The sequence below is a fragment of the Tenrec ecaudatus genome, chromosome 1 (genome assembly GCF_050624435.1).
Source record: "Tenrec ecaudatus isolate mTenEca1 chromosome 1, mTenEca1.hap1, whole genome shotgun sequence".
Lineage (NCBI taxonomy): Eukaryota > Metazoa > Chordata > Mammalia > Afrosoricida > Tenrecidae > Tenrec > Tenrec ecaudatus.
Genome location: NC_134530.1, coordinates 12,242,287 through 12,347,853, shown reverse-complemented (window position 1 = coordinate 12,347,853; position 105,567 = coordinate 12,242,287). Strand labels below are relative to the sequence as shown.

General features: G+C 54.0%; 6 protein-coding genes, 1 long non-coding RNA gene, 2 other non-coding genes and 1 pseudogene across 10 annotated transcripts; 3 read left to right on the top strand and 7 right to left on the bottom strand.

Annotated features, from left to right (window-relative positions):
* Nucleotides 1-9,794: 9,794 nt before the first annotated feature.
* On the bottom strand, nucleotides 9,795-11,255 carry LOC142445125 (bifunctional phosphoribosylaminoimidazole carboxylase/phosphoribosylaminoimidazole succinocarboxamide synthetase pseudogene; annotated as a pseudogene).
* A 5,436-nt stretch (nucleotides 11,256-16,691) lies between these two features.
* EIF3G (eukaryotic translation initiation factor 3 subunit G) lies at nucleotides 16,692-20,529 on the top strand. The gene is made up of 11 exons (XM_075546671.1): nucleotides 16,692-16,806; nucleotides 16,945-16,991; nucleotides 17,408-17,494; nucleotides 17,586-17,674; nucleotides 17,814-17,873; nucleotides 18,630-18,734; nucleotides 18,830-19,019; nucleotides 19,631-19,738; nucleotides 19,894-20,030; nucleotides 20,125-20,231; nucleotides 20,405-20,529. The coding sequence occupies exons 1-11, from the start codon at nucleotides 16,787-16,789 to the stop codon at nucleotides 20,418-20,420; spliced, it is 966 nt and encodes a 321-aa protein (XP_075402786.1). The 5' UTR covers nucleotides 16,692-16,786; the 3' UTR covers nucleotides 20,421-20,529.
* Nucleotides 20,530-20,542: 13 nt separating this feature from the next.
* Nucleotides 20,543-22,698, bottom strand: P2RY11 (purinergic receptor P2Y11). Its single transcript, XM_075546659.1, has 2 exons — nucleotides 22,470-22,698; nucleotides 20,543-21,781 (listed from the first exon to the last, which is right to left on the bottom strand). The coding sequence occupies exons 1-2, from the start codon at nucleotides 22,483-22,485 to the stop codon at nucleotides 20,694-20,696; spliced, it is 1,104 nt and encodes a 367-aa protein (XP_075402774.1). The 5' UTR covers nucleotides 22,486-22,698; the 3' UTR covers nucleotides 20,543-20,693.
* Nucleotides 22,699-22,839: 141 nt separating this feature from the next.
* Nucleotides 22,840-26,253, bottom strand: PPAN (peter pan homolog). Its single transcript, XM_075546647.1, has 12 exons — nucleotides 26,150-26,253; nucleotides 25,891-26,061; nucleotides 25,397-25,498; nucleotides 25,141-25,191; nucleotides 24,883-25,053; nucleotides 24,435-24,511; nucleotides 24,128-24,235; nucleotides 23,917-24,040; nucleotides 23,733-23,811; nucleotides 23,499-23,628; nucleotides 23,263-23,429; nucleotides 22,840-23,180 (listed from the first exon to the last, which is right to left on the bottom strand). Exons 1-12 carry the CDS (start codon nucleotides 26,165-26,167, stop codon nucleotides 22,963-22,965), a joined length of 1,416 nt encoding a protein of 471 aa, XP_075402762.1. The 5' UTR covers nucleotides 26,168-26,253; the 3' UTR covers nucleotides 22,840-22,962.
* Nucleotides 24,308-24,387, bottom strand: LOC142437919 (small nucleolar RNA U105B). Its single transcript, XR_012782418.1, has one exon. It is a non-coding gene; the product is annotated as a small nucleolar RNA U105B (small nucleolar RNA).
* Nucleotides 25,255-25,341, bottom strand: LOC142437898 (small nucleolar RNA SNORD105). The gene has a single exon (XR_012782400.1). It is a non-coding gene; the product is annotated as a small nucleolar RNA SNORD105 (small nucleolar RNA).
* Nucleotides 26,254-30,819: 4,566 nt separating the features above from the next.
* On the top strand, nucleotides 30,820-35,520 carry ANGPTL6 (angiopoietin like 6). Its single transcript, XM_075546634.1, has 5 exons — nucleotides 30,820-31,827; nucleotides 32,684-32,864; nucleotides 33,490-33,677; nucleotides 33,760-34,030; nucleotides 34,567-35,520. Exons 1-5 carry the CDS (start codon nucleotides 31,252-31,254, stop codon nucleotides 34,755-34,757), a joined length of 1,407 nt encoding a protein of 468 aa, XP_075402749.1. The 5' UTR covers nucleotides 30,820-31,251; the 3' UTR covers nucleotides 34,758-35,520.
* Nucleotides 34,998-38,871, bottom strand: SHFL (shiftless antiviral inhibitor of ribosomal frameshifting). 2 transcript variants are annotated; one of them, XM_075546622.1, is made up of 9 exons: nucleotides 38,550-38,871; nucleotides 38,356-38,430; nucleotides 37,895-38,018; nucleotides 37,759-37,808; nucleotides 36,620-36,658; nucleotides 36,356-36,505; nucleotides 35,854-35,957; nucleotides 35,594-35,748; nucleotides 34,998-35,252 (listed from the first exon to the last, which is right to left on the bottom strand). In XM_075546622.1, the coding sequence occupies exons 3-9, from the start codon at nucleotides 37,944-37,946 to the stop codon at nucleotides 35,047-35,049; spliced, it is 756 nt and encodes a 251-aa protein (XP_075402737.1). In that variant the 5' UTR covers nucleotides 37,947-38,018; nucleotides 38,356-38,430; nucleotides 38,550-38,871; the 3' UTR covers nucleotides 34,998-35,046. The 2 variants fall into 2 exon arrangements, with proteins under 2 accessions (XP_075402737.1, XP_075402728.1); XM_075546613.1 differs by lacking the exon at nucleotides 38,356-38,430.
* Nucleotides 38,872-51,620: 12,749 nt separating this feature from the next.
* LOC142442770 (complement C3-like) lies at nucleotides 51,621-87,308 on the bottom strand. The gene is made up of 39 exons (XM_075544092.1): nucleotides 87,238-87,308; nucleotides 86,894-87,101; nucleotides 83,573-83,747; nucleotides 83,290-83,360; nucleotides 83,076-83,164; nucleotides 82,880-82,962; nucleotides 82,594-82,681; nucleotides 81,747-81,849; nucleotides 81,533-81,653; nucleotides 81,147-81,262; nucleotides 79,882-80,091; nucleotides 79,477-79,650; nucleotides 79,000-79,161; nucleotides 78,630-78,759; nucleotides 74,115-74,312; nucleotides 73,811-73,922; nucleotides 73,473-73,558; nucleotides 73,252-73,391; nucleotides 72,619-72,825; nucleotides 70,872-70,923; nucleotides 70,641-70,727; nucleotides 70,257-70,460; nucleotides 68,823-68,898; nucleotides 68,421-68,589; nucleotides 66,474-66,569; nucleotides 66,188-66,341; nucleotides 63,262-63,431; nucleotides 62,918-63,076; nucleotides 60,113-60,172; nucleotides 58,813-58,903; nucleotides 55,509-55,551; nucleotides 54,210-54,297; nucleotides 53,922-54,008; nucleotides 53,653-53,758; nucleotides 53,039-53,128; nucleotides 52,641-52,721; nucleotides 52,453-52,542; nucleotides 52,233-52,368; nucleotides 51,621-51,753 (listed from the first exon to the last, which is right to left on the bottom strand). Exons 1-39 carry the CDS (start codon nucleotides 87,306-87,308, stop codon nucleotides 51,621-51,623), a joined length of 4,716 nt encoding a protein of 1,571 aa, XP_075400207.1.
* Nucleotides 87,309-94,754: 7,446 nt separating this feature from the next.
* LOC142431451 (uncharacterized) lies at nucleotides 94,755-96,739 on the top strand. The gene is made up of 3 exons (XR_012780831.1): nucleotides 94,755-95,027; nucleotides 95,575-95,619; nucleotides 96,533-96,739. It is a non-coding gene; the product is annotated as an uncharacterized LOC142431451 (long non-coding RNA).
* The last annotated feature ends 8,828 nt before the right edge of the window (nucleotides 96,740-105,567 follow it).

Sequence of the window (105,567 nt, the reverse complement as noted above, 5' to 3'; positions counted from 1 at the left end):
GTGCCCTGCCTCCCCCCGCTGCCCCCAAGAGAGGGCACCATCCCGGGTCAGGCTTGGGGTCTGAGCCGGCACTGGGCCATGCTGCGGTGGTTGGGGCGCGGGCCCCGCACTACAGCCTAGAACAGAGGGCCGGCTGGGTCCATACATCGGATCATCTACAGGGAGCATGGTTATAACCAATGAAATCCATCCCAGCTGGCACACTCAAAACCAGAAAGCCCCAGCCTCGTGTGAAAACCCACTGCTATCATCCAGTCCATGTGACCCCAGAGGACAGGGTAGGTCTGTCCCTGTGGGTTTCCGAGGCTCTAACTTTAAAAAAAAAAAAAATCATTTTATTGGGGGCTCGTACAGCTCTTATCACAATCCACACATCCATCCATTGTGTCTAGCACATGTGTGCATTTGTTGCCCTCGTTCTCAAAACATTTGCTTTCTACTTGAGTCCTTGGTATCAACTCCTTATTTCTTTCATCTCCCTCCACCACCCTCCCTCAGGAACCCTTGATAATTTATAAATTATTATTATTTTGTCATTTCTTACACTGTCTAGTGTCTCCCTTCACCCACTTGTCTATCCCCCAGGGAGGGAGTTATATGTAGATCATTGTGATCAGTTCCCCCTTTCTCCCCCACCTTTCCCTTACCCTCCTGGTATCTCTAGTCTCATTATTGGTCCTGAGGGGTTTATCTGTCCTGGATTCCCTGTGTTTCCAGCTCTTCTCTGTACCAGTGTACATCCTCTTGTCAGATTTGTGAGGTAGAATTGGGATCATGATAGTGGAGGCGAGGAAGCATTAAAGAAGTAGAGGAAAGTTGTGTGTTTCATCAGTGCTACACTGCACCCTGACTGGCTCTTCTCTTCCTTGTGACCCTTCTGTAAGGGGATGTCCAGTTGCCTACAGATGGTCTTTGGGTCTCTACTCCACACTCCCCCTCATTCACAATGATATGATTTTTTTTTGTTCTTTGATACCTGATCCTATCGACACCTCGTGATCACACAGGCTAGTGTGATTCTTCCATGTAGGCTTTGTTGTTTTTCAGCTAGATAGCTGCTTGTTTATCTTCAAATCTTTAAAATCCCAGACACTATATCTTTTGATAGCCAGGCACCATCAACTTTCTTCACCACATTTGCTTATGCACCTGCTTTGTCTTCAGCGATCATGTCGGGAAGGTGAGCATCATGGGATGCCAGGTTAATAGAACAAAGTGTTCTTGCATTGAGGAAGTACTTGAGTACAGGCCCAATGTCCATCTGCTACCTTAATACTAAACCTCTAAATATATGCACATAGATCTAGTTCCCTATCATATAAATATATTTACATATATATACCTGTATTTAGACCTCTATAAACGCCCTTTGCCTCCTAGCTCTTTCCTCTATTTCCTTTTACTTTCCTCTTGTCCCACTATCATGCTCAGCCTTCATTTGAGTTTCAGTAATTCCTCTCGGTTACATTGTCCTTGATCAAGCCTTACCAGGCCTCTTACACCCTCCTCGCCACTGATTTTGGATCACTTGTTGTTCCCTTGTCTCTGAGTTTGTTAACACCACTTCCTTCCCTCTTCTCCCCCTCTTCTATGTCCCCCCCCCCGGGACCATTGGTTCTGTTGTTTTCTCCTCCAGATTATTTTCCCACCTATCTTATCTAGATAGATTTGCAGAAATAAAATATGCACAAAAAACAAAACAGAGCAAAACAAAGCAGCAGCAACAACAACAAAATGACACACGCAAAAAGCCTGTAAACAGTTCAAGGTGTTTGTTGACCTTTAGGAGTGTTTTCCAGTCATGTCTGTTGGGGCAGCAACCCTGGCCCCAAAGTCTATTTTTGGTATTCCCTCAGGACTTCATTGCTCTGCTCCCCTTGCTGCTCTGTTGTACGCCCTTCGTGTTTAACCTCGGTGTGGTGGGACCAGATCAGGTGCAATTCCCGCACTGTGTCTCCAGTGTTGTCCCCTGAAGGGCTATGGGTCAGTGAGGGACATTGTGTCTCATTGTGGGGCCAACCCTATGGTCCTCTCTGTGCATTGGCTGTTCTGAATAGGGATATCATCTTCAGGGCTTTGTGGGCCAGGATGTGCTCCACTCTCTCTTCCTGAGGCTATAACTTAATGGAATAGGAAAGCCTCATCTTTCTCCCCCATGGAGTGGCTGGTGGTTTTGAACTGCTGACCTTGGGCATTGCAGCGTTTAACAATGATGCCACCAGTGCTGTCCTCCTCCTGTGAGAGACTGACTGCGCAGATTCCTTACTTTGGGAGCTGGTGGATGGCCGAGTCCGTCTGACCCACGGAGAGCCCGTGCGGGTCCGGTAGCCCTGTGCTCCGTGGCGTTTCAGTGGTTGATTCTTCAGAAGGTGATCGCCAGGACTTGCTTCTCTGCCACCGACCGTTCAGCTGCCCACAGACATGCCACCTGTGTGCACCAATGATGTGTGTGTGTGTGTGAGTGTGAGAAAGCCAGCATTTTCCTTCCACCCGGCAGGAACGGTCTCTGAGGATAACCAAACCACACCCACAGCAGAGGGGAAGGCTGGTTAATGCCTGTGGAATGCTAGGGCAAACAGACGGAAGGATGCGGGAACTCAACTTGCTGCGAGCGGGGGACAGAGGAGAAGTGCCCCGTGGTTTCCTGGGACGGATGCTTTCCCGGAAGAGGGAAGCTTCCTCTTGCTCCCTCTGATCAGCTGGTGCAGTTTGAACTGCTGACTTTGCGAGCAGCCTACTCTGTAACCGACGACCCCGCCAGGGCCCTTCGGTGACCGGGTAGCTTTCCATCATCATTGTGCGGCCCTCGCGGTAGCATGCGTGCAGGTTGGAATCGTGGCTGTGTTTTAACAACAACACTTAAAGTTTAATGAAAACCACCACCTTCACAGGAGGGCCAGAGGAGGCGCTCCAGTGGGCTTCATTTCTCATCCGAAGAAGGGAGAGCAGGGCGCGGTGGAGACTCGGCCGAGGCTGCTGCATGTCCAAGTGGGGTCGATGAGGGTCTTCACACACCCCTTACCCCTGCCTCTGTCTGGAGACATTTTTGGTTCTGAGCCAGGGGCTGGAGTGCTACTGGCCATCCAGTGGAAAGGCAAGGATGGCCCTGTGGTCATTACACAATCTGGTTCAACTTGAGACTATTAAGAGTGAAGGGGTGGAGTTTAGCCTGTCAATCAAGTCACAGCTTGATGACCTATTTTGGAGGCATGATGGAGATAAATAGCTCACTGGAGGTGGGATACACTCTCTCTGCTTGTCTCCCTGCGAGACATTCCTGTTAACAAGACACATGGAGCTACACTGATGGAGCCAGAGCCCAGAGCTGGAGGAGCCACGTGGAGACCCACGCCAGCGCTGAGATGCTTCCACCGCCACTGAATCCACAAGACTTTCCACCCACTGGCCTGTGATCTTCTTGCATTCAATATCATTACATGTGTTGCATGAGTCTGAAGAATTTATAGATTGGTATGGGACATATGGGCTAATATTGGACTTATGGACTTGATTTGGACTGGGCTGGGATATTTTCTTTTCTAATGGTGGTGGTGGTGGGGTGGGGATATTTTCTTAATACACAATTACTCTTTATATAAAGCTCTCTCTTATACACATGAGTGTCTATGGATTTGTTTCTCTAGTCTACCCAGACTAACACAGGCCCCATCCCTGGAGGATGAGGCCGGTCCAAATGCTTAAAGCAGTGGTTCTCAACCTGTGGGTCGTGACCCCTTTGGGAGTTGAATGACCCTTTCACAGGAATCACCCAATTCATTACAGTAGTAAAATTACAGTTATGTAATCACAACGAAAATAATTTTATGGAGGTCACCACCACATGAGGAACTGTATTAAGAGGCCGTGGCCTTAGGGAGGTTGAGAACCACTGGCTTAAAGCATGGAGGGTCAGGAAACCTCCAACATGCATCACTGATTGCATGTTCACAGATGGATTCCATGAGAAATGCATCCTGGGAAAAGGGGTTGTGCCTAAAAACACCACCAAACGGTTCACGGGAATCTCCTCAAGCCTGGGCACCTGGAGTGGCCGCCACCTCTGGTCCCTGGATGTGGGCTGGTGAAAGGGTCCCTGAGTCGGAACGGGCTCCCAGGTGGCGAGTTTGTTTTTATTTTATTTATTTTGGGGTTTCCTCAGCTTTTCTCACTACCCTGTTCTTTAACCACACCATTTCCCTATTCCCTCCCTCCCCTCTCAACAGAGACTCCCCCAAGCCCTTGCTTAGGGCCATTTCCCCGGGACTTCCCTGCTTGGCCCAGCATACACTGACAGGGGAACCTCTAAGGAGGGTCTTAGAGAGGAATTGGCGAGGTGGGACCCCTGAGGCTCCAGCCCTTAGTACTCCCTTCAAGTCGAACTGAGCTCACCTCCGTGGCTTGGTTCTCAGCCCAACAATACCCAGGTCTAAAAGCATACGCTTTAGAATCACCAACCATCTGAGAGCAAAAAGGGGAGCATTTACCCAAGGCCTGCATTCAAAGGGTGATATGGAAAGAGCAACACACACACACACACACACACACACACACACACGTCTGCCTGCAGACAAACACGAGTTAGGAATTAGCTTAAAAGTGTCTTCGGAACTAGAACATGTTTTCTTTCCTTGTGTCTTCACTTCACCCTGTGAGACCACCTCACCCCCACCCCTTCCTGATATTATTGATCATAAAACTTCAGAATATCTAGGGTTCATGAGGGCGGAGGGGGAAAAAGAGGAGCTGATCCCAAGGGCTCAAGAAGGAAAATGTTTTGGAAATGACGACGGCAACACCGGTACAAACATGCTTAAGACAATTGATGTCTGGATTGCTATCAGAGCTGTAAGAGCCCCCAACAAAATGATTTATTAAAATTTAGATAATTTCTATGAATGCTGTAGAAGAGAGAATCAATCTAATTGGTGCTCTTGGTATTGTTTGTAGACAGGTGTGATATTGATGGGTGCCAAATGCATTCATTCCTCACCTCTCTTTTCTTTCGCCTCGTTATAATTAAGAATGCACCCCCACCTTTGCGTGTGAGGTTGGTAGGATGTTCTGAAAGAAAGGGCCCGGACAATCCTGAAGGACCTCGGCCTGCTGACCTCAAATCCAGCGGGTCTACCTGAAAGAGCGCGCGCCCTTTGCAATACAGAACAGATGGGGCAGGTTCTACTCCTGTGCGCAGGGTGGTGACCCACTAGGCCTCCTAAGAGCAAGAGGCAGCTGTAGAAATAGAGACCTTCATCCCTGGGCCCAGCAGGAATGATGGAAGGTGGAGGTTTGGACTGAGCATGCGCCGAATCGCGGCAGGTCGCGGGACTACATTTCCCAGAAGCCCTTGCTGCCCCGGCGGAATTTCCTCTTCCCCCGCGAATATTCAAAAGCCCGTTTCCACGTGGGCAGGGAGAGGCCGGAAGTGCCAGAGAGCCGGTCAGGGCGCCTCTTGTGGTGGGTGATTTCTCCCGGGAATACTCTTAATCACATTTTTTTTTTTAAACGTTTTATTAGGGGCTCATACAACTCTTATCACAATCCATACATATACATACATCAACTGTATAAAGCACATCCATACATTCCCTTAATCACATTTTTCTATGCGAACCCCCACCCCCACCCCCCAAAAAAGAAGGAGGTGCAGAAATGGGAAGCACATACATGAAATCACCATCCACTTCCCATTAGAAAGCTTTTGTTTTGTTTTTAAGAAGGAACGTCAGTGTGATTCAGTTTCATGTGTCCTTAGGCAAACGAAGGACCTTCTCAGAGCCTCGGGTCTCAGGCTGCATAATGGGGAAGGATATATGCCCACGGAAGTTGTTTTTTCTTTTTCTTTTAATCTTTATTTATTTATTAGTTTTTTTTCTTTTTTCACTATTGTAAGGTTTATTTGGGCGCGAAACAGAACCAGAGATCCAATTAAGAAAGTTTTAGAAGCAGGCTTTATTGAGAAGCTTGCGGGCGGGATCAGCAACTCAGGGCATTGAGTTATTGAAGCCGCGCAGAGGGAAGTGTGAGTGGTGTTTTTATACCCCTTGCTGACAGGCACAGAGGAAAAAAGGGGGATAACTATGCTTACACAAGGGATTGTAAGAAAAGGAAGTAATCTGGGAATTGGGTGGGCGTTGGGCAAACTAGCTGAGCAAGCATCTAGAAGTAAAAATATGCTGGTTTTATACAAGGGAGGGGCGGTAGGTATAGGGTAAGTTTCAAGAACTTAACATAGTTCCAAAATCAAAATGGAGTTACTTGTGCTAAGATCCTTCAACTATATATCAGGAAGACATCCCAGTTCAGTCCCACTCAAGTCCATAAGTCCGATGCTAGTCCACAAGTCCCTCTTCAGACTCACTGTCATAAGCAATGATGCAGAATGCAGGACGATCACATGGACCCAAGACTTGTGGATGGTTGTGGATGCATCTCCAGGGCTCTGGGCAGGTCTCAGAGTGGCTCGCCAGCAGGAGGGTGAAGGCAGAGATGGGGAGGGTCCCAGGACTCTCCTTATGAGATGGTCACGCCTATCAGGGGTCACCATCAGGCTGTGACCTGATGGGCAGGCTAGACCCCAGTCCTACATTTTTATGTTTCAAGCTGATATGAAATTATGTAACTACCACAAGTATATACTAAAAACCAGAAGACCAAACTCCTGAATAGCAAATTGATTCCATTTGATAGGGACCCTACAGGACAGGGCAGAGCTGCCCCTGCTGACAGGGTTCACGAATTCCTTGGAAAGGCCCAGTCTGCGTCTAGCTGGGTGCCTGCGGTAAGTGCTAGCCGGTGGGGCCCTGGAAGCAAGTGAAGGGCAGCTGGAAAGAGAGAAATACTTTATTTAAAAATGATGAATGTCCCACCACACGGAGGCAACACACTAAGGGCGTGCAACAGAACAGCGAGGGGAGCAGAGCAAGGAAGTTCCGAGGGAATACCAAAAATAGACTTTGGGGCCAAAGTGTGGCACCCCATCAGACTCCACCGGAAAACACTCCTAAAGGTCAACAAACAGACCTTGAACTATTTACAGGCTTTTCCTTTTTCTGTCATTGGTTTTATTTTCTTTTGTTGCTTTGCTCTGTCATGTTTTTGTGCATATTACTATCATTTCTGCAGGTCTATCCAAATAAGAGAGGTGGGATAAACAATCTGGAGGAGAAACCAACTGGACCGAGAGTTTCAGGGGGCCATGGAAGAGGGGGAGGTGGGCAAAGGAAGTGGTGTTCACAAACCCAGGGACAAGGGAACAACAAGTGATCCAAAATGGAAAGGGGAAACCAATTACAAGGATCTACATATAACCCCCTCCCTGGGGGATGGACAACAGGAAAGAGGGTGAAGGGAGACATCGGACAGTGTAAGACATGACAAATTAATAATTCACAAATTATCACAAAAATTTATAAATTATCAAGGGTTCTTGAGGGAGAGGGGTTGGGGAGGGAGAGGGAAAATGAGGAGCTGATACCAAGGGCTCAAGCAGAAAGCAAATGTTTTGAGAATAATGATGGCAACGAATGTACAGATGTGCTTGACACAACGGATGGAGGGATGGATTGTGATAGGAGTGGTATTAGTCCCTAATAAAATGATTTTTTTAAAAAAGATGACTGTTCAAACATACTAATTAGACTCAGGAGTATGAGCAGCACCCAGGACCCTCACTGCTAGGGAGTCCAGACAGACTCATATAGTGGCCCTATTGAATAGGGTCAAAATGCTCTTGTGAGTTTCCCTGACTGTAACTCTCTACGGGGCGTAGAAACCTCGTCTTTCTCCTGAGGAGCAGCTGGTGGTTTTGAACTGCTGACCTTGGGGTGAGCAGCCCAGTACACACCCACTGCACACCCAGGCTCCTCACCCCTGGGTCCCTGGCCCCCAATCTTATTGCCGCTGCTGCACCCTGAGTCGACACGGCAGAAGAAAAGCTTGCCTGATCCTGAACCAATTCATGATCATCGGTACTCAAGCCCGCAGTTTCGGCCACTGCATATCCTGAGACCCTTTGTGGGCCAAGCTGCACTGACCCTGCCACCACGGATGGCCCAACAGGGACTCGAGATGCGAGTAGTGTACCTTCCAGCATCACAGTAACTTGCCAGCCAGCACAGGAAGGCGTGCCCCAAATTAGCATCATGTTATTGGCTTCAGCTTGTTTGTAAATGAAATCAACACCCGGTGCACAGCCAAAGGCTCTCCTGCATGTCTCCTGGGGCCTCCTCCACTTCCCAGGCTACTTTCTGAACCTGAGCAGCTCCTCCTTGACTTTCTTTCTCTCTCTCTCTCTCTCTCTCTCTCTCTCTCTCTCTCTCTCTCTCTCTCTCTCTCTCTCTTTCTTTCTTTCTTTACCTCTATTAAAGTCTTAAGATTAAGACAGAGATATATTATCCAGATGGGAGAGGCCGTTGGCACGGAGCCCATGTGAGGCTGGGCTCACTAGAACGTCCAGCGACACTCATTTAGGTGTAAGGAAGATACATACAAGAAGTAATTGTAATTCAAAAAGCCAGGAAAGAACTATCTGCCATGGAACTAGTAAGAGATGATTGCACACAGAACAAAAAAAGTAATTGTACGTATCAGGAAAACATCCCAGCCCTGTCCAAGTCAAGTCCGTAAGTCCAATACTAGTCCATCAGTCTCTCTTCAGATCCACGTAGCCACAAGCAATGATGAAGAACGCAGGAAGATCATAGGCCGGTGGGAGCAAAGTCCTGTGGATCCAATGGCGTTGGAAGCGTCACAGGGCTCTGGTTGCCATCAGCGTACCTGGAAGTGTCTCGGCTCATCATCAGGAAGGTGAAGCAGAGAGAGGGGTCCCAGGACCCACCTTAGGAGAAGGCCACGCCCACAAGGAGGTGCCCCCAGGCTGTGATCCCATGGACAGACTAGACTCCGCCCCTTCACTCATTTATCAAGTTGACACAAGATTATGTGCCTATCCCATGGTCTTGGGTGACAGACAGCTGTCTCAGGGTTGACTGACGCCTGGTGACCTCCTATACAAGAGAAGGTAGCGCTGTCCCATCCTGTGTCATCCTCATACCTGCCGGGGTGTTTGGGTCCCTCGTGACTCACCAAGCTTCCGAGGAGTCATCTCACGGAGCAGCTTCCTCGTTCTTACTCGCTGTCATTGCCATCCAGGCCTTCCGCCTCGTCGAGACCTTGGGAGACAGAGCAGAGTTACCCCACCAGGCGTCCAAGGCCGTCACCCGGAGAAGAACGGGCACACTTGGATGCTGGCGTTGGGGAAGAACATGGAAGCACCACGAACGCCAGAAGCACACACAGATCTGTCTCGGACGACGTACAGCCAGAATGCTCCTTAGAAGCCAGGATGGCGAGAGTTCGTCTCACGTACCTTGGACCTGTTCTCCAGGAGAGACCAGTCTCCGGAAAAGGACATCGTGGTTGGTAGAGTAGAGGGGCAGCAAAGAAGAGGAAGGCTCTCAATGAGATACACGGACCCAGTGGCCATGAATGTGGGTTCAAACACACGAACAATTGTGAAGATGCGCAGGACCAGGCAGCGGTTTGTCCCGTTGTGTCTAGGGTCACCAGCCAACACAGCCATGTTCTAGCAGCAGACTGCTATCTTGTTCGCTCCTGGGGCAGCTGGTGCACTTGGACCACTGACTTTTCAGGGAGCCGTGTGTTAGTCTAGATTGTCCAGAGCAGTGGTTCTCAACCTCCCTAACACTGCGACCCTTTCATACAGGTCCTCATGTGGTGGTGACCCCCAACCACAAATCATTTTTTTTTCTGGAGAACTATTTATTCAATACATTTCATTTTTCTCTTAGAATTTTTCTTTCTTACATGATTCTTCCCTGGAGCTAAATTAGGAATTTGCAGTTTTCTCATAATAAACACTACGGTGTTCTCATAAACTGCATTCTCTGATTTTCTTGTCAGCCTGCTTCAAGGAAATCCACGTATTTAAGATGCTTCCTCGCAGTTTGGCCCACACCAAATGATTGTTCAAGCCAAAGATCTGAGCAGCAAAATGAGCTGGTCCTTCTGGAGAAAGGATAGTCGAACAGCCGAGACCACTGGGTAGCCGAAGAGAAGACCACACATCCTGAGCTCCCCAGTCTGGTGTGAGGGGAGGACAGCTGATCACTGGATATGCAGTGTTACCAGACAGCACTGGTCCCAAGCCATTGCTCCTGCCGGCTACCGCCACAAAGACAGTAGGAATGCCATCCCGTTCATACTCAGCTTTAATCCTCAGAGTTTCATCTGGGCCCTTATGGGCAGACATTATTCGAAGTTCACATGGGATGCCAAAATTTCCACAAGCATCCCTGATTTTTTCGCAGTGATGGCGGTCAGAGGTCGAGCCCATCAATACTACAACCCTGCACTGACTCTGTGATTTCAGAAGCAGCTCTACTCTTTCTGCAACCCACTCAAAATTTTTTCTTGACCATCTTCAGCCCTTCGGGAGTTACTTCTTTGAGGTCACGATAGGACTGTTTGTCCTTCTGTTGGCTTCGATCTCCGGATGGCCAGAGTCTCCAGGAATCGTTGTCAATAACATCAGCAAGAATAATTTCTTTGGTGGTTACATCAACACCAAATTCAATCTTCATGTCAACCAATGTACAGTCCTGGGGCAGCCAAGCCTTTTCCAGTATTTCAAAAATGGCCTGTGTGGCATGACTCATGATACCCACTTCGGTCTGACCTATCTCAAGTCCAGCAAAGCAAAATTTGGCAGCAATTAGCTGCTCCTCAGACCACTGTGGGTCATTATTGGCATCATCCTTGAAGAACATCTCCACTTTGGGTGGGTAAAACTTGTAGCCTTCCTTGACGCCAGGGTTTCTTTTGAGAAAAGAACCAGTTGCTATTCTTCTACATACCCACTCAATGGGAATCATTTCACACCGCGGGGCAATGAAAGCCGTTTCCCCCCATGTCTTGGTGAAAGCAGTTTTGATACCTGCATCCTGTAACAACTGGAAAATACAACTGGTGATTTTATTGGAAATCGCAGCTTTGCCTTCCAGGTGGTTCTTTCTAGCTGCATTCCCCGCTGTAATCTGGTCCTTGGACTGCAGGAGGACTTTCCCTGGGTGATGGACCAGCTCATAGACTTCTTTTGTTTTCCCCTCATAGAGCTTTGGACCAAGGACCACCACCTCAGAGGCCGCCATTATCTTGAGGAGGCCGGGGGCTGCGACCGCGTGAAGTGGAGAAGCTGGAATCAAGTGTGCATCCTCCGGGAGGGGAAAGGCCTCTAGAGGACTCCACAAATCATTTTTTATGCATCGCTGTCATTGTGCTACTGTGATGAATCGTCATGTAAATGTCTGACAGGCAGGATGTATTTTCATTGTTACAAAGGGAATATCATGAAAGCATCGTGACGAGTCACAAAAACAACCTGCCATTCTATAATGTGAAGTATTTCTAATGACAAATCAATGGAATGTTGTCTTGCAGCATGGTGCAGCATGGGTAACAGTCTTCACGCCGGGTACTCGTAGGTGGGGGTATCTGCATGGGGGCGGACCCGCCTGGAGACCGACAGAGGAGCGGCGTCTCGGTTCCTAACACCGTTGGAAATATGTGTTTTCCAATGGTCTTAAGCAACCCCTGTGAAAGGGTCGTTCGACCCCCAAAGGGGTCTTGACCCACAGGTTGAGATCCACTGGTCTAGAGAAACAAATGACACTTATGTACTATATATATAAATATATAATATATATGAAAGAACTTTGTATCAAGAAGTCCTAGCCCAGCCCAACTTACGCCCGTGGGTCCAGTGCTAGCTAGAGCCCTCTTCCATCTCGTGCCTTTAAAGGCGGCGAATGCAGAAGGGTGAAGCGGGTGTATGGAGCTCACAGTCTGGCTGGTGCAGAGTTCAGTGGGTCTAAGGTCGGTGGGAACATAGTGCCAACCTGGAGAGCTGGGCAGCCCATCTGGGGCCATCTCTGGAGGCAAACACAGAGCCTTCGGGAGAAGGAGGAAGAGCGAGAGCAAGTGAGAGAGAGAGACAGACAGACAGACAGAGAGAGAGAGAGAGAGAGAGAGAGAGCAGCTCGGGTGTCTCCCTTACAAAAAGACCACACCCCAAGGAGGCATCAGCAGGCTGTGACCTGATTGATAGGTTGAACTTCACCCCTGTGCTTCCACGCAGCTTCAAGTTGGCATAAAACCTTACTGCCACAACTGGCAAATGCCCAACCATGGTGCCACCAGGACTCCTGGATTCCTCTCCAGACTTGCTGATTGAGACGCATCAATGTATGGGTGCAGGTGAGTTATTTTGTGTGTGGAATCAAGGTGAAGATCAAGATATTGGCATCACTCAGGAAGGTGTGGGTACCCTCCCAAATCGCAGTCATCCATTAGACTGCTAACCACAAGGTCAGCAGTTCGAAACCACCAGCAGCTCCTCGGGACAAAGATGAGGCTTTCTCCTCCCATGAAGTTCCTTGGCCCCGACTCGAGGGCAGTGAGTTTTCTAAAGATAAAGAGCCCTGGTGGGGCAGTGGTCCACTACTTGCCTGTTAGGGAAAGCTTGGCTGGAAGCCTGGGTTCTCTTCGTGGGAAAGAGGAGGCTCTCGGCCCAGGAAGATTGACAGCCCTGGAAACCCACAAGGGCAGCTCTACCCTGCCCAGTAGCGTTGCTATGAGCAGATGCACTCCGCAGTGGGGAGGGAGGGGGTGGTTTGGTTTTTATTAACGTCGTCGGTTGGAATGGGCTCAAATTGCCAATCTTTTATGCCAAACTAGGGGGCCCTGGTGGCGCAGCGGGGTAAGCATAAACCACAAGGAGGGAGAAAGAGGAGACTCTGGTCCCATAAGCACTCACAGTTTTGCAATCCCTAGCTTAGGCATTCTTCTCTGTCCCGGTTTTAGGGTTTGTGTGTTGACTGCCTTCTACTGGCTATTTAGTGAACTGCGTGCAAAGTGGGGATGCAAGACGATGTCTATACAAAACACCTAGAACACACCCCCCATATTACTTCTCCTATACAACACACACACACACACACACACACACACACACACACACACACACACACACACCTCTTGCTGTCCAGTCGATTCCGACTCATCGTGCTAACACTGTGTGACCCAGGAGAGCGGCTCCACGGGGTTTTCTTCGTGTTAATTTGTGTGGACGTCGATCGATGCCCAGGGCAGCTAACCTGTAGGTTCATTGTCCAGAGCAAATAAATCCCCTGGGCCACTTAGGTCCATGATAATAGCACAAAGCGCACAAAAACCAACCAGACGGCATTTACGCGCATCATTACAGGCTTCGTTGTGGTTGTTTTTCTCACTATTTGTATTTAACCCAAAGCAGTCTGTGTGGTGGCCATTGGGTGCCGTGGGGTCCGTTCTGACTCAGCGTGACCATTTCTACAGCAGAAGGAAACACGGCCTGGTCCTGCCCCGTCCCCCCGGTCGTTCGTATGGTCTAGTCCTTGGTTGCAGCCACTCCTGGTAAAAAGCTTACACACGACTGAGAAGCCTCCAGGAAAACTTTGCTCCCCTGATGTCCTGCCTAGAAGCATCCCTTGCAACACTGTCTGATAATTCTTTCCAGAAAATCCTTTGCTTAGACTTGTATGTCATAAAACAAACAAACAAACAAGCAAACACAAACTCACAGCCATCAAGTTGATCCCAAAGCACAGTAACCCTGTAGGCCAGGTTAGAACGCCCCTAGTGAGCTTCTGAGACGATCACTCTTCATGAGAGAAAAAAGCCTCATCTTTCTCCCACAGAAAAGCTAGTGGTTTTGAACAGCTGACCTTGCGGTTAACCAGCAGCCCAAGGCATAACCACTTCACCATTAGGGTTTCTTGAAGACCCACATGTCCACGTGCTGTTAAACAGTTACACAAACTGCATCATATGCCATAAGCCGGTCTAAGTTTGCCTCGCCTCTCCTCTTGCAGGGGTTCCCCCCCCATAGAAGCATACCTCTTCAGGAGCTGTGTAGCATTTCCTTTTGTTTTGAAACAGAGTGGACCTTGTCTGTTGTGGCTAGGTGCTGTGCCCTGCAGCATCACCTTGTGCTCCACCGACCCCTTCCATCACCCAGTCCTGAGCCATCCTCTGGATCTTCCCTAGCCAGGGTCCAGCCCACTGCTGCAGCCGCTGTGTCAATGCATCCGATGGGAGGTCTTCCTCTTTTTCACAGCCACGCTGCTGTACCAGCAGGATGGCCTGCTCCAGGGGCTGGTCTCTGCTGATAACATGACCGGAGCCTCACCATCCGCGCATCTCAGAAGCTATCAGACCCATGTAGGACAATCTATTGAACCAGCCCTTGTGGCTGGACAGATAGCATGCCCCGTTTGGGCTATCACGCGCAATTCTTTACGGATATCATGGTCACACGTCTCGGCCAGATCGACTCACCCGCTGAGTCACGGGCTTGAAGGAGCATACCCAGGTGTGTTGTAGATTTGGATCGATGTTACCACGGCAACGGATAGATGTACATCTTCCAAAGAGCCTCGCGGCTGGCAAGTCTTTCCATTCCCACGACTGCACAATCTCAAACTAGCTTGGCCGGGTTTTGTGTTTCTTGGAGTACATTTGAGTTTGTACACACGTTGAGTTGGGATCGACGCAGTGGCTGTGAGCTAGTGCTAGAAATGAGATCCTTAGGAATAAGAGGTTGCCCAGTAGGATGGCTTGTGGGGGACCAGGAACCATTGTGGTACCTAAGGCTTTTTGAAAGCGAGGAGGACTTGAAGCGCTCACCAGGGAAGACTCCAGCCTTCGGGATGAATGAGCCCTCAACATAAAGCGGACAAACACACTCACAGCTGGACCGAGAGACAACGTCAAGATCAACAGAGAAGATGAAAGTGGCCAAATAACTCCTTCTACTTGGACCCACATCCAACCGATACGGAGGCCGTAGTCCAAAAAACCAAATGGCGCACTGCCTTGGGCAAACCTGCTGCAACAGGACTCCTCTGAACGGTTGAAAAGGTGTCATTTGGAGAGTTGGGGTGTGCTTGACCCAAGCCAGGACATTTTTAATTGCCTCGCATGTATGTGAAGCAATATATCAGGAAGAAGAGCACAGAAGCCTTTGAAGAGTTAGGGAGTGTTGAAGAATCCGCCATCGGAGGGCTGCCAGAAGAGTGATTCACAGGGACGCTACACACAGCAGAATGAAACAAGACCCGGTCCCTTGTCATCCTTACAACTATGGTTACGTTTGAGCCCATTGTTGTAGCTCTGGGCCAACCTATCTGATTGAAGGCTGTGGCAGTGTCAGGGGAAGCCAGCCCCCAACACAGCATTACGGGTCCGGTAGACGCAATTGTACAGCGATAATAAGTAAAGATCATAGTAAACTTGTAGAGAGCATGAGAGATAGAAGTATTGAAATAAATGGAGTCAGACACAATTCATGGTAGCATGCTCACCTCAGCCCCGCTTGGTGGTCCACGTGGAGGGAGAGAAAGAGAAAGATTTTAATGCTAGCCCAGGCTTTTATATTCTCTGGGGGATATGCAAGCCCCCTAATTACAGGTGAGGACATACATCACAAGAAGGGGTTGTGCTATACAGTAATGAGAGGGGGTAGTCTAGGGACATACACACAATAGGAAGAGGAGGGATTGGGGATATACATGTGACAAGATGGGTGGATCCTAGATACAGGATGGCAGCTTAACCTTGGATGCCACAGATCAGTTTGGCCTGTTCCCTGGCTCAACTGATAGAGACCATTAACCCATTGTCTCCAGAAGCAGGGAGCAGGCCCACTCCTGTGGTGTGGGGAGACAGCAGTCTGGCAGGGACTGCTTCCAGCAAAGATGCCTGTGAGCATCTGACTTCCCCCTACATAGTAGTTACATAATTTGGTGTCAATTTGAGAGGATTACAAGTGAAGGGGTGGAGTCTGACCTGAGCCCTTGATATCAGCTCATTTCCCCTCCCTCCCCACCCTTCCCTCATGAACCCTGGATAATTTATAAATTATTATTATTTTGTCATGTCTTACACTGTCCGACATCTCCCTTCACCCACTTTTCTAATGTTTGTACCCCAGGGATGGGGTTATATGTAGATCATTGTAATTGGTTCCCCGTTTCCACCCCACCCTCCCTCCACCTTCTGGTATCACCACTCAGCACCGGTCCTGCAGGGTTCATCTGTCCTAGATTCCCTGTGTTTCCTATCTGTGCAAGTGACACCCCAATTCCTAGCTGTACCACTGACAAGTTTTTAATGTGTCTTCCTGCAAACCTGACGCCACATTCTCCTTCGTGTAAGGTCCAGATTCTCCAATAGTTTGTGCAGCACGCTGATTGACTATGGATGGTGACAGGACACAGTCCTGAAGCAGTTTGCCTGAGTGCAAACCATGCAGTCTTCCCTTGCCTCTTGGTCTATGTACAGGTTCTGCAGGAACACGATTAACATTCTAGAATTTCCATCTCTCTAAGCCTCATTTTTGGTTTGTTTTTTTCCCAGCAAGAAAATAAGACTAGTAATTTCCCCTTCATGGTGCCTGGCCTACAGAAAGCGCGCGATAAATAGGTTTGTTATTATTATTATTATCGTTATTTTATTAAAAAGGTAAATAAGATAAGCAGTGAGTTGTGGCTGGGCCCTAACCTGGCTCCTCCTGGGTACCAGAGCCCAAAGGCACATCCAGTCCGCCTTCTCCCGCAGGGGGCGCTGTGGGAGTCCCTCGGGCCGCTCTAGACGGCGGAACCGGAAGTCTCGTTCTCCCCCTACTTCCGCTCTCGGGCCCGGGCTTGGGCTGCGTGGATAAGCTTTGGCAATGCCGACGGGAGACTTTGAGTGAGTCGAGGGGTCGCGGAGGGGGACCGGAGGGGACAGTCGGGGAGCTCTGGGGAGCCTTCTGGGGCCTGGCTGCCTCCAGGCCGCTCGAGCCGGCCACGGCTGACTCCGCTCTTTCCCACCAACTTGCCCCCACAGTTCGAAGCCCAGCTGGGCCGACCAGGTGGAGGAAGAGGGAGAGGACGGTGAGTACGCCCCGGTCGCCCCCGCCCGGTCCCCGACCCCCGCTTCGTGGCTCCGCTGTCTGACCGACCCCCCCGCCGCCCCCAGCCCGGCCAGCCTCTAGCCGGCTGCTTGTGCTCACAGTGACCGGGCCCGCTCTTCCTCCCATAGCTCTGCCTCGGTGCCAAGCAGGTGCCCCCGTGCTGGCGGGCGGGGAGGCTCAACAGCCCGTCTCCTACCTCTACTAGCTTCAGCGGAGGGGCGCTCTAGCCTGCCCCCTCGCCCCCCACCTTCTCGCGGGGCTCCGTTCTGGCCCAGGGCCCCTTCAGCCCCGCCACAGCGTGAGGCCCACACCACCAGCCCCTGGCCCCTGCCTCGCTGCCCGAAGGCAGTACAAAGGTCCCTCACGCTGGCCCCTTCTTCCCGAACCCTCGCGCAGACAAATGCGTCGTCACCAGCGAGCTCCTCAAAGGGATCCCACTGACCCCTGGCGACACCAGCCCGGAGCCCGAGCTGCTGCCCGGAGGTGAGTGCCACCCTCCTCCCCCCACCCCCTGCGCATTCTGCTCCCCACTGCCCAGGACGTGGCTCCCCTCATCCCTCCGCCTCTCTTCCAGCTCCACTGCCCCCTCCTAAGGAGGTCATCAACGGGAACATCAAGACAGTGACTGAGTACAAGATAGATGAGGATGGCAAGAAGTTCAAGGTGAGGCTTGGGGGTGGGGTGGGGGAGGGCCTAGTCGTTGGGGTTCTTGGGCTGGGATGAGGTACTATGGGGGGGAGGTTCTTCCAGCTCCAGCAGCCTTGGGTCATAGGAAGCCCACTCTCTACCCTGCTGTCTACAGATGGTCCGCACCTTCAGGATTGAGACCCGGAAGGCCTCAAAGGCTGTCGCCAGGAGGAAGGTGAGAGACCCTTGGAAGTACGTAGGGCCAACCTAGAAGGATTTGGGGTCCCCCCTCTGCCACTGCCCTTGTTTCCTGGAGTGGGTTATTAGCTAGCTAACGAAGCAGAAGCCAGGCCTGGGGGTGTTGGCACTGCCTTGGGGTCCTGAACATTTCTGTGGAGGTAGGTTTTTATTCCTCTTGGCCTGACCAACAGCAGGAAAAGAGCCAGGCCCTCCTGGTGAGGTGGTCGGAGCAGGCCCCGTTTACTGGGGCCAAGAAGCCCTAGGAAGAGTGCCGGGTACCATCTTCTGAGCATTTGCCCCATGCCGTGCTCCGTGCTGAGTGCTTTCCATGGGGTGTTTTCTTACTCAGTCCCCATAGCAACCAGGTGAGGTCTCCATTTTATAGGGAGGAAGCCGGAGGCCCAGGGTGTTTAACTGGTTCTGGACTCTTCTCAGTTGGGGGAACCACAGCACCCCTGCTCTGAACCATCCCCGGGCACTGCTTCCCCGTGGGAGTTGGTTTGAGTGCAGTCATCTGGGTGGACCCCAGCAGGACCTGTCAGCTGTGTGGCTCTTTTCCCCTCATCTCCTTGGTTTTCCCTTCTGGGACATGGGGCCTGGCTGGCACTCAGGAAATCGGACCCTCTGTTGTTGCCATTCTCGGGTGCACTTGGGATGGAGAGCAGAGCCCGAGGCCCCAGGAAGGGGTTGCTTGATGTCTGGTTGCCAGTGCAGGGGCCCTGACCTCTCTCCCATCCTGCCCCGAGCCCAGAACTGGAAGAAGTTTGGGAACTCCGAGTTTGACCCTCCCGGTCCCAACGTGGCCACCACCACAGTCAGCGACGATGTCTCCATGACGTTCATCACCAGCAAGGAGGTAAGTGGGCAGCAGCTCGGGGCCGGTGCCCAGGGTGGCCGCAGGGATGCGACAGTCCTCCTCTGAGCCGCCCCCCACCCACCCCTTCCCTCCAGGACCTGAACTGCCAGGAGGAGGAGGACCCGATGAACAAGCTCAAGGGCCAGAAGATCGTGTCCTGCCGCATCTGCAAAGGCGATCACTGGACCACCCGCTGCCCCTACAAGGACACGCTGGGGCCCATGCAGAAGGAGCTGGCCGAGCAGCTGGGCCTGTCCACTGGCGAGAAGGAGAAGCTGCCTGGAGGTGCTGGGGCTGGGGGGGTGGGGATCTCATCCCCTGCTGGCTGATAATGTCGGCACCCCAGACTGAGGGCCAGGCGGGTGCTGGGGTTGAGAACAGCACATCTCCTTGGTAGATAGAGGTGATGAGTCTGTGGGCCCTGCCCCAGAAGGCCCCTGGGCTTGCTGGTGTGGGCTGTGACCGCGTGCCTGTACCCGTCTGCACATTGAGAGCCTGGCTGCTCTGGTTCTGGTGACTTTTAACGCCTGTCCTGGCTTGTCCTGCGTATTCATGTGTGATTTGCTGATGGTGGCTCTGCATGGACAGATGCACTTGTCACCTGCTCTGTATGTGGGACCTGGGTGTGTGTGTGACTGGGCACCTCTGCCGACCACACTGCCTTTGTGGCTTCCTGCCGTCAGTGTTGCTGGCAGGTTGTGTCACTGTGTCTGCCTAATGGATGTGACCTTTCACCACAGCGTGGAGGCCTGTGCCATCTCGGTGGTCCATGGCTACGGTGGGGATGGCTGTGGGGAGGAATGGGTGGCACGGTGCTGCCAGCATCCCGGGCAGGATGGTCTGACCCAAGTCTGTGTCCGACGGGGAGTTTCTTGACTGGGGCTTTGATCTTCCAGAGTTGGAGCCTGTGCAGGCTGCCCAGAGCAAGACGGGAAAATACGTGCCGCCCAGCCTGAGGGACGGGGCCAGCCGCCGTGGGGAGTCCATGCAGCCCAACCGCAGAGGTGAGGGGGCGGGCACAGTGCAGCGGTGAGGGGTGGGTGCCTGATGCTGGCCTGCCGGGCAGGCTCATCCCAGCACGCTCTTCCCAGCACCTCTGATTACCCTGTGGGTGGGGCTAGGCAGGGCCTTCCCTGAGCTACTTTCCTCTCTCACCCAGCCGACGACAATGCCACCATCCGGGTCACCAACCTGTCCGAGGACACGCGGGAGACCGACCTCCAGGAACTCTTCCGGCCCTTTGGCTCCATCTCTCGCATCTACCTAGCGAAGGACAAGACCACCGGCCAGTCCAAGGTGGGCTGGCGGCCCCAGGAGTGGAGCAGGGAGCAAGCTGTGGGGGGCTGTCCTCCCTCGGCCTGGACGCAGCTGACTGCCTTCTCTCTCCTAGGGCTTTGCTTTCATCAGCTTCCACCGCCGCGAGGATGCTGCCCGCGCCATCGCCGGCGTGTCGGGCTTTGGCTACGACCACCTCATCCTCAACGTCGAGTGGGCCAAGTAAGCCCCGCCCCCTGCTTCCCCCTCTCCCCCCCGGCATCCAGTCACCATAGCTGCAGGGGACATTCACCCAGGCCGGACTAGTCAGCACGCCTTCTGTGGCCAAGGTGCTCGTCCACCACATGAAGGGGATCTCCCCTGCCCGCTTAATCATGTCTTCTCTCCCTTAACAGGCCGTCAACCAACTAAGCCAGCTGCCAGCACAGCTCCGGCTCAGTCCCTGGTTCGAGCACCCTCGGCGGCAGCAGCAGGAGGCCCAGAGTGGGGCCCCAAGGACAATAAAGAGGCTTGCACCCTGCTTTCTCCTCCAGTTCTCTTTATTGTCTGCCACCACCGTGCATGTGGGCCAGTCCCCTCCTCGGCGACGCTCAGGCCCCAGGACACTCGCTGCTGTGGCCTGAATCTGTCTGGCTGCAGGCCTTGCATCGTGGGGGTGGGGGCTTGTCCGGCTGTGCTCCAGGCCTATCGGGAGGTCACCTCAGAGGACCATGGGCCTGGAGGATGGTGGGAGGTAGGGGAAGTGGCTGTGTCATCGAGGGGCAGGGCTTGGCTGGAACTCTTGCGGGCCTGTCCTGTCTGGAAGCATGGGCGGCAGCAGCCTAGGCTGGGTACCACCGCCATGTAGAGCAGTGGGTGGACGCAGATGGCCAGGGGCACAAGGACACGCATGATCTGGTAGGCGGTGTAGAGGCCCCGGTCCAGCGCCGCCATGGCCTGGGCCTTAGTCACAAAGTCAGGGCACTGGGCTTGCCAGCGCTGCCGGGCATGCACATTGAGCACATGCATGATGTGGTAGGGCACGTAGGAGCTGGCGTAGAGGACCACGCCACTGGCCACCAGCGCCACGACGTGCAGCTTCTCGGCGGTGCTCATGCCGTGGCTGCGCAGCACAGCGCGGCCCAGCATGCTATAGGCCGCCAGGGTGAGCAGCAGGGGCAGGCCGCAGCCCAGGCCGGCCAGCACCAGGCTGTAGACCCAGTAGGCTCCCAGCTGGCTCTCAACCGCCGTACCCAGACACTTGACACAGACCTGGCTGCCCTTGGTACAGTTGCCCATCGTCAGGCGGGAGAAGCTGAGTGTGGGTGCGGCAAGCACGGCCGCTAGGCCCCAGCCTATGGCGCTGACGGCCCAGGCGTGTTTGGGCCGCAGGTGGCTGCGGGTGAAGAAGGGGTGGACAGTCCCCAGGTAGCGGTTGAGGCTGATGCAGGTGATGAAGATCATGCTGCCCAGCAGGTTGCAGGTGAACAGGAAGCGCTCCGCATAGCACAGGACTGCCCCGTAGTGCCAGTGCTTGGGTGGGTAGAAGTAGGCAGCCAGTGGCGGCAGCGTCAGGGCATACAGCAGGTCACTGATGGCCAGCTGCGCTGAGAAGACCACGGCTGGGGACCAGGGCCGCTGCTCCCGGGTGCTGAAGCGGTATAGGGCCAGCCCATTGCCGGTCACGGCCACCAGGAACTCAGCCACCAACAAGGACCACAAAAAGCCCTCTTGGATGCTGTTGAGGACTTGCTCCGCTGCCACCAGGAAGGGTTCTGGGCAGGGCCGCCCACCTGTGGGCACAGGGCACGGCCCGAGAATGAGGAGCTCCACATATGCAGCAGTGCTGGGCCTGAGCACCCTGCATCAGCATGCCCAAGCCCGTCCCCCATCTTCCCTGGGTGATGGGAGGGGGTGGTCCCTCTGTACTTGTGCAAAGCACCCAACCTTATTTTCCTCTCAGAACAGTCAGCAATGTTGTGGGTTCTGCTCAGGATGTGGCCCCTCACTGCCGGCCCCCGCTTCAGGCGCTCTGTCCTGCTCAGCCCCACATGACTTCTCAACTGGGCCAGTCACTGTCACGCCTACGCCTGCTCCCCACGCCCACTTCCTTCCCCTCTGAACTCATGGGCCACACAGTGATTGCTTGTTCTCACAATCTCCTCTCGGGGTCCTTGCTCTGGCTCTCCTCCCCACATCTGCCCAGTGCTCACCAGCCCTGGAACCTACTCGTCATGAGACATGTACTTTCCCTTGTGCCCTGTGCCCCAGGGAACAAACCCTTCTACCCAGTCACAGCCCTTCCAAAACCCAGGAAGTGCCTCCTGACATGCACCGCTCACCCTCTGCCACTTCTCTTTCCCCGAACTCTCAGGAAGTGCGGTGTAGACATTAGTGCCCTTACCCACTTCCCCCTGGGGCTGTCTGCCCCACCCACGGGCCAAATGGACCCGATTTCCCCCGAAACCAGGCAGGGCTCACCTGTGCTGGCCCCCATGGCTTGCGCCCAGCTGTGGCTGCTTCTCACGGTGGGTGTGCCAGCGAAGCACTCAGGACTTATAGGCGTAGGGCTGGTCTTTCCCTGAAGCCCCACCCACAGCTGGCAGAGCTGGTTGGTCCTGGGCCCCACCCCTGCCTCCTGCCTCCTTCCTCATTGCAGCCCTGGGGCGGGTGGTGGTGAACAGGAGGGGAGCTGCCAGTGGATGAAGCCTTAACCAGGCTGCCGCCGCTCCCTGTGGGATGAGCCCTTTGCTTCCCCAGGCTCAGGGTAAAGACTGGCCAGGCTTCCTTCCAGGTGTTGGCCCTTCAGCAGCCACCCTGGGCCCCCAGCCCCCAGCTCAGAGACTCAGGGTGCGTGGTGGGTTCTTTATTGTGGTTGTGGAGAGATGGCTCCTTTATAAAAGGAATAGCAGCAGCTGCACCTGAGCCCAGGGCAGCCCCTGGGCCCGTCTGGGGTGTCCAACGTTGCTGGGCCTCAGGCTCGAGCTGCCCTCTTAGGCAGCCGCACTCGGCCCTGGGCACGGCCTCGGGCAGCCTGTGGAGGACCCGCCTTGGCTTGGCCTCTTCGCAACTGGCCCTTGGGCTTTGGAGGCCTCCGGTCATGTCCTCTCTCCGGCTTCCGGTCCTTTACCCGTTGCTTCTTACTTGGAGGTCGAGCAGGCCGTCTGCGCCGGGTCAACCCAGGAAACATATCTGAAGAGAGAGGCAGGTTGGTGCCCTGGAGCCCTGGCACACACCCCCGGGCACCAGCTGCAATGACTTGTCCGTCACACACCTGCGTCAGGTTCCTTGCCCACTGCCTGGCGGAAATACTCAGCTTCATCCTCCTCCTCCTCTGGCCGGCTGGCCCCTTCTGCCTCTGGGGGGGCGCCCGGGTCCTCAGCGTCACTGTCTCCATCAGCCTCTGCGCGCGTCCTCTTCATACCTGCCAGACTCCTTTTCCTGCAGAGGCCCGTGGCCGTCAGCGAGCTGCTCCGGCCCCCAGCCCCACCACCCCTGCCCGCAACTCACTTGTGAGCCTCTCGCTGCTCCCGCTTGCGCTGTACATTCTGGGCCTGCTGGTCCTGCCTCTGTGCCTTTAGTCGCAGTCGCTCCTCCTTGGCTGCCAGCATGGCCTGCAGCTCCTCCTCTGTCTTGTGCACTGAGTAGGAAGAAGATGTTTGCCAAGACCCCTGAGCCACCCCCACCTTAAATGGCCTCAGACGCCCCCACATAGCCCCTGGCTGGCCCCCCCACCTTCCTCACCGAAACTATGGAACAGCACGTTGCCCTCGCCAACACCCTCCTGGATCTTGATGAGCTGCAGTGTTATCCGAGGGCCAATCTGGGGCGGGGGGGAGGGTAAGGAGAAGGAAGATCAGTGCTTCCTGAGGTGGTCCCATTGGTCGGGCCTGTCACTCCCCCCGAGGCTCTTCCAGCCCGGCCTCACCTCTGTGAGCCTCACTGCGCTCTGCTGGGCCTGCATGTTCCCGCGGCCAGCGATGGCCTGGGGTAGCTCGGTGATGTTGTGCTCGCCATCGGGCTCTGCCTCGCTCTCTGACAGCCCCGCGCCCCTGTTTGGGGGACACTTAGTGCTCAGCTGGGCATGCCAGGCCCCCATGGTAGCCTGGGAACCAGGCCCCCATCCACGCCTTCCTCACGTGGCCAGCAGCTCGCTGATGTCCTGCAGCCGACTCATGTTGGGGAACTTCTCCTGGAGAAGCTTCTTCATGCCACGACTGGCGCCCACAGGAACCACCTTGATGCTGCTGTGGGGCCAGAGTGTGCAGAGTAGAGCATTAGGGGTTGCAAGGGGGACAGTCTGACCCTCTCAACCTCTTCCAGGGGGAGTCAGGGCGTTTACTTTGAGACTGAGCAATCACAGAGTCTCAGCCATAGTACTGTCATCAGCCACACCCCAGGGCCCCAAATCCACGGGCGCCCTGCCCCCCCACCCCCAGCACTTACTAGTGGCGGAGATCCAGCTCCTGAGAGTCGGGATTGAAGTTAATGAGGAGGCAGCGCTTGATGGTGTTCAGGTTGACCTGGAGAGAAGGGAAGAGCCTTCGGCATGAGCCAGCCCACCCCTTAGAGCCGCCAAGGTGGTGGTGGATGGGCAGCCAGTCGGGACACTGGTTAGAAATCTGGGTCCAACAATCGACCACCCGAGTCTCCCTGGGACCCAACCTCTATCTAACCTCAGCCGGCCCACGTGTCTCACCACACCAGGGAGCTGTTAGCAACTGTTTCCATCTGTCAGGAACCCATGGGTGGCTCCGACCTCCAGACTCAGTGGGCCCTGGAGGGGCCACTTTTGGCCACAATGCTGGGAGGTGAGGCCTGAGTGACCTCGCCAAGTACCTGTGGTGTCGATGCCCTGATCTCCTGCCCACAGCCACCTGCCGCCACGGCTCACCTTGTGCACGTTGATGGAGGGAAACAGGTTCTGGAACATGGTGGCCATGAGCTTCACGTGCATGCCGTGGGGGCCGAAGCTGTTGAGCACCAGGAGGGGAGGGTGGGCAAACTGCTGTTCGTGCATGCGGTGGCGGCGCAGTGAGGAGACCACGTCGCGCACCAGCGTGTACTGTGGGGCCAGGGCAGGCTACAGTGAGGGGCCTGTCGCCTGGGGCCAACCGAGCTGCCCCAGCCTACCCCTGCCCTCGGCCCTCACCTGGTTGATGCGGAAGGTCAAGGTGGGACCTCCTGGAAGGCGAATCAGCTTCTGCAGAACAAATGGGGCTGTGAGGGTCAGAGGGTGGCTATCTGGCAGGCGGGAGAGCTGGAAGCTCGGCTCCATCTCTTCAGAGCGTTTACTTTGAAGCCAGAATCACGGCAGCTCAGAGGCACATGGGCTCATCACGAGAGCGGGGAGCAGGGCGATTGGGGCGCAGGGGGTGGGGTGGGGGCCACGCACACACAGCACTCACAAAGTAGATGTTGGTCTCCGTCTTGCTGAAGATCAGGAAATGTGTGACCCCAAGGGGCCCGGCTACCGCAACGCAGTCCTTCAGCGAGTTCTTTTTCCGGACCTGCGCAGGGGAAAGGGAATCATCAGAAAGGCCCCTTACAGAGCAACATGGACACGTCTAACGCTTTCAATAAGCCCAGGAGAGAGGGATGCTCCCGGCCCCTAGGGCCGCCTTTGCCATTTGCTTCCCAGGAAGCTCAAGACACAGACCAGCGGTTGGGAGCCAGTGATGAAGTAAGCGCTTGCTCCAGAACTTTAAGGAGAACCACGTTTCTACCCCGAGGCCCCACACCCTGCCGCCCGACTTAGGCACACACTCAAGACCCACGGAGGGTGTTCTGCGAGCGAGGCGGGGATGATGGTCCCCAGCAGGGGGCCCTGCCTCCAACCCGGAGAGACTGAGGGCTCGCCCGGCCCTTTGCCTGGAAGCCAGGGCCTAGGATGAGTGCCGACCTGCAGGCGAGTGGCGGTGAGCGGCTCCATGACCCGCCGCATGTCCAGGCTGAGCTGCCGGACGCCGCGACCCGCGCGACCCCGAGCGAACACGAACGAATGCGGCTGCGCGGCATAGGCCTCGAGGTTGCGGAGCTGCGCCTGGGCGCGCGCGCGCTTCTGGTGCCGGGACTGCGGGGGCAAGAGGCGAGGGGTGAGCGCCGCGGCCCCGGCCAGGCGCCCCTCGGTGCCCCGCGCCTCCCCGGCCGCCGCGCCTCACCCGCTTCGGCTGCCCCATGCCGCCGTCTGCCCCACGAGGCCTGCGGGAACGGCCGCTTCCGGCGCCGCCAAGTTCACTTCCGGCGCCGCCAAGCTCACTTCCGGGGCCGGCCGGCGACCACAAGAGGCGGCGCCCCTGGTGACGTCAACAGGAGGGCGGACCTGTTTCTATGGAAACCAGGGCGGGGCTTCGCCGCTTCGCGACCGAGAGCGGAACCAGGCCCCGGCAACCGCAGGTTCGAATACCGGCTCGGCTCTTTGCCGCCAACGATGCAGATTGATTCTTTTTCTTCCCCCAGTGGAGTCAGAAAGTTGCATTTCTGTTAAAGTGTAAATGGTAAATTATAATTTCGTGAGGGTACGTTCTCATAGTTTTTGCCCACCCACCCTTCCTTCCATTGACTGTACCCCTTTATTTATTGTGGTTATACTAACCAACAGAGATGTATCATCTTAGTGTCGCAAGCTGCACGGTGGCTGTCTGAGACCTGCACTGGGTCCTTCTGAGGCTTCGGGGAGACACTTGTGCAGCCTCTAAGGACAGCTCCTTCATTGTCTCCTCCACTTCTAGAGGACCCCTTTTCTCGGCGGTCGTGTTTTGTTTTGTTCTCTTCCCTTTTGTGAGCACCTCGCTCAGGTGGAATTGAGCCTCGCTCTACTCTGCTGTGAGATTCGTGCTATTGTAGCCGATAGACGCCTCTTAGTAATTTTATTTCCAGCTGTGTAGTCTTGGTATAAAATTACTCCCTGGCACTTTGGGGTCTCAGTCAGGAAAGGGTAGAACCAGTGGTAGTCATTAAGGGTGGGGGCGGGCAGTTCCTGAGGGCCAGCTGCTTGGTGGGGGCCTCTGCCTGCAGATGGAAACTCTGCCTCACCTTCTGGAAACTTAGGGCAAGGCAGGCTCTTTTATGAATAACCCCCACCGCCCCATTTCCTTTCGGAGCCCCAGTCTTGGCCTCAGGCCTCTGGCTTCTTCCCCAGAACCTTGGGGTGGGAGGAGGGGACACCCCTCCGTGGGCTGAACATTCTCTCCCCACCCCAACCCCCCTCCTCTCTTCTGTCTCTCCCTTTCCATCCTTGTCTTCTCTCCCTTCCAACCTTGTCATCAGCCACCTCTTTCACCTCTCTGGCTCTGCCCCTATTTCTATCTCCCATCTCTGTGTGGGTAGCCTGTCCCTTTCCCGCCTTTCCATCTCTTTTTCCATTGCCCCATTTCTGTCTCTTGGACTCTCTCCCTTCTGTCAACCCCTCTCTGACTTAGGAGCTTTCTTTTCTGTGTGCCGCCAGTGGGAGCAAAGGGTGGGAGGCGAAGCCTGACAGCCTCTCGAAGATCTGGGACAGTCATTTCCTTTCTGAGCCCCGGGCGTCCACTTAGGTAAGCGGTTCAGGACATTGTGAACTGGAGGACAGAGACCCGTGGGTGTCTGCTGTGCTTGTTGGTGTGGCCTTCCTTGGGGCCCGGGCCCCGGGATCCCCAACTCCATGTGAGTCTGTGCCTCTGACCTGGGACTGCATGGTGGTGTCTGCCTGCAGCATGCCACTGGGCGACTGGTTCTGTGTGAGAATACGACGTATGGGGGTGGGGGGGTGTTTCAAACAGGCAGCCATACTGTAAGCATCTGTCGGGGTCTCTTTTTGTCCAGGCTTTGTGTCTCTGCGCCTGCCAGTGCGTGACCAGGTGGACCCGGCTGAGGCGGGGTAGGGGTCTGTCCACAGGCTGTGCATGTGTGTGGGTGTACAAGTAGCCATTTAGAACACGCTGTTGTTCTCCAGGTCCGACTGTTTACAGGTGTGTGTGTGTGTGTGTGTGTGTGTGTCCATGCCACATGAAGTCCCTGGATGGTACGAATGGTCCATGCCTTGGCTAAGACCCCAAACCAAATCCCTGCTGCCATCGAGTCAATCCCGATTCATAGTGATCCTATCGATATAGGGTTCTTGAGATCGTTAAATAGATCTGGGAGAGCCAGCCTCATCTGTCTCCCTCACAGCAGCTGGTGGGTTTGAACCGCTGACCTTGCAGTTAGCAGCCCAATGCATCCCCAACAGTGCCACCCAAAACGCTGGTGGTTTCAGTCCACCAGACACTTCTTGGGCAGAGACCATTGGGTCTACATGGCCCCCAACCGGCCATTGAAAACCTGCTGGAGTCTGACATGCCAGGGGTTGCCATGAGTGAAATGAGCCGATGGTACTGGGTTTGGTTTTGGTGTGCTTGAGACACACACACACACACACACACACACACACACGCTCAGGGCTCTCTGTGGACCTCCCACTGTCTGTCTTATGCATTGTTTTGCATGCCTGCTGGGGTCTGTGCGTCTACCCTGTGGCACACGTGTCTGTGAGACAAGGGTGAGTGCGGCAGCCAAGCTTTCTGGCCCGAGTCCCATGGTGGGTGCTCTCCGGCGGTGTGACCATGGGCAAGTCGCTCTCTGAGCCTCAGTCTCCTCTGCTGTCTTATGAGGCTATATACAGAAGCTCTGGGTGGGTGGACTAGCTGAAAACGAAAAACTCAAACCCACTGCTGTCGGGTCGAGGGCGACCCACAGCAGCTCTACAGGACAGGGCAGCACTGCCCCTGGGGGTTCTTGAAGCTGTCACTCTATGGGAGCAGTGAGCCTCTTCTTTCTCCCACAGAGTGGCTGTGGGGTTTGAACACCCGACCTTGTGGGCCCCAGGGATAGTTGGATGAGATAAAAAGGGTGCAGATTTTAGAGCCTCGCTCACCTGTAACAGGTGCTCACTGAGGCTCACCTCTTTTTGCAGGGTGTGTGTGGGGTGTCTGCGGGTGCAAGCCTGCCCCTGTGCTCTTGCCTGCAGCCTCCCACGCTCTGTGCTCCGCCTGAGGGGAACGCCCAGGCCGCTGACCTGTGTTATCGGGCTCTGGAGGCCTGGGCAGGGGGTGTCTGGCCAGGCTGCCTCAGTCCTCACATGGGAAATCCTAAATATTTACAGTTGGGGCTCCAGGGCCAAGCACAGCTCCAGGCGTTGGGGGTAGGGGTGGGGGTGGGAGTGCGGAAGGGTTTGCCAAGTCTTCTTCCTGCTCTCCTACTGGCTGCTCCCCTCCCCCAGCTCAGAGGCCCCTGTGGACCCTCGTCTCTTCCTCAGACTTCCCCTGTCTTGAGCCTCGCTGGACCCAGGGCTTTGGGCGTGAGAGGTGAGAGAGAAGGTGGGGCGGTGGGCAGAGACTGTCAGGGGGGACCCTGGCCTGTGCGACAGCTGTATTCTACCTCCCGGGGATCCTTGTCATGGAGGTGGGGAGCCAGGTATCTGGTGGGGAGCACAGAGAGCACCCCACTCAGCTGTCCCCCACCCCACCCGGCTTGGGGTACGTGACGGCAGCAAACCAGCCTTGCCCGGTTCACAACCTCCCATGGTTCCCATCTCTGGAGTGCAAGCCTCCCCAAAGTCCTGGACAACTGCCCTTGTTCTCCTACAGAGCTTCCCCCCCCCAACTAATCCAGGAGCCCCTGAAGCAGGGTCCCACCTCAGGTCCTTGGCACATGCTATTCCCTCTGCCTGTTTACCCATCCGTGTCCCCAAGCTGGCCTTCAGCTCAGGAGGTTGGTTGGGGCTTTGGTCCGTCTTGGTCCCCGCTGGCTGCCTGGGACAGGTCCTGGCACAGGTAGATGCTCAGTGTGTGAATGACAGAGGCATGTGACCATGGAGGGGGCGGTGCACTGCCCTCTGTGGGTGCCAGGGCATGGGTGTCTGGACGAGAGAGATAGGCGGGGTGATGCGTGGACACCTGGAATGTGCCGCTTGCCGCCAAGCACCCGCAAGAGGCTGTGGGTGTGTGGATCTTGGTGTGCCCAGGCATGCAACCGAGTGGGGGGGGGGGGAAAGAGGCTTCTGTGTAGACAGACGGTCAAGGTATACAACCTTGAGAGGCTACTGGTGCACGGAAGGTGGGGGTGAGGGCTCATCCAATCACCCAACAAACTCGTTTTGTGAGCAGCACTGGCTGGGTGCCAGACATAGTTTTAGGCACTGGGGATGGAGCAGCAAGCAAAACCCAGCCAGGAGTGGGGTGGGGTTATTTTGGTGGAGAATTATGGACTATTTTAGATAAGAGGAGCTACTCTAAATGGGGTGGCTGGGGGGGGGGGAGGCGTTATGAGCAGGGACACATCTAAGCTGAAACCCAGATAATGCTGAGGGAGCGAACTTGGTAACACCTATCCTTACCAAGCGCCAGCCACCAAACCCAAACCCACACCCCATGGTATCCTGTCTCCATCTTCTCCCGCCCCCCAAACCTGGTACAATTGAGTGGGAGGCTTCCAGGCTGATGGAAACGTGCAGCGAAGGCTTTGAGGTGGAGGGAGTATGACAGGTCCAACAGGGGCGAGCGTGGCTGGAGAGGCAGAGGGAGGAGGCAGGGAGGTGGCCCGGCTGCGCGGGCGTGGCTTGTGGCCACTGGAGGAATTTTCTCCGAGGGAGGTAGGAGCCAAGGAGGCTATGGGGGAGACGGACTCACAGGCGCCCTCGGGCGGCCGTGGAGATGATAGACTGGGGAGGGAACACGGAGCAGGACCAGGAAGGCTGGTGTACCCAGACCCGCGTGGTTTCCTGCGCTGGAAGGGTGGGGCGAGGGGGACCCGGAGGAATTCCATGTCTAAACAGAAGAGCCTGCGGGGGAGGTGGATCACAGTGCCCCCAGGATCCTTGCCCTTGCTGTTCCCTGCCTGCGGCGCTCTTCTCCCCAGACAGCCTCAGAACTTTCTTCCTCCCCTTCCCGGGTCCCGCCGTGTTCCCTCCCTAGAACTCTCGGTCCCTCGGGTTGTTTTTCTTAGCACTTCGCACCACCTCACAGGCCCTGTTTTACCCGCTGGTCTTGTTTCTGGTCCTGGAATTTCGCGTCGTGCTGCTGATTGCCCTCGCCACGATTAAAACGGGGCGGGCATACAGTACGCGCTCAATACGAGACCCTGGGAGGCGTGCAGCCCCGCAGGGCGCCGGGAACTCGGTGGAGGGGCTCGGGCGAGGTACACTGGGCGCATCGCCGTCGCCTTCTCGCGCCCGGCAGACGGGTCTGTTGGGAGCATCGGGGCCGGGCGGCCGGCTGCCACCTCCTTCTCTGCCCGCAGGTCCACCATGACGGCGCCCCCGTGGCGCGCGCTGCAGCTGCTGCTCCTGCTGGGCGCGTCGTGGGCGCGGGCAGGCGCCCCCAGGTGCACCTACACCTTCGTGCTGCCCCAGCAGAAGTTCACGGGCGCCGTGTGCTGGAGCGGGTCGGCGGCCGGGCGGCCGGGGCCGGGGGCAGTCAACGCTAGCGAGGTGGCGGCCCTGCGCGTGCGCGTGGGTCGCCACGAGCAGCTGCTGCGCGAGCTGCAGCGGGTGGCGGCGGCCGACGGCGCCGTGGCCGGCGAGGTGCGCGCGCTGCGCAAAGAGAGCCGCGGCCTGAGCGCGCGCCTGGGCCAGCTGCGCGCGCAGCTGCAGCACGAGGCGGGGCCTGGGGCGGGGCCTGGCCAGGGGGCGGAGCCCGCCGCGGCCCTAGCGTTGTTGGGCGAGCGCGTGCTCAACGCGTCGGCCGAAGCGCAGCGCGCCGCCGCCCGCTTCCACGAGCTGGACGTCAAGTTCCGGGAGCTGGCGCAGCTGGTCAGCCAGCAGAGCGGCCTCATTGCCCGCCTGGAACGCCTGTGCCCGGGGGGCATGGGCGGGCAGCAGCAGGTAATCCCGCAGCCACTCCTGTGTGCATGTCCTCTTGTAACCCTGAGCCTCTGACCCTCACTTGCAAAATCCCAAACACTTTGAAAGCTGAATTTTGGCCTTAGCTCTTCTGGATCAACATGCGACTAAACTAAAGCGGTTTAATTTTTCACTGTTCACTTACTGGGATTAGTCATAGGTTCTTGTTTCAGGCATAGTATTAGTCTGTGGATAAAGACCAAAAACTGAGTTGAGGTTCTATTATACCGTATAAAACTAAACACTGCCATCAAGTCCATTACAACTCATAGTGACCCTATAGGATAGGTGCGTACTGCCCTTACAGCTTTTGATCCGAGACTGTAATTCTTTACAGGAGTAGAAAGCCCTGTATGTCTCCCGAGGATCCCGGTGGTTTTGAACTGCTGACCTTGAGGTTAGCAGCCCAGTGCACAACCACTCACTCCGACACCGGGGATTCTATGTTATATACATATAGGCCATGCTCTGAATCTTGGAACATCTGTTCCTGTGTTTTAAATAAGAAATGATTGTGTGCGCATCCCCAGCATGGACAGGGTCTGGGAGATTCTGTAAGGTAACGCCCAGTGTCAGATGCATGATTGCTTTTCTGAGGAGCTAGCCACAGATAGTTACACTGCCGAATTCCAGAGTGGGGATTTAAGTCCAGCTCTGCTATTGAGGGTCCAGAGTTAGGTTCTGAGCAGGATCAATAATGGGGCAGGACATCCTACCTTCCTCATGTCCTGCTTATCTGGGTACAGGGACAATTACCCATCATCCATGATGCTGGGGTGGGAAGGGCTTTGGCCAAGGGGTAGTGCCATCCCATCCCAGGCCTTCTTGGCCTCTGCAGGTTCTGCCCCCACCCTTGGTGCCTGTGGTTCCTGTCAGCCTGGTGGGTGGCATCAGTGACAGCGGCAGGAGGCTGGACCCAGCCCTGGAGACCCTGAAAGACCAGACCTCACGACAGCAGGGGCTGCTGCTGGCATCACCCACACCCGCAGGGCATCCTGCAGCCTCCACTAAGCCGGCAGGTAGGTCAGAGGCAGGGCTGTTGGGGTTGTGGAGAACTAGGGGATTCCAGGTGCAGTGTGGATAAGGGAACGCAGACAGGTCAGGTTTTTAAAGGCAGATTCCTCCCTTGGGGCTGAAAGAAATGCTTTTAATTTGAAGACAAGACCCTGAGGTGTGGCTTTTATCAAGATGCAAAGATGAGCAGAAGGCCCCATTGTTCTCCCTCAGTGCACCTGGTGGGTCTGAACTGCTGACCTTGTGGTTAGCAGGCCAACATGTAGCCCACTGTATCACCAGGATTCCCCAGTACAGCTTTTTAGTACAGCACTCTTATTCTGACACAGGGACAGGGAATTTAGGGCTGTTATGTTGGAGGGTAGGTTTAGACTGGGGTGTTCAGGACTGCTGGTGTGGAGCCCACAGAACAGAGTTAAACACACCAGGCTTTGTATCTGGTCCTTGAGCCAAGTGGGACCTAGCACCTCACTCAGGTAAGAAAATGGGTATGGGGGCTCTTATTCTGGTAGGGGGACAGGAGAGGCAGGCCGTTGCTTCTGCTGAGGGACCCAGGAACAGGAAGGATGCTATTCTAGCAAGAGGCTGGTGGGTTGAGGCTGTGTGTCCCCCGCATCCCTGTGCCCGCAGGCCCGTGGCGGGACTGTGCAGCGGCCCAGCAGGCAGGCCATGATCAGAGTGGAGTGTATGAGCTGCGGCCAGGCCGGCATGTGGTGATGGCCTGGTGCGAGCAACAGCTGGAGGGGGGTGGCTGGACGGTGATCCAGAAGCGACAAGATGGCTCCGTCAACTTCTTCACCACCTGGACGCACTACAAGGTGGGCGGGCAGAGAGGTGTATGGGAGGGGCTGGGCAGTGGCGGGGTCCTCTCCTGATTGCCCCACATTCCTGCCCTGCCAGGCAGGCTTTGGGCGGCCGGATGGGGAATACTGGCTGGGCCTGGAGCCTGTGCACCAGCTGACCAGCCGCGGGGACCATGAGCTGCTGGTGCTCCTGGAAGACTGGGGGGGCCGTGGGGCACGCGCCCACTACGATAGTTTCTCCTTGGAGCCCGAGAGTGACCATTACCGCCTGCGGCTTGGCCAGTACCACGGTGACGCTGGCGACTCGCTCTCCTGGCACAATGACAAGCCCTTCAGCACTGTGGACAGGGACCGGGACTCCTATTCTGGTAAGGCTAGCTTCCTTGGTGGTGGTGGGGGGGTTGTGTGTGTGGGTGGGGGGCAGAGGCGAGAAGAGGGGTGTAAGACTTTCATTCTAGTGAGGGGAGGCAAAGGGTTGGGGTCAGTTACTCTCTGGTAAGGGCAAGCAACTTTTATTCTGGTAAAAGAGAACAAGGCATAGCACTTTTATTCTGGTGAGGGGACCAGAAGTCCAGATTCTTTCTCTGATAGGGGAGGCTCAGGACACGTCAGGTGAGAGAGCTAAGGCTCTTTCTCAAGAAACCTGTCTTCTCCAGCACATCCACACTTGATAAGCCAAGAGAAAGAATCTAGCTTACAGGAAGGTTGGGAAAGGTAGACGTTTGTATTGTGCTCAGCAGACAGAATTACGGCTATTATCCTGAAGAAAATGGGGCAGGCAGGGCCAGGGCTTCTATTCTGCTGAGGAGATGGAGGGCTGGGCTTTTAGGTAGTTAAGAGTGGGTAGGGTCAGGGGGCAGAGGCTTTTCTATTGGTGAGAGCACACGGACTCTCTGGCCCTTAGGTAACTGTGCGCTGTACCATCGGGGAGGCTGGTGGTACCATGCCTGTGCCCACTCCAACCTCAACGGCGTGTGGCACCGCGGCGGCCACTACCGCAACCGCTATCAGGACGGCGTCTACTGGGCCGAGTTCCGTGGGGGCGCGTATTCCCTCAAGAAGGCTGCCATGCTGATCCGGCCCCTGAGGCTCTGACCCGTCAGTCCCCCCGCCCCCTCCACCCCCCACCGTCTTCTTCAGGAGCCCAACTGGCCCTGGCCACACTGCCTCTGTGGTGGAGAGTTGGCCCTGTCCCAAAGACCCTGCCGTCCGTCCGGATCCACTCCCCAAGATCCTGCCAATGGGAGCCCGCCACCCCGTTTGGCTCCTCAAGCGGCGCTCTCCCAGTTGGCGCTTGCCTTTTGAGACAACACAGAAGTAGCCACAGACCGCGTCTGGTTTGCATCGGGTTTGCATTGACACGTGGAGGGTGGGGTGAGGGATGTCATGCTCCATGCCCACCCTCCTCCTCTTCCTCCAGGTCCTCAAGGATCAGGTCATCCAGGTCTTCCAGGAGGTCCCCCTGGCTCAGGCAGGTGGCCACGGTAGAGCCACTGCTGATGTGGGGGTTGCTGGGGTGGAGGACTTGGGGCAGGTGGTTCTGCTTCCGGCTCTTGGGGTGTGCACAGGAGGTCCCAGGCAGGTGGGGCTCTGGGGAGGGACAGGGGCTGCGGTCACGAGGCCGTGTGAAGCTCTGTGGCTCCCACATGGGACTCTGGGAACAGAAGGCACGCACATGGAGCTCGCCGGGCAGAGGCCACAGGGTCACTTGGATGTGGCCATAGAAAAACCACAGAGCTGCACAGCCCAGCCCATGAGAAGTGTGTGGAAGGAGAGGATGCCACAGAGGAGGCTACAGGGGCAGAGACCCTGGGTCACCTGGGGTCACCGGGATGGGGACCATGGACAACACATGGTATGGAAGGAGGGCCTGCCACCAGTCTGACCTCGGTTCTTCTGACCGAGGCCAGGGAGCGGGGCTGGGGCCTCACCTCTTCGGTTGCAGCAGTCGGCCGCCAAGCAGGAGTGGGGTTGGGTGCTGCGGCGCTGTGCGTCCCATTTCCGGCGTGGGGGCAGGATCAGTGTCGGAAACACGGGGAAGCCGCACCGATAGCAGGGGGACTGGCACCCCATCTGTGCCCAGCCCCTGGGGGTGGGCAGGGTGTGAGTGTCCCAGTCCAGAAAGGGTGGGCAGGGCAGGGGCAGGGGGCAGGGCTAGGGTTGAGGGTGGGCTAGGGGTCAGTGCCCTCACCGGAACTCATGCCCACATTTCGAGCAGTGGAACTCAGCCACGCCCCACATCTTGTCTAATGGCACAGGCTCGTAGCGCTTCCGGCATTTCCGGCATCGGGACACCTGGGAGGGGGGACGGGCAGAAGGGAGGGGGCTTACTGGGGTCAGCGTTGATGAACTGGATCATCTTATGACCAAGCTGGGCATTTCTTCTTGCTCCCTCTCCACCATCGGCACATAGGATCAGTCCCTACATCCCACGCCCCACCTGGTTGTTAAGTATATCGGGGAAAGGATGCCACAGGTGGTGGTGGGGGGCAGGTTTGAATTCCATGGTAGTGGCCAAGGAGTGGGGTCGGAGGTCAGCTCAGCTGGCTTAGTATGAGTGGGGGGCACTCTGCTCTCCTGGGGGCCAGGGCCCTCAAGACCAAGCCTAGAGGAGTCAGGGGCTGGGCTCCCCAAAGTTGATCCTTGGTTAGCAGTCCAGCCATGAGGATGGGGCTCAGGAGTTAGGTTGTCACCTGCTTCCGCTGGGGTACCCGGCGCCACCAGACATGGTCGCAGGGGGAGCACGCAAACTGACGCTCCGAAGAGGGGATCAGGTTGTCCTGGGCACGCTGGAACATGCGCAGGTTGGCTTCTGTCAGTGGCAGGAGCGAAGTCGCCACTGTCTGTGAAGTCGGAGTGGACGAGGATGAGAGGGGCGTCACAGCCTCTCTACCCCGTGCCTGGACAGGTGCCCCTTTCCATCGCACACCCTGGCCTGCCCCCTAGTGCCCACTCACCTGGATGTCCTGGTCCTGCTTCATGTCCTCTGGGGGGTCCTAGATGGAGACACCAGGGGCAGACTCTGGGGGCAGGACCCTGTCCCCTCTGAGAGAGTACGGTACCCCTAACTCAGGCTGAGCTGACTGAGCAGCCCCCATTTCTGGAGAGCCAGAACCTGATCGGGCACCCGTCAGAACACCCCTAAGAGTAATATACATGCGTTATCCCTGTTGCTCAGCTAGGGAAACTGAGGCCCAGACCTGGGAGCATGTGCTCTTTCGTATGGTGACAGGCCTGTACCTTTTTGGGCTTTGGGTTCCCAGAGACGGGGGTTCAAACCCCAGCACCCCCAAGTGCAGCTATGGTCCCCTGGGCTATCTCAAGAGTGCAGACTCTGGCTCCAGGTGGCAGTGGCCATAGTTCAATTATCAGCTACTGGCTGGGCTAAACTGGCACATGGCTTCATCCCTCGGTACCTCAGTATCCCAGTCTGTCAAATTGGGAGGGCAGAGAAGAGGCCCTGTCTCACGGGGAGGGAAGGGGGTGGAGCCACAGGGAGGATGGAATGTGGAATGTCCTGAGCCCTGGGACCGGAAGTGTTCAGTCACAGGCCCCCTTTGCTATTATGTTTATATCCCCCATCCACAGCTGTAAGCCAGGCCTTTCGGCAGTGGTCACCCTCAGTCCACCGGCTACCAAGGCCATCTTTCCCAGGGGGCAGAGGAGCCGGGTCACACAGGCCCTGCAAAGCCCACCCTTCATCCATCCATCCAGAGAACACAGGGGCTTCCTGCTGCTCTCTCTTCCCCACCTTTCTGGGGACCCCTTGCTCACCTCCAAGCCTTTGCTTTGGCCAGCCCCCTTCCACTCCCTGTTCCTCTGCCTTCTCCCTATCTTTGAAGACTTCCCATCACCTCCTCCAAGCAGCCCTCCCTGACTTCCAGGTTTCCTCTACACTGACATGAATCCTGGCTCCTTCCTCATTTGCTGGATCCCCTTCCTCAATTTCACGCAGCCAGCACGGGATTGGGCACAGCTTGCCAGATCCACCATGGGGAATCGAATGAGGCTGAACCTGGAGTTTGACCAGAAGGTGGGAGGGCCCATCGCTTCTACCCCACCTTCCCCAGGCCTTGGAGGGAAGGGGGCAGGTTACCTGGGTCGGCAGGTTGTTACCCAGTTCCTGTCCGTCTTTCTGCTTTACCTCTGGCGAGGAGACGACACGTAAGTGCTCGGCCCCTGGAGCCCCCCTCCCCGAGGCTGGACTCCCTCTGGGGCTCCCACCAACTCACCGTACACGATGGAGCGCCCCACTCCCGTGTGGTCGCTGGCAAACCTCCTCATCAGAGTCCCTGCCTTCCTCGAGGGCACCTTTCCGTGGAACTTCTCCCGCAGGCGCCGAACGCTCTTTTCCAGCTGCGACGGGAACCGAGGGGGCCCCGTGGGGGCAGGAGAGGTGCGCCGCGCCCCGCCCCCACCCCCACCCCGGCACTATTCACCCGGCCAGAAGTTGAGCCTTGGCTGGGGCCGGGCGCCCGCCTCCCCTCACCCCATCTTTCTAGGGCCTTTCCTGGAAAAAGCCAAAGTCCCCACCGGACCTTGGTGGTTAGGACGCGGAAGGGCCTGGGGCAAGAGTGCTAGGCTTTCCAGAGGGAGGCGAGCCAGGTAACCCCTGGCCTTGGACTCCTGATCCCGAAGTGTCTCTTCCCCCCTCCCCCCAATACCCCCACCCCGCGATTTTGCTCCGGGAGACCTCATTTCGTTCTGGGAGAGGCAGGGGGGGGGGTCACTCTTTCCGAGAGGGGCGCGCACCGGTCCGCTGCAGGGTCTGGATGGATGATGGGGGATCCACGGGAGCTGCGAAGCTCCCTCGGCGTCCCTGGCCCCCCCCGCCCCCCACCCCCGGCGCCTCTGGAGGGCCCCCGGCGGGCGCTTGCCATCACTTACCTCCACGTCCTCCTGAGACATGGTGGCGGCGGCGGCGCAGCGCTCCACGAGGGTCTCCGTTGCGCGCCCAGCCGACCCGCTACCTCGCCGCGCCCGTCGGTCCGGCAGCCGCGCAGGGCTGGGGGCGGCGCCTCGGTGCGGCCCGCCCCGCCTTCCCGGCCCCCTCTTTCGCTTTCGTTTCTGCACGCGCGGTGCGCCTTGGCTCCGCCTCGTCTCCGCCCCGCTCCTGCGCCCCCGACCCGGCGGGCGCTCGAGGTCCGCGCCCTGCGGCGCAGCGTGCAGACCTCGGGTGGGGGCAGCGGCGCGGTCTCTGCAGCGGGTCACATGTCCCCACGCTGCGCGGGGTCCGCGTCTTCACGTCCCTCGTGGGGGCGGGGCCGCATCGGAAGGCCGCCTGGATCGCCCACATCTTCCTGCCGCGTCCCTTCCCATCCCCCCCTCCAGTTTGTCACTTTCCTCCCATTCCGGATCCCTTCTTCCCGAGGAGTCTGGCGCTACTGACGGGGGCCGCTGGCCAGGCCGTGACCCCTCCAAGAACCTCAGTTTACACCTCTGTCAAATGGGGATGGTGGGAGGGGCAGCATCTGGGCGGGGGCGACCCCAGGCACTGGATCACAGAGCCACCCTTTAGTGTCAGATCCGAAGGATAGGGCGAATTGGCCCAGAAAGAGTACAGCTCCTGGTCCCTAACTGCCCTTGGGAAGCAGGCTGGGGGCTCTGAGAACCTGCAAGGTAGCAAATCTGACCGTTCTAACCCAGCACCCTGGCAGGCGCAGCCCTGAGGACGGGGCTCTGGCACCAGCTGGGGGCGGCGGGGAGGGCTTCTTGGGGAGTGGCCCCGTAGGATTGGAGGTCTCAGCTAGGTGAATAAACGCACTCAAAACTCACTGCCATCAAGTGGATTCCGACTCATAGCGACCCTCTGGCTTGGGTAGTCTTTAGAGGAGTAGAAAGCTCATCTTCCTCCGTTGGAATAGCTTGTGGTTTTGAACTGCCGACCTTGTGGTTAGCAGCCCAGCACTAGAGTCTCTTCTTGAGGGAACTCAGCTGGCAACCAGAAGGCAAGGGAATCCTTTGGTGCACAAACAGGGTGGTTGCCCCCTCACCCCTGCCTCATTCCCAACAAGCCTCTTCTTACCCAGATTCACTTCCAGATTCCAGTGTCTCCAAAAGGGATTATGGTCTTCCTGCGCGTGTGTGTGAGAATCTCAAAACCAAACTCCCTGCACTCATAGTGACCCTTATAGGGAAGAGTAGAACTTCCCCTGTGGGTTTCTGAGATTAACTCTTTATGGGAGAGGAAATCCGGTGTTTGTGGATCAGAGCCCATTGAGTAACCACGACAGAGCTAGGGCTCCCTTCCTGGGGTCAGGGGAGGGGGGAAGGGCGGAAGTAGATCTGGAAGGACCAACCGGAAATACAGTCAGACTGTTGGCATGTGGAGACCCACAACAAGGCCAATGAGCATTTCCAGTGACCCCAGGGGAGTGCTGCCTACCCACCCCCAGTTCTGTCTGAGCTCTGTGATATCTCTGTCTGGGTGGGGTGGCTCACTTGTGTTCGTGAACCATTGCTGCATGCTGTCGTTTGTTTTCATTAAAAAAAAAACAATGTGGAAAGGGAAAAAACGGAAGCGCCGAGACTAGTGGTGAAATATGTAGCCTCCAACACTTTAGTATAATCGAGTCAAAGATGACATTCATTCGACCCACCGGTTGAAAACAAACTCGCACGCGTGTAGGAGCACATACACAGCCTCTGTGGCAGGCATGGTGTCGGGTACATCCAAGAACAGGACACTGATTCTGCGCCCCCAGTTCATGGTCCCTATGGGAAAGAGAACTCTGAGGAGCATGATATTGTTAGCGAGGGTTTCATTCGATTTGTGGTAGAATAGTTGCAGACACTAAGGAGTAAGGGCATAACTCGTTGAGCTGCTGACCACCAGGCCAACTCTTTGAACCGAGGGAGCTTCTCCGCAGGAGAAAGATGAGTCACAGCCTCAGAAACCCCCGGGGCAGTTCAACCCTGACCTAGAGGGTCACTGTGAGTCAGAATGGGCTCGCTGGCAGTGAGTTTGGTTTCTGAGTTGAGGACAATTCAGGAGGGTGGGAACCTGACCTGGGCAGGGTGGTCAGTCAGGAAAGGCTTCCCAGAGGAGCTGAGATGATGACACCCCCTGAAACCGTGTGGCAAGCGCTTCAAGCCATGGGTCTGATTTAATCCTCTGAGGTGGGTCATGCAGTTGCTTCAATTTTACAAACAGGAAAACAGGTTGAAGAACTTGCTCAGGGGCCCTGTGCAGGCTGAGCTAATGTAAGGAGCATTCTGGCTATACTTCTCCCAGCCCAGATTTCTGTGTTCCTGGAGGGCCATTCCTCACCAATCACGTAATTTCAAGGCATCCTTTTGTCCTCTGGTCTTCCTCATTCATTGGCCAATGTCCTCATTTTCACAGGTGACCATGGAACATTCCACGGTTGGGTTAGGCTCACCCTGTACCTTCAATGTCACACTTAGAAGAGGTTATTTGCAGCAGATTTGCCCAAGAGTGTATGTCATTGGATTTCTTCTTCCACAGGCGTTGATTGTGGATGATACCTCAACACGCTGTTGTGGTTAGGTGCCGTCGAGTTGGTTCCGACCCATAGCGACCCTGTGCACAACAGAACGAAACACTGCCCGGTCCTGCACCCTCCTGACAGTGGTCTCACTGTCAGAGCCCATTGTTGCCACCACGGTGTCCCTCCGTGTCATTGTGGGTCTTCCTACTTGACCAGACACGATCACCTTCCCGTCTCAACAAAGGACACCAAGAGCCTCACATCGTGATCCGCAGGAAATCTGGGTGTTGTCATTGATTTCACTGTTCTTGGACCCACCGTCAATGTCCCCAGAAACCGCAGTCAGGAAATGGACCGTCAGGGTGCCTTGGACAAAGGCCGCTGCAAACGAGGGCAGTCATGATTTATCGTAGAAGAATTGATACCAGCTTCGTCCCAAGGTATGCCTGAATTACGGTGCTGGCGCAGAATCGTGTGAGTACCACGGACTGCCGAAAGGACGCATAAATCGGGCTTGAAAAAAGCACGGCCAGAGGGTTCCTTAGGGGAGAGGATGGCGAGGCTCCTTTACGTACACTGTGGGCATGTTGTCAGGAGAGACCGGTCCCTGGAGAGGACACCATGCCTGTCAGGAGAGGGGTGGCGAAAAAGAGGAAGACCCTCGATGAGCTGGCTGGGCACAGTGGCTGCATCCGTGGGCGCAGACACAGGAACGGACGATGGTGAGGCTGGCACAGACCGGGCGGTGTTCCGTTCTGTCGTGCGTAGGGTGGCTATGGGTTGAACCGACTCGACGGCACCTAACAAGCACAGTCCCAAGGAGTCGGAGATGAAAAATGTCCCAAAGGTCCAGTTCTCCCAAGGTGCTCTTCTCTCCCTGACTCCTCCCTGGGGTCTTCAGTACACTGCAGCGCCCCACAGAAACGCAGGGAACTTTGGGGAAATGCCTTGCCGTGGTGGTGGGTGCTGTTCAGTCCCAGGTCCAAAGGTCAGGCAGAGGCCAGCCAAAGGCTTGCTTCTACCAAATCTCAATCAGGAAATAGGGGTCTGGCTTTCCAGGTGAGGTGATGTGGGTTAGAATCGCACAGTGCTACCAGTTTATATACCTCATCCAAGGGAAACAGAGGTATGTCTCAAGGCATACCTTTAAGGTAGAGTCAAAGATGCCCCTGAGGAAACAAGGGTGTGGCTTGGTTCACATCTGTTACTAAAACAAACAGAAAATCAAACTCACCAGTTGATGAGGACTCATGGGGCTCTTGCAGGACAGGGCAGAAGAGCCCCTGTGGATTTCTGAGGCTGTAGCTCTTTATGGGAGTAGAAAGCCCCATCTCTCCTTGGAGTTAGTGAATACTCTCTCCGATGGGACTATTCTCACAGGTGCTTCGAGTCCAGAATGTTATCCCATTAGGAATTGTGGCTAGAGGGGCCATATCGATGGACTCTGACGGAAATCTTTATATGCTAAAGAGAAAACAGCCGCTCTGAAGACTGACGTGTGCCTGACTCAAGCCGTGGTGTTTTCAATCACCTGGTATGCCCCAGAAAGCTGGACAACGATGCACAAGGAAGCCCAAAGGAGAACAGGCGCCTTGGAATTATGGAGTTGGCAAAGGATATTAAATATACCATGGACGGCCGGAAGAAGGAGTGAGGATAGCGCAGGACCAGGGAGTTTCCTTGTCTTGTACATCATAGAGTGGCTCTGAGCTGCTAAGACAGTGCATGAGAACCACCACCTATGGGCCTTAGCCGATGGTGTCAACCTCCAGTCACTGTCCCCCTTTATGCAGGAAGAAACTGAGTCTCAGAGGTATGATGCATATCACACGAAGCACTCAGTTTGCAAGTGGCCGAGCCAGGATTTGAACACCAGGCCAGTAGGCCCCAAGACTCCTGCAAGCTGGATTTGAGAGCGACAGACACAAAGGTTAAGGGGGCATGGAACACTGCCCAGGCCTGCGCTACCCTCAGGATCCATCGCTGATCGGACTATTGTGATCCAGAAAGTTTTCAGAAATCGATAACCAGGCCTTTTCCCCTAGTCTTCCTTCATCTGAAAGCTCTGTGAAACCCTGTTCAACATCAGAACAGCCGGCAAACGCTCACTGTCCGGTGGTGGGGGCGGTGGCTGGGCATGCGGGTCCGTTGGCCAGGAATGGGTTCCTTTTGGAAGGTGAGAACCAGACACCTGCTGCTCCCTAACCTGGCTGCTGTTTTCATGGCTGTTGGTCCTGACTCAGCATCCTTCTGTCCAATAGAACAAAACACTGCCTGGCCTTGCGCCATCCTCAGACTCACTTCGGGGGGGTGGGGGCATCGATACATGTGGTTCATATGATTACATGTCCGAGGGACAGAAAACGAATAGCGGCTGAGTCCGAGCCGTAGGGTTTCCAAGACCGCCGGCGTCTTTAGAAAGCTGAGGGCCACCGCTTCTTTCTCCCAAAGAGCAGCTGCTGGGTCCAAATCACTGACCTTGCAGTTAGCCACGAAGCACGTATCCAAGGTACAGCGACCCTCCACCGAGTAGGTTTTGTCACACCCCTTGGTTTGTGCTGAGGAGCCCTAGTGGCCTAGTGGGTTATGCATTGGGCTGCCCACCGCAAAGGTCAGCAGTTCAAAACCACTAGCAGCTTCATGGGAGAGAGTTGAGGCTTTTTCCTCCCATAAAGGGTTACAGTCCCAGAAATCCACGGGGACGGTTCTGCCCTGTTCTATAGGGTCACCCTGAGCCAGCATCGACTCGATGGCAGTGAGTTAGCCTGGTGCTTTTCCAGAGGGGTGGCCAGTGCGGGAAAGGCCTCGCTCTGCTGAACTGGCTCCAGCTATCTCTAATCTCACATTCCATCAGGGGAACCCAGGTGCGGAGACTCCAGACTCCTGAGAAAGGGTCAGGCTGGAGGACTTTCCCTCCTTTGGTTTCATATCCGAGTTTCCATTTTGTGGCTAACTTTCCCCTCTCCGCAGGCCACGCTGCCCTTTTTCTGATTGTAAAAGTGTAGCATGCTTGCTCTAAACCAAAACAAAACAATCAGCAGTTAAACATTAAGGCCTATTTGCTTTCGGAAGAGGAAATCTTTGTGTACACAGGCCTGGAGGACTTTAGTCCGGGTCATTGTGTGTGGGCATCCGGAGAGGGCAGCAGGGCGAGCTGGCAAACTAGCAAACCGGCTAATGGGGGGGTGGGGTGGGGTGGTGGGTGGTGGTGGTGTGTGTGTGTAGGGGGTTCTGGTCCTTGGAGAAGGGAAGGAACTGTGGAGGGGGCCTGGCGCTTTCTTTTCTCCACGTCTGCCTTGGGAAAAATCCCAAGAAACTATTTTGGAAAAGCCGTCTTCGGGTCATTATGAAGTAATGGCATTCACAAAGAAAGGAAGGTGGTGGATGAGGCAAATGGGCAAAGATTACACGACGCCCAAGATCAGGGGGCAGGAAATGGAGAGTCCTTCCTGGAAGTGAGTTAATTTCCCAACCTGACAACCTGGGGGCTGCGGCTACCTTTTGGCCATTAGGACCAGCGCTGCTGGGTTTTCCGAGGGCCAGTTAATTTGAGTTCTTGGAGGGGGTCGGGAGCCATCGTTGTAGGCGGATAAGGTCACGGTCACGTGCTAATGCTGACTTGAACTTTTGGAGGCATGGACACATCCACTCCGGAGTACCTCAGCCTATAGGAGACTTGCGTGCCTTTTGCTCACATTCCATTGGCCTAGATGCACCACGTGGCTCCGCCCACCAGCCGGGAGGCTGGGAACTCTCATTGAATGGTGTGGACGCTTCTCCAGGAATAGGTTCGGGTGAATGGGTTCATCCCTCCATGCTCCAGGATCAGCTCCTAAATTTGACAGCGGGAAGGAGGAGGGCGGTGTATCAGCCACGCAAGTGATGGGTGACCGTGACATCCGCTTCGCTGACTCCAGACTGCTGGGCCAAGGCTTGTATATGGTGGGTGAGACCTGCAGCCTCACCCTCCTGGCATTTCTGGGAGACCCTAATCATTCTGTTGGATTGTTCCCAGGAAAGATAAAACATCCAGTAACTCTATTGCAGTTACAGATCACAACACGTACCCATTTCTCGTGCTCATGCCAATGGTACCGTCACCGAGGGGGCTGTAATTTTCACCACATTCAATCTGAGAACATTTTCACTCGCCTCCCTGCCAAGAGCCCTTATGCCCCAGGGCACTTTCTGTTCCCACTCTTCCACCAGGGCTTCCCACCCCCAGCCTGGGTCAACCGCAATCCCTTCTCTGTTTCTAGCGATTGCCTTTTGTGGGTGCTGCGAAAGTAGAACCACTCACTCTGCGGTCTCTGTGTCTGGCTGTTTTTTCTTTTAGGGTAAGCTTTTCTTCCTCCTCCTCCTCCTCCTCCTCCTCCTCCTCCTCCTCCTCCTCCTCCTCCTCTTCCTCCTCCTCCTCCTCCTCCTCCTCCTCCTCCTTCTTCTCCTCGTTCTCCTCCTTCTTCACAACAAAAATCACATAACTCTTTATTAAAAATATTAAAAAAGTGAAACTACCGTTTTCTGGGGTACCCAACCTCCATTTAAATCTTTATGTTTTGTTTGTTTGAAACTGGCCTGTGTGCCACACAAGCACTGAAGTTCCTTTCCAGGTTCCATCGATGGGGGAGGGAACTGGAGGATCAGTGCAACATTTTTGAAATTCATCTTGTCTTCTTAGCATGTGTCAGTAGGTTATTCTGTCTTATGGCCAAGTAGTATTCCACAGTGTATTTGTGGGAAACTGAGTTGTTTTTTTGTGCCAACCTGGCCGATAAACACACGTGGGGTTAATTGAAAGGCGGAGGGATAAATGGCTCAGTGAGCCTCACCTTTCTAGTTCTCAGGACTCTTGCTTTGTGATGGTCACACCAGGGTGCAGCTGCCTTAGCCACTTCCCTGCTTTAGCTGGCAAGGTTCACTCCCTGAAAGATCCCTGAGGAGAAGCCACATGGACCTACCCCGATGCAGCCCTGGGTGCTGGAGCAGCTGTGTGGAGACCCCTGCCAGCTCTGAGATGCTTACACGTTCACTGATTAAGCTTTCCTCCTGCAGTCGGCGTCATTGAATCTGTTTTGTGAGAAGGAGGAGGACTTTGTGGATTAATGTTGGACATATGGGTTAATGTTAACTTGTGGGCTTGGGCAGCACTGGGTTGGGATGTTTTCTTGATGCACACATAACCTTTATATAAAACTCTCTTATACACGAGTTTCTGTGGATTTGTTTCTCTCAAGTACCCAGACTAGCACACTAAGGAATGTCATTCCCACATCCTTCTCCAACAGGGAGGCTGCCTTAAAGCGAGCACATAGTTGGTCCTGTCTCCCAGTACAGGCAGACATTCTTTGACTATCTCCTCCCACCGAGGTGCCCATCCCCCCCTCTTTTCTTCCCCCAAAGCAGGTATTAGTTTTCCTCACCTGTGAGCTCAGGAACTTTACTGTGATTCCCACCCACCTTGTGACCTATGTAACTCCTGAATATGCATGGCTAATGGCTAGCTTTAAAAGCCCCAAACAGTATGGATTGCGATAAGAGTTGTTATGAGCCCCTAATAAAATGTTTTTTTAAAAAAAGCCCCAAACAATGAAGACGCTTTCTCTCCCCCACCCTCTCTCCCCCTGGTCCCTTTCTCCCCTGTCCTTCCTGCCCTCTCTCGCTCCTGCAATTCCCACCTTCACATCCTCAGGTGGACACCAAGCGGGGCTGAGGTGAGCATGCTCCCATGAAATGTGTCTGCCTCCTTTAGTTCATGCTCTCTTATTCTCTTTGACTGTACTATAATCGTTACTTATTAACGCTGTACAGTTGCACCTGCCAGGCCTGTGATGATTTGTTAGGGGCTGGTTCCTCTGACATGTATCATGTTCTCTCGATTCTTCTTTTTAAAATGAACTGCTTTTTAGAGCAATTCTAGGTTTACAAGAAAAAGCCATGCATAAAATGTAGAGCGTTTCCATATGCCCCCCTCCCCTATGTACACAGTTTTCTTTCATTGCTACCATCTTTTGGCAGGTTTGTTACAATCAATGAACAGGTACTGATACATTGTTAACTAAAGTCCGTAGTTCATAGGAAGTCTGACTATGTCACACATTCGCTAGGACAGCGTAGAACTGTCCTTGTGGAATTCCAGGACGTAGACCTTTAAACTCACTCCACGGAGTCAATTCTGACTATAGGACAGGGCAGAATTGCCACTGTGGGTTTCCGACACAATAACTTTTTTTTAAAATTCATAAATATTTTTATTGGGGCTCATACAACTCTTATCACAATCCGTACATACATCAATTGAGCAAAGCACCCTTATACATTCGTTGCCCTCGTCATTCTTGAAATTCGCCTTCCACTTGGGTTCCTGGAATCAGCTCGGTTTCCCTTTTTTCCCTCTCTCCCCTTCCCGCTCCCCCCTTCTCCCTGGTCCCTTGATAGTTTATAAATAATTATTACAATAACTTAAAAATTATTTTTGACAATAACTGTTTGTGGGAGCAGAGAGCCTCTTCTTTTTCACATGCCCATTCCTGTGGGGTTTGGCAAATGCACCGTGTCATCTTCTACCACGACAGCACCACTGAGTATTGTTTTTAAAAACCATTTCTGCTTAAACCAGCCAAAATTGGTTTCTGGGTCTAAGCCTTTACTAATAAAGAAAAAAAAAAAAAGACCCCCTTGCTTGTGCTCTCTCTCCGGCTCTCTCCACGTGGACCACCAAGCGGGGCTGAGCTGTTTCTTCTCGTTTTAATTTGTTGCCCATCAGCAGTAAAGGTCCATGTGATTAAGATGATTCCAGTGTATTTTAAGAGTGCTTCTGGGAAGCTAACTGCAAGGAACAGCTGGCACAGCTCGGCCTCGCTGGGACGGAGAAGCGTGTTTCTCTTTCAAACAAGTGGTCGGAACTGTCTCTCTCCTGCAGAGGAGGAAGCAAGTCAGGCCTCACATAATGGACCTTAAAAATAAAGAGGTAAAACTATTCGCAAAAAGAGAGCGAGAGTGAGAAGAAAGTCTATATTGTTCTGGTATGAAAAAGGAGTGCTGGTGATGGAGTGGGTTAAGCATTGGGCGGTTAACTGCAAGGTCAGCAGTTCGAACCCACCAGCTGCTTAGTGAGAGAAAAAGGAAGCTGGCCGCTTCCATAAAGATGGACAGCCTTGGACACCCAATAGGACAGTCCTGCTCTGTCCTCAGAGGTCCCTATGAGTTGGGATAGAATCAAGAGTAGCGGGTGGGATTCTTGTAGGACTGACATGATTCTAGAATGGAATCCATGAACAGAGAGAACAAGCGGATAGAAAGGGCCAGTCTTCTCTCTGGGGCATCCTGCAACCCTGGAGAAAGGACCAGTACTTTCATACAGGAAGGTGGGTATGTGCAGCAGTACCTCCCGGTCTCCAGCAGCCAGTCTCAGGTCACCAGTTAGCCAGGTGTGGTCGTTTTGTAATTTCATGTCAATTTGAAGATACAGAAAAGTGTAGGGGTCGTATTCCACCTGTCAGCCAGGTCACAGACTGATGGTGCCTCCTTGTAGGCGTGGCCTGTGAGGCTGCAACTCTTTACAGGAGTAGAAAGCCCTGTCTTGCTTCCCCCAGGAGTGCCTGGCGGTTTTGAACTGCTGACCTTGCAGATCTCAGGCTAACGGGTGAACATTATGCTGGCAGGACTCCTTAAGCACATCAGAGGTGCTGTAACCCACGAGAACTTGCTCACGAGGGCTCAGTGAGTCTGTGCTGCTTGGGGGAACCACCCTTACCTGCAGCTGGCCCTTCGGCCTCCCCTGATTAGGCTGCTGCTGCACGAGTCTCATGCAAGCTCGAACTCACCTCCTTGCTCCTTCTCAAGAATGCACGCATGCATTTCTCTATCTCTTTCTCTCTGGGCTCCTTGGGGTCAATAGGGGTCATCTTTCAAGGAGACTGCTCTAGAAGATGTTTTCTATGCCTCTTGAAGGCCCCAGGGAAACTGACACCCTGTTGGCAGCAGCAGGGACCGATCTTGGCTGTGCCTCCTTCCCTGACCCACTCCTGTGCTCTCCCACCTTCCCACCTTCCCACTTCTGCTGTCCCTCCCCTACACATGTTTGAGATAGCTTGAGCCACCATGGCTTAGACTCTTCTTTGGGGGAGCCTAAAGGAAGGCAGTGTGTTTATTTGAAAACACTACCTCCACCCTCACCACAAGCACCAGCACCAGCATCATCACAATCACCACCACAATCTGCACTCTCACCACCACCTCCACCCTCACCACCATGATCACCACAATCTCCACTATCAATACCACCACCATCTCTACTATCACCACTACCACTTCTACCACCACCACCAACACCAGCATCACCACTATCTCCACTATCACCACCACCACCACCTCTGCCACCACCACATACTCTGTAGTGCTTTCAGAGCCCCACAGAAACCCCATTCACATCTGGTGGAGTGGGAATGTAAAATGCCTTTTCTGTTTCTTGGCCAGGGAGCTCTTGGTCCTGAAAGTCTTATGAGAAGACATTGTGAAGATGGAAAGCCATCACATTCAGGATGGCAGAGACACAGAGAGCTGGCAAAGCTTTGTGTTGTTTTTTTTCTCCAACGTGATGGGTTTATAAGTCCCATGAAGCGAATAAAGCAAGGTAAAGGTACTGAGAGGGAGGCTCTATTTGGGTATGTTATTAAATAAGGTGACAGTCTTGCTTGCTGCACGTGAGGAGGCATCGAAGTACTTGTTGATGAAGATCAATGACTGGAGCCTTCAGAAAACCAGAATCCTCACAACTGGACCAACTGGGTCACATCATGATGAGCAGAAAGATGGACGTGGCCAAGGATATCCTCTTGCTTGGATCCACAATCAGTGCTCGTGGAATCAGCGGTCAAGAGATCAAACGATGCGTTGCATCGGGCAAGTCTGCTGCACAAGACCTCTTTAAAGTGCTGAAGAGCAGGGATGTCACTGTGAGGACCCAGGTGCGCCTGACCCGAGCTGGGGTACTTTCAACGGCCTCCTATGCATGTGAAAGTTGGACATTGAATCAGGAAGACTGAAGAAGAATCAATGCGTTTGCATGGTGGTGCTGGGGAAGATGATTGAAGGTACCAAGAACTGCCAAAGGAACAAACAGGTCTGTCTTGGAAGAGGTACAGCCAGAATGAGCCTTAGAGGCAAGGATGGCAAGGTTTTTGTCTCACATACTGTGGTAGTTACATAATCTGTTGCCAATTTGAGACTTAGGAGTGAAGGAGTGGAGTTTAGCCTGTCAACCAGGTCACAGCTTGATGACCTCATTTGGAGGCGCTAAGGAGATAAACAGCTCTCTGGAGGCGGGACACATGCTCACTCCCTGCTAGACATTACTGACGATGTGCCTGAAGGAGCTACATTGATGCAGTCAGAACTCAGAGAGCTGGAGGAGCCCCGTGGAGCCCCACACCAGCACCGAGAGGCTTCCGCCACCACTGGGTCCACGAGACTGTCCACCCACGGGCCTGTGGTCATTCTTCCTGCATTCGGCGCCATTGCATGTGCTGCGCGACTCTGAAGAAGAATTTATAGATTGGTAACGGACATATGGGCTACTATCGGATTTATGGACTTGGCCTGGACTGGACTGCTTTCTTCCTGTACAATTACTCTTTGATATAAAGTTCTCTCTTATACACATATGAGTGTGTCTATGAACTTGTTTTTCTAGTCTATCCAGACTAACACACATACTGTATATAATCAAGTAGAAGCCGACCTGAATATCAGCCAAGGCATCTAATTTTACCACAAAAACGGTATTAAAAATGTGCTGGAAAACTCGGCTTCTACACGAGTAGATACGGTACTTTGGACATGTTATCAGGAGCGATCAATTCGTGGAAAAGGACATCATGCTTGGTGAAGTAGAGGGGCAGCAGCAAAGAGGAAGAGGGCCCTTGACAAGGTGGGCTGAGGGACTGGCACAGTGGTTGCAGCAATGGGCTCCGGCATGACAATTGTGGGGCTGGCACTGGACCGGGTGGTGTTTGATTGTGTGGGGCATAGAGTCGCTAGGGACTGCACCTAACGACAACATGAACGAAGGTTCACACACTTGGCTAGCGGAAAGGTTGGCATTTCGAGTCCCACCAGAGGCACCGCCGAAGACAGGCCTGGCGATCTCCTTGCTCCACATCAGCCGTGGACAACCCTGTGCAGTGCCACCTGGTGCCACTCGGGGTCACCAGGAATCCACAACGCCTCGGGGCTGCTGGTGCTCTAGCCCCGCAGATCTCCGAGGGAAGGGCACCCCTGTTCCAGGGGGACAGCGGGATGAGAACTTGGGCATTGGAAGGCCACAGAAAAAGGTCCAATGGAGAGAATGATGGGGAGAGAGACAGGTCCTTGACACGGGACCCCGACTGGCTGCTGATGGAGCAGGGGAGTGAAAAAAAAAAAAGAGCTCGGATGGGGATTGGATTGTTTATGCTCTTTATTTGGGGTCGGCTTGGAGACATTGTCCTGGGAGCAGTTAGGCAAAGCCTCAGGACTCGCAGCCATGGGCATGCAAATATTCTGCAAAATCCTGCAGGTTAGCCAGCACATTCTTGTTGCTTGAATCCTCGGCTGCCGGCCAATGCATGAGGAAGGTCTCTTTGCCCAGAACATAGATGTATCTGTGGGAGGGAGACCACAAGGAGGCTGAGGAGAGCCCCTTCCTTGGAATCCGATTCGCTGAGCAACAAACGCATCAACTCAATGCTGCTGGACAAAGTCCTGACTGGGGCCCACCCTCTGCAGACGGAGGGCCCTGGGGTTTTCCGACCATCCATTTTGACAAGGGCAGAATTGCCAGGCCTTCCTTCCGCGGCGTCCCTGGGTGGGTTGGTGCTGCCAACCTTTCCGTTAGTGGCTGGAGTGTAAACCTTTGGTTGTACCCGTCCCTCAAGCCAGGGAGGGTCCTTAGACGCTTAGAGACCCACATCTACCATGGATCTGCGTGAAAGGGGATCCCGGGGATTGAACAGCGCCCAGCCTGCACCTCCCTGCAGGCTGACCCGGGACGGAGTAGACACTGTGGAGTCAAGGGCTGGCAGGGGTGGGGAGGGAGGTCCGGGCCCACGGCCTCTGGGGCAGCAGGGGCCCCCCCACTCACTCAGATTTGACGCGCCACAGATCCGATGACCGCCCCATGATGAGGTACGCCTCCTCTTCTCGCAGCCCCAGGGAGTCGTGGCAGGTGGCGTGGGAGACAAATTTCTTCATGGCGAGGGGCGCTGCAAAGTCTGTGCCTGGAAGTGACCCAGTGCATGAGACCCGGGTGGCAGCCACGCCCCCCCACAGACTCCCCACCCTCTGTTGCCATGGGGACAGACCACTCTTGATGACCTCTTGGAGCTGCATGTTGTAGTAAACGTAGGGATTGGCGTCCGAGACCTCCACGGCCTGCAGCCTGGCCTTGTACACTGCGGGATCGGCATGAGGTTCATGGTGGCTGTCTAGCCTGCCCGTGTGTGTGTGTGTGTGGGGGGGGGTCGTCTGCCCCCCACAGCCCCCCACTCACCGAAATCCACGCCCGCTTCACAAGCCGCTGCCTGGAGTTCCTCCTGGCGCCGCTGGTCCTTGTTCAGGGCCGGGCACTGTTCTGGGGGGGCCGGGTCAGGAGGTCGCTGTCTGGGCCACCCTTGGGGAGGGGGGGTTCCCCACCCTGCCCCTGGTCTGCACCTTCAGGCTTAGGTCCAGGGAGCCTCCCACCCCGTTGTGGTCACTTTCCTGTCTGCTTCGCCCATCGCAGGCTCAGGGAGTCTGCACCCCTCGCCATCTTTGGCCCTCGCTGTTGCCCTGTGTCTTCTGTGTTGTCCTTTGTCCATCTCTACACCGCCTCCCTCCCCCAGGGCGGTCGGGACGTGTCTAAGGCCACTGGGTCCCGCAGCCCGGTGGCCCGGACACCCGGGGTCTCACCTTCGGCACATCTGCAGATGGACTTGTGGCAGATCTTTCGCAGAGACGTGTCCTCCTGGGGCAAGTTGTAGAAGGCGCTGCACCTCAGGGCTGCCCAGGGCTGAGAGTGAGCTGGTGGGCTGGGCTGGAGCCCCGAAGTCTGACCACCCCTCTCCCCACCCCCAGCCAACCACCCCACCAGGCCTAGGTCCAGGCTCCCTCCTACCCGGAGCCGTCCCAGGCCTGACTCTTCCAGAATCTTGATCTTTCACATCCGGTCCCTGTCCCAGTCCCCTGCAGGTCTGCAGGTCGCATCTTGCCAGGCCTTGTTTAGACTGCTCTTCTATACCCATCTAATATCCCGCCCCCACAGCCCCCAACCACTCCGATCCCAGATCTGCCCCACCTCTTCCTTCCTAGATAGCCCAGCCCACCTGGAGCCACAGAAGGCCCCACCCACTCAGGTCCTGCCCCACAAGTCCAGGTCCTTGGGGCAACAACCTGTCCTTCTCAGTCTGGTCCCTCACTTTCTCTCTCCCCCTGTCCGCTTCCTGGCCCTGGGTAGTCTCAGCCCCTAGAGGGGCGTGGGGGGAGGGGGGCACCTCTCCAACCCCAGGCCCCAGGCCCCTGCTTACAAGGCTCATAGTAGTCGTAGACAGTGACCAGGGCAGCCTGCAGGAATTCCGCCTGCAGCATCCTGTGGACCCGGAAGCCCAGCACCGTGTCCTGCTCGTGGGAGAGCTGGGGGAGGAGGGGCCATGTGTGAGGTGTCCACGGGGGAGGGGAGGGGGGGCATGAGCTCTGACCAGACCGTATGGGCTTGACTACCAGGGAGCTGACCTCAGAGGGCATGGTTCTCGTGGGCGGATCCCAGGCCCCTGCTGAGGCACCCCGCCTTGCTCACCTTCTCCAGGTAGAGGACGACCGTGCTGTCGCTGGAGCTGGTCTTGGTCTCGTATTGGAAGGCGTACATCTCTATATCACTGGTCAGCTGAGCAGACGAGGGGGTTAGGGGGGTGCAGAGAGCCTTCGGGTCCCCAATCCTGGGGGATCCAGTCAGCATGAAGCAGCTCCCAGCTCCCCTGTTTGGGGGACTGAGACCCAAGCAGGGCAATGCTTTCCGAAGGTCATGTGAGAAATCTGCTCAAAGGGACCTGGGGCCTTGGCATGGGGCACGTGGGTCCTGGGTTACCTGTTTGAGGTCAGCCTGGTTGGGGTAGAAGCCAGTGAGCAGGGACACCTCCATTAGGGTCATGGTGGCTGCTTGTTCGCCCAGGAACCTGGAGATTCACAGCCCCACGTGACTCTTCCCATTTCCTCTGAGAGCCCCCACCCTACTCCGAGCTGCATGGTCTCTCGCCCGAGCAGGGCACAGCCTCCTGGGTGTCCCTGTCTCCGCTCTGCCCCTCTCAGTGGGGAGTTTTTGCCACCACAAACCTGATATGGCACCTTGTTCTTTTTGGGCACCTTTACCAACACCTTCCCCTTCTTCCCCTCACTTAACCTCTCCTCGACCGCTCTGTGGGAGAAAGAGCTTTCTACTCCCATAAACAGTTCCAGCCTCGGAAACTCACCAAGTGTGAGTTTGGTTTTGGGGGTTGGAGCTCTGTTGGGGTAGGGGTTACAAGTCAGGCTGCTCATCATAAGGTCAGCGGTTCAAAACCACCAGTAGCTCCACGGGAGAAAGATGGGGCTTTCTGCTCTTGGAAAGAGTTATGGTCTGTCACCAAAATATAACTCATATCATTAAACTAATTGATATAGAAGGGAAAAAAAAGGAGTTTTGGTCTCAGGAACCCACAGGGCAGTTCTACCCTGTTCTATAGGGTTGTTCTGAATTGTAACTCACGCGATGGCTGGGAGGCTGTGTGTGTGTGTGTGTGTGTGTGTGTGTCGTCCCAGGCCCTCTCTTTGCTGCCTGTAGGCACGATTGGGCGGTTCTTTGGGCCTAGCTTACGACTGTGCCCCTGCTTCTAGAACAGAGCCTGACACAGGAGATGCCCAGCTTCTTGGACATCTTTCTCTCCAGCTGGCCGCTCTCAGCTCCTATGACGTCAGAGTGGGGCTGTGCTCCAGAGGGCTTCCTGAGAGAGATCACCAGGCCTTTGTTTGGAGGGCCTGTGGTTAGCAGTTGAGCCCATCAACCGTCTGTGTCATGCAGGGACTCCACACACTCAGTGCATGTTTCTGTATGTGGGGCCGAGCTGGGTGGCGACGCTTGGGGGACAGAGCAGGGCTAGATGGGAGCTAGGGCAGCAGCCGGAGAAGGCCAGCTCTGGGCACCTGGGTCATGGACAGTGTTGCCGGGAGGAAGGCTGTCCTTCAGGGACACGTAGGTGGCAGAGTTGGACCCAAGGTGGGGAGAGACATGAGGGACAGACTGGGGGCCTGGGGAGCTCCACACCCAGCGTTGGCTGGTTTCTGCCCTCTCTTCAGGGGTGCTCCTGAGTCTGGACAGCAGCGCTGGGCCCTCCTCCCACGCGACTCCCACCTGGTTTCCATCCGGAGCCGGAATGTCTCCTCCTGGTTCTTTTCTGCAGAGAGAAAGCAGGCGCGTAGAGGTCAGGAAGCACGGTGCACAGGTCAGGGCACACACAGCCTCTGGGACAGCCGCTGCCTGAGGACAGAGCCTAACCCCACTGTGTGATCGTGAGCAGAGGGGGAGCCTTTCTGCATACTGATTTCTTCACCTGGACGACGGAGTGCCCAACAGCCTTGTTGCCAGGACTAACTGCAGGCCTGTAAGCAAAGCACTTGACACGGCGTCTAAATGGACTTCAACCCAAGAGCCAGTTGTTCATCCTTATCAGGAAAACAAGACTTGCACCAAAGCTTTGGTCACTCTGGGTCCCTAAAAGTCCTGACCAGGCCTGTCCCTACGCTACAGGGAGCTTCCGATGGCAGTCTGCTCTCCTCCTGGGTACCTTGGACCGGGGACTCCCACTCTGGCCATCTCCACGGTTCAGGACTGGTTGAGCCCATCACTTCCCAGCTGAACCCGTGTGATCAACTGCTTCCCACTTTCCCAGCGTCACCCTCCTCTTCCTGCAGTTTGCTTCCTCCCCTGGAGTGGCCAGAGGGCACGTGGGTCAACTCATCTATTTCCTCTGCTCAGAACCCTTCCTGGCTCCTACCTCACTCAGAGCAAAAGCCCAAGTCCTCACCGACATCCACAAGTCTCTTCACCATCTTTCCTGTCACCTCTCCAGCTCTCTGACCCAAATACTACCCCGTGCTCCTCTGTAGCCAGCCTGGCTCCACTGGTCTCCATGAGCATGTCCCTGCCTCAGGGCCTTTGCACATACCATTTGCCTTGAGTGGTCTTCTCGCAAACCTTTGTGGCTCCCTCTCTCCTTCCTTCATGCCCTGGTCAAACGGCGCCTCCCTCATGTCTGGTCACCTTTTCCTGTTTGAGTCTGTACGCCACTCACCAACACCTGTTGTTCTTTGTATATTTTTTTGTTTACCTTATGGATGTGTTAATGTTATAAATGAAGAAGATCACAGGCCCGGTCTGTTGCTATTGATGTGTTACTGTTAGTCTCTCGCACTAGAATCTGGATTACACCTCAATGTAAAGAAACCCAAATCCTCACAACTGGACCGATAGGTGGCATCATGAGAAACAGAGAAAAGATGGACGCTGTCCAGGATTTTGTCTTGCTGGGGTCCACAATCAATGCTCACGGAGGCGGCAGTCAAGAGAGCAGGTGATACATTACATTGGGTCAATCTGCTGCACAAGGCCTCTTGAAAGCATTGAAAAACAAGGCAGTCCCTTCGAGGACTAAGGTGCCGCTGATCCAAGCCTTGCAGGGGAAGGTTGGGCACTGACGAAGGAAGACTGAGAAGTCGATGCCCTTGAACGATAGTGCTGGCAAAGGAAAAGACCAGGATTGCCCCACGAACAGACAGGTCTGTCTCGGAAGAAGTATGGCTAGCGTGCTCTCAGGGAGCAAGGATGGCCAGACGTTGTCTCACGTATTTTGGACACGTTATCAGGTGAGACTGGTCCGTGAAGCAGGACATCGTGCTTGGTAAAGTGAGGGGCGGCGGAAACAGAAGATCTTCCACGAGACGGGTGGACGCAGCGGAAGGCCCGATGGGTTCAGTCGTGGGAACCCTTGGGACGATGGTGCAGGACGGGGCGGGGTTTTGTTCTGCTGTGCACGGGCCATTCCGAGCCAGGACCAACCCGGCAGCACCCAGCAACACCCAGGGAAGAAGGGACTTGTTGTCTTGGGTGTGCCCCTGTTCCTGGGGCCAACAACCAGGGCCTAGCACTGGAGAAGCACTCAGTAAATAAAATATCTGTTGAATGATTGAATGAAGTCATTGACAACAACAACAACAACAACAACAACAACAACAGCAGAGTCCAATAGCTTCCCGTCTTCAAGTCTGTGCTGACTCACGGCGACCCCTGCAGGTGGAGTAGAAATGTGCTCCACGGGGTTTTCGATGGCCGAGCTTTGAAAAATCACTTTATTGGGAGCTCTGTGGTAGTTCCATAATCCGGTGCCAACTTGAGACTATGAAGAGCGGAGGGGTGGAGCTTCGCCTGCCAATCAGGTTGCAGCTTGATGACCTCATCTGAAGGTGCTACAGAGATAAATAGCTCGCTCACTGGAGGTGGGACCCACTCTCTGCTTCGACTCCCTGGGAGACATTCCTGCTGACCATCCACAGGGAGCTGTGCTGTGATGGCAGCCAGAGCCTTGGAGCTGGAGGAGCCATGTGGAGAACCATGTCAGCACTGAGATGTTTCCACCACCACTGGACCCACAGGACTCCCCACCCACTGGCCTGTGATCTTCCTGCATTCGGCGTTGTTGCATGCATTGTGCGAGTCTGAAGAGGAATTTACACACTGGTATGGAACATATGGGCTAATATTAGACTTATGGACTTGATCTGGACTGGGCTGGGATGTTTTCTTAACATACAATTGCTCTTTGATATAAAGCTCTTTCTTAGACACATATGATTGTCTATGAATTTGTTTCCCTAGTCCACCTGGATGAACACACGCTCTTCCAGGGGTCCTCAAACTTTTAAAACAGGGGGCCAGTTAACTGTCCCTCAGACCGCTGGAGTGCCGGGCTATAGTTAAAAAAAAAAAACTAGGAACAAATTCCTATGCACACTGGACGAATCGGCTGCTAAGCAAGATAGGCAGCAGCCTATAAATATACTCTGCAGGCCGCATGTGGCCCGCCGGCTGTAGTTTGAGGACCCCTGTCTTAGACATATCATAACAATCCATCATTCAATCGCATCAAGCAGTGTTGTACAATTGCAACCACAATCAGTTTCAGTACATTTTCTTTCTTCTTGAACTCCTTGATATCAGCTCCCCTTTATTCCCAACCCCCCCCCCAGGAACCCTTTTTATTCCCCCTTTATAATAGATTTTTTTGGCCGATTATTAAAAATGTAGTTCGCCAGGCCTTTCTTCTGAGGCACCTATGGGTGGGCTCCAGCTCTCTCCCTTTTGCTTGGCAGCCAAGCGTGTTTGCACCGCCCCGGCTCTCTGGATACAGCAGTGAGCATCCATAACGTGTGGGCATGCTCAGCGCCGATCAGTGGCTACAATGAGATGATAACGTAAGAGGATAACGTAGAGGCAAGCGGTGCACTTGCCCGCTAACTGAAAAGTTCAAACTCACCCGCCGCTCAGAGGGGAGAAAGATGGGCAGGCTGCTTCCCTCTGTACAGAGAGTCTGATGGGGGCAATTTGAGGCTTCCCTGTAGGGTCACTATGGGTCCCGGAAGACAACCAGATTTAGGCTCACCTTCTGGGGCGCTCTGGAGGGTGACATTCAGGGAGTACTGGTTGCATCTGTCCTCCTGGGATTCCAGGATTCTGTGGTATATGGTCAGGATCTGCCCAGACATGGAAGAGGGGTGGTCATGGCCTGTCCCCGCTACTCTCTCCCTCCTCCTCTGTACTCGGTGCAGAGACCAGAGAATTCCCCAGAGTCTGTCTAGCAGAACTCACTGGGATGATGGACTCTATTTGTGCTGTCCAGTAGGGTCACAAGGAGCCCTGGTGGCGTAGTGGGTTACGTGTTGGGCTGCTAACCACATGGCCAGCAGTTCGAACCCACCAGCTGCTCTGCAGGGTAGAGAGGAAGGTATACAGCCTTGGAAACACACCAGGGCGCCTCTACCCTGTCTGTAGGGCCGCCAGGGGTCAGGACTGAGTCCATAGCAGTGAGTTTGGATTTTTGAGTTGGAGTTTGGTCGCCATGAGCCACGTCTGGTCCCTGAGCCCTTGGGATGTGGCTCGTGTGACGGAGGAACAAGCTCGCTTAAGTTTTATTTCCATTTCGATGTCACGGAGACTCACAGAGGGGATGTGGATCAATTGTTGTGTGACCTTGGGCGATCCACACCCCCTCTGTGACTCTCTATGACATTGAAATGGGAATAAAATGGTAAGACAATAGGCTGCACTGCATTTGGCTAACCAGTGGGCAGTCCTCATGGGCCGGTGAGGCTGGGGCTGAGGTGGGAGCCGGGCGATGGCCTCAACGTTTTCAGACCTTGAGGGGCATCCTGTATGGAGAATCCTCCCCCACAGGGGGAGGCAAAGGATCTGGCTCTTTAGGGTCTTGCGTTGCCCCCAACGCACGGCACCCTCATGCGTGTGTCAGAGCGGAGCAGTGCTCCAGGCCATCTCAGCGGCTGGTTTCTCAGACATGAACCACCAGGCCTTTCCTCTGAGGCTCCTCTGGGTGGACTCAAAGGACCAATTTGCAGTTAGCGACTGAGTGGGCTGTTTGTACCACCTGGGATTGCAAAGAGGGGCAGATAGATTTTTTTTTTAAGTGTCTGGGGTTTACCTTTTCTGTCACTTAGGAGAAGTGGAGATCATTCTGAATCTCCATTTCCCACCCATTGAGTGGATTCCATCCCCAACTAAGTCCCCAGTGTGGTTTTGGGATCTTAGCTTGGTTCGCAGCAAACAGGAGTGCCCTACATTGCTGAGTGCAATCTTGCCCTCTTGTCTGAGACTTGCCCCCCAGCTCCCACCAACTAGAGGGGCCCTGTGCGCCAGGTGAGAATCTCAGGGGTGGGACCCAGACTCACCGAGATGGTGCCACTTCCAGTGCCGCTGGCTTTGATCTCCAGGCTGTCCTCCGCTGAGAACTGTGGGGGAAGAGGGAGGGCCTTGAGGGTGGCAGAAGAGGCAAATCCCAGCAAAACCAAAGCCTGGCTCAGGGAGGGGAGGGGGCTCTGGTGCTGGGGCCTTGGTGTGGTCCCTAACTTGGGACTCTGAGCCCTGCTCACTCCTCCCGGTGCAGGTGCAGATGTCTTTTCCCCTCCCTCCTAACAGAGATTTCCTGGTGCCTGAACTGTCACCAACTAGCCGGAGCCACACACTCGGGCTGTGTTCCCGTATCTAACCAGTAACCTGTGCTGTCAAGCCAACCTCCATTCCTGGCGAAGTTCCCTGGGTCGGAGTAGAACTACACTCTGAGTTCCAATGGTTGAATTTTCAGATGTGGATACCCAGCTCTTTCTCCTGCGTTCCCTTGGGTAGACTAGAGCCATCAGACCTTTCTGTGGGTAGCCAAGCACAACACGGGTTCCGGGGACTCCCTGTCCTCATAAGATCACTAGAGTCTACTTGCAGTATCTCCCAAATTCCTCCTGAGCGGACACCACCCCCCCCAGACTCGCCTCAGGGGCATCTCTGCATCCATTCTCGCTTCTTTTGTCTCCTGCTTCCCACACCAGCTATGACAGATGGCTAGCTTCCCCATGCCACCGCCCTCCGCTCCAGCCCCACTTCCCTTAGCATAAAGTCCTGTGCCTTTGTCATGCACCCCCCCAGCCACGGCTCCCGCTCTGAGCCCTGCCAGCTGCCCAGCCTCCGGCCACACCACTACCCCCCCCGCCACGTCCATACATCCTCCCTTCCAGCCATCTCTGTGTCTGCCTCAGGGCTTCTACAGGGTGCTGTCCCCTCTGAAAGAATGCTTTTCCCCACTCCTGCCTCCTCCATGTTGATAACTTCCTGATGATCCAGGCACCTCCACGGAACACATATGTGACCTGGGACAAGTCTTTTTTTCCTTGGTCTCTTCATCCCCATGAGGCCCACACAGCCCTGCTTGTTCTGTACCATCACCTCCCTGCCCTCACCTCTGCCCACTCTCCCCGACTCCTTGCCCTCCAGCCTCGTCAGGAAGTCCCTGCCGCAGGGCCTTTGCACTGCTGTTTCTGCTGCCTAGACACACTGTATGCAAGGCCACTCCCCCCACATCCTGAAAGTCTTTGCTGCAATGGTACCTTCTCAGGTGAGACCAACCCCTTGCCACCCGCCCTGCTTCTTACTTATTTTTCCCACCTCATAGAACTCACCACCATGCCACACACTAGATATTCCACACACTAGATATTCTCTTTATTGCCCATCTCCTGCACGGATATGTAACATTCTATCCACCATATGTAATAGTCTATCCACTGCCACCAGGCCATTCGGACTCATAGAGACCCTACAGAGCGGGACACAACAGCCCTATAGGATTTCCAAGACTGCAAATCCGTATGGGAGGAGGGCATGGATTCTTTTTTTAAAAGTCTTGCCCAGGGTGGTCTTAGAGCCGTGACTGGAACACAGTCCCACTAAAGTGCCCGCCAAACTCGTGTCAAAGAATCGAAGCTTAAAGGCCACTCTCCTGAACCCGACCCTGGCTTAGTGCCCTATTGAACCAGACAGAACAATCCCAGCGCCGTCGAGTCGACCCCGGCTACGGCGCCCGCGTGCCGCAGAGTAGAACTGCTCCATTGGGTTTCTAGTGGCCGAGTTTTTGGAGGCTGATTGCCAGGCCTTTCATTGGAGGTGCCTTTAGTGAGCAGTTGAGTGGGTGAAATGACTGGACCAGTGGGTCTCAACCTGTGGGTCGTGACCCCTTTGGGGTCGAACTACTCTTTCACAGGGGTCCCTTAAGACCATGGGAAAACATATATTTCCGATGGTCTTAGGAACCGAGACACCGCCCCTCTATCCGTCTCCACATATGAGTACCCGGCGTGAAGACTGTTACCCATGCTACACCATGCTTCAAGACAGCATTTCATTGACTTGTCATTTGAGGGAAATATTTCACACTATAGAGTGACATATTGTTTTGATGACTCATCACGATGCTTTCATGATGTTCCATTTGTAACAATGAAAATACATCCTGCCTATACACGACGATTCACAACAGTAGCACAATGACACTGATGAAGTAGCAACTAAAATAATTTTATGGGGAAAAATAAATTTATGGTTGGGGGTCACCACCACATGAGGCACTGCATTAAAAGGTCGCAGCGTGAGGAAGGTCGAGAACCACTAGATTGGACCATCCAGGGACTATTGTCTTTGGTGCACGCCTGGCCCGTTTTACTTCCCCACAAAAAGGTCTTTGTTTCTTTGAGACCGCACGCTCTGGGAGGCCAGGGGCCCTGGATTGCTCACAACACCTCCTCAGTGCCGAGGCGTGCTGGACCCGCGGCAGGCCCTCAGGAAACATTGCCCTGATGACAGCAAGCAGCAAACTACCTGCCCTGAGTCCTTTCCAGCTCACGGCGACCCTGCAGGACAGGGTAGAGCCGGCTTGTGGGTTTTGGGGGCTGCCACTTTTAATGGGAGTAGGAAGCCAGGTCTTTCTCCTGGAAACAGTTGGTGGTGACGAACTGCGGAGCCTTGCAGCTAGCAGCGCAACTGGTCACCGCCCGTCACCAGGACAACCGCACTGGATGTATATAACCAAATGCCCGAGAGTCATGAGAGCAACTCAGGGACGCCCGTGGAAGAGAGAAACACGAAGCTTGGCCTAGGCCTCAGTGACACCATGTGGCGTTCCCTGGGTCGTGTGTGTGTGTGTGTGTTACCTTTGCCGATCGCTGCTGGTAGGCGTTATTCTGGTCGATGAGCCATTCAACGTTCCTGGCTCTCTTGGGAACGCTGATCTGGACCCGGAGATCCTGGACAGCCTCCAAGGAGACAGCTGCGCGGAAACGGGTCAGGGCCTCCAGCGCCACCACCGTGGTCTGGGTGTCGGGAGAGGGGTGGGGGTGGGGGTCAGCACCATAGACAGCATCCCCACCTGCCCCAGGGCTGTCGTGTCAGCACCATGGAGAGGGCAACCCGGGTGGGTAGTCTGCTCAGCACTGCGGCTCTGGCCTCTTCCGACAAGGTGCCTCGCCCTCTCCCAACCTCCTGAGGTCCTGGTCACCTGGGTGGACTTGAAGCCTCCTCCCAGCTCCCTCTTCTCCAGTAGCCAGTTGGCGATGGCCTGCGTCTCGTTGATCCGCCCCAGCTCCAGCTTCTGCAGCAGCGCGTAGGCCGTGGCCTCGATGGTGTACAGGGATTGCCAGTCCTTCTTCACTGGCCAATGAGTTCTGTCTGGAAAAGCCAGGCCCATCACAAAGAGGTGATCTGTCTGTTCTGGGCCCCCCCGTTCTCACCTGCTACTTTATGCAGCACAGCCCTGGTGGTGCAGTGGGCTACACGCGGACTTGCAAACCCCAAGGCCGGTAGTTCAAACCCACCAGTCACACTGCAGGAGAAAGAGGCGGCGTTCTCGTCCGTAAACATTTAGTCTCAGAAACACACATGGCCGGCTCCACTCCATCCGTCCTATAGGGTCACTAGGAGTTGAGTTGGACATTGGCTCGATGGCAGTGAGGAGGTTTATAGGGCTGTGATGATTTGCTGAGGGGCCCTGATGGTGTGGTGGTTACGTGTCGGGCTGCTACCTGCAAGGTCAGCAGTTCAAAACCACCAGCAGCTCTGAGGGAGAACGGTGAGGCCTGAAGCCCACAGGGCCACTAGAGTCAGGATCCACTGGGGGGCAGTGGCTTTTGTTTCTAGGGATGAGTCGCTAGGTTGAAGCGCAAGGATGTTCCTTCGAGGACTAAGGTATGCCTAACCCCCAGCCCCGGTCTTTTCCATCGCCTCAGACGCATGTGAAAAAGGAACATTGAAGAATGTGTATCTGAAAGAAGGTGTATCTGAAAGAAGGTGTATCTGAAAGAGAAGGTGTATCTGAATGCGGCTGCCCAAAGGGCAGGCACAGCTGTGTTGGATGGAGTACAGCCAGTTTGCTCCTGGGAAGCAAGCACGGTGAGACTTGGTCTCAGGTACTTTGGATGTGTCAGGAGAGTCCGATCTCTGGAAAAGGACAGAATGCGTGGTAAAGTCGGGTTGGGGGGTGTTGGTGACAAAGAGGAAGAGCCTTGATGGATGGATAGTCGCCGATGCTGTGACAATGGGATCAAACGTAACAATCCCGAGGCTGGGGCAGGGCCGGGCAGTGCTTTGTTCTGTTGTCACAGGTTGTTCTGCGTCGGCTCTGACTCCGCCGCCTCTCACAGCCACATGAGTTGGACTTGACTCGATGGCAGTGAGGGTTTTAAAAAATTCGCTTTTGGGGGGTCACGGGGGGTGCAGGAGGGAAAAAAAGAAGAGCTGATACTAAGGACTTCATAGAAAGCAAATATTTAGAAAATAGCGACCTGTGTACAAATATGCTCGATGTGATTGATGTATGGATTGTAATAAGAGCTCTCAGAGCTCCCAATAAATCTTTTAATAATAATAATAATTTTTTTTTCATTTTGTTTTTTAAACTTTATGTGACATCTTGTGCTGAGGAGAGTTATGGGCACAGCCTTTTCAGAACATCCCCAGACAACGGGGACTTGAACTCCGGAGAGATGAGGAAAGTGAGGTTCCAAAGGGCTCCCCCCAGACCCTCTAGGCACACCAGCGTGAGTGGTCCTTACCTCTTCACTTGGCACAGAGGGAAGACCAGAGCAGGCCCTTTGAGGACTGAAAAAGAGCCTCCACCTTCTATTACCTCTATCCGTCCTTGACCATGCCAATCACGTCCTCCCTTCCGGGGGCTGGTACGCGCTGTTCTCTGTGCTCGGGATGCCCTTGGCCCTCTACAGAGGTGGGTTCTGGGAGACAGATAGGCCGTCTTCTCCTATACGATTTTCAGTCTCAGAGAGGCAGTTCTCTCCTAGGCTTGCTGGGAGTGGGGATTGTTGACTCTGGCAGTGAGTGTGGAGTTTCAGCGGAATGAACATTCCGTCCTTCATCCCAGTTGAAAGGCCACCTTTTCACCAGGCCTTCCTAGACCTCCCGCTCCTCATGCCTGCCCCCCTCCCCGCCCCTTCCACCACGTGCCTTGTTTGATTGCCGTCCTCTAAGCACATGTGTATTTGCCACATGTATGTGAGTTTGCCGCATGTATGTGTATTTGCCACCTGTGCATGTGCTCACTCACATACCTTACAGGGGAGATGAACTCTGGAAGGAGTTGTAACAACCAGAGAAAAACGCAGCATATCATAATATACCCACATTATTTGCAGAGCGATACAGTATCTTCGTTATGAATGGATCTGTTTGCTCTCTGCCTCCCTCCTCCAGGTGCTAGGGGCCCTGGAGGGCAGGAGCTCTGTCTCGTTCAGCCTTGTGCCTCTTGGGGCTCAAGGGTTGGCATACAGTGCTGTCGTCAGAGGCCCTCGAGTTGGTCCCTGGTTCTCGGTGACCCCATGCAAACAAGAAGTGAACTCTTGTCATCTGTAGAGTTTTCCGTAGCTGAGTTTTTCCCCCCGAAGGAGAACACTAGGCCCCTCTATCCTATCTTAGTCTGGAAACTCCACCAAAGCCTGCTGAGAATCGAAGCAGCGTGCACACCTTCACAGACAGACAGAAGGCTGTAGCTGTGTTTGAGGTGCATGGATTGGAACTGGTGGTCCCGCTGCTTGTCCACATGGACAGTAAGAGTCCAGCCACCGAGCAGCTGCTGCCCTCCAGCCACTCATCTCGACCCTGCCTTCCCACTGCCTGCCCTCGAGCCCCTTCCCCAACAGGGTAGAGCTGCTCCTATGGGTTTTTGAGACAGAATCTTTACGGGAGTGGGAAGCCGCATTTTCCTCCCGCAGAGGAGCCTGGGGGTGGGGGTAAGGTTTGACCTGCTGACCTTGTGGTTTGCAGCCCAATGTGTGATGGACCACGGGTAGATGCTCAGTTAACACCGAGGGACGAAGGACACGTTGCTTGGTTTGAGCTTCCACTGGCTGCCCAGCACCACTCCCACCCACGGTGACTGGGCTGCTCTAGTCAGTGAGCAAGTGCCCCACACCCACTGTGGCTGGCAAAGGTGTCCAGGCGGTCATTGGCTCGGGGGCTGTTGGCGAGGGCCAGGGCGTAGGAGACTATGGCCATGGCAAAGGTGGTCTGAATGTTTGGCAGCTGTTTCTCCAGGAAGCCACGGGCTTTCTCGATGCTAGCAACCAAATCCTAGGGGTTCAGAAGGAAGAGGCCAGAGAGATGAGATCAGAGGAAAGATCCTGAAGCTAGAGGAGAGGGATCATTTGGAGGGAGGGAGGGAGGTGGGCGGCTCCCTCTCCCAGGGGCCCTCTGGGATCCTACCGGTACTTGGTGCACGCACATCTCCTTCCCCGTATCCAGGGCGATCAGTACAAGTGCCGTGAGGGATATGTCTGCCTCGGAGCCTTGGTAGCCACCCTGTGGATACAGAGTCACACCCATGTCCCCCTAAGCATCACGGGGCCCCTCCCCCACCTCTGCTTTCTGACCTTGAACAGTCCCCAGGTGCCCAGTTGAGAGCTGGGTGATGATGAAGATGGGATGGAATGCCCCGAGGGGGCTGTCTTGGAGTTTGTCTGTGTGTCCCATCTGACTGATCAAAGTCAGCAGCCCAGAGGATGCAATGCTGAGTTCTCTACCATTCTCAGTGCATCATCTAGACAACTCAGCTGATTAGGACCAGTGAGAGGGAGGCTCCCTATTACTGGTTAATGACTGACTTCGGTCTCACGCGTTTCTTTATCCTCCCAGCTTCAATCTTTTCCCTTCAGGCACTGCCTGCCTCAGTGGCCGAGGAAGCCACTGTGCACACGTCAGTCAGCTCATGTTCGTCCTCGGCTACAGCCCTCCCATTTCATGCCAGACAAGCCTGGGTCCACGAGGCCCCACCCAGCATGCTCCTGTTCCTTTCCTGCCAGCACTTCCCCTCTTCTCTCCCATTCCCGCCCTCCACTCCGGCCACACAGGCCTCCTCTCTGTTCCTCAGACATGCCAGGCTGGGTCTGACCTCAGGACCTTTGCACATTCTTCCCTCCCACCCACTTAGAACACTCTTTCTTGATGCCCACACGACTTCCTCCTTCGCATCCCTGGGTCTCTGTACAAATATCATCTCCCCACAAAAGCTCTCAGAAGGACCTCCTCATTACCGTGATCTCTCTCTCCCCGCCCCCCCCCAGGACACTGCTACTATGCCACCGCTTTCACTTTCACTGCCTCCACGGAACACCCGTGTTGTATTGTCGTTTCTTTATGGACACATCTCCTGTCACCTCCCAAGCCAGGCATGGCCTCCTGCTGGATTCTCTTCACTGGTCTTCTGTATTTCTCTTTCACGAAAATTAGCGCAATTGTGATTTAAACAATTGCTGGCTGTGCTTATTTGGGGGGAGCTTCCTCTCCTCCCCAGCAGCATGTGCGCTCCACAGGCAAGTGCTGTCATTGCCTTGCTTACTGCTCTCTCCCCTCTGCCTAGCACAAGGCCTGGTATAGAGTACCTGGTGATTAACTGTCGAATGAATGGATGGATGGATGAATAGATGGATGGGTGGATGTATAGAGGGATGGATGGACGCATGGATGGATGGATGGGTGGGTGGATAGAGGGATGGATAGATAGAGGGATGGACGGATGGATGGATGGACGGATGGACAGATGGATAAACGAATAACGTGATAGATGTCATTATAGAGGCAAGCACAAAGCTGATGTTCAAAGGAGACTTCCTGGAAGAGGTAGATTTGAGCTAAATTTCGAGAAAACACACTTTGACCAGGAGTGTGTGTGTGTGTGTGTGTGTGTGTGTGTGTGTGTAGAGATGGGGCAAGGGCATTCCAGGCTGAGAGGGCAGCGAAAGCAGAGACTCCAAGGTGAGGTAGGGCTCCCTGCATCCACTAAACAGTCAAGCGTGAGGCAGGAAGCAGTGAGGCCGAGACTGAGGAGGTAGCATGTGGGGGATGTGGTAGGCCACAGGAGCCACAGAAGCCACTGGAGCTCTGCAGGCTGGTCTGGAGCGGGGCTTGGTGAGATGGGTGTGCTGGCTGGGAGGACTCAGGCCCAGAGGGAGTGAGCCAGGACTGGTGACTGCTTGAGGTGGGCGTGAAGGCGAGATGTCGCCCCCACCCCACAATGCAATGGAGTCGGGCATCTGATCTCGCTCACTGAGCGCCAGTGCCTTCTTGCGCAGTCTGGGTTCTGGGATTCCTCTATTAGTGGACTTTAGTCAAAGGCTTTCTCAGGACTGGCCCCGGCAGGAGGACAGCAGGCACCTGCATGGAACGCATGATCACAGGGCCCTTTTCCAGGAAGTGCCCGTCCTCCGCCTGGCGCTGGGTGACGATCCAGTGGGCAATGGCACAGAGAGAGCTCAGGTCGAGCACCCTGATTGTCATGGTGCGGTAAGTCATGGCGGAGATCCGGAACACGTAGCTAGTGAGCCTGGAGAGAGGAAGGGCCGTGACTGGGTGGGGGTGTCCCAGGACCGGAGCGTCCACACCATCTATCACCTATGGGGGTAGTGTACACCAAGGGGCCACGCTGATCTGTGGGCTGATTGTCTGGTTGCCTGTCCCCCGGGCCCTGCAGCATGCTTGCTCCTGGGGACATCAAGTCCCAGACTGGCCCCTTGGCGTCTGGGGAGGTGGTGGCAGCCGTCATGGCGGGAGGCTCACCAGGTACTTCCTGGGTTCCCCTTGTGGATGTGGTAGGTACCATCTGCGCTCCTGTGAGTCAGCATCCGGGTATAACCTAGGAAAGAGGCGGAGGAGGACTTGCAGGGAGCATTGTTGTTCAGGTGTGACTTGTGATGGAGGGTGTGTGTGTCCAGCTCTCTGGGACAGCCTGAAAGGCAGCATGTAGGTGAGAGTTGGGGTTGCGTCACATTGAGATAGAACATGGGGGAGGGAGGGAGGGCAGGGATTGGTTCCGGGTATATCAAGGCTTCCGGGCCGCGGTATACATGAGGGGCCATGCTTGGTGTGGTCAGGGGGGAGGCAGTGTGCAGCTGTGTCTTGGGGGAGGAGTGCATTTCTCCAGGGGTTGTTGTCTGGCGGTGCCCTGGCAAACCACCACGCCGAGGGGTGCTGGGGTGGGCCGCTCTCTGGCTGTAACCGGGGGAGCTGCTGCCCTGAGTCCTCCTGGAAGGTGTTGTCCAGGTGTAACTTGAGAGAGGGTGTCCCCTAGGGGCCACCACCATGTGAGGGCTGTTTTATTTGATATAAACTTGGGGTATCTGTGTGTCCACTGGCTTAGATCCACATCGTAGCGTGTGGAACAGCAGCACCGCGGTGTCTGCGCGTGGCCCTGCTTGCTGTGCTCTGCTCTGGAGGGCAGGCGGTCTGCTGGAGCACCGTCTGAGGAGGATTGCTGGAGGATTCTCGGAGGCTTCTGGAGGAGGTTCCCGTCTGGGGGTAACCCTGGGGATCACTGGGTCTCCATGTCACTTGGGAAGCTAGCGTTTGGGAGAAACTGGATGGGGGGGTGGGTGTCTGGGTGACACTGGGAAGAGAGGTCCTCATGAACTGGGGCTCATCAGAAGGGTCTACATCCGGTCGTGACCTGAGGGTTTGGGTGAAACGTGGAGTGTCGGTGTCTACGTGTAGCGGGGATTATTGGAAGGAGCTCTGCTTGGGTGTTCCCGGGAGTACTTGGGGGTCATGCAATCTAGGTGTCACCCCGGGTGTGTGTGTGACTGGGACGGTGTATGGAGCAGATGTTCCTTGGGGAGAACCAGGGAGTCTGTTGTCTGATGGTGGTCTGGGAGAGGGGCCATGGAGCAGGAGTAACCTGGGGTCACTGTTGGGGGTAAGTGGGAGTTGGTATCCTGGCGCAGTCTGGAAGAGATGTAGGGTTAAACAGTAACCTAGGAGAAACTGCTGGGGTGTACCCTGAGGCCATATCACTGTTTAGGGGTCACTTAGGATTGACGTCGAGCTACATAATCTGGGGAAGGAGTAAGAGTTGGAGGCCATTGTTTTGGGGTCTCCTAAGGGCCTCTCCAAACCCTGAATATACCCTCCCACCCACCCCGAGACCTGAGTGAGCCCTAGGTCCCTTCCCAAGAGGGGACTTCAAACCTCCAACCCACCAAATATGTGTGCTCTCACCGCTGACCACGTTCTGCATCACCTTGTCCCTGAGCTCCACCCCGACGTTGCCCCACTGGCCTGTGGTGTCCAGGTAGTCGGTCAGGATGATCAGAGGTGCCAGGGAGCTCAGCGTCTGCTCGGGGCAGCCCGTCGGGACACTCAGCAACTTCTGCATCTCTGAGGGCATCAGGCTGCCCAGGATGGTCTCACCAAGGATGTCGCCTGTATGGCGGGCAGGTGTGGTCACCTTAGGAATGGCCTATCCATCATGGTCCCCCAGGTCATCCCACAGGCCCGCCTCCAGCCCTTGCTGCCCCTGCACCTGGGTGAGCTCTAGAATAGCCACCCCATGCCTGCCCTTCTACCTCCCAAATATCCCAAGACCAGCTCCCTCCTGGGCACCTTGGACGCTGACGAACACTTCTGCTTGCGTGTCGGGCACCTTGTTCAAAATGTCCTTCCTTGACACCAACTCTGTCTGCGTGTGACCTGAGCAGGCACAACCTTGTGTGACAAGCTGCCTCTGGGGCTGGGGAGGTCAGGGTGTACCGAGACTCGGAGGAGGCTGGACTGCCCACCCTCTTTAACATGGCCCCAGGGACCCATGCGCCCCATGAAGAAGACCCCACCTACCTTGGGGGTTCAGAAGGATGCTGTGGAACAGTCGCTCTACCTGACCCCCTGCCTACGGATGACAAGAGACGGTCAGAGCGACAGGGACAACAACGGCGGTGGCCAGCACTGCCTAGCTCTTAGGAACACAGACTCTGTCTCCGTTTGACTCTCAGCATTCCTGCTTCCTAGCTGGGTTACAGCTGACTTGATCTCCTTGTGCCTCTGAAGGTGCCACAGGGGTTAAGCCACTTGGTAGTTAACCAAATGGTTGGCGGTTCGAGCCCACTAGCTGCCCCATGGAAGAAATCTGTGGCTGTCTGTTTCCACAGAGGTGATTGCGGTGGTGGGCGCCTTCCCTATGGCTCACAGGGTCCCCCATGGACAACAGAGTGACTCCCTGCCGTGCCCTGTGCCACCTTCGCCATCGTGGTGATGCCTGAGCCCATGCGGCAGCCATGACATCAATCCATCTCATGGAGCGGCTTCCTCCTATTGGCCGCCTGCCACTTTACCCAGCCTGGGGTCCTTCTCCAGGCATTGAGCCCTCCTGACCACGGGCTCAAAGTACCTGAGATGAAATCATGCCATGCCATGCCATGTCCATTCGGACCCGACTTCTCCCGACTCAGGCCTGTCCACCCTGCTGGAAGCCCGTGGGATCTTCACGATGCTCAGACAACGCCAGAGTTCAAAAGCCTAGCCACTGGTCTTCCTTCTGCACGGTCCAGTTTGGCAAGCACACGAGGTCACGGAAAAGACCGTGGCTTGGGTCAGGCTTCCCTGATCCCCCAAGGGGATGTCTTTGCTTTAAATGCTCTAGAGAGGTCTTTGGCAGCAGATCTGCCCAATGTAATCGGTGCTTGATTTCCTGGCTGCTGCCTCTATGGTATCAACTGTAGATTCAATGAGATACCAGACAGCAATCTTTCCTTGTATTTTAAAAAAATGATGTTTCTACACGAGGAGCTGATGCCAGGGGCTTAAGTGGAAGGCAAATGTTTTGAGAATGATGAGGGCAACGAATGTACAAATGTGCTTGACACAATGGATGGATGTATGGATTGTGATAAGAGTTGGATGAGCCTCCAATAAAATGATTAAAAAAAAAGATGTTTCTCTTGGTCCAGTGGTGAGGATTTGGGTTTTCTGTACATGGAGTGGCAATCTATACCAAAGTCATTGATCTCCAGTGATGGTGTTGGCGAAAACCGTCGCGAGTCCCACGGACTTCCAGAAGAACAAACGTATCGGTTGTTGAAGACCAATAGGCAGAATGCATCTTGGAAGCAAGGATGGCAAAAGGGCATGCGATGTACTTGGACATGTGATCAGGAGAGACCAGCCCTGGGAAGGTAGATCAGGGGCCATCAAAAGAAAAAGACCCACGTTCAGCTGGTGGATTGACCCGTGGCTGCAGCAATGGGCGGAGCCATAGAACCATGCGAGGATGGCACAGGACCAGGTGTTTCGTTCTGATGGACACAGGGTGGCTAAGAGTCAGAGACGACCTAAGACCCGTCACCACAACCTGCACATGAAAAAGTGAGCTCAGCGGAGTGACATAAGCTGTTAGGTCACACAGCAGGGACAGAAACCTCTAGGTGGGGAGTCTGTGATCTCTGGACCCGCTCCACTGACAGCACTGTCGAAACCAGGCCGTTAGAACCTCACTCCACTCTGGAAGCTTGGGGGGCCAGCTTGCGTGACTTGCTCCACTCACACAACCCAGGGCTCCGAGGACCCAGGGGTCTGGATTGCCCATTACCTTGACAAAGAGGGTCTTCTTCACATGGTCCTGGATTCCATTGCCCACGACCTTGACCTCCACATCGACCTTGCCCATCTCAAGAGGCAGAAGTACAAAGTGCACCACCTTGGACGAGGCAGGGGGCACTACCACCACTTGGCGGGACGGGGCTCCTGGCTTTGACGCGCTGCACAGAGGCTCCCTGTGGGGGAACTCTACCCGGACCTGAAGTAGGAGGGGCCGTTCAGAGGTCCTGTTGTTGGGGGGGGACCCAGGGTCCTAGAGCCACAGCCCCCTCCTCACCCCTACCCCAAGGAGCCTGAGTAGTGACTATAGCAATGGTTGAGAGAAGAGTCCCTGGTGTCAGACCACCCGACTGCCAACCCCTTCTCTGCACCTTCAGTACTGTGTGCCCCCAGATAAGCCTTTAACCTCTCTGTGCCTCTGTTTCCTCATCTCTAAACCAACGACCGCATTAGGATCCATCCGCTGGGACTTTTGGGAAATTTGAATGAGGAAAGACCTTAGGTTTTTCCAAAGGACCCTCGCTTCACGGACCTGTTGGAACACTCCGTAGCCTCCTCCCCTTTATGAGACACGCTGGCAGCTCAGGTGGGTGAAAAGCCCCGGGACGGGGAGGCGCGGGCTCACCTTGGCCTGCCGGTCCCTGAAATTGTACAGCACAGCCTGGACCTGGATCTGCTCATTCCTGATCACGGTCAGGGGCAGCTTAAGGTCCACGAAGAACAGCTTCATCACGGTCAGCTCAAAAGGGTCTGAGATACACAGTCCTAGAGCCAGGTGGACACACTGGGGTTAAGCAGAGGCCACCCAGCCCAGGCTAGGCGGGGCCAGCAGGCTTCAGCCTTTACCTTGGTTGGCCTTGAGGCTGACGGCCACAAACTGCCACGTGGTGATGGAATCCGGCATGTTGGTGTTGATGATCTCGTAGGAGAGGCTGTTGGAAAGGCCAAGGCCATTCCTGAGTGTGTACTGCTTGGGTAGAGCCACAGGCGCGATCGGAAGGGGGGGGTGTTTGTGGTCCCATTTTTTGACCTCATTAGGAACATCGTCCTTTTAGGGGATACCTTGGGGGACCCAAGGGACCTTTCTTTTGCAATTATCCTGAGGGCTGACATGCCAACACCTCTGGGCGTGAGTGAGGTAGGAAGGCCAGGGGCCAGGAACTGGGACGGGGCCGTGGTCCTACCCGGAGTCTCTTTTCGGCAGAGAAAACTTTCTCCAGAGCCAGGTCTCTGGGAATAAGGTCCGGATGGGTGTGTCATCCATGAAGAAGTCATCCAGGTCCTCATCTTCGTCCACTGGGGAGAGGTGGAGATGGAGGTCCCCACAACCTCCCGGGGAGTCTCTTCCTGGCCCCTCCGCCTCTCAGTGGGGCCCTTCCACTCCATCCGCCATGACTCTCACCACCCTGAACTGGCCCTGTGGCACTCTCCACAGCCCTTCTGCAGAATCCCCCCCCACTCCATGTTTCCTTGTGGGGGGGCCCTCACTTGTCCCCAGAAGCAGCTGCTCCTCCCGGGCCTCCCGGGTCAGGGTCTCCGACAGACGGCAGCAGCTCAGGAATGCGGCCACGCAGGCTGGACCTTGGCGGACATGCTGGATCCTCTCATCACACGTCAGCCCCACGGGGTTCTCCCGGAGACCTGTCTCACAGCATTTCCTCTCCAGCTCCGTCTGGAATTTATTCACTGGGGGGGTAGGGCGGGGGCAGGGTGAGAGCAAGAGATGGGGAAGCACTGGAGGAAGCTGGGGCCCAGCCACCTTCAAGCCACCAACAAGCAACCGAAACACCCAACTCAGACGGCTCTTGTGTTCAGGTTGTTGTTAGGTGCTGTCGGGTGGGTGCTGGCTCCTAACGACCATGTGCAACAGAACGTAACACCGCCTGGTCCCGCGCCATCCGCACACCGTTCTTAGGTTTGCGCCCATGACGCAGCCACTGTATCCCTCCAGCTAGTCGAAGGTCTCCCTCTTTTTCGATGCCCAGCCACTTCACCAAACGTGATGTCCTTCTCCAGGGCCTGGTCTCTCCTGACAACATGACCTAAGTACTTGAGATCAACCCTCTCCATCCTTGCCTCCAGGGAGCCTTCGGGATGGACTTCTGCGACTGATGTAGTTGTATTTTACAGCAGTGCCGGGTGTTGTCAGAATTCTTTACCAGCACCGTCATCCAGTCGGATCCGTTCTTCTCAGGTCGTCCTTATTCAACGTCCAACATCCGCATGCGTAGGAGGCAATTGGAAGTACCATGCCTTGGGTCAGGCACCCATAGTCCTCAAAGTAACACCCTTGCTTTTCTATACTTTGAAGGGGTCTTGTGCGGCAGGGTTACCCAGTCCAATCTGACTCATTATGACCCTCTAAGACAGAGTAGAACTGCCCTTAGAGGTTTTGAAGACTTTAATTTTATGAGAGTAGAAAGCCTCATCTCTCGCATTTGGAAGGGCCGGTGGCTTTGAACTGCTGACTTTGAAATTAGCAGCAGCCCAACCCACTCCACCAAGCAGGACTCCTTCCAAGACAGCCATATCTCCCCGCTATTCAGTCCCTAGTCTCTCTGGGTGGTGCAAATAGGAAGCTTGGATGCTAATCAAAAGATGTGAAGCCACCTAGAGGGAGCTCGGAAGAAAGGCCTGGTGATTTCCTTCAGAAGGATCAGCCAACGACAGCCCGACGGAGCACAGTTAGGCTGTCATACATGGGTGTCCCCATGACTTGGCGTCAACTCCACGGCAATGGGCAATTGGTGTCAGCTGCTGCGCCTGGTGTCTCATGTGACTCTTTCCCCCGAATTTTCACGATGAACCCAGCTGGTACATTCTGAAGAGGCTACTGAGCTACAGAGAGGTGGACTCTCTTGCCCAGGACCACACAGCTCACAGGTGGCAGAGCCAGGATGAGAACCCAGCCAGCCCCCCAGGGCTGCCTTCCTCCCATCTTCCTGACCCCAGGCTCAGAGCTGCTTCCTTCTCTCCACACCCTGGCCTTGCATCTGACATGCATAATCCAAACTGCCTCTTGGCATGCAGTGCTCCTTCCTCCTCTCCTGTAGTTCCCTCCCAAGGAGCCCTGGGGGCGCCGTGGTGATGACTTGGGCTGTGATTGGCAAGGCCGGCAGTTCAAAACCACCTGCTGCTCCTTGGGAGAAAAAAATGAGGCTTTCTACTCCCATCAAGAGTGGCAGTCTCCCACCTTCCCCTGACCCTCCTGGTATGGCTACTCTCATTATTGGTCCTGAGGGGTTTATGTGTCCTGGATTCCCTGTGTTGCAAGCTCTTATCTATACTCATGTACACGATCTGGTCTAGCTGGATTTGTAAGGTTGAATTGGGATCATGATAGTTGGGGGAGGAAGCATTAGAGAGCTAGAAGAAAGTTGTATGTTTCATTGGTGCTATACTGCACCCTGACTGGCTCGTAATGATCTACATATAATCCCCTCCCTGGGGGACAGACAACAAAAGAGTGGGTGAAGGGAGATGTCGGACAGTGTAAGATATGAAAAAAATTATCAAGGGTTTGTGAGGGAGGGAGGGGGAAAATGAGGAGATGATACCAAGGGCTCAAGTAGAAAGAAAATGTTTTGAGAATGATGATGGCAACAAACGAATTAATATGCTTGACACAATGGATGGATGGGTGGATTGTGATAAGAGTTGTAAAATGATTTTAAAAAGAAAAACAGAAAAAGAGTGACAGTCTCAGAAACCCACAGAGGCATTCTACCCTGGCCTAGACATAGGGTCACCGTGAGTCGGCATGCACGTGCTGGCAGTGAGTTGGGTTTTTGGTTCATTTCCCTCCTGGAGCCTTGGTGGCATAGTGGGTTATACCGTAGACCAGCCACTAGAAACCCCCAGCCACTCCTTGGGAGGAAGATGAGGCTTTCTACTCCCAGAAAGATCTGTAGCCTCCGCAAACCCACACGGGTTCTATTCTGTGTGGCAGGGTCGCTGTGACTTGACGGCTGTGCATATGAGCTCAGGGTCACTGTGGTTGCTCTTGTTGGTCGTGGCGGTTGAGTAAGCCCATCCGTACGCAGTAGGGATGGACTGTTGTCATCCATGGTGCCATTGTTTGGTTTTCCGAAGTAGATCACCAGGCTTTTCTTCCTGGTCTTCAGCTATGTCCAGCACAGCCGCATGAAAGCTTCCCTGGACAGAGGGTGAGTAGCTTCGTTGGAGGGGTGTTGGCCAGAAATGGAATCTGGGTTTCCTGCTTGGAAGTTTAGAATGGTATCTGTGAGACAGCACAACTCTCATCACAGAGGCTTTCTGAAGCCAAATCTACTGCCATCGAGTCAAATCCATCCCACAGTGATGCTATATCAGATTTCTGAGATTGTAAATATTTCCGGGAGCAGACAGTCTCGTCTTTCTCTTGTGGAGTGGTGGGTGGGTTTGAACCACTGACTGTGTGGGTAACAACCCAATGCCACTAGTTCACAGAAGCTAGGGATCCAACAATTGCACATCCCAGATGCCTTTGTTGCTAGGACCCTGGATAGGATTTAGCCTGTGCCATTGAGATACTCTTGGGTGAGGCGTGGAAGGTGGAAGGGAAGTAAGACCATTTCCCCTGCAGCCATGGTTGCTGATGAGTGGGCGTCAGACCACGTGTGTTCTTGCATGGCCATGCTTCCTTAAATTTCCTCCACAGTAAAAACTGCAGCAGGGTCAGCCTTTGAGTCCCAGCAGGCAGCCCCACAACATCCACTCCTATGGATTGTCTAATGATTTCATAAGCTACCAATCCCCTTTATGAAATCTCTTCCTGCTTGAAGTAACTGGAGTGTTTTCCCTTTCCTGCTACCAGTGCTGATGGACACAGTGGGCTGGGAAATCAGGAGGGAGATGCCATGCTTTATCTCTGACCTGCATTCCTCTTTGTCTCCAGTCTCTTCAGAGAGCGGCGGTGGCGGCTAGAAGGGGGGCTTTCAGGGCAGTGCCAGTCTGGGAGTCAGAGGGAGAAAAATGATTACTGAGACAGTACTTAAGATCATTAGCAGCATCCTTGATGATATGAATTGATTACTTACAGTGTGTTCAGGGCTTTCTATGGCATTGTGCCTTTGAGCAAGTTACTTAACCTCTCTGCTATAAGTTTCCTAGTTGTGTAAATGGATCTATTATAAACTAAAAGGAAAACAGAAAACAAACCCAAACGCACTGCCAGCGAGTCGATTCCAACTCACAGTGCCCTGGCGGGACACAGTAGAACGGCTCTTGTGTGTTCCTGAGATTGTCATCTTCACGGGAGTAGAGATGTCACCTTTCTCCCACAGAGCAGCTGGTGGTTGGCACTGCCGACCTTGGGGTTACCAGCCCCATGCACAACCCACTATGCCATTAGGACGCCTGGATCTACCATAGCTCTATTCATAAAGCTATGCATATGAAAGTACTCAGTACAGGGTTGAACATGCAATAAATAGGAATAATTACGATATCATTATTTAGAACTAAAAGAAGACACTTTTATTAAAAAAAATTTTTTTAAGAAGACACTTTTAGTTGTCTCCAGTCGCTGTTCTACTTTCTCTCCTACGGCAATGAAACGACCATCTTTTATCTATCACCCAATACGAGCTACATTCCCTAGTCTCCCTAGGCAGGGCCATGTGCCTTGGTTCTAAAAGATGAGATATGAGATAAGTATTTTCTCCTTTCTACTTATCTCCATGCATCTGCCTGGAATAAGGTCATGGTGTACCATACGGACCATGGCAGAAGCTCAAGCTAGAAGGTGCTTGAGTCCCTGGGATTTTACTATGTGATAGATATTTCACAGATCACTGTTGATTTTTGTCTTGAATAGTTGTCAAGCATATGACTTAATGAACACACAATACGTTAGTTATATTGTCCTCATATTAGGAATTAAAAAAAAGAGACCTATAAAGGGAATGCGACTCATCTGGGATGAAGGTGTGGACGCCAAAGCCCTTATTCATAACCAGTAAGCAGCACTACTTCATCCCATCCCTCCCTCCCTGCCTGTACCTGAGCTTGCCAGGGTGTTCATCCCCGTGCTGATCTTCAGGTCCAGTCCAGCGTCCTTGAACACAGCAAGCCTGTCTTTCCCACTGCCTGATGTGCAGCCAATGTCATGTTTCTCTACGACATCCCAGACCTGCAGTCAAGACAGAAATTTGGATTTGGCTCCCATATGAGTCTAAGGAAGAAGCAACAGTGCACTGTGCTTACTGGTTTGAATATCAATTCTCATTCCATCTTGAGCTTATTGAGCTCTTACCCCCTTCCAGTTGTGGTTCTGTGTACCTTATCCTTGAACATTCCCAACCCTCGATTTGCCAAGGTTCCAGATAGAATTCCCAGGAAAGCTTTTGGCTCAAAGCCCACATGCGCTCACCTTCTTCTGAGTGAGCTTGTGTTTGTTGTTCAAAACATAGACAGCCTTATCCACAGCCACTAGTCCCACTGTGGCCTCTGCATCACCTGTCACCTTCAGGTCCACCTTGCTGTTGGGCTCAAAATGATGGATGCTTTCTTCCTGCTTCAAGCTAACCTTCAGCTGATCCAGGAGAAACAGAGACGTCAGAGGCCCACAGACATCCTAGGGGCTGCCCCAGCTCCATTCTTGGGTTATGTCCCCTACTGTTCTGGTGGACGAACAGCTGGGAGCTCCACACATATCTTTGAATCATACCCACCCCCTGGGTTGAGCTTTTAAGGCCACATCTCCTCCTCTTGCTCTCCCGTGCCCGCCAGACTGTGAACCCCTGCTGAACTTGTACAGGACATCTCTGGAGCGTTATGATGATGACATACAACTTCAAGATACTTATCTCACCGTCCCCATGCATCTGTCATTCACATCAATCCATACAGAATCAGCCACCAACTCAGGGTCCTGGCTTGCTCCCTTGGGCAGTAAATAAAAGGCCACGATGCGGAAGGAGGGCAGCATTTCTGGAGTCACGTCAAAAATGGCTGATGTGTAGACGCCTCCCTGGCTTTTTGGCTGATGTTTGGCAAGCACGATCTGACCCTTACTCAGCACCTTGGAGACAATTGAGGCTAAGATGAGAATGGCTTGCCAAGTTCTTCCCGAAACTGTCTCAGGCCACCAGGAGAGGGTCCACAGTCCCTTTTCTTTAGTCCCTTGGTCTGAACCCACCCCAAATTATTCCCACCTTTCCCCTTTCATTCATAGTCCCTTCAACCTAAGTAGCCAGAGTATGCTAGAGAAAGAATTGCTTGGTGCCGGCAGGCCCTGGTACTAGTTTCTTACCAGGATGGTGAAGTGGGTGATCTGGTCCTTGGTTGAGGGGTTCCGATGCCTTGTGTTGAGGCTCAGGTGGATGCTGCTGCCAACTTCTGTGCTCAGTGACTTTACTTCAATATGCAAGAAGTTCCCTGACCCATCCTGAGTTGAGTAGGGCTGAGCTGTCATCCTGGCAGATGCCTGCTCTTCTGGCTGGAGATGCTCATTAGTTTCTACCTGAAGAGAGTGATGGAGAACTGAACCCTCACCCTTTCAGATCACACGGTCCCAATCCCACCATCTCTAACCTATCCGATTGGTACCAGTATAGGGAGCTGGTTCAGATGTGCCTCTGTATTGATGGTCAGAGCAGCTACCCCATCGGCTGAGGTATGCACTTTGTGGCCTTCACTATGGACGATGACTCCGGAGGCTGGAGACCCATCAGGGTTTGAGACAAAGACCTGGGATGGAATCTGGGGTGAGATGAGTGACAGGCCCGGGGGTGGCCTGGCATGAGATGTGGGAACTGGGGCTGCAATATGAGTAGGATTTCCTTGTACACCTGGGCAACAGTCATTAAAATATCTATGATTGGCGCCTTGTAGAGTTTGTCAGCACACAATCCTAGATGGGGCCCTATATCTTAGTGCACCCCGGGAGAAGGCCTGAAGGTGGAGGGGATAGGGGGAAACAGGCGGGGTGCAGAAAACATGGGTAGAGTTGTCACCTGGGATAACTCTAGCCTTCCTAAGGTCCCTCACATCATCAGAACCCTTCTCCCAGCCCAAATGTACTGCCACGTTGACAAACAAGCATATTAAACCAGCACAGTTGCCAGGCAAGACAGATGCTCAAAGATGACCACCTCTCAGCCTCAGTGTGGCTCTTCAGCCCTCGACAATGAACTTCTAGAGCAGCGGTTCTCAATCTGTGGGTCGTGACCCCTTGGGGGGGTCAAGCGACCCTTTCAAAGGGGTCGTCCGATTCACAACAGTAGCAAAATGACAGTGATGAAGGAGCAACGAAAATAATTTCATGGTTGGGAGGGGTGTCACTACAACATGAGGAGCTGTATGAAAGGGTAGCGGCATTAGGAAGGTTGAGGACCACTGCTGTAGAGCCACCCATCACTCAACCGAGGAGGCCCCCTAGGACTCGAAAGAGCTTGGGGTTGATTTTGGAGGCGTGGATGATGGATTTAGCTCTCAGGCAGATGAGTGGAAGGGGACAGACAAGTCCAAGGTGTTTTCTTTTTGGTTTCTGGATGTCTGCTTTAGAAAGACCCTGACCCTGAAGGTGAATGGCATTCCTGGCTTGAAATACTGGGGTGTCCTGATAAACTGGATGTTGTAGGGGCTCCGGACAATCTTCACTCCCGAAGTCTCTGTCTGGACCATCTCCCCGCCTGTAGAGACAAGGAAGATGATGGGGCTTTGTACAAGAAGCGCCATTTCTTGGGGGCATGGCATGAATGTGGGAGCGGGGTCCATGTTGGTGAAGGTAGGGAGAGATCCTGACACAGTTTCGGCTTCTCCCAGGCCTGCTCTGATCTTCCATTTCTTTGATGTGAAAGCGGAGACTGGGAGGGGGGCCGAGGCCACACCTCGGGCACCTGGGCTGGGAAAGGATGCAGGTGTCTTTGGCCCTGGCGCAGGAGCCTGGGTGAAGGGGTCACCTGTGGAGAACACGGTGATGTTGACGTAGATTGATGCCCCGATGAACTCTTCTTCTGGCCCTTGGAATGCAGCTATCAACGTGTCTTTCAGGAGGTAGGCATGGCCCAGGCCTTCAGATACCTGTAACACAGGAGAGCGGAGGGGAAGATGGCTTCTTTGGGGAAGGGGGAAGGGTCTGGTGGGATAGGGAGTGAGAGGGTGGGACTCAGTCACCTCCACCCTCTGCAGGGAGCTTTCGATGGGGACCCGGCGGGAATCCAGTGACACCCCGAAGATAGCCAGAGCGTGTCCATCCACCGGCTTGTTGAATAAGTATCTGGGAGAGAGTGGGCCATTGCACGGGCTCTGAAACACCCGCACAGCCTCGTGTGGCTGCAGCGAGGGGCTGTCTGGCTTCACGCATCTTTGTCCCTGAACACCTAGAAGATTTCATGGCCAACCCACAAAATCCTCGCGGGGAGGGGCAAGGGTGTAAGCCTCACTGGTTGCAGACGTGGCCCAGGGAACCTCCCAAGAGGGCAGGGGTAGCCTGTGGCACCGTTTGGAGGCCACGTAGCAGTCTGAGAACTCATTGGCCTGTGAACCTCCTCAGGCAGATGACAGGTGGCTGGGCCAGCGTCTTAGAGCTGCGGGAACGGCCTGTACAACTTCCAGGAGAGGCGGACTTGACCTTCACCACCTCAGAGCCATGGAGTTGGTCTGCAGATCTCACCAGGCCGACAGTGAGACACGAGCACTTCACAGAGCTGCCAAGGCGGGCTGGACAACCTCATAGACTAGCAGAGGTGACTTTTCAGAGATGCTCAGAGCAGGATCACGAAGGGGCCTCTGTGACTTGTACAAGCCTGTTGGGTAGACCGGGAGCCCTGGACAGTCTTTAGCCCTGAAGAGATGGTCCGTGGAACCTTAAGGGTGAGCAAGGGCGGCTTGGACTAGCTCAGAGGTGGCAGAGGACCGGGTCCAACACACTGAAAGCTAAAGTTGGGCCCTTTCTCTTGACTGGCCAGGGCCCTGATGTTTCTGGTCCTGTAGCAGGACTAGGGGAGAGAGGACGACTCACCTGGCCTGGATGTCGATGCCCAGAGCTTTGTCATTGAGGTAGAAGAAAGTCTTGTTTGGGGTCAGCTTGACCTCAAAGGACGGGAGCACTGGATGGGATCAGGCAGGGGAACCCTGAGCAGTTACCCTCCACCACTCACCCCTCTGTGCTGGAGCCTTCCTCAGTGCCTCTGAGGACCCCCAGGGGCCAGGACACGTGGGCCAGCTGAACTTGTGAGCCCTCTTTCCCATGCCCGACCCTGTCCCTTGTGTGTGGCATCTTGCCCACCCTGGTACACCCTTCTCACCATACTCCTTCACCTCAAAGGCTGCCTTGAATAACTGCTTGGGGGCACTCTGGTAGCTGGCTTCAATGCTCCAAGTCCCCAAGCTGAGGCAGAGGTCAGAAGAGATGTCTGAGAAGGTGGCCCCCGCAACACGCCACTAAAGGGTCCCGCCTCAGACCTCAGGTGCTCAGACAGGGCCAGGGCAGGGCCAGGGCACCTGATGAGCTCCGGGAGGTGGAAGGAGTTGACGAAGAAGCCGTCCTTGGCCAGCAGACTCTGGCTGAGCACCGTAATTCCCTCTGGGTTCTGTGGGGACAGGGCACGGGGCTGCTGATGCCCCTCTGGGAGGGCCCGTGTGGCTCCACATACATCTCGTGGGACCTAGTGGCCGCGTCCGGAGTCTCCCTCCCACTCCCGTCAGGGGAGATCACCTTGATGTGCAGATTGAATGGCCTGGTCGCAGGATTCATCTTGGGATCCACTGTGAACACGCGGTACTGAACTGTGGGAAGACTGCGCATCAGATCCAACAAGGGAGGGCGAGAGAGTGTGGGAGATGCAAGGATCTGGGGCCATGGGGAGGATCCCGGGTGGGGGGTGGGGGTGGTGCTTAGGAATCGGGGAAGATTTTAGGGCCCAGGACCACATTAGTCATTGGGGGAGGGTGTGGGGAGGAGTCAGTGCTTGCCCCAGGCCCAGTGCTGGGGGCTGTACCCCAGTGCTCAGGGGTGTAGATGGTCTTGTCTGTCTGGATGAAGATGTAGCCAGCGTGGGGAGCCACAAGCACATGCTTCTCCATGAACAGGGAGGTCGAGCTAGGCCCCCAGTTTGCCTGGATGGTGACATATTGCTGTCCTGGCTTTGGGGGGTAGAACAAATTCTCTGGAACCTGGAGAAGAGATGTTCCACATTCTTCAGGCCATGTGGGGGGCCACGCTCCGTGGAGGCAGAGCTCTCGGGTCGGATCTTGGGGGTGAAGTGGCTGAGTCAGGGCTATCAGGCTCGGCCTCTGGGAGTAGGGGAGCCATGTACTGCTGCGCAGATAGGTCACTGCACAACGGGGTGCTGCGAGCCAGCCCACACTCAACCGCCTCAACCACCAGTCCTGGTGTGAGGATGGAGCTTCCAGAGGCGGGGCACCTCTTCCTTTTCACGAGACCCCTGGTGGCACAGCGAGTTAAGCCCTGTGCTGCTAACCGAGGCTTTCTGCTCCCTTAAAGAGGTACAGCCTCAGGCAAGGAGAGGGGGAAAGAGGAGCTGATCCCAAGGGCTCGAATAGAAAGTAAATGTGTAGAAAATGATGATGCCCCCTGTAGAAGAATGCACTTCAGAGGACAGCCCTGAAGCGACTGCTCAGGGAGAGGGACATGTCTGATCAGAGCACATGGGAGCAAACGAAGAGGGAAGAAGAGAGAGAGTGGAGCACATCCTGGCCCACCAAGCCCCGAGGATGATATTCCTGCTCAGAGCAGCCAGTGCACAGAGAGGATCATAGGGCTGACTCCACCACAAGACAGGATGTCTCTCACTGACCCATAGCTCTAACGGGGACAACACTGGAGACAGTGCGGGAATTGTGCCGGATCTGACCCCACTACACCAGGGCGAAACACTAAGGGCGTGCAACAGAACAGAGCAAGGAAGTCCCCAGGGAAGACCAAAAATAGACTTTGGGGCCAGGGTCTAGCACCCCATCAGACCCGATCTGAAGAGACTCCTAAAAGTCAACCGACAGACCTGGAACTGTTTATAGGCTTTTCTTTTTTTGTCATAGTTGTTGTTTCATTTTATTTTTGTTGTGATGTTTCGCTCTGGTTTGTTTTTGTCTCTGCAGGTCTATCTGGGTAAGATAGGTGGGATAAACAATCCAGAGGAGAAAACAATGGACCGAGGGTTCCAGGGAGACACAGGAGAGGGGGAGGCAGGGGAAAGAAAGGTGGGGTGTCAACAAACCCAGGGACAAAGGAACAGCAAGTGATCTGAAATCGATGGTGAGGAGGGTGTGGGATGCCTGATAGGACTTGATCAAGGCCAATGTAGCGGAGAGGAACTCCTGAAACCCAAATGAAGGCTGAGCATGATAGTGGGACAAGAGGAAAGTAAAAGGAAATAGAGGAAAGACCTAGGAGACCAAGAACATTTATAGAGGTCTAAATACAGGCATGTACATATATAAACATATTTATATATAATGATAGGGAACTAGATCTATGTACATGTATTTATATGTTAAGTATTAAGGTAGAAGACAGATGAGTACTCCCTCAACACATGAACACGTTGTTCTAATAACCCGGCATTCTGTGATGCTCACCTTCTCAACACAATTGCTGAAGACAAAACGGGTGCATAAGCAAATGTGGTGAAGAAAGCTGATGGTGCCTGGCTATAAAAAGATATAGTGTCTGGGGTCTTAAAGGCTTGAAGATAAACAAGTGGACATCTAGCTGAGAAGCAACAAAGCCCACATGGAAGAAGCACACCGGCCTGTGTGATCATGAGGTATTGATTGGATCAGGTATCAGGCATCAAAGACCCAGAACAAAAAATCATATCAATGTGAAATCATATCAATGTGAGTGTGGAGTGGAGACCCAATGCCCATCTGTTGAAAATTGTACATCCTTTTACAGAAAGATCACAAGGACGAAACAAACCAGTCAGGGTGTAGTGTAGCACCGATGAAACATACAACTTTCCTCTACTTCTTTAATGCTTCTTCCCCCCACTATCATGACCCCAATTCTACCTTACAATTCCGGCTAGATCAGAGCATGTACACTGGTACAAATCAGAGCTGGAAACACAGGGAATCCAGGACAGATAAACGGAAACCCCTCAAGACCAATAATGAAAGTAACCATACCAGGAGGGGCAGGGGGAGGTGGGGGTGGGGGGAATGGGGAACTGATCACAATGATCTACATGTACCCCCTCCCAGGGGAACAGACAAAAGAAAAGTGGGTAAAGGGAGACATTAGTCAGTATATGACATGAAAAAAATTATAAATTTCAAGGGTTTATGAGGGAGGTAGGGTGTGGGAAGGGGAAAATGAGCTGATCCTAAGGGCTCAAGTAGAAAGGAAATGTTTTGAGAATGGTGGTGTGAGCATATGTACAAATGCGCTTGGTACAATGGGTGTATGTCTGGAATGTGATAAGATAAAATGATTAAAAAAATAAAATGATGATGGCAACGTATGTACAAATATGCTCGATACAATTGATGCATGAATGTTACAAGAGCTGTCAGAGCTCCAAGAAAGTGATTGAAATATAGATATAGAGTTACAGTCTCGTAAACCCGTAAGGTCAGCTCCACACTGTCCTGGCCGGCACTGTGCGTGGGAATGGACTCAGGCAGCGAGAAAGCACTGGAACTGGCCTGCTTGCCAAGTCATGTTCCCACCAGCAGAGGGCGCCCCTTTACAACTTGCACATGTGGCCACTGAGCTGATTCGGACCCAATGGCCAACTGGTGTGGGGGGTGGTGGTGGTGGTGGTGGTGCTGCAGCGCGGTACTGTGCCCCACGGCATTTTCCGTGGTTAATCGTTCAGAAGCCAACAGCCAGCCCTTTCAGCGGACTGATATTTGAGCATGTTAATTGCACCTCCCAAATAAAAAACCAAACTCCCTGCCATCCAGTTGATGCCAATTCATAGTGACCCTACAGGACAGGGGACAACTGCCCCTGTGGCTTTCTGAGACCGTAACTCTCTAGGGCAGGAGAAAGCCCTGTCTTTCTCCCCAGGAGCCGCTGGTGGCTTCCAAACTGCTGACTTAGCGGATAGCAACTCAGCCCGTAACCGTTACGCCCGTCACCAAGGTTGATATGGAACCCCCCACGGACTCCTTATCACTCCCTACTGGACAATGGCAGTCCTCTTGAGAGCCCGGTCTGAGGGGACTTCTGAATGGAGAAGATGGGAAAGGCGTGGCAAGAACTTCCAGTCCTTGCATGGAGTCTGTCCCCTCCACTGTCATTGCTGACCCAGCATCCGCTTTATAGCCTCCCGCCCTTCCCTGTCACCCACCGTCACGGAGACTTTGTCCATAAAGTGGTTTTGAGGTGAGAGAGTGAGCTGCCCCTGGGCCACCATGGTAGTCTTCCTGGGGAAGTCCCACACGGTAAGGTTCACCTTCAGGGGCCCCCCGAGAGGCTGTGGGGAGTCACTGTGGGCCTGGACGTAGACGTCTTCGGGGCTGCCCACCCGCAGGACTCGGGGGCTCACCAGGATGTACCTGCCAGAAGACAAACACAGGTGCATGAAGGGGAGTGGGGAAACTCACATGGGGAAGCAGCAGAGACCACAGGCGTCATAGGGAATCACACAGATGCCCCATGTGACTGGGAGGTCCCTCAGTCCCCCAGACTCACAGCGGCTCCGCATGGGCCAGGGAGGATCCCCAGAGGAGTAGAATCAGCCCCAGGGACCAGGGCACGTCCATGGTGGGTGGGCAGGTGATGTGGGGCTTCAGCTCCCAAGTGTCCCTACAGCTGCTGTCCTGACCCTGGCCTCTTTGGCTTGGGCTGGCCCTGATGGGTTAATATCTAATCGGGTGTGGGTCAGGGGTTCCCAGAAATCCCCTGGGAGCAGAGGTGCGGCTCCTCCCTCCATAGTCACCCTGAGAAGTGGCCCAGTGCCCCCATCAGGGACCAGCAGAGGAGCCACTCCTCCCAGGAGCCAGGGCGGGCCTGACCGGAAAACCCTCCCCTCCCCCAGCAGAGAGCCTAGGCCCTGTGACCCAGAACATTGAACTTGGAGCTTAATTGGGATTGGCCAGCAGGGACAGGACACTTCCCTCCTCCCCCACCCTCCAGCTCTTGGGAAATTGACTGACTTAGCTGATCCAGGGAGTGGATCAGCTGTGTTCCCAGGCCACACATAGTCTTAGGGACCGTCAATGGCCACCTGAATGGCATTTTGCTCTCTGGCCTCAGCACCCACTGGGAAGAAACCTTCAGAGAAAGCCTCCCACACCCCTAGGTCCTTCTTCACCCATGCGATCATGGTTTTCTCTTGCCTCGCAGGAGATTTGGGGGCCTGGCGGACCGTGACCATTGTTCACTGTTCCTTAACCACACCCACCCCGGCTGCTTCTCCAGAAGACAGATTATATATCTTAAACCAGGGAGAAAATTCATGGCGCCTGACATGGTGCTGGAAGCAGGCTGGCTCTGTCTCAGGATGTGACTCGCCAATTGTGTCATGTGCCTTTCAGGAAGGCTCTGGACTGGCTGTGTCGTACCTGCCTGCTCCGAGGGCACCCCCACCAGCGATGGTGGCCCCCAGACTTCTGTCGGGCTGGCACATGAGGCTGTCTGGCTCTGTCTGCTACTGGGAACTCTTTCACACCAGTAGGGGGAATCTTGCCAACCAGGGGGCTTGAGACTGTCCCCCACCCAATGATATTACAGGCTATGGATCTAGTGGCACCCTCCCCCCTTCCCAACATAGGTCGAACTCCTCACTCCTGTGATTCATTTGGAAAGACGGTCTTTGAAGACGTTAACCTAGGGGTATGAGGCCCGGTCCAATCTCAGGGTTGACCTCGTTGTTGTTGCTAGGTGCTGTGGACTCGGAACGGCCCCGACACAATGCCTTCTTCACAACTGTTACTCTGCTGGCGCCCATTGTTCCAGCCACTGTGCCCAGCCATCTCACTGGGGGTCTTCCTCTTGTTTGCTTACCCTCTACGGACTGGCTCCTCTGGATACCATGTCCAAAGGAGACGAGACAGTCTTGCCATCCCTGCCTCCAAGGAGCATTGTGGCTGTACTTCTTCCAAGATGGATCTGTTTCTTCTGGTGGTCTGTGGGAGTGTCAGTCTTCTTTGCCAGCACCATATCGTTCTCATAAAAGAGGTGATTAGACAGAGGGAGAGAGAGAGAGAGAGAGAGAGAGAGAGAGAGAGAGAGAGAGAGAGAGACAGACAGACAGACTATGTTCATCTGGGTAGACTAGAGAAACAAATCCAGAGACACTCATATGTGTAAGAGAGAGAACTTTATGTCAAAGAGCAATTGTACATTAAGAAAACATCCCAGCCCAGTCCAGATCAAGTCCATAAGTCTGATATTAGCCCATAGGTCCGATACCAGTCTGTAAATTCCTCTTCAGGCTCTGAAACACCTGCAATGATGTCGAGTGGGCCAGTGGGTGGGAAGTCTTGTGGATCCAGTGGCGGTGGAAGCATCTTAGTGCTGGCAGGGGTCTCCATGTGGCTTCTCCAGCTCCAGGACTCTAGCATCGCTCCATGTGTCTTGTCCGCAGAAAGACAAAACAGAGAGGGCATGGGTCTGGCCTCCAGTGAGCTATTTATCTCCTTAGCGCCTCCAAATGAAGTCATCCAGCTGCGATCTGATTGACAGGCTAAAACTCCACTCCTTCACTCTTAGGAGTCTCAAGTTAACACCAGATATGTACCTACCACAGAGAGACACACAGGGAGAAGGTCCATCTGCCCTCACACCAAGGACACTGACTGAGCAATGCCTGGGGCTCCTGGAAGTGGGAGCGGCAAGAAAGATTTACTCTAGAACAGGGCCAGGAACGTCGTCCTAAGTGCCATGAAACACCAAAACCAGACCCACTGCCATCGGGTGGGTGCCAACTCATAGCGACCTTCTAGGACAGGGTAGAACTGCCCCTGTGAGTTCTGAGTATGGGAGTAGAAAGCAAGTCTTTCTTTTCCTGGAAGAGCTGGTGGCTTTGAACTGCTGACCTGGTAGTTAGCCGCCCAACTCTGATCACTACACCACCAGGACTTCTTGGGCCCTGGAAAGCCCCCGGAATCATTCACATCAGCTAGCATTGCCAATCTCACCAAAGGGTCACAGTACCGGGCGTCCCATTAGGGGTGAAACTAGTGAAGCGTTTGACCCGTGTGGCCTGCGACTGATGCTGTAAGGACCCAGATGGCCCTTGGCAGAGCAAGACCCTCGATGAGACAGAGGGACACGGTGGCAGCGTCCGTGGGCTCCAACAGAAGGACAGTTGGGAGGGTGTCGCAGGACCGGGCGGTGCTTGGTCCCGTTACACACCGGGTCACTCTGAGCAGGAACCGACTCAACAACAGATAAGGGCTCGGAATTAAGGCTCCTGATTTCCTGGGCTAGGAATGCTGGTGGCGCAGTGGTTACACGCTCAACCCCGAACTGACCATTAGCAGTTCGAACCCACCAGCTGCCCGGTGGGAGAAAGATGTGGCAGGCGGCTTCCGTCAAGATGGAAATGCTCAAACCCACCTGGATCAAGTTGATTCCGACTCATCGAGACCCTACAGGACGGAGTAGAACCGTCCCTTTGGGTCTCTGGGGCTGTACACCTTGATGGCAGCAGAATGATTCCTTTTTCTCTCCCAGGGCAGCTGGCGAGTTAGAACTGCTGACCTCGATGGGAGCAGCCCAATGGGTAACAGATTCCAGGGGCAGCTTTACTCTGTCCTATCCGGTTGGGTGACATTTTCCATTGTTCCATTTGCCTGTGGCTGCTGACCTTGAAGAAAGAAGACTGAAGAAGAACCGATGTATTTGAATGACGATGCTGGCGAAGCAGACTGAAAGTCCCACGAGCTGCCAAAAGAACAAACAGACCCGTCGTGGAAGAAGTACAGCCAGCAGGCCCCTTAGAGGCCAGGCTGGCGAAGCTTTGTTTCCACGTTGTTTTCTTTTTTTTTTTTCCACGTTGTTTTCAACGTGCTTTGGGCATGTGGTCAGGAGAGACCAGTCCCTGGAGGAGGACGTCATGTGTGGTCAAGTGGAGGGGCGGCGACAGAGAGGAATGGAGAGACAGAGCGCAGCAACAATGGGTTTAAACAGAGGAGTGATCCTGAGGATGGTCAGATAGTGCAGCAGTTCTCAACCTGTGGGTCGTGACCCTTTGGAGGGGGGTGTCGAATTTCACCGGGGTCAACTAGGGCCATCAGAAAACACCTATTCCCAACGGTCTTAGGAATGGAGACACCTCTATCTGTCTCCAGATGGGTCCGCCCATCTGCAGATACGCCCACATACGAGTACCTGGCGTGGACAGTTACCCAGGCTACACCATGCTGCAAGACAACGTTTCATTGATTTGTCCTTAGAAATAAATATTTCACCCTATAGAATGACCTACTGTTTTGTGGTGCATCACTGTGCTTTCATGATGTTCCATTTGTAACAATGAAAAGACATCCTGCGTATCAGACATTTACATGACGGTTCATGACAGCAGCAAAATGACAGCGATGAAGTAGCAACAAAAATAATGTTACGGTTGGGGGTCACCACCACATGAGGAACTGCACGAGAGGGTCGCAGCATGAGGAAAGTTGAGAACCGCAGGGATAGTGTTTCATTCTGTTGTTTGCACGGTCTTTCTGAGTCAGATCAAACAACAACAACAACAACAAGCCTGACAGCGCTTTCCTTGGGTGTGTGACCGTTTTATAAGGAAGACTGAAGAGAACGGAGTCCTGTTTTGCTCTTTGCCCTGCTGTTTTCTTTGGATTCTGCCTTTGCCTCTAGGGACCGCACCATGTGGTCTGCCGCCCCTGGGAGCTGTCAGCGCTCTGCCCTGTTTCTCCTCAGCTCCTCAGGACGGCACACCCGCTGGCCTGTGATCTCCTCACTCCCCGCTTCACCTGCCTGCTTCATCCCCGGGCAGCTGCATGAGTCTGAGCATCTGACCCACGCACGTGAGCTGGACTGGGCTGGGCCGCCTTCTCGATATTAAACTTGTTCTGGTGCATATGTGAAGGTCACTGGTTTTGTTTCTCCAGAAACCTCCGCCTGACTCAGCACCTTCTGTTCTGAGTATGCGCATGGAAGTCTCTCAGCAAATTTGGGAGTCAGAATTGCCACCCACTGTGCAGATGAGCAAAAGGAGGCTCTGAGAGGAAGGGAAAGCCCAGGGAGATGTAAGTGTGTGTGTGTGTGTGTGTGTGTGTGTGTTGGGCGGTGGCGCGGCAGTGCAGAAGTATGAGCCCAGGCTGTGTAGAGCTCTGAGCAGCCCTCCTAAATTTACAGTACGCCAGTTTAAAACAGAAGAATTAGCAGGATCAAAATAAAGCCTGGTTAAAAACAAACAAACAAACAAATAAATAAAGTCTGCCTGGCTCTGGGAAGCAAACGAGGCTTAATTTGGAAAGTTCTCGAACACGGGTCAGCACAGTCTGCTGCCCAGTGAGCCTTTTCCTGTGGGCCCGTGCCTCCCCACCAGATGTCCTCTCGCTCCTCTGTCCTGGGGTGGGGCCCCTAGGTGTCCAGGACTGGAGGTTAACCCTCAGAGTGTCACAGACTCTCTCTCCTCAGCACCTCCTAATTTTGTCTCTGGCCTGGACTCCTCCTGCTCCCATTTCCAGCGTCTCTGGCTCAGGGATCGTGGAGAGCCTTGCCTGCTAAGCAGGCACATCGAGTCTCCTGGGAATGTGCCCAGGCCCATGACTTCTTTGAGGTTTTGCTTTGATTTGGTGGTGGTGGTGGGGTGCACAAGAGGGGGGAATAGCTTCCCTTGGGGGGCTACAGAGCAGCAGAAAGCCACCTCAAACCCACGGCCCTTGTGCCCACCCTGACTCACAGACCCTACAGGACAGGGTAGCACTGCCCCCGTGGGCTTCTGAGATGACAACTTCACAAGAGCAGAAAAGCTTTATCTTTCTCCCTTGGAGCGGCTGGTGGGTTTGAACCCCTGACTTACCTTCAGCTTAACCCCTTCTGCCGCCAGGGCTGTAGAAGGAGACAGGAAACACACAGAGGACAAATGAGAGCAGGCTCATCTCCTTGCCTCTCCCCCCACCCATGTGAGTGGATGAAGGCGTTGAGTGGCTTCCAGCACCCAGTCAAGCCCCGTCCCTAAGGCTTGGTTCTCACCCATGGCCTCCCCAGGCACTGCGCCCCACAGGGCTTGCTCTAATCTTTATGGGTGCAGTTTGCCTGGTCTTTCTTCTGTGGTGCCCCTGAGAGGGTCTACACTGCCAACCTTAAAGTTAGCAGTTGACCATTTGTACTATCCAGGCCCTCTCAAAATAGCACCTCGGCCATTGTTTACGGACCGCCTGCCGGCGAAGGTTGAAGTCAAGGAGTCATCTTGCTGGGCTCCACAGTCGGTGCTCATGGAAGCAGCAGTCGAGAGGTCAGGAGACGTGTTGCACGGGGTGACCGCTGCACAACCTCCTTAGAGCGTTGAAAAGCAAGGACGTTCCTTTGAGGACCACGGCGCGCCTGACCCAAGCCGTGGTCTTCTCCACGGCCTCATGTGGCTGAATAAGGAAGCCCGTGCGGGGGGACGGATGCATTTGGATCGTGGGGCTGGGGGAAGAATACTGAAAGGACCCAGGAAAAAGTCTACAAGGACAAAGCAATCTGTCTTGGAAGAAGTAAGGCCAGAGTGCTCCTTAGAGGCAAGGATGGTGAGACTTTGTCTTACGTCCTTTGGACATGTGGTCGCGGGGAGACCAGGCCCTCATGTTCTGTAAAGTCCAGGGGCAGCTAAAAAGAGGAAGGCTCTCAGGGAGATGGACTCATGGGCTGAGACACCGGATCAGCGGTGAGGATGGCGCAGGACCGGGCGGTGTTTCGTTCAGTTGTGTCTAGGGTGGAACTGGGTCAGAATGGGCTGGATGGTACCTAATAGCAAGAACACCTGGTTGGTACCGCTGCAGGAAGCCCCACAGGAGTCCTGGCTGGTCCTGGCTCATGGGGTGGATATCTGTTGAGCTTTTTTTAATTAATCATTTTATTGGGGGCTTGTAAAACTCTTATCACAATCTATCCACCCATCCATTGTGTCAAGCATATTTGTACATTTGTTGCCATCATCGTTTTCAAAACATTTGCTTTCTGTTTGAGCCCTTGGTATCAGCTCCTTGTTTTCCTGCCTCCCTCCCCGCTCCCTCTACCTCATGAACCCTTTATAATTTATAAATTATTATTTTGTCATGTCTTACACTGTCCGATGTTTCCCTTCACCCATTTTTCTGTTGTCCATCCCTGAGGGAGATTATATGTAGATCCTTGTAATCGGTTCCCCCTTTCCACTCCACCCTACCTGTATCGCCACTCTCAGCACAGGTCCTGAAGGGATCACCCATCCTGGATTCCCTGTGTCTCCAGTTCCTATCTGTACCAATGTACATCCTCTGGTCTAGCCAGATTTGTAAGGTAGGATTGGATCATGATAGTGGGTGGGGAGGAAGCATTTAGGAACTAGAGGAAAGTTGTATGTTTCATCATTGCTACACTGCACCCTGACTGGCTCATCTCCTCCCTGCAAACCCTTCTGTGAGGGGATGTCCAGTTGCCTACAGATGGGTCTTGGATCACCAGTCCGCACTCCCCCTCATTCACAATGTTGTTTTTTGTTCTTTGAATCTGCTGAGCTTTGACCGTGTCCAGGCTCCCCTGGTTCTCTGGGTCCATCCTGTCGCTGGATTCCGGGGCCCCACCGAGCCCAGCCTGCACACGGCGACCCGGGAGCGCGGATGGCTGAACAATGCTCGCTCAGAGGGCGGCAGGGAGCACCAGGAGGCACAGGAGCGCGGAGGTGACGCGATGGCGCCGGGCTGGCAAACCCCGGTTGGACGAGGACCGCCACCCCGGGACCCCGGCAGGGACCCGCCCTGGGAGCACGTGACCGCCAGAGGGCGGCGGCGAGCCCGCCGGCCGCCGCGGACTCGCGCGCAGCCCCCACCCGCAGGAATGCGGACGGCGCGGGGCGGCGACCTTGGCCTCCCGCCCGGAGCAGCTGCTGCTTGCTCGCATTCCGCCCGCCTTCCCGTTCCTGGGACCCAGGCTGCCCCCACCCTGCGCGGCTGGGAGGACGCGAGAGGCGGCCCTGACCGGGATGCGTGTCTCGGGGTTCGCCCCTTCCCCAAGAGGAAGCCGTGGCAGGGGTGGCGGGGGGCTGGGGGAATGAGGTTGGGGGTGGGGTTCGAGGAGCAGATCAGTATTAGTCTGATCTGGAGGAAAGGCCGCCGGGCGCTAAGCACCTCCAAGACCCGTTCTCCCCATTGCGCAGAGGAGCCGTTGCTCGCACAAGCAGGAAGTGTCCAGAGCGTCTCAGCGTGGACTGAGGGCCAGTCTCGGGCCCAGCCCCAGCCCAGGCGCATCTGGTCACTTCTGTTACCGCCCCCCTTGGTTCCCTGGAGCCTCAAGAACTGGGCCTGCTCCCTGACCCCCTGAAGGTATGGCCCGCCTCCCTCCCTGGATCAGCGGAGGTGGGACCCTCCAACAATGTCCTGTTGCCCCAGGGGACGAAGGGTCAGGGTCAGTTAGCAACCACATGGTGTCCCCCCAATCCACCTCCCCCAGGAAGAGAAGACCTAGTGGTGTAGTGCTTATGCGTTGGGCTGCGATCTGTGTGGGCGGCAGTTCGAAACCACTGGCAGCTCCTCGGGAGAAAGACTGGGCTTTCTACTTTCAAGGGCTACAGCCTCAAAAACTCATAGGGGGTCTCTATGAGACAGCGCTGACTCGATGGCAGCGAGTCTGGTTTGGGGGTTGGTGAGCCCACGAGTGACAGAAGAGAATTAGACCCCATAAGGTTTTCAATGGCTGATACAATTTTAGAAATCGGTCACCAGGCCTTTCTTCCGAGGCGTCTCAAGGGGGGTGGGTGGGCTTGAAGCTCCGACCTGTGGGTTAGCCCTGGAGAGCATCACCTGGGAGCTGAGTCCAGGGTACTGATGCACTGGTTCTGAAAACACTGTGGGCCCCACCTCCAATTCACAGCCCGTAAGTGAGCAGCCCCCACGAGGAAGAGGCGATTGAGTCAAGGTGAGCGAGAGCGGGTCAGGTGAAGGGTTGGGATGGGATAGAAGATGCTTCTGTTTCAGGTGGAGGGGCAGCCAGGGCAATGGCCTGGAGGAGGTGGGAAGCAGGGTGGTTTAGAGAATGGGAGGGGGCAGGATGCCATTGCTGATATATGTGTGTGTGTGTGTGTGTGTGTATACCAACAGCCCCCACTCCCAACATCTTTCCAGATGTGAAACTTAGTGATATCAATTACATCAGTGATGATGAGCACACACCGCTCCTGATTGTGGGTGAATTTCCCATCATGCTAAACAAACACCTTCCGAAACAATGGGGACTCCTTTTGTCTCTAGCCATTTGCCTACTCTTATTATTCCATATGAGAGCAGACAGTGTCTGTCCTCTTGGGTGGGCTGATTTCGCTAAGCCTATGGGGCTGCCAACTGCAAGGTCAGCAGTTTGAATCCACCAGCTCCTGCCTGGGCGAAAGATGGGGCTTTTTACTCCTGCAAAGAGTTGCAGTGTTGGAACCCCCCAGGGGCAGTTCTGCCCTGCCCTAGGATCACTAGGAGTTGTCATTGCCTGGGTGGCAATGAGTTTGGGTGACTGAGTCCCGAAGATGTCTTGTTTTGCTGCATTTGTTCCTTCACTTATCGGCTACTTTTTTTTTGCCACATCCTGTAACCAGGATCCCTTCCCCGTGGAGCTGGTGTCCTAGGAGGAGACACAGAAGCGCTGGGTGATATGGTAGTTACATTATGTCATGTCAACTTGATAAATAGGTGACAGGTGAAAGCTAGCCTGTCGATCAGGTCACAGTCTGCCTGATGGCTCTTTGTGGGCGTGGCCTTCTCCTGAGGATTCTGGGAGTTTTCCTCTCTTCCTCTCTGGAGGTGGGACACACACTCTCTCTGTTTCTCCTTTCTGTTAACAGGCCACATGGAGTCATGCTAATGGCAGCTAAGATACGAGCTACAGGACTGTCCACCCACCAGCCTGTGATCTTCCTGCATTCGGCATCATTGCATGTGCTGCGTGAGTCCGAAGAGGAATTTATGGACTAATATCGGACATATGGGCTTGATCTGGACTGGGCTTGGATGTTTATTGATGCATAATTACCTCTTGATATAAAGTTCTTTCCTGCATATATGTGCGTGTCTCTGGATTTGTTTCTCTAGTCTACCCGGACTAACAGGTGATTAGGAATAAAGCTGGTAAAGAGTCCCAGGTTGCCATCTTGTGATCACAGGGAGGGCCACTCTGAGGACATGAAGTTTGATCAGAGACAGGTGGGCATTCAGGGAAGTGTTTAAGAAAGAGGGAATGGCAGGTGCAAAGGCCCAGTGGTGGGGCCATGCACGAACTGCCTAAGAAACAGTCATGTTGCTGGAATGAAGCAAATCAGGGGAGAGAGAATTTGAAACAAGTATTCAGGCACTCTCGTGATGTAGTGGTTATGTACTGGGTTGTTAACTGCAAGGCCAAGAGTTCAAAACCGCCAGCCACTCTGCAGGAGAAGAACGAGGCTTGAGCCTCCTGAAAATGGTTAGAATCTTGGAAACCTACAGGGGCAGTTCTACCCAGTCCTGTAGGGTCGCTGGGCATTGGGATCAAGTCCATAGCAGTGAGTTTGGTCTTTGGTTTCTTGATGAGTCAGATCACCCAGGTGGCCTCAGAGTGGCAGCTTTGCCTCTAAGATGAGAAGCCCCTGGCAGGCTTTGAGCAAAGGAATGACTTGATGTGACTGCTGGTTCTGATAGAAGCTATCAGGGCGGGTCCTGTTTTTCTCGTGCATTTAAATCCAAATGGCAAAGTAACAATCATGATTTCACCACATACAAATAAAGCCAAAGACCACCATGGAAAGCGGTAGTGATGTACATGAATTGGGGGGAAAGTGTTTGCTTTTTTTTTTTTTTAAAGAGCTTCAAGGAGTGGGTAAGAAACTCATCAACCATCCAATAGGGAAAAGAAATATGTTAAAGATGTAGTCGGAACGTCCACTGAAAGTGAGACATCGTTAACAGATGAAGAGACATTTGGTCACACTTGGAAGATGAGAAACGAAAGTTTCGGCCTCACCGAGCTACCCATTTTTTTTAAGGCATCAGGTGGGTGCAAACGGAGAGCACCACGAGGCCACTGTCACTGACGGTGCCAAGAAGCAAGCATGCCACACAAGAAAATTGGTCAGCCCCAAAGGAGGTGGATGGTGATGTTCATAAAAATCATGAAGGCGTAGATACATTGGCCAGCCCACTGGCCTCCAGACAGACTTGCACATGTGTGAAATGATGTGTGCGCATGAGGCTGGTTATTGTAGCTGCCTCAAAAATTCGCAAAGGATTGGACAGAATTCAACTGTCCCTCATTAGGGAACTCGCTGCCTAAAGGATCTCATCCATCGCACTTGCATCAGAATGAGGTCACCTATAGAGGCATCTATAGAGGATGAAATACAGGCATGTACACATGTAGATCTATTTACATAACAATAGGGAACTAGATCTATGTCCATATATTTATAGGTTAAGTGTCAGGTATCAGGCATCAAAGTCCCCAAACAAAAAAAAATCATATCGATGTGAATGAGGGGGAGGGCAGAGTGGAGATCTAAAGCCCATCTGTAGACAATTGGACATCCCCTTACAGAAGGGTCACAAGAAAGAGACAAGCTGTAAAGCACAAATAAAACATACACATTTCCTCTAGTTCTTTTATGCTTCCTTCCCCTCACTATCATGACCACAATTCTACCTTACAGATCTGGCTAGACCAGAGCATGTACATGGGTACAGATAAGCGCTGAAGACACAGGGAATCCAGGACAAATCAACCCCTCAGGACCAATAATGAGAGTGGAGATACCAGGAGGGGAAGGAAAGGTGGGGGAGAAAAGGGGTAGCGATTACAATGATCTACATATCACCCCTTCCCTGAGGGATGGACAACAGAAAAGTGGGTGAAGGGAGACATCGGTCAGTGTAAGACATGAAGAAATAGTAATAATTTATAAATTATTAAGGGTTCATGAGGGAGGAGGAAGGGAAAAATGAGCTGATCCCAAAAGATCAAGTAGAAAGCAAATGTTTTGAGAATGATGATGGCAACAAATGTACAGATGTGCTTGACTCAATGGATGGATGGTTTGTGATAAGATCTGTACGAGGGACCAATAAAATGATTCAAAAAGAAGAGAAGAGCGAGGTCATCTGCTTAGGCTGAGAAGGAAAAGGCTCCAGTAGATATTCTTCAGGGAGAGAGCCGAGGATTGCACTTGTGTACAACACGCTGCCTTTTGGAAAAGTACACAGAGAGAAGGAAATGCAGACCCCCACTCTCCTGTCAGGCTGTCACACTGTGGGGACTCGCATGCTGCGAGGCTACCAGAGCGAGTATTTCAAATACCAGCAGGGCCACCTGCAGTGGACAAACCTCAGAGGAGCTTGCCGATGGAGAACGAGCCCTGGTGCTGGCTCGGTGGGTTAAGCATTGATCTCTAACCACGAGGTTGGTGGTTCCCACCGTCCAGATACTCGTTGGAGAAAAGGTGAGGCTGCTCCTTTAACGATGTACAGTTTCAGAAACCCAAAGAAGGCAGTTCTTTATTATTATTGTTTAATCATTTTATTGGGGGCTCATACAACTCTTATTACAATCCATCCATCCATTGTGTCAAGCACATTTGTACATTTGTTGCCATCATCATTTTCAAAACGTTTGCTTTCTACTTGAGCCCATGGTATCAACTCCTCATTTTTTCCCTTCCCTTCTCTTCCCCACCCTCCCTCCCTCATGAACCCTTGATAATTTAGAAATTATTATTATTTTTCCATGTCTTACACTGACGGATGTCTCCCTTCACCCACTTTTCTGTTGTCTATCCACCTGGGAGGGGGTTACAGGTAGATCATTGTGATCCGTTCCCCCTTTCTCTCCCCACTTTCCCCTTACCCTCTTGGTATGAGCACTCTCAATACTGGTCCTGAGGGGTTTATCTTTCCTGGATTTCCTGTGTTTCCAGCTCTTGTCTGTACTAGAGTAAATATTCTGGTCTAGCTGGTTTTGTAAGGTCAAATTGGGGTCATGAGAATGGGGGTGGGGAGAGGAAGCTTTATAGAACCAGAAGAAAGTTGTATTTTACATAGGTGCTATACTGCACCCTGAGTGGCTTGTATCCTCCCCACAACCCTTGTGTAAGGGGATGTCCAGTTTCTTACAGATGGGCTTTGGGTCTCCACTCTGCACTCCCCCTCATTGATTGATGTTTTGTTCTCTGATGCCTGATGCTTGATCCCATCAACACCTCATGATCATACAGGCTGGTGTGCTTCTTCCATGTTGGCTTTGTTGCTTCTCAGCTAGATGGCCACTTGATTATCTTCAAGCCTTTAAGATCCCAGATACTATATCTTTTGATAGCCAGGCACCATCAACTTTCTTCACCACATTTGCTTATGCACCCATTTTGTCTTCGGCGATCGTTTCCGGAAGGTGAGCACCGTGGAATGCCAGTTTAATAGAACAAACTGTTCTTGCATTGAGGGAGTACTTGAGTAGAGGCCCAATGTCCCATCTGCTGCCTTAATACTAAACCTATAAATATATGCACATAGATCTATTTCCCCCTCATCATATAGAAATATATTTACATATGTTCATGCCTGTATTTAGACCTCTATAAATGCCCTTTTCGTCCTAGTTCCTTCCTCTATTTCCTTTTACTTTCCTCTTGTCCCACTATCATGCTCAGCCTTCATGTGGGTTTCATAATTCCTCTCGGTTACATTGCCCTTGATCAAGCCCTACCAGGCCTTCTACACACTCCTAGCCATTGATTTTAGGTCACTTGTTGTTCCCTTGTCCCCATGTTTGCTAACACCCACTTCCTTTCCCCCCGCCTCCCACCTCTCCCATGTCCCTCCAGAACCGTTGGTCCCATTGTTTTCTCCTCCAGATTGTTTATCCAAGGGGGCAGTTCTGTTCAGCTGTACCCATTGCTCTGAGTCAGAACCAACGTCACAGCAGTGGGTTTGGCTTGGGTTTGGCTTTCTACACTAACACAGACTGAAGGTCTGCTTCCAAGACTCAGTCAATGAAAACCTTATGAATCCCAATGATACATTGTCCAGGAGAGGAGCCCCTTGTGTTGGAAGGCAGTCCGTCATAGCCCCAACAATGTACTCAAACTTGCCAACCAAAAGACCCAACTCCAAACTCACCGCCATCAAGTCAATGCCAACTCTTAGTGACCCTATAGGACAAGGTAGAACTGCCTCTGTGAATTGCCGAGGATGTAACTTAAAAAAAAATCATTTTATTGGGGACATTTACAGCTCTTATCACAATCCATCCATCCATCCATCCATCCATCCATCCATCCATCCATCCATTGTGTCAAGCACCTTTGTATATATGTTGCCATCATCATTTTCAAAGCATTTTCTTTCTCCTTGAGCCCTTGATGTCAGCTCATGTTTCCCCTCTCACACCCTCCCTCCCTAATGAACCTTTGATAATTTATATGTATATTTTTCATGTCTCAGGCTGGAACTCATTGCAGGAATAGAAAGCCCCATCTTTCTCCCAGGGAGTGGCTAGTGGTTTCAAAATGGGACCCTTCAGATCACAGCCAAGTTCTGAACCATTATGCCCCAAGGCTCCTCTCGAACTTACCAATGATCACGAACTTGGTCCAGGACCAGGCAGCTTTTATTGGGTTACCCTCACACAGGTGGTTGCTGGGAAGTGGAGCTCCCTCAGTGACACCCAGAAAGAACCACATACCGGCGGGGTGGGGTGGAGTGGGGCTTAAAAGTCTGTGGGGCATTTCCACAACCTTTTCATTCCATTCCCCTCCCCCAACTCTCTCAGGACCCCCTAGCACAGCCTGTTGTCGTCAGGTGGATTTGGAGTCATGCAGACTCCATGTATTCCCGAGGGGAACTGCTCCCTGGGATTTTTTTTTTCTTGGCTACTTGAAGCAAGCGGTTCACTGATTGCTACTTCTGTCGATCTGCTGGGTGGGTCTGGCCGCCAACCTGTAGGTTCTCAGTCCCTTGTGCCACACAGGACTGGCAAAACCTCAGAACCCCAATAGCTCACTGACAGAGGTTGGTCAACCCCAAAGAAGATGTAGTTCTCTCTCTCTCTCTCATCAGGAAGAACATCTGGACAGAACACATGATAACGGGCATGGGGTGAGGGACAGCTGAGGAAGAGGGGGAGGTGAGAGACTGGTTTTTATGACAGTCTTCATTTTTTTTGGCGTTTCAAACGTGATGGATGTATTATCTATTGAAAAGGTGCTTTGGAAGGGTCCCGTTGGCTGAGGTGTGGATAATGAATAGCGATGGGGCAAAGGTGAGGTGTGTGGGGTGAGGATGGGGAGGAGCTTGGTACAGCAACCCAGGTGAGGAAGGAACACTGGTGGGTGGACCAGAGAGGGGACTGAGAAATGGTTGGTTTGGTTTGGAAGACACCTTGCGGATGACAGGCACGCATGGGATCTCCAGGCGGAGTCGCTGTGAGGTGGCCGTGAAAGGGGTCCGAGATGCCCCCAGTGCACTTGGCCTGAAGAACTAGGAGCATCGTCTTTACCAAGCTGGGAAGATGGGAAGAAGGCGGCCTGAGTATACAACTCCCGAGCGAAGAGCTAGTGTGTCTTTAACACGTCTGACTGTTGGCCGGCGTTGGTCGGTGATTGCTTCCAGCTAGAATTTAATAACAGCCCTTCGCCTTTTCTTTCTCTTCCCCCCGGCCCCCCGCGCTTGTTTATCCAGTTGCCATCTGGATCGGTGATGCTGCTTCTCTGCGTGCAGCTGAAACTGATGGAGGATGATTTCAGCAGTAAAGGAATTTGTCAAGTGGAGGCTGGGCGCTCACGGGACCCCCGCCTTGGGGAACTGCCAAGGAGCAAGGTGGGAGGGCAGGGTCACAGGCTACCCCAGCTGGCAGGCTCTGCTTCTGCTGCTGACGCCTGTCCCTGCTGGCACCATCTGCTTCTAGACCCCTTCCTTCCTTGGGTGGCAGGCTTGCAGTTAATTCTAAATCCTGTGCGCTCATCTGATTAGTGGAGTCTGGGACACAGGTTTGCCCGCGAACTACAAGGGAGGTGGGGAGAAGGGTTGGTGTGGGATACAGCAAGATTTCTCCCAAGTTTTCTCCCCCAAATAGATGCCAAACCTAGCTGCTTGCTACCCATGCCAAATGACTATACACTTGGAGGTCAACAGAAGTAGGTCAGGGGTTATTCTCCCTAAGGGTTATCAGCCATCCAGAGCAAGCAGACACCACTGTTTATCTCACAATATGTAGGGCCCACTCCCTTCTGAAAAGGATAGTAGTAGATTGTTTTCCTGAAGGAAAGCCCAGAGAGGTCAAGCCCACTAAAGGGTGACCAAGGTTAGGCTGCCATCATGAATGTAGGGTCCACCCATCTTGTCACATGTTTACCCCTAGTCCCTCCCCTTCCTATCGTGTGTACACCCCTAGCTCCTCCCCTTCCTGTTACTCTTATGCTCATTGTACATCCCCCTCCTATTGCTTGCATTGCCTATTGTACAGTCCTTTCTGTGACATGTGTGGTTACCTGTAATCACGCCCCCTAAAGAGATATAAGTCTTGGCTAGCAATAAATCTCATTCTCCGGTTCACTCCCCTGCCCTCGGCCCACGCTGTGCGCGGGCCTGGATGGTTAGATCATGGCCATCCAGGAGGTGAGCATTAGACCCTGAAATGTGTCTGACTTCTTTATTTGACTCTCCCATTTCTCTATGGCGTTGTTATAATTTTTAGATATATCTCAACTGTACAATTGCACTTACCGAACCTGCGATTAGTTGTGGGGGCCTGGCCTTTCCCCCACAGGTTGGTGTTTTCTACCCAGAGTCCATGCACAGGCGGGTTTGGAATGCTGAACACTCCACAGGAAAAGAAATATTAAAAAATGATAGTGATAAAATAGAAATATCACATGGCTTCTACTTACGGCAACTGGGGATGCCTTCTTTTCTCCTAGCAAATGATTTAGTTAAAGGGATGTTGTTTTAAAGCAAGGAAATGTTGAACACAGATTTGGGACATCAGTGGGATGGGGAGTGTATTTGTTGATGTGATAGTAGCAACATTCTTTTTTAAAAAATCATTTTATTGGGGGCTGAGGTAGTTAATTGTGCCAACCTGGCCGATAAAAATATGTGGGGTTAATTGAAGGGCGGAGAGATAAATGGCTCAGCGAGCCTCGCCTTTCTAGTTCTCTGGTCTCTTGCTTTGTGATGGTTGGACCAGAGTGCAGCTGCCTTAGCCAGTTCCTTGCTTCAGCTGGCAAGGCTCACTTCCTACAAGATATCCCTGAGGACAAGCCGTATGGACCTACCCCATGCAGCCCTGGGTGCTGGAGCAGCCATGTGGAGACCCCTGCCAGTGCTGAGATGCTTACACGTTCACCGATTCAGCTTTCCTCTTGCAGTCGGCATCATTGTGTGTGTTTTGTGAGATGGAGGAGGACTTTGTGGATTGGTGTCGAACATATAGGTTAATGTTGGACTTGTGGTCTTGGGCAGCACTGGGTTGGGAGGTTTTCTGGATGCGCACTTACCCTTTATATAAAACTCTCTCTTATACATGGGTTTCTGTGGATTTGTGTCTCTAACGCAGGGGTCCTCAAACTATGGCCTGTGGGCCACATGCGGCCCGCCGAAGCCATTTATCTGGCCTGCAAGGTGTTTTTGCCGCTGCTGCCTGTCCTGCTTAGCAGATGACTCGTCCAGTGTGCATAGGAATTTGTTCATAGTTTTTTTAAAGACAATAGTCCGGCCTTCCAATGTTCTGAGGGACAGTGAACTGGGCCCCTGTTTAAAAAGTTTGAGGACCTGCTCTAAAGTACCCAGACTAACACAGGGGCTCATACAACTCTTATCACAATCCATACATACATCAATTGTATAAAGCACATTTGTACATTCATTACCTTCATCATTCTCAAAAACATTTGTTCTCCACGTAAGCCCCTGGCATCAGCTTCTCATTATTTCCCCCTCTCTCCCCAGTCCCACCTCCCTCATGAACCCTTGATAATTTATAAATTATTATTTTGTCATATCTTACACTGTCTGACGTCTCCCTTCACCCACTTTTCTGTTATCCGTCCCCCAGGGAGGAAGTTATATGTAGATCCTTGTAATCGGTTCCCCATTTCTACATCACCCTCCCTCCACCCTCCCGATATCACCACTCTCACCACTGGTCCTGAAGGGATCATTCACCCTGGATTCCCTGTGTTTCCAGTTCCTATCTGTACCAGTGTACATCCTCTGGTCTAGCCAGACTTGAAAAGTAGAATTGGGATCATGATAGTGGAGGGTGGGGAGGAAGCATTCAGGAACTAGAGGAAAGTTGTATGTTTTATCGTTGCTACACTGCACCCTGACTGGCTCGTCTCCTCTTTGAGACCCTTCCATAAGGGGATGTCCAGTTGCCTACAGACATCCCCTCATTCACATTGATATGACTCTTTGTTCTTTGTTGCCTGATAACTGATTCATTCTGCACCTCATGATCACACAGGCTGGTGTGCTTCTTCCGTGTGGGCTTTGTTGCTTCTGAGCTAGGTGGCCGCTTGTTTACCTTCAAGACTTTAAGACCCCAGATGCTATATGTTTTGATAGCTGGGCACCATCAGCTTTCTTCACCCATTTGTCTTCAGCAATTGTGTTGGGAAGGTGAGCATCATGGAATGCCAGTTTAATAGAACAAAGTGTTCTTGCATCGAGGGAGTACTTGAGTGGAGGCCCAATATCCATATCTGCTACTTCAATACTAAATCTATAAATAGATGCACATAAATCTATTTCCCCATCCTCATATATAAATGTATTTACATATGTACATGCTTTTATTTAGGCCTCTATAAACGACCTTTGCCTCCTCGCTCTTTCCTCTGTTTCCTTTTACTTTCTTCTTGTC

What these genes read in the sequence shown, in the direction of transcription:
- EIF3G (XM_075546671.1), top strand. Translation starts at nt 16,787, where the DNA reads ATGCCGACGGGAGACTTTGA. An exon ending in GCCCGAGCTGCTGCCCGGAG is followed by an intron (nt 17,495 to 17,585) that starts GTGAGTGCCACC and finishes CCTCTCTTCCAG; the next exon opens with CTCCACTGCCCCCTCCTAAG. An exon ending in CATGCAGCCCAACCGCAGAG is followed by an intron (nt 19,739 to 19,893) that starts GTGAGGGGGCGG and finishes TCTCTCACCCAG; the next exon opens with CCGACGACAATGCCACCATC.
- PPAN (XM_075546647.1), bottom strand. An exon ending in GCGCAGTGAGGCTCACAGAG is followed by an intron (nt 23,812 to 23,916) that starts GTGAGGCCGGGC and finishes CCCCCGCCCCAG; the next exon opens with ATTGGCCCTCGGATAACACT. An exon ending in GAGCAGCGAGAGGCTCACAA is followed by an intron (nt 23,430 to 23,498) that starts GTGAGTTGCGGG and finishes GGGCCTCTGCAG; the next exon opens with GAAAAGGAGTCTGGCAGGTA.
- SHFL (XM_075546613.1), bottom strand. Translation starts at nt 38,570, where the DNA reads ATGTCTCAGGAGGACGTGGAG. An exon ending in TGTCTCAGGAGGACGTGGAG is followed by an intron (nt 38,019 to 38,549) that starts GTAAGTGATGGC and finishes TTCCCGTCGCAG; the next exon opens with CTGGAAAAGAGCGTTCGGCG. An exon ending in GGGTACCCCAGCGGAAGCAG is followed by an intron (nt 35,958 to 36,355) that starts GTGACAACCTAA and finishes CCCCCCTCCCAG; the next exon opens with GTGTCCCGATGCCGGAAATG.
- ANGPTL6 (XM_075546634.1), top strand. Translation starts at nt 31,252, where the DNA reads ATGACGGCGCCCCCGTGGCGCGCGCTGCAGCTGCTGCTCCTGCTGGGC. An exon ending in GCATGGGCGGGCAGCAGCAG is followed by an intron (nt 31,828 to 32,683) that starts GTAATCCCGCAG and finishes TGGCCTCTGCAG; the next exon opens with GTTCTGCCCCCACCCTTGGT. An exon ending in GGACCGGGACTCCTATTCTG is followed by an intron (nt 34,031 to 34,566) that starts GTAAGGCTAGCT and finishes TCTGGCCCTTAG; the next exon opens with GTAACTGTGCGCTGTACCAT.
- LOC142442770 (XM_075544092.1), bottom strand. Translation starts at nt 87,308, where the DNA reads ATGGACGTGCCCTGGTCCCTGGGGCTGATTCTACTCCTCTGGGGATCC. An exon ending in GGCATCGACATCCAGGCCAG is followed by an intron (nt 81,850 to 82,593) that starts GTGAGTCGTCCT and finishes ACTCTCTCCCAG; the next exon opens with ATACTTATTCAACAAGCCGG. An exon ending in ACCAGGCTGACCTCAAACAG is followed by an intron (nt 54,009 to 54,209) that starts GTAACCCAGGAC and finishes TCGTCTGCTCAG; the next exon opens with CTGACCAGTGATATAGAGAT.